This window comes from Vulpes lagopus, chromosome 6, assembly GCF_018345385.1.
Source record: "Vulpes lagopus strain Blue_001 chromosome 6, ASM1834538v1, whole genome shotgun sequence".
Lineage (NCBI taxonomy): Eukaryota > Metazoa > Chordata > Mammalia > Carnivora > Canidae > Vulpes > Vulpes lagopus.
In genome coordinates this window covers 101,516,865-101,661,043 of record NC_054829.1, presented here as the reverse complement: position 1 = coordinate 101,661,043, position 144,179 = coordinate 101,516,865, and positions in this window count along the sequence as shown.

The window sequence follows — 144,179 nt, the reverse complement described above, 5'->3', positions numbered from 1 at the left end:
TTTGTAAAATATCAAGGCAAGTCATTAAACATACAAGTTAGCACATAGCAAACTCTTAATAGATGCTAGCCTTTATGTTTATTCTTTTTTATTTAAATTTATTTTTCAGAAAGCTGTAAACATGAATGCATTAATTTCTAAAAGTTCTTACTAATCCTAGAAAATATAAAAAAATGAGATTTTGCTGTTTTTGTTCTTGTTAACGATGTATTTCTTTGGGTTCCTGGATTATATTCTATAATCTAGATTGTGACCATCAAAGAATTATTTGGCCCCAAAAAAGGACTGTTGTGGAGGCCTTGCTTGGGGCTTTTCAATATATTTTTACCTCCAACTCAACATTTTCAGCAGAAATTATTAGAAAGACAAGAGTTAAATATCAACTATTCTGATTTTATTTTTTCTTACTGAGAAAAGAACTGTATGCATAATGACCCCTTTCTTGAATGAGGAGGATAAATGGAATTATATATTTTTATTCACTGAATATGGCACATTTTCTCATAGGGATTAAATTATTTTTTTCTTCAAAATATCCCTCTCTACCATCTCATGGTCTTTTCTGAATTTCATATGCTTATTCACAGAATAGGGCAATATTCTGCATGGAGTAATAAAAACGAAATGTAACAAAGATGGAAAATCAGATCTGGCATTTAGGAGACAGTTTTAATATGCCACAAATTCTCACATCCTAGGACTGCTGCAGAGTTAATAGACTTATTGTATGTCCTGTGGAACCATGGTACAGAAATAACTGATAAGAAAACAAATTAGCTAAATCATGGTTAAGACACTGCTTTTGTAGTGATTGATTAAAATTTGGTTCACGGAATATTATTTGTGACTGATGCAAAACAAGGAGTTAAACCAATTAAGGTCATTAAAGAGCCCAGAGAACTTTACTCCAAAAATCATGTTTACTTTTGCTTTCAACTGAAAGTAATTGTTTTCTGTTCACCTGAATTTTCCACTTCACTCACCCTTTTCCTTGAACAGAAAACTTCAGAGTGCTTTCTCATTATTAATCTTGATTTACTTTCTCTCCCTCCTGTCCTGCTTCCCTATCTGTTCTCCTCACTGCATCCCCACAGCCAACACATCTTTTTAGAAGCAGCTTTATTTAATTATCAGTTTAGCACCTTCTCGTGAGATGGTCATCGGCCGAGAAAACCATCATCTGCCCAGCTCTGCTTCCCTTTACCTAAGGGAATCACTTTCACAGATATTCTGCAACAATAGGATGACAAGTGATAATCCTGGTTCTGACCCTTCATACTATATCCCCCACCTCTTCTCTTTGCTAAATATGTTATTCATGTGCATTAGCCTCTGTTAAAAGAAATGTAATACACCAGGAGCAAATAGCCCCCTTGCCATCCACAGGGTCAGAGAACAACAAAGTGTTTCAATCAGTGCTGGCACCACTTTTGAAAAGGGGCATTGCTAGGCAAGAAGGTAACCAGTAGAAGGTGTCCAGGATATTCAAGAGTGTTAAAAAGAGACCAGAATACAGTTGGAGGGAATATGGAAATGAGATTTCAGAGAGCTCATGTGAACTGTTTTTCAATGCCTGAACATATTAAACTTCTTATTTCCTCAGAGGTCCGGACCAAATCAGTAGGTAAAGATGATGTGGAGATTACTGTAACCCAATGTAAGGAAGCAAATCTTATTGACTCTACTTCTACAACTTATTCTGGTCTTTCCACTTCTCTTTCTGGGTCCAAGATACCATCATCACTCATGCCACCTGCTTCAATAACCCTCTATCTGATCTCTCTGTATATATATATATATATATATATATATATCCTCTCTAATGTATTTGCTAAAGAACAGCCAAGTATTTTTAAAACCTAAATCAGGTTGTGCAGTCTCTGCCACTCTCTTACTTAGTATAAAATCCAAACTCCTTTCCATTGCCTACAAGGCCCTAAGTGGTCCAACCCCTGCCTACCTTTTGCCCTCCTTTTTCCTGTTGCTCCATGTATTCTAGCCATGCCCACCATTTTTCTTCTCTAGGAACTTGCCAATGCTCCTTTCCAGTTTCAGACCTTTGCATTGGCTCTTGCCTCTGAAGGAACCACCCAGCCCCCTCAGATTCTCTACCTCTGACTACTTGTTATTCAAAATCAACCCAAATACCATCTCCAAAGGGAGACCTTACCTTGCTACTCACACTAAAGGAACTCTCCCTTGTCTTTGTAATATACCTTTATTTTCCCCTTTAACCCTTATCACTCCTTGAAATCATCCATCCTACTTATTTCTTTGTTTTTCAACTGCAATGTTAGATTCACGAAAGCAGAACTTTGTTTTAATCACTACTACAGCTGATGCTTGAACAACATCAGAGTTAGGGCAGGCTATCCCTATACAGTCGAAAATCCATGTATAACTTTTGACTCCCCCAAAACTTAACTACTAATAGCTTACTGTTGATCAGAAACCTTACCAGTAATAGTAATTTATTTTGTATGTCATATGCATTATGTACTGTATTCTTTTTTTTAAGATTTTATTTATTCATGAGAGACACAGACAGAGAGGGGCAGAGACAGGCAGGGGAGCAGCAGGCTCCCTGCAAGGAGCCCGATGTGGAACTCAATCCCGGACCCCAGGATCACACCCTGAGCCGAAGGCAGATGCTCAACCGCTGAGCCACCCAGGCATCCCTACATATTGTAATATTACAATAAAGTAAGCTAAAGGAAATAAAATGCTATTTTAAAAATCAAAAGGAAGAGAAAATACACTCACAGTATTTTGCTGTATTTATTGGAAAAAATCCACATGTAAGTGGACCCATGCAGTTCAACCTTGTGTTGTTCATCACAATTGTGTATCCACCATGCCTGAGACAATGTCTGTCTCATGACAGAACCACTAAAACTTTGTTAGACTTGGATACCTCTCCAGCCCTTCATACTCTGAAGATTCTATAATTCTAGCTCTTATTATTCTTAATTTCATACGTCCAGAAACAAGTTCAGTGTGGCTTATTTCTTAGGTAAATGCATATATTAAATATTGTATCTGCAGCATATTTTACCTATTATATGATGACACAGTAGTTTAGTGTGATCCTGGAGTCCCTCAGACTGTGAATTTCTGACTAAATTCTGTCAAGCAGCATTGTGCTAGTTATTTAGACTTTTTATTTTATATATTTTTATGTACAAATTGGAGATAATAACAGTGCCCCCTTATAGTGTGTTTAGTCAAGTAAGTGAGGAGATATATGTGTAGTATTTAACACAGTCCTGACAAATGCTAGGCTCTCAATTAGCCACGAGTAATAGTAGCAGTTTTAATGTTTTTACACAATTGTGCAACTGTCAAGCAGATCCTTTTGTATGAGAATAAGTCAATACCAAGGTGAATTGAATAATGGCCAAGAATTTAAGGATGCCTTTAAAGTTGTTCAGTCCAGAAAAATAAATGTATACCATTTTTCAGTGTTGCCCTTTCTAACCTTACATGTTTATTTTGACAAGTGATAAGCTTTTTGATTACTTCAGAGAGAGAGGTGAAAAAGAAAGATTTGATAAAATAGTATTTCCGTCTTTTAACCCTTATATCAGTCAGGAATTTTCTCATTCTAAGAGGCCTTAGTGTAAATTTAGAATTTATAATGATGCTAAACAACTGTACTCATATGGTATAGAGATTGTTCTTTCACTTTTATGTGTTGTTTTGTGATAGAAAAAGTAAAAAAAAAATTACATTGATGTTCAATATGAAAGTGAAATAATGTTAAAATACCAACAAGTATGTAATCAACATTATTTAGCAAAAGAAACACTCTACGTGTTCTTGATCTGCATCCGTAAGAGCATATAGAAGTCAATATGATAGACACATAATTATGCATATCTACTATTACAATTCACCTTAAGTATTAATTCTTCTCCATTCATATGAATAATTCATATGAATAATTATAATTCATTTTTTTAGAATTAGCTTTAAGTTTTTTTAAAGTATTTTTGAGAACTAGCACATTTCTAAGGACTAAATACCCTTGATCTGTGCTTTTTGATCATGATTCAATGAGATTGTTTTTCTTTCAATTTTTCTTTTTATAGCATATAAAATAGCCAACCCACAGTTTGTATTTCATTACTGCCTCCAACTCTTGTCAAGAAATGACAAAATTACAGTCCTGTCAAAATATATTAGCAACTGTTTGGGTTGCAAACAAAGATTAACTAACAATCTTTGCATACTCATAGTTTTAATGCATGTTCATATTACAATATTACACATATATTGCTTGGTTGAAAGGTATATTGATCTGAACCTATTTAGAAAAGCTTTCTTCTTTCAGGAATAAGTGATTATTCAGCTATTCTGTACATTTTATTTCTTTATCATGGTAGGTATGATTTCCTTAATAATTTTTTCTGACTTGCAAGAAAAGTAAATTGGAAAACAAACCAAATTATTTTCAATAGAAACTCAAGGAAACATGCTTGCAAGAATTCCAAGTGCCCTGTTTGTTAAAAGAAAATGATGTTTGGATTGATTGTCTAACTAAGCTCCTAATTTTTCCACACATATTTGTCATTAATCTATAAACCTAGCTACTCATTTTCACATCTGGGTATACATAGTGGCTATTGTTACAGATTCAGGTATTTCACTAAACATACTCATTTAGCACAAAGCAAATATAGTGTGTCTCCCTCTTTCATTCAGTTCTAAGCAACTAAAGCTTAAGTCAAGTATGCATTTTCCAAAATTTAATGAAACCACCGTCAAAATAGAATGTCAAGGTGCCAACTCTCTCTTGTTCAGCTTTCTAGGGCTTTATTGATTGATTGAGTGACTTGCATCTCTACAAGGCCACAATTCACTTTTCTAAAACCTTGACCACAGACCATTCAGTTGCTTGGCTGTTAAATTTTCAGCAGGCAGTGGCTTTTTAAATATAATCTACCCAAAGTCCAATTTTCTGACACAAGCCACAGTATATCAGTAAATAGATACCCCTCCCAGAACTTGCCCTAGGAGAAGCGATTCTTCTTATACTTGAGGAGTCCTAACAACACCTGAAAGATGTGACAGGGAGAGCAGTATATGCCTACGTATTGGTTATTTAAGCCTTGACTAAGTAGGATTTTTATATTGAAGATACTCATGAACCATGCTTTACATACAAGAGAATACTAGTAACCCACCCTAAAAATACACTGCTGGGGAATGATTTTCCAAGAAGATATTGCATATCTGATGATACACTCATATCTGGAAGTTTTCTGTGTATGTGAGGGAATTTGATAGTGACACCTACCACTCTTTTTCTTTTTTTTTAAAAGATTGTATTTATTTATTTATGAGAGATACACACAGAGAGAGGCAGAATCATAGGCAGAATCATAGGCAGAGGAAGAAGCAGGCTCCATGCAGGGAGCCCGCTGCAGGACTCGATCCCAGAACTCCAGGATCATGCCCTGGGCCAAAGGCAGACACTCAACCACTGAGCCACCCAGGTGTCCCAACACCTACCACTCCTAATAGGTTAGAAGCTCTTGATGGTATGACTGGGAGATCAGTGTTCCTCTCTTCTTTGCTCCATAGGCATTATTCCTTTGTCTAAATACTCCCTTTGGAACATCTTTATTTTGAACACTGGTGAGCATTTAAGATATAGTTAACTGGGGTTAGGAGTAGGGAATGAAGTATTCTGAGTTTGTGAGATAGGCCCATAGAGGCATATATAGCCTGGTCCCTCGTATTAAGGAAGAAGTATGGAAGGGGCACTGGCATTTCTTCTAGCCATAGGATCTCAGTGATGTCACCTCAATTCTCAAGTCAGGTAATAAAAGATGTGTGACTGGAAGGAATAGAGGGAGCCCAGAGAGAGAAACAAAAACACTACAGGGTATGAAAAGCCCTGAGAAGAAACTTTTAGACATTTATCATGATTTTAAAATAATAACATTTACTATTTGCCAAAAAGGCAACTTAACCATACCTAAAATATTGTAAGAAAGAAAGAAATTTGTATGCTGATCAATGCAAAGGTATACAAGAGACAGCATGAACAGTCGAATTCATGGGGGACAGGTAGATAAAATGGAAAATAGACAGAGATGGCCTGATGACAATGTCATCCATGATGAATAATATTAAAATGTCTTTTTTTCCTCTTCAATAAAACAATTGTCATTTTCTACTGAATTTCAATTAAGAAGTGCAGCCTAGAATGATGAAGCAAGGTAAGGCATAGTTACATGCTCCAAATTGGGTGAATAGACACAGATGGCATCAGACACCACTGGCATGTTGAATAATATTTGGGACATCTGTGTGATTAATCATGACTCTTTTTTCCACTAATGTATTATGTAGAAATAAGAACTATTTTATTTCTAAAAGAAGGCTATCCAAATGGAAATTATAATTATCTATAGACAGTTACATAGAATGATGCACAACAGAAGAAAAGTAATGGTACATTCAACTACTGTAAATCTGTAAGTAGATGCATAAGCATAAAGTTTGACACGTTGCAAACACAATTACAGATCATGTAGAAGTAGCATAGTCAAATGTAGAGGTGGGGTAATTGGAATGACGTATCACATCCACGTTACTAAAAAGCTGGGTAGCAAGCCATAGTAACCACTGTAGGCAGCAGCTAATTTACAAAGGGCACACATATAATGGTAAATGAAACACAGGTACCCACATAGCTACTAGGTTGAAGGATAATGTCCAGGACTCAAATCTGAGCTCCATGATGCTAATTAATTCTTTTCCAGGTTTCTGGTACCTGGTTCATCACAATATCCTTCTGTGATGGAAGTTTCTGCAATATTTTTTATCTGTCGTCTTGAGTATATTGATACATATACCATGAAAAGGGCCCTTTTAGTGATTATCATCTGCAATTAGAATCACCAAATATTCATAGAGTGAAATTCTGAGCATTCTGTTAAATTGTTTGAATAGATCTGGCACTGCCAAATCTGGTACAGGACTGGCTATTTTGGTTTTTTGTTGTTTGTTTGTTTTTTTCAGGACTGGCTATTTTGGAAGTAAAAGGGTGGGAGGCATGGAGAGGGAGTCAATGTGAGAGTTCTGGATTAGACTGAAACTAGATGATGGGGGAATAAATACAAATAAGGAAAGAGAATTGATATATATTGGATGTACGTTATGTACTAGATACTTGTTCATGTGCTTTATATATTATATATCATTAAATGATAATGTCATCTTTTTTCTCTTATTTGTATAATTTTTTATTGGAGTTCGATTTGCCAACATATAGCATAACACCAAGTGCTCATCCTGTCAAGTGCCCCCCTCAGTGCCCATTACCCAGTCACCCCATCCCCCTGCCCACCTCTCCTTCCACTATCCCTCGTTCATTTCCCAGAATTAGGAGTCTCTCATGTTTGTCACCCTCTCTGATTTTCCCACTCATTTTCTCTCCTTTCCCCTATAATCTGCTTCACTATTTTTTATATTCCTCATATGAGTAAAACCATATAATTATTTTCCTTCTCTAATTGACGTACTTCACTCAGCATAATACCCTCCAGTTTCATCCATGTCGAAGCAAATGGTGGGTATTTGTCCTTTCTAATGGCTGAGTAATATTCCACTGTATACATAGACCACATCTTCTTTATCCATTCATCTTTCGATGGACACCAAGGCTTATTCCACAGTTTGGCTATTGTGGACATTGCTGCAATGAACATTGGGGTTCAGGCATCTTGGTCTTTCACTGCATCTGTATCTTGGGTGTAAATCCCCAGCAGTGCAATTCTGGATCATAGGATAGTTCTATTTTTAACTCTTTGGGGAGCCTCCACACAGTTATCCAGAGTGGCTGTACCTGTTTGCATTCCCACCAACAGTGCAAGAGGGTTTCCATTTCTCCACATCCTCTCCAACATTTGTTATTTTCTGTCTTGTTAATTTTCACCATTCTCACTGGTTTGAGGTGGTATCTCATTGCGGTTTTGATTTGTATCTCCCTGATGGCAAGTGATGCAGAGCATTTCCTCATGTGCTTGTTGGCCATGTCTATGTCTTCCTTGGTGACATTTCTGTTCGTGTCTTCTGCCCATTTCATGATTGAATTTTTTGTCTCTTGGGTGTTGAGTTTAATAAGTTCTTTATAGATATTGGATACCTGGTTCCAAGATAAAGTTCCAAGCCCTTTATCTAATATGTCATTTGCAGATATCTTCTCCCATTCTGTAGGGTTGTCTCTTAGTTTTGTTGACTGTTTCTTTGGCTGTGCAGAAGCTTTTTATCTTGATTAAGTTCCAATAGTTCCTTTTTGGTTTTGTTTCCCTTGCCTTCATAGATGTATCTTGCAAGAAGTTGCTGTGGCCAAGGTCTAAAAGGGTGTTGCTGTGTTTTCTTCTAAGATTTTGAAGGATTCTTGTCCCATATTTAGATCTTTCAACGATTTTGAGATTATCTTTGTGTCTGGTGTAATAGAATGGTCTAGTTTCATTCTTCTGCACATGGCTGTCCAATTTTCCCAGAACCATTTATTGAAAAGACTGTCCTTTTTCCAGTGGATAGTCTTTCCTGCTTTGTCAAATATTAGTTGACCATAGAGTTGGGGGCCCATTTCTCGGTTTTCTATTCTGTTCCATTGATCTATGTGTCTGTTTTTGTGCTGGTACCACACTGTCTTGATGATTGCAGCTTTGTAGTACAACTTGAAATCTGGCATTGTGATGTCTCTGACTCTGGTTTTCTTTTTCAATATTCCCCTGGCTATTCAGGTCTTTTCTGATTCCACACAAATAATAAGATTATTTATTCCAACTCTCTGAAGAAAGCCCATGGTATTTTGATAGGGATTGCATTGAACGTGTAAATTGCCCTGGGTAGCATAGACATTTTCACAATATTAATTCTTCCAATCCATGAGCATGGGATATTTTTCCATCTCTTTGTGTCTTCCTCAATTTTTTTCAGAAGTGTTCTGTAGTTTTTAGGGTATAGATCCTTTACCTCTTTGGTTAGGTTTATTCCTAGGTATCTTAGGCTTGGGTGCAATTGTAAATGGGATTGACTCCTTAATTTCTCTTTCTTTAGTTTCATTGTTAGTGTATAGAAATGCCATTGATTTCAGGGCATTGATTTTGTATCCTGACACACTGCCTAATTGTTGTATGAATTCTAGCAATCGGGGGTGGAGTCTTTTGGGTTTTCTAGGTACAGTATCATGTCAGCTGCGAAGAGGGAGAGTTTGACTTCTTCTTTGCCAATTTGAATGCCTTTTATTTATTTATTTGTTTTTGTTGTTGTTGTCTGATTGCTGAGGCTAGGACTTCTAGTACTATGTTGAATAGCAGTGGTGAGAGTGGACATTCCTGTTGTGTTCCTGATCTTAGGGGAAAGGCTCCCAGAGTTTCCCCATTGAGAATGATATTTGCTGTGGGCTTTTTGTAGATGGATTTTAGATGCTGAGGAATGTTCCCTGTATCCCTACACTGTGAAGAGTCTTGATCAGGAATGGATGCTGTATTTTGTCAAATGCTTTCTCTGAATTTATTGAGAGGATCATATGGTTCTTGTTTTTTCTCTTGTTGATGTGATCTATCACAGGGATTGTTTTACGAATGTTGAATCAATCTTGCATCCCAGGGATAAATCCTATTTGGTCTTGGCAAATAATCTTAATGTAATGTTGGATCCTATTGGCTAGTATCTTGTTGAGAGTTTTTGCATCTGTGTTCATCAGGGAAACTGACCTATAATTCTCCTTTTTGGTCGGGTCTTTGGTTTGGGAATTGAGGTGATGCTGGCCTCATAAAACGAGTTTGGAAGTATTCCATCCCTTTCTATCTTTCGGAACAGCTTTAGTAGAATAGGTATTGTTTCTTCTTTAAATGTTTGATAGAATTCCACTGGGAAGCCATCTGGTCCTGGACTTTTGTGTCTTGGGAGGTTTTTGATGACTGTTTTAATTTCCTCCCTGGTATTGGCCTGTTCAGGTGTTCTATTTCTTCCTGTTCCAGCTTTGGTAATTTGTGGTTTCCCAGAAATGCATCCATTTCTTCTAGAATGCCTAATTTATTGGCTTATAGCTGCTCATAATATGTTTTTGAACTTTGTATTTCCTTGGTATTGGTTGTGATCTCTCCTTTTTCATTTGTGATTTTATTAATTTGAGTCTTTTCTCTTTTGTTTTTAATATGGCTGGCTAATGGTTTATCTATCTTATTAATCTTTCAAAGAACCAGCTCTTGGTTTTGTTGATCTGTTCTAAAGTTCTTCTGGTCTCTATTTCATTGAGTTATGCTCAGATCTTTATTAACTCTCTTCCTCTGCTTGGTATAGTTTTATTTTCTGTTCTTTCTCAAGTGCCTTTAGGTGTGAGGTTAGTTTGGGTATTTGAGCTTTTGGCAAATTTTTCAGGGATGCATTTATTGTTATGTATTTCCCTCTTATGACTGCTTTAACTATATTCTAAAGATTTTTAATGGTTGTATTTTCATTTTCATTAGTTTCCATGAATCTTTTTAATTCTTCTCTAATTTCCCGGTTGACCCATTCATCTTTTAGCAGGATGCTCTTTAACCTACACGTGTTTGAGTTTCTTCCAAATTTCTTCTTGTGATGAGTTCGAGTTTCAAAGCATTATGGTCTGAAAATATTCAGGGGAGAATCCCAATCTTTTGGTATCAGTTCAGACCTGATTTGTGACCCAGTATGTGGTCTAATCTGGAGAAAGTTTCATGTACACTTGAGAAGAATGTGTATTCAGTTGCATTTGGAGGAAATTCCTGTATATATCTGTGAAATCCATCTGGTCCAGTGTATCATTTAAAGTCCTCGTTTCTTTGGTGATGTTGTGCTTAGAAAATCTGTCATTTGCTGAAAGTGCTATATTGATGTCTCCCAGTATTAGTGTATTATTATATAAGTATGTCTTTACTTTGGCTATTAATTGATTTACTTGGCAGCTCCCACATTAGGGGCATAAATAGGGGGATCCCTGGGTGGCTAGTGGTTTGGCACCTGTCTTTGGTCCAGGGTGCGATCCTGGAGTCCCGGGATCGGGTCTCACGTTGGGCTCCCGGCATGGAGCCTGCTTCTCCCTCCTCATGTGTCTCTGCCTCTCTCTCTCTCTCCTTCTCTCTGTGTCTATCATAAATAAATAAATAAATCTTAATATTAGGGGCATAAATATTCATGATTGTTAGGTCATCTTGTTGGATAGATCCTTTAAGCATGATATAGTGTCCCTCTTCATCTCTTACTACAGTCTTTGGGATAAATTTTAATTTAGCTGATATGAGGATTGCTACCCTGCTTTCTCTTGAGGACCATTTGAATGCTCCTTTCATTTTCAGGCTGTAAGTGTCCTTAGGTCTAAAATGAGTCTCTTGTAGACAGCAAATAGATGGGTCTTGCTTTTTTATCCAGTCTGAAACCCTGTGTCCTTTGATGGGATCATTGAGCCCATTCACATTCAGAGTTACTATTGAAAGATATGAATTTAGTGTCACCAAAATACCTAGTCAGTCCCTGTTTTTGTGGATTATTTCTTTGGGCTTCCTCTTTCTTTTACAGGGTCCCCCTTAATATTTCTTGCAGAGCTGGTTTGGTGGTCACATATTCTTTCAGTTTCTGCCTATCTTGGAAGCTCTTTATCTCTCTATTCTGAATGAGAGCCTTGCTGGATAAAGTAGTCTTGGCTGCATCTTCTTCTCATTTAGGACCCTGAATATATCCTGCCAGCCCTTTCTGGCCTGCCAGGTCTCTGTGGAGAGGTCTGCTGTTAATCTAATATTTCTCCCCATATATGTTAAGAATCTCTTATGTCTTGCTGCTTTAAGGACTTTCTCTTTATCTTTGGTATTTCTAAGTTTCAGTATTAAATGTCGAGGTGTTGGATGGTTTTTATTGATTTTAGAGGGGGATCTCTCTATCTCCTGGATATGAATGCCTGTTTTCCTCCCTAAATTAGGGAAGTTCTCAGCTATGATTTGTTCAAATATGCTTTCTGCCCTTCTGTCCATCTCAGCACCCTCTAGAACCCCAATTATATGTAGATTTTTTCCTTCTGAGGCTGTCATTTATTTCCCTTAACCTTTCCTCATGGTCTTTTAATTGTTTTTCTCTTTTTTCCAGGGCTTCCTTCCTTGCCATCAACTTGTCTTCTATTTCACTCACCCTTTCTTCTACCTCATTAACCCTCGTTGTTAGGACCTCCAGATTGGATTGCATCTCATTTAATTGATTTTTAATTTTGGCCTGATTAGATCTAATTCTGCAGTCATGAAGTCTCTTGATTCCTTTATGCTTTTTTCAAGAGCCACCAGGAGCTTTATAATTGTGCTTCTGAATTGACTTTCTAACATCGAACTGTAATCCAAATTCTGTAACTCTGTGGCTGATTCTTTCTTTTGTGGGGAGTTCTTCTTTCTAGTCATTTTGCTTAGTGCAAAAACAAGTTGTACTGGAAAAAGGAAGAAAAAAAAGAGAAAAAAACAGGGAAAAAACATACAACCCCCCCCCCCAAAGAACAAAAAACAAAAACAAAAGAAAACAAAACAAAACAAGGAGGGGTATTATCTGGTACTGTATACCGTAAATCCCTCGACTTCCCCTGGAGCTTTCCAACACTGCTGGGTCAAGAACTTGATTTTCCCCTGTCCTTCCAGTTGGTCTTCTGGGGGACTGGCCTGCTGTGCTGATTTTCAGGTGTGTGCACCTGGAGAGCTGCCCCACCCCCTGCCAGATGCATGGCTGGGGGGGAGCTGTTGACCCCGTGAGGCCCCTATACCCTGTCAGCCCCCATCCGTCCCAGGCACAGGGTGACACCAGGAGGAACAACCCCACTGGCAGTGGCCAGCTCTCCAGCCCTAGAGTCACCTCCTGCAGAAACTACCATAGCCTCCCAGTCCGCTCAGGCCTGGATGCTCCGCAGGTGGGGGGGCGCTGATCTGCACAGCTCGGGGTGCCCGGCGGCAGGAGTGTCCTGGCTGTCCTGTGTCCTCCCGGCCTCTGCCTGTCCTGGGGGGAGCAACGGATCCTGAGCTGTGTCCCCAGGTGCCCTGGAATCCGGGGCCTGCACTGCTGGAATCGCACTGGGGGGCCACACAGCCCCATCCGCGCAGAGCCCCTGCCTAAGCTTCTCTCCGAGGCCCCAACCGGCACGCTCCTGCCCTTTAGGGAGCTCTCCCCGGGGCACCTCCTCTGTTAGTGATGCCGGGAACCTGGAGGCCCCATTGCCCCTCCTGCAGTTCTGCCCAAGTTCCCCGCTGAGCGCCTTTCCAACCGGGAAGAATCTGCTGCAGATTTTTAAAGTTCCGCTTCTCTGGGCCTGGGCTTTCATGTCTGGAGGCTCCCGCCCCCTGCCCTTAGCCCAGCTCCTCGCCTCTCCCCCATTGGATTCTTTTTTTTAATTTTTTCCTCCTTCCTACCTTGTTAGAAGCGCAAACTCTTCTCCCTGTAGCGTTCCAGCTGTTCTCTCTTTAAATCTCAGGTCAGATTTGTAGGTGTTCAGGATGATATGAAAGTTATCTAGGTATGTTGGGGGGGGGCAGGTGACTTGGGGACCCTACTCCTCCACCGTCTTGCCCCACCCCTCCTAAAGTAAAATTTTCATAGATTCTTCACAACTGAATTTTACATCTCTGGCAAATTGATGAAATTTGACTGCTGACAGGTTTGGCATGATCTAGGAGTAAGGATGTTTTAACATAAATAGAGATACATAATATAACAAAGGGCTCAGTAGGAAAGTCAGATTTTTACATGGCATTATTTTGTATGTAGACATAAGTAGCCTTTTTTTTTTTTTAAGATTTTATTTATTTATTCATGAGAGACACACAGAGAGAGGCAGAGACATAGGGAGAGGGAGAAGGAGGCTCCCTGAAGGGAGCTTGATGCAGGACTCCATCCAGGACCCAGTGGCAGCAGTGATGGTCTCATCCCTCTGTTAGTAGCCTTTTTATAGATTTGTTAATTTTACACAAGAAAACTAACAATAAACAGGGGCACCTGGTGGCTCAGTCGGTTAAGTTTCTGCCTTCAGCTCAGGTCATGATCCCAGCGTCCTGGGATGGAACCTTGCTTTGGGCTCCCTGCTCAGTGGGGTGTCTGCTTCTCCCTCTTCCTCTGCCCCTCCCCTGCTCTCTTACAGTCTCTCTCTGTCAAATAAATAAATAAAATCTTTTTAAAAAAAGAAAAAAAAGAAAACGAACAACAATATTTCTTTTATCTCCTGGCTTCACTGATTTTAATGTCATGACTTATTCCTCAAAGTAGATTTTTCCTTCGTTCTCCTTTCTACCCATCTTTCATTCATACTCCTAGAGAGAGTAGTTTTTTCTTGTTTCTACTTTCTACTCTGCCTTTATGAATTTTTTTCTTAAGGTTTTTAATAGATTCCTTAGTAACTTTTACTTAAACTGTATATCTGCTCTGGTATTGTTGTGACTTGACTATTAGTTATGCTTACTCAATAATTCAGAATATATTAAAAAAATAGAACTTTAATGTTAACTAGATAACCTACACATACTCTCTCAAGCAGAGAAAAGTAATATTCCTGCTTTGAATACAGGGGTAATTTTGACCATATTCAATTGTGTCTTGCTATGCCATGTTAACCAACAAAGTAAGCAAACTAAAATTTTGCTAATTTGAAATGATTTTAATTTTTTATAATGTCTTGTTTTCTTGCTAATTGACCAATATATGTATTCAAATTTCTTGAGTTTCCTAGATTCAATTGATTGAGGTCCAAAGGTAACCTTTTTTTACCTCATATACTTGACATAATCCTTTTCTTCAAATGGATAGCATAGAAACAGTATCTTGCATCTTTTTTCTTTCAGATACAATCATCCCCTTATCATAAAAGCAGAATATAAAGTTGATTCTGCATCATGTTGGTTAGAAACCCATTTATCAATAAATAGCATTCCTTAAGTTGTCTTCATTTTGTCATAATAAACCACCAACAATTCCAAAGAATATTGCAATTAAAATATCTTTAAAGTCGTCATGGTTGTTATGGATACTGCTGCATATTCTACATTGTAAGATGGTGCATTATTGGAAAATCTAAAATTTATCAACCTTTAACCCTATTAAGACCCTATGAAGGAAAAATATTATGAAATTTGCATTTCAATCTGAGTTCCACAATTCTGAATAATACCATCAGATAAAGTTCTAATGGAGTCATTTTGAACTGAATTTTTAGTGAAAGAACTTATCAGTATACAATTTACAAAGTTTGTGATAAGAATAAATAAGTTTACTGGCTTATCCACTCTTATGTTGAAAATAATTAATGTAACCATTTTTACAATTCATCTTCACTAACTGAATACCTACCACAGATAAGGCATTGTTTATTTTGCCTGTAAGAAGATAATAGGCAATAACACACACATGCCTGCTATATTTATTTATACAATTTCTATAAAGGATAGCCATTTGATGGGATGCTAATAAATGATGAAATGATTTTAGAGATTGATATTTGTTAATGTGATAAATATATACACTATATGTTTTTAAGTAAAAAACAAGCTGAAACTAATATGCAGAACATAATTTTTTAAAAATATTTAAAGATATACTGGGAGTATATATATCAAATGTTTATAATTCTCTCTGGGTGATGGTTTTATAGGTAATTATTTCTTTGTGGTCTTCTGTCTTTTCATAATTTCTGTTTTAAGCATGTCACATGTCTGTAACAAGAGGAAATGATAAATATAATTAGAAAACAGAATCTAGTCTCAGAAATGGCATGAATATAAATAAAATACTTTAAGAGCAGTGGTTCCATTCATTTATTTACTCAGCAATTTTATTTAATATTTACTCTGTTAGAGTTGTGGCTAAGTACAGAGAATGCTTCTTTACCTCAAGATGCTTGTTGTAGCAAAGCAGTAGGGCAGTCCAGAGAAAGCACAGATTGTTTGGGTGATATCCCAGGTACCAGGTTCTTATAATACCAGAAAACCTTGAGGGTCATTATTCTCTTTAAAACACCTCATCTTCTTGTAAATGACATCAAAGAAGCACCTAAAAAGCATCAGGGCTACAGAAAAAGACCCAAATTGGGAATTTATTTATTTTTGAGTATAGTTGACACACAATAGTACATTATTTTCAGGTGTACAACAGTGATTCAGCTTCTCTATATGTTATTGTATAATCACTCCAAGTGTAGCGACCATTCATCACCATATATTGCTCTTACAATGTCATTGACCATATTTCCTATGCTGTGCCTTTTATTCCTGTGAATTATTCATTTCATCATTGGAACCCTGTATCCCACTCTCCTTCCTCTATTTTGCTGATCTACCCACCTCCCTCCTCTCTGGCAACTACCAGTTAATTCTCTATTTATAGGTCTGATTCTGCTTTCTGTTTGTTTATTCATTTCTTAATTAGATTCCACATATGAGTGCAATCACATGGATTTGTCTTTTTCAGTGTGACTTATTTCAGTTAGCATAATATGCTCTAGGTCCGCCCAAGTTGTAGCAAATTGCAAAAATCTCATTCTTGCTTACAGTTGTGTAATATTCCATTGCATATATATGTGTGTGCACGTGTGTTTGTGTATACACTCACCAGTACTTTGTCCATTTGTCTGTTGATGGACATTTGAGTTGCTTCCAAAACTTGGCTATAATAAATAATGTTGAACAAAACATGAAGTGCATATATCTTTCCGAATTCATTTTTTTTGTTTTCTTTGAGCAAATACCCAGTGGTGGAATTATTTGATCATATGGTATTTCTATTTTTAATTTTTCAAGTAACCTCCACATTGTTCATCACAGTGGTTGTACCAGTTTACATTCTCACTGATAGAGCATGAGGGGTCCTTTTCCCCCACATCCTTGCCAACATTTGTCATTTTCTTGTCTTTTTGATTTTCAGTATTCTGATAGGTATAAGGTGGTTTTAATTTGCATTTCCCTGATGATTAGTGGTGAACATCTTTTCATGTGATTTGAATGTCATTTGAATGTATTCTTTGGGAAAATGTCTATTCAGATCCTCTGCTCATTTTTTAATTGCTTTATGTGTGTGTGTGTGTGTATGTGTTGAGTTCTGTAAGCTCTTTATGTACTTTAGATATTAACCCCTTATCAGATTATCATTTGCAAATACCTTCTCCCATTCAGTACGTTGCCTTTTAGTTTTGTTGATAGTTTCCTTTGCTATGCAAATGCTTTTTATTTTGATGTAGTCTCCATAGTTATCTCTACTTCTGTTTCCTCTGCCTTAGGAAACATATCTAGAAAAATGTTGCTGAGGCCGATGTCAGAGACATTTCTGTCTGCTCTTTTCTAGGATTTTCATGCTTTCAAATTTTGCATTTAGGTCTTTAATCTGCTGTGAGTTCATTTTTGTATATGGTACAAGAAAGTGATCCAATCTCATTCTTTGCATGTAGTTGCTCAGTTTTCCTAGCACCATTTATTGAAGAAACTCTCTTTTCCCCATTGTATATTCTTGCCTCCTTTGTCATAGATTGACCATCTAAGCATCTGTTTATTTCTGGGCTCTCTATTCTGTTCTATTGATCTACATGTCTATTTTTGTGCAATACAATATTGTTTGGATTACCACAGTTTTGTAGTATATCTTGCAATCTGGAATTGCATTATCTCCAACTTCATACTTCTTTGGTTATTCGAGATCTTTTATAGTTCCATACAAATTTCAGGTTATGTATACTTGAAAAATATTGTTGGTATTTTGATAGAGATTGCATTGAATCTGTAGTTTGCTGTGGGTAGTGTGGACATTTTAATAATATTGATTATTCCAACCCATGAACATGGAATATCTATTTATTTGTGTCATCTTCAGTTTCTTTTATCAATATTTATAGTTTTTGGAGTACAAGTCTTTAACCTCCTTGGTTACATTTATTCCTAAGTATCTCATTCTTTTTGGTGCAGTTATAAATGGAATTAGTTTCTTAATCTCTTTCTACTACTTTATTATTACTGTATGGAAACACTACTAATTTCTGATTATTAATTTTTTATCCTGCAACTTTACTGAATTTATTTATTACTTCTAATAGATTTGGTGGCATCTGTAGGGTTTTCTATATTTAGTATCATGTCATCCATGAATAGTGACAGTTTAACTTGTTTCTTACCAATATGTCTCTTGTTTCTTTTTCTTGTCTAATTGTTGTGCCTATGACTTCCAGTACTAGGTTGAATAAAAGTAGTAAGAGTGGATATCTTTGTCTTATTCCTAATCTTAAAGGAAAAGTTCTGTTTTTCACCATTCAGTGTGATGTTAGGTATGGGTTTGTCATATATGGTCTCTGTTATGCTGAGGTATGTTCTCTCTGTACCCACTTCATTGAGAGTTTTTATCATGAATGGATGCTGAATTTTGCCAAATGCTTTTTTTTTGTATCTATTGAGATGATCATATGAATTTTATATTTAATTTTGTTGTGGTGTATTACATTGATTGATTTGCAAATATTGAGCCATCCTTTCATCCCCAGAATAAGTCTCACTTAATCATGGTGAATGATCCTTTTAATGTATTGTTGGATTTGGTTTGCTAATATTTTGTTGAGGATTTTTGCCTCTTCGTTCATCAAGAATATTAACCTGTAGTTTTCTTGTGGTATTTCTGGTTTTGGTATCAGGCTACTGCTTGCCTTGTAGAATGTATTTAGAAACTTTTCTTCCTCTTTTATTTTTTGGAATAGTTTGAAGAGATTATATATTAACTCTTCCTTAAATATTTCATAGAACTTACCTGTGAGTCCATCTGGTCCTGCACTTTTATCTGTTTGGTACTTTTTTGATTTACAATTCAGTTTCATTAGTACTTTGGTCTATTCAGATTTTATATTTCTTCCTTATTCAGTTTTGGAAAATTGCATATTTCTAGGAATTTTCCATTTCTTCTAGGTTGTCCAATTTGTTGGCATATAATTTTTAATAGTATTCTCTTATAATCCTTTATATTTCTATGGTATCAGTGCAATTGATACTCCTCTTTCATTTCTAATTTTACTTACTTGAGTCCTTTCTCTTTTTTCTTGATAAATCTGGCTAAGGTTTAATCAATTTTGTTTACCTTTTCAACAAACCAGCTCTATGTCATTGATTTTTTTCTATTATTATTATCTTTTGGTCTCTATATCATTTATTTCTGCTCTGATTTTTATTATTTCCTTCCTTTTACTCACCTTGGACTTTATTTATTCTTCTTTTTCCTAGTTCCTTTGGCTGTAAGGTTAAATTGTTTATTTGAGCTTTTTCTTATTTCTTGAGGTATGCCTGCTTCTCTGTATATTTCCTCTCTCACAACTGCTTTCACTGCATCCCAAAGATTTAGAACAGTTGTATTTTCATTTGTCTCCATGTATTTTTTAAAATTTCTTCTTTGATTGTTTTTATTGATCCATTGGTTATTTAATATCATGTTGTTTAGCCTCCACTTGTTTTTGTTTTTCTGTTTTTCCCTTGTGATTGATTTTTACTTTTATACCATCATAGTTAGAAAAGATGAATGCAATGATTTTGATCTTTTTAAATTTGTTGAAATTAATTTTGTAGCCTAATATGTGATCTATCTTGGAGAATGTCCCATATGCACTTGGGGAAAATTGTGTATTCTGTTGTTTGGGGATGTAATATTCCATATATATCTGTTATGTTTATTTGGTCTAATGTATAATTCAAAGATATGATTTCTTTAGTGATTTTCTGCCTGGTTGATGTATTGATATACATGGGGTATTAAAGTCTTCCACTATTATTGTATTATTATCAATTATTCTCTTTATATTTGTTAATATTGGCTTTATGTATTTAGGTGCTCCAATGTTGGATATATAGATATTTACAATTGGTATATCCTCTTATTGGATTGATACTTTTATCATAACGTAATGCCTTTTCTTTGTGTCTTGCTATAGTCTATTTTAAAGTCTATTTTGTCTGATGTAAGTATTGCTACCCTGACTTTCCTCCTCACATTTGCATGGTAAATCTTTTTCCATCCCTTTACTTTCAGCCCGTATGTGTCTCTGGGTCTGAGGTGAGTTTCTTGAAGGAAGTATATAGATGGGTTTTGTCTTTTTATCCATTCCACCACTCTACATCTTTTGATCAAAGCATTTAGGTCACTTACATTTAAAGTGATTATTAATAGGTATGTACTTATTGTCATTTTGTTAATTGTTGACTGATTGCTTTTTCAGTTCTTCTCTGTGCCTTTCTTCTTCTCTTTCTCTCTTTGTGATTGATGAGTTTCTTTAGTATTATATTTGATTGTCTTTCCCTTTATTTTTTGTTTGTCTAATATAGGTGTTGGGTTTGTGGTTACTGTGAGATTAATATATAACATCTTGAGTATCTAGCAGTCCATATTAAGTTGGTGGTCATTTAAGTTCAAACACATTCTAAGAAAATCTATTTTTACTCCCTCCTCCACATTTCATATTATATGCTGTCATATTTTACAGATTTTTATTCATTATTTTCTTAAATCTAATTATGACTCCTTTTGCCCACTTAAAGTAGTCCCCTTTAACATTTCTTAAAAGGCCAGTTTAAATATTTTTTATAGATTTTATTTACTTATTTGAGAGAGAGAGCATGGGGGGGGGCGGTAGAAAGAGGGAGATGCAGATTCCTTGCTAAGCAAGGAGCCCAATGTGGGGCTTTATCCCAGGACCCCAGGATCACAACCTGAGTTGAAGGCAGACTGAGCCATCCAGGAATCCCAAAAAAGCTGGTTTAATAGGGTAAGCTCTTTCATTTTTTGTTTGTTCAGGAAACTTCATGTCTTCTTCAATTCTCGATGATAACCTTATCAGGTAAAGTCTTTATCCCTCCCTTTTGAAATTATTATTTTTTAAATTTTTTTATTTAAATTCCAGTAGTTAACATATAGTGTAATATTAGTTTCAGGTATACAATGTAATGATTCAACACTTCCATACAATATCTAGTGCTCATCACAACTGCACTCCTTAATCTGCATCACCTATTTAATATTTCCCTCCACCCTCCTTCCTTCTGGAAACTATCAGTTTGTTCTCTATAGGTAAGAGTCTGTTTCTTGGTTTGCTTCCCTTTTTTCCCTTTACTTCTCTGTTTTGTTTCTTAAATTTCACATATGAGTGAAATTATACGGTGTTTGTCTCTCTCTGATTTATTCTGCTTAGCATTATACTCTCTAGCTCCATTCATGTCGTTGCAAATAGCTAGCTTTCATTCTTTTTATGGCTGAGTAATATTCCATTGTATTTATGAGTCTACCTGGTTGAAGGTGTTTTTCTTTCAGCATGTTGAATATATCATGCCACTCTCTTTTGGGCTGTGAAGTTTCTGCTGAAAAATTAGCTGATAGCTTTATATAATTTCTCTTGTATGTAACTTTTTGATTCTCTCTTGTTGCTTTGAAAATTCCCTTTATTGGGGCATCTGGATGACTCAGTCTGCTAAGCATCTGATTCTTGATTTCAGCTCAGGTCATAATCTCATGGGTCTGGAAATGGAGCCCCACCTTGGACTCTGTGATGAGTAGGGACCCTGCTTGAAGCTTCCCTCTATCCCTCCCTCTACTAGTGCTTTTTCTCTATCTCTCAAACAAATAAATACATATTTTAAAAATAAATAAAATAAAATTCTCTATCTCTAACCTTTGATATTTTAATTATTATGTTTTGTGGTGTGGGCTTTCTTTGGTTCATATTGTTTGGAACTCCCTGTGCTTTATGGACCTAGATGTCTATTTCTTTCCCTAAGTTAAGGATGTTTTCAGCTGTTATTTCTTCAAATAAGTTTTCTGCCCTTTTCAACCTTTCTTCTTTAGGGCCTATAACATAAACATTTGTTTGCCTGATTTTGTCCAACAGATCCCTTAACCGTCCTCATTTTTTAGTCCTTTTCTCTTTTTGATATTCAACTTGGATGCCTTTCATTACTCTTCCAGATCACCATACATTCTTCTGCATCTGCTAATCTATTTTTGAATCCCTCTACTGTATTTTTAAATTTCAGTTATTGTATTCTTCAACTCTGATTGTTTCTTCTTTATATTTAATCTCTTTATTGAAGGTCTCATTGAGTTCTTCTACTCTTATTTCTAGCTTGATAAGCATCTTTTTTTTAAAGATTTATTTGTTTTAGAGAGAGAGAGAGAGAGATGAGGGTGGATGAGGGAGAGAGAGAATCTCAAGCTGACTCACCACTGAGTGCAGACCCTGATGTGAGGCTCAAACTTACCATCCTGGCATCATGACCTGGATGAGCCAAAATCAAGAGATGCTTAACCAACTGAGCCACTCAGCCATCACCCCAGCCTGATAAGCAGCTTTATAACCATTACTTTAAAATATTTTTCAGGCATATTGCTTATATCTGTTTCATTTCTTTGTTTTTATGAAGGTGTTGTCTTTTTCTTTGGAGGCATATTTCTGTCTCCTCATTTTACTTGATTTTCTGTGTTTGTTTCTATGGATTAGGCAAAACAGTTGCTTTTCATATACTTGAAGGATAAATCTTGTGTATGGTCATCTCTTATGTAGCCTGTGTGTGCTTGGTGATTTTTGCTGCCTGGCTGGACCTACAGCTGGTGTGGGCCAGCGTGTCCTGGGGCTTTTTCTGTGCAGCAGCTGCCCTGGCAAGAGAGCTGAAACTGAAATGAATGCAAGCTGGGGTGTCCCAAGACTCTATATGCAGAAGGCACCTTGGCAGGATAGCTGAAGTGAAGTGGGTACAAGCTGGGGGATGCTTGGGCATTCTCTGTAGGGGGCATCCTGGAGGGACAGCTGGAGCTGAAGTGGAGTAGAAGCTGGGGAGTCCTGGGGTGTTTGCACAAGGGGATACCTTGGCAGGATGGCCAAATCTAAAGTGACCATGAGCTGCTGTGGCACCTGGGCTCTCTATACAAAATGTGGCCTGGCAGGACAGCTATAGCCTAAGTGGTTGCAAGCCTGGGTGTCCTGGGGCTCTTCACATGGAGGGTGACTTGGCAAGATATCTGAAGCTGAAATGGGTGCTGCCAGGGTATTCTGGGGTACTCAGTATGGTGGTGTCCTGGCTGGGTGGCTAAAGCTGAGGCAGACATCATCAGCTGGGAGGTTCCAAAAATGCTCTTTGCTGGGGGTGCCCTAGTAAGCCATCTGAAGCCAAGTTGTATGGGCCTAGAGCATCTGGGGTGCTCTGTGTCTATCGCTTTGGTGTAAAGGCTAGAACTATAGTGAGCACAAACTGGGGATGTCCCAGAATGTACCACCTGTAGCCACTTAGGGGGTATGGCTGAGGCTGGTGTGGGCTAGGGGCTGGGGCTCCATGAGGCAGCAGGCCAGTTAAGGCACCTGGATTTTGCACCGGCTTGTGTTTTCAAGGTGGAAGGGGAGCAGAGACAATGTCCATCTGTTCCTTCCAACCAGAGAGAATTCTAGCAGCTATTGTGCCCTTTGGCAGAGTTCTAGGGCGGGCTCTTGTTAGCTGCTTTTTAAAGCCCAGGGTTTTCTTTCTGTGCCCAAGGCCAGACAAATCTGCTCCTGGTCCTTCCATACTGTCCCTCTCCATGGCAGTTTGCAGCATCAGGGGTGTAGGTTCCCTTCGTCACTGCATCTCTGTCTCTCTTGCTCTCTTCTTTTGCATCCTCTGTATCTTTTTTGGGGCAGAAGCTGTTTAGTTAGCCCTCAGTTCTTCTTCAGGAGGAATTACCCTATACATATACTTTGATATGTTCCATGGAGGAGGTGAGTTCAGAGTCTTTCTATTTTGCTATCTTGGATCCTCCTCGTTTCAATTTAGGAATCTTTAACATGATTATTATTACTGAATTTCTCCTATACTTTAATATGCTAGAGCCCCTTAGATATAGACTGTGATAGGGCATGCCCCATGTTTCCAATCTCACTAGATGCTAAGAGGACTTCCTGTGATCCACTCACTGTTCCAGGTCAAGAAGACAATGGAGGCTGTATCAGTATGGTTCGCCATCATTGCCCCCTCTTTGAGGTGGTGTAGATCATGAGACTATTTCCTCTTCAGTGGCCACTGGTAGGCTGGGAATGTAAATGAAGGACTGTCCACTGTATCCCCTTGGTGCAATGTTAGAATACTAATTTGTAATTTCTAAGCCTTAAAAACAAAGTTGATGTTCACAGAAGAAAAAGATGTAATATTTTGTATATCAATTCATCTTCTATTATCCAAATCTAGCTCAGTATCCAATGGGTGGAAGTTCATTTGTTTCAAATTAATCCATAATTTTAAATGTTTCTTGCAGACCTAAAAACTTCTTTGTGTACTACCTCAACATAGATTTCTATATGTCTGCAATGATGAAGGCTTTTTAAACAATGCAATTAAGATATCAAATAAAGTGTTTCAAAATTATGGGGCACCTGCGTGACTCAGTTGTTTGGGCATCAGCCTTTGGTTCAGGTCATGATCCCAGCATCCTTGGATCAAGCCCCAAACTGGGTTCCCTGCTCAGCAGGGAGTCTGCTACTCTCTCATCCTCTACTCCTCTGCCTACTTGTGCTCTCTCACTTTCTCAAATAAATAAAGTCTAAAAAATAAAGTGATTCAAAATTGTAAAATGACCTAACTTGAAAAGATTATTAGTTCATCTACCTAGGATTCTAGTTTACCCAAAGTTAGGGTCATGGCTTAGATGATTTTGTAATTAAGTAACTTACCAAAATAAATTTCATATATTTGGAGATTTTTAAAATTGTTTCAAATTGATCTGGGTAGGCTTCCTCATATCTTGTTGTCTTGCACAGTGAGTGATATATTCAGAATTTACTCTTTTGATTTAGATGTATAATCAATTTAGTTTCCAGGTGCAGACCATTGTCTTTTGGCCCATCTGCATAATATACAAGTCAACAAATTTTCTATCAGGTAGCTCAATACAAACTGCTAAATGTTGCAGTGTGGAAAAGGGAGATTTAATTAATTTTATACTAAACATTCTGCAACTGGACTATTTCTCTATATTTTTTAAAGTCTACAATGAACTAACCAATATGGGTGCATTAACAAGAACTTCATAAAGGATACAATCTCCAAAGGAGATGGGAAAATATGGCCATAGATAGAAAATCTAGGTGTCTCCAACATCAAAACATATAGAATTATAACAAAGAATAAACTGGCACATCTGGCATTGGTTGACAAAAATCTGAAAAGTAGCACTGGCCTGGTTTGAGGAAATGTTTATGGATAACTAGATGTGAGGGGGCATGGTTACACCATAGAGCCACAAAGCAGAAGAGCCACAACCCTGATTCTTAGCATCTTTGGGATTTACTTACAGTGTTCAGTCACGTCTGTTATTTTCAGGCTGTTCAAAACATTTCTGCTTTAACTCCTTTTGGCCTTTATCTAACTCTGGCCAAGAATCAAAGTAGAAAAACGATCTGATTCGACATTTTGCTATTAGCATGATGGCAAGCAAATATTTTGACCAAATATTCTTTTCAGCCTGAAAGAATGATCTATTTTATAGTACTGAGGTCCATTTTAAGTGATGGTAACTATGCATGTGTGAATATGTGTGTAAGAATGAGTGAATGAGCGTGTGTGTGTGTGTGTGTGTGTGTGAATATGCTGTGAAACAAACAGAAAAATAGATCAAGAAGGAAGGAGGGAAGAAAGGAAGAAATCAAACTGGAAAGCTTGATATGGACTACGGCTAATAAATATTTAAGAGTAAGTAGAATGTCATTTGTCTGGATTTCTAGGAAGGTTTCTCTGCAAAGTCAAATAATTCCTAGTTTCTCAAGTTCTGAAAATTCACATTTTAGGGATTTATTACCGAGATCTAAAATTTTATCTTTTATCCTAGCAATTTCACCTCAATGTGAAAAAAATCTGCTGCACTTTTTCTGCTTTTGCACATGGTTAGTTCTTATGGAACACTTACCTCTAATCTCATCCCTCACACCTAATGGTTTAAGACTTGATTCAAGTGTCTTCTAATTCAAAACCATCCCTGAACTTTCTAAGTGAAGTTGATAACTTTCTTCTGTAAGTCTAATTTATACATAGTATCTAATTCTAATTATTGTATTCATCACATTGGATTGCATTTATTTTGCATCCTACTCCCCATTAAACTGTGAGTTATTAAGTGTATACTTTTTGCCTTGTTTGTCTTAATAATTCTAGCATCTGGCACTTGAGTCTTATGAATTGTTCATTGAATGAATACATGATTAAATGAATTTGAGTTTTCAGCAGGAAAGCTTCAAGCCTGCAGAGCATTCAGAGGAAGAGGTGAAAGAGAAAGATACTATGCATGCACTGAGATGGATTTTACTTATTTTGCAATTTCACTTAGGGTGGACCTTTGTGCCTGTTACCACCTGGACTGAGCTTTGTGTACCTACAGTCTGGCCCTTAATTTGCAACCAGTACTGTTATATTTCAAAACCTGTGGGAGATTCTAACTCTCAGAGTCTTCTGAAAGCCTTTTCTTAAGAGCTTTTCTGCTTGTTGCAACTACCTATTATGGTTTGTCCTTTGTGGCAATTTCCCAGAAGTATTCACCAAATTGTTTATTCAATTAATCCTTGAAGACTTTCTTCTTCAGTGTCCAAATAGATGGCTTCAAAGTATTGAAGAGATAAAAATAAAATACTAATAATGCATATAAGAGGGTAAAAAGATCTGATTTTAGACATGTATACTTCTGAATGGGAGAGGTAATTTACAACATTTGAAGTTAATGACAGTCAATGTCAGCAGATAACTCTACCATGACATTGGAACTATTAAGGTAATAGTTTCAGAGATTGATTTTAAAATGAGTATTTGTAAATATATGAAAAAAAATCTGGTTTAAGAGTTTTCTTTATATAGGAATACTTTATCTGTAATTAAAAATCTGCCAGAGAGAAGCATTATGATACATTTTGTATACATTATTTTATAATACACTCTGGAGAGCTAGAAAAACAGTTCAAGGTCAGTGTTAGGTTTGTCCTCCACTCTCAAAGAAAATACTACCAAACTATGGACTGTTCATGATGCTCTTTCTTACTTATATGCTCCTATTTATTCACAGGATGCATTGATTGAGCCCTTATTACTTGTGTACTTAGTGCCCCAAATGTGTAATATTGACAGGTTTTATCATATTAAATTCAGGAATTTTCAATTTACCAGTTTGACAACTTTGTTACTCCTCAGAGATTTATGTAAGGAAATTGATTTCCCCAGCAAAGTAGGAAGTTCTCTTACAAGTTTCAGATCATGGCTTACACTTTTAACCTAATACATTGTGCAAGGCACATAGAATCATGTAGAACTGAATTAATTTGTAATGGATAGACAAAAACGTAGTGTTGAAGAGGGAGGTGCAGCAGTAAAGTTGGTCTTTCTTATAGGGTGAAAGAAAATGATTGGACCCCCGCCCAGCTTTTGACAAATTAAAGGCATTGCTGGCTTCTTCCTCTGGATGTAATTCCGTGGATATGACAGAGGTGATGGTATGGTTGATTCTGAGAAACTAAAATGAAAAGACAGAATTCTTAGGAAGACAAAAGCTGATTGGACTTCATGCGTGGAGAGAAAGAACAGCTTAAGTATGAAAAGAGGACAACAGAAGTTAGCAGAGGAACTTTTCAGATATAATTCCTGCTTTTCCTTGCATTGCCTTGCATGGATTATTGCCTCTAGGAAGAAGAAAAAAAAAAAACCTAGTAGCAGCAGCCCAGCACTAGCTACAGAAGGTGGGAAAATAGCAGAATGGCACTCCTGCTAAGCTGGGTTGGAGAGTGGCTAACAGGTTCTGACATTGTAGCTGGCTCCTGAGAATTCACGCCTGCCCACCATGCCTGCCAGGGTGGGAGAGGAGGGAAGGAATGTCCTCAAAGGGTTGAGTTGCTTCCTGTGAGGAGAGTAGTTCAGCCCAGAGTTTAAAGTTAAAATTCTCAAACTTGAGTTGAATCTCTCTAACCTATGCCAGATAAAAGAAAACTAGTGGACAGACACTTAAAATAAATAGAAGCAAGTATGTCTTTCTGGCTCAGTTGGTAGAGAATGCAATTCTTGATGTTGGGGTCATGAGTTTGAGCCCCATGATGGTGGATAGATTGTATTTAAAATAGATAAATATAAAGACTTGAAATAAATACAGGCAAGCATAATCAATATTCTCAAAGAGATAAAGAGAAATATTAGAGAAGATGAGCATAATAATGTTTTAAAGAAATGAACTAAAGAACTCATGTATTAAAATATGAGAATGAATACAACTGGGTAAAAAAGTAGTGACTAAAGACTAAGTTGAGGAATTCAGAAAGGTTTTCAGGAAAATAAAGAGATAAAGAAAAGTAATAGTAAAAGTAATAGAAGACAAAATTTTAGACATATGGAGGGTGGATGTGCAAGTGTTAACCTCCCCATTAAAGGTTTTCCAGAAAACTGAAGGGAAAAAATGGAAGGGGGGAAACATTTGAAGAAATAATAACCTAGAATTTCTAAAAATTAAAGATAAACACCAAACGTTTTCATACTCCCAAGCCATACAATTAAAAAAACATAAACGTACTAGAGTTAAAAGATCAAAGAACTTTCTTAAAGCTCCCTAATAGAAAGCAGATTATTTTACTTTATTTTAAAGAATTTATTTATTTATTCACGAGAGACAGGGAGAGAGAAAGAGAGAGAGAGAGAGAGAGAGAGGGAGAGACAGAGGAAGAAGTAGGCTCCCCACAGGGAGCCCAATGCAGGACTTGATCCCAGAACCCCAGGACCACGCCCCCAGCCAAGGCCAATGCCCAACCCCTGAGCCACCCAGGTGCCCCAGAAGCAGGTTATTTTAAAAAGAAACAAGAAATGGATCTGTAGCATCTTCCAAATGTTAATCTTATATGCAAAACTCATATAACATTGTATTTTGCACTTAAGAGGAATAACACTGTTAAAGTGTCAGAATAAAAGAACTTTAAATCTGGAATCCTGTATTGAACTATAACTAATTTAAATGCAAGGAAAATAGACTTACATGTTCTTAGGCAAACAAGAACTCAGAAGTTTCACCAAGCAAATGGGCTCTTTTGAAAACACTTCTCTCAGAAGTACTCTAGTAAAGTTGTCAGATTAACCTAGGAAAATCTAAGAAATATATGGAATGTAGAGATGAGGAAATAACTTTCCTTTTGTGCTAAGGTAAACCCAAAGTCTATTAAAAAATCCATAAGTCTCAGTGTTAAAAATGTAGAAAATGCAAATATGGTGGTGGTAGGAGTGAGGGAGTGAGAGACTGGAGAGTTTAGATGCTATGGATATTGATACACATAAGAAAGAGGTAGAAAGGAAGAAATGAATGCAGATATATATCATCTTACTGGTGACCAACAAAAGAAATAAAATACAAAGTTAACTTTCATATAAGAAGAAACTTGGGGTGCATATGGGTGGCTCAGTTGGTTAAGTGACTGACTCATCATTTTAGCTCAGGTCATGATCTCGAGGGTCATGAGATCAAGTCCCTTGTTGGGCTCCTGCATTCAGTGGGGAGTGTACTTGAGATTCTGTCCCTCTGTCACTCCCCCCGACTTATCCCCAACTCAAGTGTGTGCATGCACTCTTTCTCTCTCTCAAATAAATAAATAATTTTTTTTTAAAAAAGAAACTTGGTATGTTTAATGCAAGGTATGAAAGGAGAATTAATGTATAGAACATATTTAATAGAAAAAATCAAATATGAAGACAACAATTGAAATAAATATAAATGTGTTAAACTCACTACAATAAGAGACCTTTAGAATAGATTAGAAAATTATCATCCAACAATATATAAAATACAAAGACGACACTTCAAATAATGAAAGTTGAGAATAAAGATGAGGCTTAAAATTACAAATAATTTGGAATTAGGTTTTTAGAACAAAGCTTCTAACTGTAAACAATTATAATACAGACAAAATATTGAAAACATGCTTATATTCATGGAAGAATTGATAAGACCAAGCCAAAATCGAAGAGAAAATGAGAACCAAAAGAACTTAACAAGTACAAAATCTATTTTGACTAAAACTGGCAAATTTGAACTCCACCTATACTTTGGGAACTGTACTTTATCTATTGAGGTCCTTTTCCACATATGCAGGATTCTAGAAGTCCCTGGGAATTTAGTCTCTCTTTGTACAGCTTTTGACTAAGGGCTGACAGATGACCAAGTATGACAGCTTAGCTTTCTTGCCTTGGACAACAGTGAAGTAGAACTTACTCCAGAGTTCCCTTGCAGGATTTAGGCTGAATCTATTATGTTCTGCAGGTCTTTGTCTGAGATTACACTTTTACTTGGCTTTCTTATCTTTCCTCTCCTGCTACCTCCATTCTTTTGTGGGTCTCTCCAGAGAATAATATTGCCTTATTAAGTAAGATGTTTGTTCATAAATCCTTACTTCAGGGGCTGCTTCTGGGAAAACTGACCTAAGATACCATCTCATTAATAGTGTCCCTTCCTAATTCTTTCTAATTAAAAAAAAAAAGTGATGGCACTTTAGTTAAAGGTTTCTCTTAACTAAAAACCAATGTTCTCTATGTCTTTCACATTTTTCAACTCTGTTTCCATGTTGTGTTACAGATAATTTCTTCAGCTCTGTTTTTCAATTATTAAATTTCCAATTAAATTTCCATGAGATTTACTATTTACTAAATTTACTATTTAACCTATCCATTGAATTTTTTAAATTTGTTTCACATTTCTTATTTCCAGAAGTTCTATTTGGCTCTTTTGCAAACTACTTACCATTTTTGTAGTTTTACTATTTTATTTATTCAAACATGTTAAACATATGATTTTATATTCTGATACAAAGTCTTCCCATCATCTGTTGTTTTTATTAAACTCTAGTGATTATTTGTGGGTATTGTTTCATATTTTTTTTTTACTGTGAATCCAAATTCATGTTGGAACTTAATCTGTAGGAATCCTTTGAAGTCTGGATGGAAGGTGTATTCACTTAAACAGAACTTTGCCAGGCTCATCTCAAGTGCCTGGAGGCACTACTAATGTGGAAGAATTAATTTTTTTCAATTCAAGTCAATTAACCAATACATATATAGCTAATATAGCATTAGTTTCAGATGTAGAGTTCAGTAATTTATCAGTTGCATATAACACCCAGTGCTCATCACATCAAATGTTCTCCTTAATGCCCATTACCCAGTTACCGCATCCTCCCATCTTCCTCTCCTCCAGCAACCCTCAGTTTGATTCCTATAGTTAGGAGTCTCTCATGGTTTGTCTCCCTCTCTGATAACTTCCCACCCACTCAGTTTTCCCTCCCTTCTCCTATGAGCCTCTGTAGTGTTTCTTGTATTCCACATATGAGTGAAACCATATGATAATTATCTTTCTCTGATTGACTTATTTGGCTCAGCATAAAGACTTTAAATAGATTATTAGATATAAGTTTGTTGGTGTTCAACAAAAAATTTGTTGGTGTCCAACAAACATATCTAATCAGGGTGGAATCAGCTACAAGTCAGCATGAGGAGTGTTGTTTAGCTATCAATACTCAAGAGAGATTTTTTTTCTAAACCTAGCAGCAAAACTATGGCAAAGCTACAGCAGAGAATTTTCTGTTGTCTCATTCTATGAGGTGAGATTTTTTTCCTGGTACACTCCACACTTAAGGTATGGTAGAGGTGTCCTATTAGATTTCTCACCTTTGGTAGGCCCTTGGCTTTATTTTATGTGCCTTATGTCCTGTAAAGCAGGAAAATATATGGAAACTAATATTCAACAGGAGTAAATATCTACCCCTAAAGTAAAAATAGTTTCAGTGCTTTTTAAAAACTATCTAGATAACAATTTTAGGTGAGTTTTTGATTTTGAAAAGTTTTTTTCTGTCTTGAAAGGACAAGGAATGGGTGACAGGCACTGAGGGGGGCACTTGACGGGATGAGCACTGGGTGTTATTCTGTATGTTGGTAAATTGAACACCAATAAAAAATAAATTTATTTAAAAAAAAAGAAAGAACAAGGATATAGTTATAATTTTTAAATATATATTTTAACATTTTGTTTTTATTTCCAGGGCATCTGAGCTACTACTTTTCTCAGAAACATGTCAGTTTCCCCATTCTTTTCTGTCACAATGCCTACCACCTATGTGTTTCTCCAAATTTCATATTGACATGCCTACTTACTTACTTTCTTATTGGCAAGTTTAGGAGGTAGTCCCATGTAATTCAAACATGCTGCTGACTAATACTACTCCTATTAGTATTCAGTATTAGTATTCACTGACAATTCAGTAAGTCCATTTACATTTGATAAAATTTATATTAATTAAAGAATGCATTGATTGTCAACAATGTAGCAGTGTCCATGTCAATCTTCTAAAGATGCTCTGATGAATGAGATTTAGTGGTCACCTTCATTTTTTTAAAAAGATGTATTTATTTATTTATGATAGAGAGAGAGAGAGAGAGAGAGAGACAGAGACAGAGACACAGGAGGAGGGAGAAGCAGGTTCCATGCCGGGAGCCTGATGTGGGACTCTGGGATCGCGCCCTGGGCCAAAGGCAGGCGCTAAACCGCTGAGCCACCCAGGGATCGCCTAGTGGTCACCTTCAAACAGTGAAAACTCTAGCAAGGAAAACAATAAATTAAATAATATATGGTGACAAATGTTGTAGTGTTAAATCTGCTTTGAGAAGAGCAAACTTGGGCAGCTGGGGTGGCTTAGTGGTTTAGTGCCACCTTCAGCCCAGGGCCTGATCCTGGAGACCCGGGATCAAGTCCCACATCAGGCTCCCTGCATGGAGTCTGCTTCTCCCTCTGCTTGTGTCTCTGCCTCTCTCTCTCTCTCATGAATAAATAAAGTCTTAAAAAAAAAAAAAAAAGAGAAGAGCTAACTTGATTAAAGAGACTTACATTAAGGATATTACATTTGGCCTGACCTGAGAGGATAAGTAGGTTCTCTAAGTTTGCGAGAGTGAGTTGTGGGGAGATAAGACAATGGAAGTTTTTCCTAAAAATACATATGCATGAGCAATGTGAGGTTTACAGTGAATAAATCCTTTATAGCTAAATCAATAAGGTATATATTTGGCAGTATATCTGGGAAGCAAGGCAACAGAGAGATTATAGAGATTGTTGAAGGAGAAATTGTATCATCGGACTTAATATTGAAAAAATAAGCTGGGACTGATTTTCACAGCACCATTAATACCAAATAAAATAGTCTTAACTACTCTACAGGTAATGGGAAGTCACTGAAAGATTTTTAAGGATAGGAATGGTATAATAAATTCTACATCTTACTGAAATGTTTGGAATTATGAAAGATACAGTGGAAGTTATTACTGGAATCCAAAGAAAAAATAATGAGGAAATGAATTCAGTTAGAAAATGAGAAGAGGATTAATGAGAGATACGTTTTAGAGATAAAATGGACAGTTCACTATTCACATGTGAGAAAAGAGAAAGAGAAAATTTAAAAATGACTTCAAAATCTTTTGCTTTTTTATTTTTTTAATTTAAGAAAAAATTTATTTATTTATTTGAGAGAAAAAGCATGAGCAGGAGGAGAGGCAGCAGGAGAGAATCCTCAGGCAGACTCTGCACTAAGCACAGAGCCCAGTGTGAGGCCTATCTCACAACCTATTAGATCATGACCTGAGCTGAAACCAAGAGTCAGATGTTCAACTGACTGAGCCACCCAGGTACCCTAAAATCTTTTGCTTTTTAAAATTAGATAGCTCCTTTATTGATATATGGAAGGAAGAATGAGAAAAAAATTTTGAGAATGATATGGAATTCCACTGTATATTTTTGAGGTATATATTGAATGTTCATGTGTAAGTAAATAAAACGTACAAGAGGAAGGCTGTCATTAGAGTTTAGGTTTAGAGGTTGGTGAAAGTTTGTAAAATGAGAAAGGTAGAAAGCTGAGACAAGAAACCTGGGTAAAGCCAACATGTAAGGAGTAGAAACAAGAGATGCATGCACAAGAGAGGAGACTATGGCCACATTGTGAAACAAATGAGGGAGGGGAGAAAAATGTAAGTAAGGGTAGTTGTTGGTGTGAAATATCTCAGTAAAGACTATGCTGCTCTCTTTGGCAATTAGAATGTCATTGGTAACTTGTTTCCTGCATAGATTTAAGAGAGAGATAAAAGTAAAAATAGACACTATTTTCTCATGAACTGGGCCTGTGAAGAATGAGACAATGTCAAGAAATTTTTTTTTTAAGAATGGAGATATCCGAGCATAATTAAATACGTAAGGAAAGTAAGAGGCCAATGGAAAAGTGGAGGTTGAAATAAATGAAGCATTTGATTAGAAAATATTTTGAAAAAAAAGCATGACATTGAAATTGAATTTATCTGAACTAACATATATATGCTTCTCTGAAAGGAGACACCAACTGATTCTAAAATACCTGTGTAAATGTAAGAGACCAAGAATAGCCAAAACAATCTCAAAACAGAAGAAAATGTTGTAGGACTCAAATTTTTGAAATCCAAAAGTTACTACAAAGCTACAGCAATTATGAAATGTGATACTGATATAAAATAGACATATGAATTAATGAAATAGAATTATGAGTCTAGAAATTAACCCTTATATTTGTGATTAATTCTGACAAAGATGCCAAAACAATTCAATGGGGAAAATAATGGCCTTTTAAACAGTGGTGGGATAGCTGGATGCTAACATGTACAAAAATGTGTCTGTTCCCTTACCTAACAAGATACACAAAGATTAACTCAAAATGGGTCCAAAATCTAAATGTAAATATTAAAACTATAAAATTCTTAGGAAAAAACATATGAGCAAATCTCTGTGACTTTGAATTATAAAATGATTTATTAGCCATGATATCAAAAAGACAAGAAAAAAAGAGAAAAATAATAAAATGGACTGCATCAATCAAAATTTCAAAATTTTGTTTCAGTAACATTTTAAAAATTAAAGAGAAAATATTTTCAAATCCTGTTTCTGATAAGAGACCTATATTCATAATATATGAATAAACCTTAAAACTCAATAATAAAAAATCAAATAGCTTAATTAAAAATGGGTTAGTTATTTGGAGATAGAAGATAAAAGAACATCCAATAAGGAAATTAAAGATGCTTAACATTATTAATCATCACAGAAATGCAAATCAAAACCACAATGAGATATCATCTCACAACAGTCAGAATGGCTAATATCAAAAAGACAAGTGTAATAACAAGTGTTGGCGAGGATGTGGGGAAAAAGTACCCTTTATGTACTGTTGGTGAGAATATATATCAGTGCAACTACTGTGGAAAAAAGTATGGAGTTTCTCAAAAAATTAAAAATTGAACCCTATGATCCAATAAGTCCATTACTGGGTATTTACCTAAAGAAAAACACTAATTCAAAAAATATAATGTGCCCTATGTTTTTTGCAGCATTATTTGTGATAGCCAAAATATGGAAGCAACCTAAGTGTCTATCAATAAGTGAATGGATATCCATGGATAAACACACACACACACACACAAATAGCCATAAAGAACAAAGAGATCTTGCCATTGGCAACAACATGGATGGACCTAGAGGGTATTATGCTGAGTGAAATAAGTCAGATAGAGAAAGACAAATACCATATAATTTCACTTATATGTGGCATCTAAAAAACCAACCAAAAAAAAGCTCAGAAATAGACTGATAAATACAGAAAATCAACTGATGTTTGCCAGAGGGAAGGTGGGTGAAGGATGGGTGAAATAGATAAAGGGGATTAAGGAGTACAAACTTGCATTTACAAAATAAATAAATCAGGGATATGAAAAGTACCGCATAGGGGATAGTGTCAGTGATACTGCAATAACATTGTATGGTGAAAAATGGTGAGTACACTTATTGTGGCCAGCATTGAGTAATATATAGAATTGTTGAATCAACATTTTGTACAGAAACTAATATAACATTGTATGGCAATTATACTTCAAATAAAAAAAAAAAAAAGACTGATAAAAAGTTGGTGAGGATCCAAAGAAATTAAAACCCTCATACCTTGCTGGTGGGAATATTCATTGTCACAGCTACTTTGGAAAACAGTTTGGCAGTTCCTGAAAATGTTAAATATAAAGTTACCAAATGACCTACAAATTCCATTCTTAAGTATTTACTGAAAAGAAAAAAATGTCAATATCAAAACATGTATACAGATATTTATAGCAGCATTATTTATAATAGCCAAAAAGTTAAAACAATCCAAGTTTCCCACAGCTGAATGGATAAACAAAATGTGGTGTATGTATACAATGGAATAGGACTGTGCAATAGGAAGGAATGAAGTCCTGACATATGCTACAATATTTATGGATCTCAAAAACAGTATGCTAAGTAAAGGAAGCCAGTCATAAAAGACCCACAGTGTATGATCCCATTTATATGAAATGTCTAGACTAGGCAATTTTATGAAGACAGAAAATAGGTTAATGATTGCCTAGGGCTAGGGGTGGGGAGGTTGGATGCGGGCAAATTTGAAGTGAATGCTAATGGGTATAGATTTCTTTTTGAGGTAATGAAAATATCGTAAAATTAGATTATAGTAATTATAGTGTACAACTTAATAAATATACGAAAAATCATTGAAGTTTAAATGAGTGAATATTATAGCATGTAAATTATATCTCTTAAGCTGTTTAAAATAAGTATACCCTCTTACTGTTTATAATAGAAAATGTGCTTTAAAAAAAGTGCTGCTTAGGTATAATTAGAAAGGCTTTTATTATTCTAAAATTTTTTTTCCAAAGGCTGCTCTTGAGTTGAGTTATATAGTGAAGTACTTTAATACTATTGTTCAGGAAAATTGACTAAACTTGGATCTAGGTTGTTGCTGAACTGTCCTATAATTCTACATCCATTCTCAGAAGAGTGAAACAAAGGCAATGGGACCAAGCAGGTTTTTAGGATGAAAGTTCCTCTATTATCTATTACTGTATGCAGCCCAAAAGAGGGTTCTCACCAGAACCTCACCAAAATACTGACAAGTCTGATCTCAGACCTCTAATCTCCAGAACTGTGAGAAATAAATTTCAATTATTTTTAAGCTACTCAGTCTATAGTACATAGAAGGCTGGTTATTGCAGCCTGAACTAACCAGGATTCTAGTCAATTCTTTGTAAAAAAAATCAGTTGTAGTTTGTGTGTTTTCACACCAAAAGGCATCAACTAAAGGTCAGTAACATACAGAAGTCTTTATTTCTAAATAAGAATTCTACTATATATATATATAACAGAAGATTGTTAACAGAAACTTATTTTGCCCCAATTTCATTTTATTATCCCAGAAATCAAATCTTTTGTTATAAGATGTTCAGGAAATAAAGCATTCAGAAGCAAAGCTTAGAGCTCTTCTAAGATTCAAGAGTCAAACAGGAGACTTTCTCCACAATGAGCTGAAATTTCAAAGTGTCATGCCTTAGAATGAGATTCACTGAAATAACACAGCCCATATCATGAGTTGTTTATGTAATCTCTGGTCTTGAATTGGCGGTGCCCCCAAGCAAACATAAGTATAACACTTGGAGGAAGGTGCTATTATTGTAGTCCCCAAAATATTCGCCAAATAACTTTTCAAAACAATGTCTAGCATGTAGTAAAAAATATCCGGACACACAAGGAAATTTTCTCTATGAAAAAAAGCAAAAAACCCAGAAACAAATCAGTGAAGGCATTATAACAGAGAATGCCAGTGAATTATAACAACATTAGAGCCTGTTGCCTCTTCAGCTATAATGAAAATAAAGAATGAGCTAAGTTATTATGAATTTAGGAACATATTCAGGGCAAGTCAAAAGAAATAGATCTAATTTTCCATACAAAACTTAAAAAAAAGTACGAAAAAACCTTTTCCTAAAGAAAAGTACTAATAATTTGACCTAAGTAAGAGGGTTACAAGAAACTTACTATCTTTCCCCATTTGATCAGGTCCTCTTTTCCTGGAGAGAAGAAGTATGCTTAACCCTTGGATTCTATCATTTTGAATGAATGAATTGTTGAGGGAAATATTACTTCCAATGAAGTCAAATTGAGGTCATATGGAATATTAGTTGTAACCAGTATATAAATAAGAACATTTTTATTGATTTACTTTAAGGGTTAGTTGAGATTTAAGCTGAAAATCACAGGATCAAAGCCCAAAGGTGATTAAAGTAACAGACAATGATCCCTGTGGACAAGTTCAAGAACTCCTCATTAATGTAACAGAGAAAATGAAAAGGATTAATAATTTTTTTCAGAATTTCCTCTCTTTCAGTAGTTTCTAATATTATTTCTACCAATAATCATTTTTATTATTAATTTCCATGACTTTGAATATTAAAAACATTTAGTAACTTGATTCATTTTTCCATACTCAATGGCATATATGATAGGAGTTCAGAGCAGTAAAAAAATAATTGCTAGACTACAGGGTTTTTGTACGTTTAGAGAGAAGCTAATATTTTTATTTTTTATTAATTTACTCTTTTCATTCATTTTCCTATTCATTTTCTAATTCGTTAATTATTGAGTGGTTTTCATGTATCAGAAACTGCAGCGAGCTTGTGAATCTTTATTGTGATTTAGTACAAAGAGGTTTCTTACATATTAAAAATAATTTCAAAACTCCCTACTATATATTCCATAGACTGCAACTTTCGGAGAGCCTAATTTTTTTTATATGGAAAATTGAGATCTAGAGAGGTTAAGTGATTTACTCCAGATAGTACAGTAAATCATGGCTATATTAGCACCAGGTATAAAATGAATTCTAAATATATTAACAATACTGTAAAAAATTAAGAATGACTTATTTTTAAGTCTTCTCTCTTAGGATTTATCATTACACTTAGCTGAAGAATTGCTGCAGAATAATTTGTACCATAACTTTCTATTGTGCCAATCAGTAATAATTTTTCTCTCTGAATCCTAATCAGAGAAACATACTTTTGGGTCTCAATCAATTGTGGTTGCTTATAAATGGCCTTTGACTGATTAGTACAATTGAACAGTATGGTCAGGTAAGTTAGTCATCAAGCATATAGGCAGAGCCCAAGAAAGTTGAAAAAATGCTGGAGCAGCTACTCCATGGCAGTAGATCAAGACAATTGCTACATAGCTGTTGCTGAACAGAAAACAAAAACAAAAACAAAACAAAGTGACAAAACATGGTATTTTGTCACCTGTTCAAGAAACAACCTCTATTACATCTACTTAAATTATAAAATCAGGTAAAATCAGAATGATTCCACCTCCTTATAGGTAGGTAACTTCTTAAACACTCAACTCTATACTTTTAATAGAATCTGACTGTATCTGCATTATTTATTCATTCTAGGAGGCACTTACAAACATAAAATATTATTTGAGTTCATTATACCATTAGCTTTACAATTTTATAAACTACTGGACACATGACAAATTGGATAAATTAAAGAGGTTCATAGTAAGAAAAGCCTATCAAGTAGGAAATACCCTTGGTAAAACAGAAAATCTAAAGACTAAAATTCATTAAGTACATTTGATAAAAAAATTATTTTCCAAGCTTTCAAAATATTTAAGTATCTTAGTGATTGAAATGTGTTTTAAAATATCTTAAACCAGGAAATTTATTTACCTGAGTTTACCTTTGCAAAAGTGATCACCTCACTTTGATTTTCACATGTTCCTATTTGTAGGAATGTGCTCCATAGGACTCAAAAAGGAATTATAATGAGCCTTGGTTTTCTGATTGAGTATGCCGGGATATGAGATTTTTTTTCCTTTCTTAAGAAACACTTTAAGTTCACTAAACTTTTTATTGGGAAAAGATTGGAAAAAAATTGTTGCTTTCTATTTGGTTTTCACCACCAAGGAAACTTGTTCAGTGATACGACAGTAAAAGAAATCTTAGGAAAAAAAATATAAGAATTGGAGAAATGCTGGGGCACCTGGGTGGCTCAGTGGTTGAGCATCTGCCCTTGGCTCAGGTCGTGATCCTGGGGTCATGGGATCGAGTCCCTCATCAAGCTCCCTGTGCAGAGCCTGCGTTTCCCTTTGCCTGTGTCTCTACCTCTGTGTGTGTATCTCTCAAGAATAAATAAAATCTTAAAAAAAATAGAATTGGAGATTGGAGTAGGCAAGATGGTGGAGGAGTAGGGTCCTTACCTCACCTGGTCCCACCAACTTACCTTTCAAACCATCCTGAACACCTACAAATCCGACCTGAGAATTAAAGAGACAACAGCCAGAACGCTACAGAGAGAAGGGTTTTTGCTTCTAACAAGGTAGGAAGGTGGAAAAAAATAAAATAAAAAAGAATCCAGTGGGGGAGGGGACCTGCAAGGAGCCGGGCTAAGGCCGGTGGTGAAAGCCTCCGGGGCAGGAAAGCCCAGCCGTGGAGAGGCAGGAACTTTAAAAATGTGCGCCAGAGTTTTCCCGGATGGAAAAGCGCTCAGCAGGGAACTCGGGCAGGATCGCAGGAAGGGCAGTGAAGCCTCAAGATTCCTAGGGTCACTATAAGAGGAAGTGGCCCCGGGGAGAATGCGCCACACACCGCAGCCTAGCGGGGTAAAGGGCGGGAGCGCAGCAGGTGGGGCCTCGGGAGCAGCTCAGGCAGCGGCTCCGTGCGGAGGGGGTGCGTGGCCCCGGGAGCGCGATTCCAGTGGCGCAGGCCCGGGAGCCCAGGGCGCTAGGGGACACAGCCCAGGATCCTGTGCTCCCCCCGGACAGGCGGAGGCTGGGAGGGCACAGGACAGTGAGGACGCTCCTACTGCTGGGTGCCCCGAGCTGTGCAGATCAGCGCCCCCTGCCCCTGGGGAACACCCAGGCCAGTGGGACTGGGAGACTGTGGTAGTTACTGCAGGAGCTGGCCGCAGCCAGTGTTGTTGTTCCTTCGGGTGTCACCCCTGTGCCTGGGAGGGGCGGGGCCACCAGGGAGCAGGGGCCTCACAGCATAAACAGCTCCCACTGAGCCCTGCACCTGGCAGGGGGGGCGGGCAGCTCCCCCAGGTGCACACACCTGAGAATCAGCACAGCAAACCCTTCCCCCAGAAGACCAGCTGGAAGGACAAGGGAAGGGCAAGTTCTTGACCTAGCAGCGCTAGAAAGCTCCAGGTGAAGTCGAGGGATTTACATTATATAGAACTAAAGGGTACCCCTCCTTTTTTCCCAGTACAACTCGTTTTTATATCAGACTAAAAATTTCCAATTTTTTTTTCTCTTTTCCCACCTTAACTACAATATTTTACCAGCTCTTCATTTTTAAGTTTCTTCTTTTTTTATTTCTACAATTACATGTCTTAGATATATTTTTCACTTCTAGATTCCCTTCAACATACTCAATTTAATTTTGAGAGATATACGAGGGTTTTTTTTCGTTTTGTTTTGTGTTTTTTGTTTTCTCTGCCTCATTTTGTTCTACAATGGCGCAAGTTAATACATTCTAAAATGTGACCAGCATGCACCCAGAACCAAGTGGAATACCATACTGGTTCATTTGTGAGATTATATTCTCTCTTCATTCCCATTCTGCCCCCCTCTTTTATCTCGTTTATGTTCTGGTGGTAGTGTTGGGGCCTTCTACAAGAATTGCTGGTTTATATAAATTTGGGACTGAGAATCTTCTAACATACAGCACTTAATATACTCAGAACCAAAAGGATAACCCTCTAGGACATCTCAGATAGACTACATTCTCCCTCCACTACAACCTCGTCACCCACCACCATCTCCCAGTCTCCCCCCCTTTTTTTCTCCTTTTTTCTTTTTTCTTTATTTCCTTTTCCTTTTTCTTTTTTTTCTCTTCCTTTTTTCTTCTTCTTTGGGATTCTTGGCCTTTTATCCTTTACTAGTTTGTTTTAAAATTTGTTTTCACTTTAGTGGTCCTTTTGTTTTATTTTGTTCTGATCTTTGTTTTCATTTTCTGGTCTCTGAACTCATCAGAATCATCTAGGGTGAAATTGAAATAGGTGGTGGTTAATATTCTTGACTCAGCCTGCTCATACAGCCACTCTACACTGAGCAAAATGACTAGAAGGAAAACTCAACACAAAAGAAAGAATCAGAAACAGCACTCTCTGCCACAGTTACAGAATATGGATTACAGTTTGATGTCAGAAAGCCAATTCAAAAGCACAATTGTAAAGCTACTGCTGGCTCTGCAAAAAAGCATAAAAGATTCACGAGACTTCATGACCTCAGAATTTAGATCTAATCAGAACCAAAATTAAAAATCAATTAAATGAGATGCAATTCAAACTGGAGGTCCTAACCACTCTAACTGGGTTAATGAGGTGGAAGAAAGAGTGAGCGACATAGAAGACAAGTTGATGGCAAGGAAGGAAGCTGAGGAAAAAAGAGAAAAACAATTAAGGAAACTTAATTTGGAGGAAATTAAGTAAATGAGGAAAACTTAAGTAAAATAAATGATAGCCTCAGAAGGAAGAATCTACCTATAATTGGGGTTCCAGAGGGCACCAAGAGGGCCAGAGGGCCAGAAAGCATATTTGAACAAATCATAGCTGAGAAATTCCCTAATTTGGGGAGGGAAACAGGCATTCAGATCCAGGAGATAGAGAGGTACCCCACCAAAATCAATAAAAACCATCAATACCTCAACATTTAATAGTGAAACTTGCAAATTCCAAAGATAAAGAGAAAATCCTTAAAGCAGCAAGATACAAGAGATCCCTAACTTATATGGGGAGAAATATTAGATTAACAGCAGACCTCTCCACAGAGACCTGGCAGGCCAGAAAGGGCTGGTGAGAAGAACATGCAGCCAAAGATACTTTATCCAGCAAGTCTCTCATTCAGAATAAAATGAGAGATAAAGAGCTTTCAAGATAGGCAGAAACTGAAAGAATATGTGACCACCAAACCAGCTCTGCAAGAAACATGAAGTGAGACCCTGTAAAAGAGGAAGCACAAGAAAACAATCAACAAAAACAGGGACTGAATAGATATATTATGATGACACTAAATTCATATCTTTCAATAGTAACTCTGAATGTGAATGGGCTAAATGATCTCATTAAAAGACACAGGGTTTCAGACTGGATAAAAAAAAAAAAAAAGGCCCATCTATTTGCTGTCTACAAGAGACTCATTTGAGACATAAGGACACTTACAGCCTGAAAATGAAAGGTTGGAGAACTATTTACCATTCAAATGGTCCTCAAAAGAAAGCTGGAGTAGCAATCCTCATATCAGGTAAAATAAAATTTATCTCAAAGACAGTAGTAAGAGATGAAGAGGGACACTATATCATACTTAAAGGATCTATCCAACAAGAGGACCTAACAATCATGAATATTTATGCCCCGAATGTGGGAGCTGCCAAGTATATCAATCAATTAATAACCAAAGTAAACACGTACTTAGATAATAATACACTAATACTGGGAGACTTCAATATGGAACTTTCGGCAAATGACGGATTTTCTAAGCATACCCAAAGAAACAAGGGCTTTAAATGATACACTGGAGCAGATGGATTTCACAGATATATACAGAAATTTCCTCCAAATGCAACTGAATACACATTCTTCTTAAGTGCACATGGAACTTTCTCCAGAATAGACCACATACTGGGTCACAAATCAGGTCTTAACCAATACCTAAAGATTGGGATTGTCCCCTGTATATTTTCAGACCATAATGCTTTGAAACTCAAACTCATCACAAGAAATTTGGAAGAAACTCAAACACGTGTAGGTTAAAGAGCATCCTGCTAAAAGATGAATGGGTCAACCATGTAAATAGAGAAGAATTGAAAAGATTCATGGAAAATAATGAAAATGAAGATACAACCATTCAAAAATCCTTGGGATACAGAAAAATAAGTCCTAGGAGGGAAATACAATGCAATACAAGCATACCTCAAAAAAATAGAAAAAACTCAAATACACAAACTAACCTTGCACCTAAAAGCACTTGAGAAAGAACAGCAAATAAAACCTACACCAAGCAGAAGAAGAGAGTTAATAAAGATTCAAGCAGAACTCAATGAAACAGAGACCAGAAGAACTGTAGAACAGATCAACAAAACGAGGAGTTGGTTCTTTGGAAGATTAATAAGATAGATAAACCATTAGCCAGCCTTATTAAAAACAAAAGAGAAAAGACTCAAATTCATAAAATCACAAATGAAAAAGGAGAAATTACAACCAATACCAAGGATATACAAAATTTTAAAAACCATTATGAGCAGCTATACACCAAAAAATTAGGCATTCTAGAAGAAATCATGCATTTCTGAAAACCAGAAACTACCAAAACTGGAACAGGTAGAAATAGAACACCTGAACAGGCCAATAGCAGGGAGGAAATTAAAGCAGTCATCAACAACCTCCCAAGACACAAAAGTCCAGGGCCAGATGGCTTCCCAGTGGAATTCTATCGAACACTTAAGAAATAATATCTATTCTACTAAAGCTGTGCCAAAGTATAGAGAGGGATGGAATACTTCCAAACTCGTTTTATGAGGCCAGCATCACCTTAATTCCAAAACCAGACAAAGACCCCATCAAAAAGGAGAATTATAGACCAATATCCCTGTTGAACACAGATGCAAACATTCTCAACAAGATACTAGCCAATAGGATTCAACAGTACATTAGGAAGATTATGCACCAAGACCAAGTGGGATTTATCCCCAGAATGCAAGATTGGTTCAACATTCGTAAAACAATCCCTGTGATAGATCACATCAACAAGAGAAAAAACAAGAACCATATGATCCTCTCAATAGATGCAGAGAAAGCATTTGACAAAATACAGCATCCATTCCTGATCAAGACTCTTCAGAGTGTAGGGATACAGGGAACATTCCTCAGTATCTTAAAAGCCATCTACAAAAAGCCCACAGCAAATATCATTCTCAATGGGGAAAACTGGGAGCCTTTCCCCTAAGATCATGAACATGACAGGGATGTCCACTGTCACCACTACTATTCAACATAGTACTAGAAGTCCTAGCCTCAGCAATTAGGCAACAAAAAGACATTAAAGGCACTCAAATTGGCAAAGAAGTCAAACTCTCCCTCTTTGCAGATGATATGATACTGTACATGGAAAACCCAAAAGACTCCACCCCAAGATTGCTAAAACTCATACAGCAATTTGACAATGTGGCAGGATACAAAATCTATGCCCAGAAATCAGTGGCATTTCTATACACTAACAATGAAACTGAAGAAAGAAAAATTAAGGAGTCAATCTGATTCACAATTGCACCCAAAAACGTAATATATCTAGGAATAAACCTAACCAAAGAGGTAAAGGATCTCTACCCTAAAAACTACAGAATACTTCTGAAAGAAATTGAGGAAGACACAAAGAGATGGACTATTCCATGTTCATGGATTGGAAAAATTAATATTGTGAAAAATATCTACTCTACCAGGGCAATTTACACATTAAATGCAATCCCTATCAAAATACCATGGACTTTCTTCAGAGAGTTGAAACAAATAATCTTAAGATTTGTGTGGAATCAGAAAAGACCCCGAATAGCCAGGGGAATATTGAAAAAGAAAACCAGAGCCAGAGACATCACAATGCCAGATTTCAAGTTGTACTACAAAGCTGTAATCATCAAGACAGTGTGGTACTGGCATAAAAACAGATACATAGATCAATGGAACAGAACAGAGAACCCAGAAATGGGCCCTCAACTCTAAGGTCAACTAATATTTGACAAAGCAGGAAAGACTATCCACTGGAAAAAGGACAGTCTTTTCAATAAATGGTTCTGGGAAAATTGGACAGCCACGTGCAGAAGAATGAAACTAGACCATTCTCTTATACCATACACAAAGATAAACTCAAAATCATTGAAAGATCTAAATGTGGGACAAGAATCCATCAAAATCCTAGAAGAGAACACAGGCAAGACCCTTTTTGAACTTGGCCACAGCAACTTCTTGCAAGATACATCTATGAAGGCAAGGGAACCAAAAGCAAAAAAGAACTATTGGGACTTAATCAAGATAAAAAGCTTCCCGCACAGCAAAAAAAACAGTCAACAAAACTAAGAGACAACCCTACAGAATGGAAGATAATTGCAAATGACCTATCAGATAAAGGGCTAGTATCCGAGATCTATAAAGAACTTATTAAACTCAACACCCAAGAGACAAAAAATCCAATCATGAAATGGGCAGAAGACATGAACAGAAATGTCATCAAGGAAGACATAGACATGACCAACAAGCACGTGAGAAAATGCTCTGTATCACTTGCCATCAGGGAAATACAAATCAAAACCACAATGAGATACCACCTCACACCAGTGAGAATGGTGAAAATTAACAAGACAGGAAACAACACATGTTGGAGAAGATGTGGAGAAAGGAGAACCCTCTTGCACTGTTGGTGGGAATGTGAACTGGTGCAGCCACTCTGGAAAACTGTGTGGAGGTTCCTCAAAGAGTTAAAAATAGAGCTACCCTCCAACCCAGCAATTGCACTACTGGGGATTTACCCCCAAGATACAGATGCAGTGAAAGACCAAGATGCCTGCACCCCAATGTTCATAGCAGCAATGCCCACAATAGCCAAACTGTGGAAGGAACCTCAGTGTCCATCAAAAGATGAATGGATAAAGAAGATGTGGTCTATATATACAATGAAATATTTCTCAGCCATTAGAATTGGCGAATACCCACCATTTGCTTCGACATGGATGGAACTGGAGGGTATTATGCTGAGTGAAGTAAGTCAATTAGAGAAGGACAATCATTATATGGTTTTACTCATATGAGGGATATAAAAAATAGCAAAAGGTGTTATAGGGGAAAGGAAAGAAAATGAGTGGGAGAATCAGAGAGGGTGACAAACATTAGAGACTCCTGTCTGGGAAATGAACAAGGGGTAGTGGAAGAGGAGGTAGGCGGGGTGATGGGGTGACTGGGTGATGGGCACTGAGGGGGACACTTGATGGGATGAGCACTGGGTGTTATGCCATATGTTGGCAAATCAAACTCCAATAAAAAAATATACAAAAAAAGAATTGGAAAAATGCTAAAATTAACAAAAAGCACCATTTAATTCATTTAATGATTAATCATATTGATTAATCACCCTTTCAGTGCCAAACAGTATGAAAACCTTTGCAAAAAATAAAAAATAAAATAAAGCCCTTGCCTTCTAGCTTATAGTTAAATGGGGAATTAAGACATGGTAACAGACAAGTACAATATAGTGTACTACATTCCATGATAGGCTGTCATGAGGTGGGGTAGGACATAAAAAAAGGTACGTAGTTTATGTGTGGTGGATCAGTGAAGTCTTCTCAGAGAGATTACCTCTAAGACCTATGAAGGAATAAAAGTTAAAGAAAGAGGTTGAGAACAAGAGGAGTTTTCCCAATGGAGAAGACTTACATAAAAACTAGGAATCATAATTATGAATGTATAATAGATCTTCCTACTGCTTAAAAAAGATGGTGAGATGCTAGCAAATACAAGAGACAGTCATTTCACTCCTATTTTATCTGTCCTTGCCACTATGCAAAAGTTATCATCAAAATAGAACGGACAGAAAAACACAGTTGAGAGTGAATTGAAGTCCCAGAAAAAATAAAATGAAGAGATTATAAAAAGCCACCCAGACATTTAAATGAATTCTAGTTTGCTGCCATAGACAAATTACATTCCAAGGTGTGGAAAGCACTTAAAGATGTAACCACAGAATGATTGGCAGTAATTTACAGAAATCATAGGGAAAGGGAGTGGTGCCAAGAGATGTGATCTGAGTGTACATCACCCCAATTCTCTCAAAGGATGAAAAGGTAGATTCTAACAACTATTAGATCAGCAACGTCGATCATTAATAGCATTCTAGAGTGGATTACTCTACAAGGACTTGAAAAATAATGAAACTACTTGTAGCGTTCAGTCTGAAAACAATAAAAAAATATTCCTGCTAAATTAGCCTAATTTTGTTTTCTACAGGTTGAATAGCCTGGGAGATTTCAGGAGGTTGGGAGTGGCAGTATTCGTATCCAGGTGAGGATTTGATGAAGTCATTCAGGATGTCTTTTTGGAGTACTGTAGAAATATGCCTAGATGGTAGTGGGGGTAGATAGATGTATAGTTGGTTGAACAACTGCATGTAATTAGTAATCTGGTGTTAGCTTGTAGGAGGGTTTCTCATGGTGTGTGCTTCATACCTTTGTCCTTTGCCTTATCTTGGTTACATTTAAATATCTAATCTGAGTGAAGAGATATCAGTCTTGGAGAAATAAGCTAATATACTGACAGAAACAAAATTAAAAATGTTTTAGAAAAAAGAACAAGGCATAAATATCAGAACTTTGAGATTTAGCAACAGAAATGCATGTAAAGTTTCGGCTTTTTAAAATCAGTTATATTAGAGTTTTTAAAAGTTCATCTCAAAACAACAGAAAGCAAAATTAAAAAAAAAAACAAAAAACTAGGGCACTTGGGTGGCTCAGTCAGATAAGCCTCTGCCTTTGGCTCAGGTCATGCATCTCAGGGTCCTGGGATCAAGTCCCACATTGAGCCTATGTTAGGGCTTCCTACTCAGCAGACAGTCTGCTTCTTTATCTCCCTCCCCTGCTTGTGCACATACACACACACTCTCTCTCTTCTCAAATAAATAAATAAAATCTTTTGTAAAAATTTAAAAAATTTTAAAGATAAAAAAAAAAAACTGTTTAGGTCCTTTTGTTAACCGCAAACTCCAAAAGTTGCACCTGCTTTAAAAAAAAAAAAAAAAAAGTGAATTCAAGCCAAGATTGTATTAATAGAGGAACACTTTCCAAAATGAGAGAAGTGGCAGTAAGGCTGATTTCTAATATTTCCCTGAATTTGGAGCGTAGTCAGACCCATCCTGAGTATCACATACAGTTATAGGCATGGTTGACAGAGATACGGTTATTTCCTCAGTGTCTATTCCACCTCCTGCCCTGTTCATAACAGCGATAAGGTTTGACTGGACTGGACTTTACCTCAGCTTCAAGGGTAGGCTATGCCTAGCTAAGGCTGCTCAGGAAGATTCCATCTTCCTTTTCACTATAATTGGTTTAATTAATCCAGGCCTAAGCTTATCAGTGTGTGGCATTTAGGGATTGATTCAGGGGTGGCCAATTGATGTAAATCTCAGTGTTTTCTCCCCACCCCCCCATAGTTAATGGGAAGCAACTTGCCTCTCCTGCTGAATGAGGCATCGTGCAGCACTAATTGAGCCTGGCAGGCATCCAACAACTATGAGGGAGGTCAGTCTGGGGAGAGAGTTAACACAGAGATGAAGGCAGAGAACAGCAAACCAAAGGAAAATGGACTCAGAGCTCTGACCAAACTCTACCTAAATTTGCCCTGAGGCTGGAGGCTTTAGTTATTCTTTAAGCCAAATTGAAGTGTATTGTTTTTTTTTTTTTTTTTTAAATCACCTTTAACTGAAAGCATTCTAACCGATCTAAGGCACAATTCTAAGATTATTGTCAAAACAGAGGGAAGCGATACCATAGGAAGGAAATTTGGAAAAACTCAGGAAGAGGGAAACCTTTGAGTCATGTGACTTGTTTGGAAATATCTGCCCTGTAGAAGAGAAAATGGATGGCTGTTATTCTTTGAGATTCCAAAGCTAGGCTAGAATCCAGAGTTGTGAGAATGCTGATTTTAATTCTCAATAAAAGACTGAGAATTACTCTTTCAAAGAACATTTTTAATTTTTAGCGGACTTCCATTGTAGAAAGAGCTGTTTGCCAATTACTGGAAGTGTTAAAGCAAAGAATAATGAACCATCTGTAAGTTCTATTCAGCCTCAGAATTTGATGGTATTTTGCTATTCTTTATTATTTAAGTGGAGATAAGGTAGTTACTGGATTAAGAGAGCTTGACTCCTGACTTGACTTCTATGACCTGATCTATGTTTACTCTGGGTCTATATCCTCATCTGAAGAGTGAATGAATTAGGAAAAATGGCTTCTAAAACTGTTTCTAGCTCTAGAAATTTTTGTCTGCTAACACAGTTACTAGAAGTACAGAGGCAAGGGCCTTGGCCTGCTATGTCTTGAGATAATAGTAGAATCTAAAATGGACAATTAGAATATAAGCTTCCCCTTAATTATATCACTTCTCAAAGTTAGAATGTGGGATTGCCTTGGGAAATACCACTTAGATCTAAATCCTGAAGCATATCTCGGAAACAGAATCTTCCCTTCAGTTAATAATAAAAAGTTCAATCAATTAATAAGAACTTATTGATCACATCTATCCTCAGGCTTGTGCTAGGCACTATGATAGAGAAAACCTTACCTGTCTGTTTGTCTAAGATGCCAAGTCATATGTTTTCAGGACAATACATTCTCTGTTATCCAGAGGCCACAGAAAACCTTCCTTAGGTTTTACTCTTGATGATAATAAACCCAGGATATTGCTCAGATTCACAATATGGAAAGAAAAGGAGAAGTATCATTTGAAGTGCTTGTTAGATTCTTTTGAAAGTTCCAGAAATATCCTTTAAATAAAAGCTATAAATCTATACTACATAACCACACATATACACTTTTTTACTAACTTGTTTGGGTATCTATTTCTTTTTAGAAAATACGACCCAGCAAAGAGAGAGGTTATAAACATGCTAGATATCAATTTAATAAATCCCTACTATGTATTCATGACTCTGCAGGTGCTGTAGAATCTACAAAATGCTATTCTTGACTCCTAAGAATTAATAATTAGAAAAATAAGCTTTTGCATAAATTCAGTGGGCAGGTGCTATTCTACATGGTATATGCCACGGATGTCACAGAAGGAGAGAGGACAAAGAGATACAGTGTGAGAAGGTAACATGGAGATAATAGGCCTTTGATGGCTCTTGAAGGATAGGCTAAAATTTCAGAGGCAAAAGCGGTGAGGAAAGCTGCCTAGGTGCGGAAAAAGTTATGAGGCCTCTGAAACAATGAGTTTCCATAGTTGAATTGTGAGGATACTGAGGAGTGGAGGCCTCCCAGGAAATAAGGATGGGACCAGATTCTGACATATCTTAAAAGTCAAGCAAAAAAAGTCAGGTGATACTTCTAGTTAAGACTATGTAAGTTTTGAGGTACGGGGAGCTTGAATGGTTTTGAGCAGGGAGTAAAAAAAAGCAATGCTTAGGGAGGTATATATTGGCAGTTAACTATAGCATGAATTGGAGGATAAAGAGGCTTGCTAGGAAGCTGTTGTAATCCCTATAAGTGATGATATCAAGACATAGGTAGCTAAACAATTAAAAACAAGATTAAGACTTGTGTAGATTTTTTTGAACAATGAAGGAAAAGAAGTTTGATAACTGATTGCACACAGGCAATTCATGACAGATATCTCAGTTTGGTACACACTCATTTCCCACTTAGTATAAGTATTTACTAAATTATATCCTCAGGCCATCATCTAAGCTTTTATATATGTGCCCTTTCTCCCCAAGTGGACTATAAGCTTCTTGTAAGCTTATTTTATTTTATTTTTATTTCATTTATTCATGAGAGACAGAGATAGAGGCAGAAATATAGGCAAAGGGAGAGGTAGGCTTCCTGCAGGAGCCCAATGTAGGACATGATCCTGGGACTCCAGGACCTAAGGCAGATACTCAGCCACTAAGCCACCCAGGTACCCCTTATAAGCTTCTTAAGGACAGTATGTCCTGCATCACCAGGGCTCCAGTCTACTGGGGGGATGAGAGAAAATAATAAACATTAATACCAAGTTTTACAACCTAAGTAACCAAGGGGTCTGACTTACCTCTCTCATACTGTCACAAGGATGGAATGATTGAATTTTTGAAGCAAGTATTATATTTGAATACTAAATTGTAAAGCTGATGTTAATATTAACTTAAACAGCTATGGACTATCCTTCTAGAACAACTAAGCTGATACCTCCTTTTTGTAAGAATGGGATGGAGAATTAAGAAAATATATTTATTATTGATCATGCCAAACTGTGCCGAAGGTATATGCAAAAAAGTTTGCTTAAGGTCCCTTCACTTTTTTTTATGTTTTCATCTTGGGTGACATGTACAAATGGCTCCAGCTTTCCTCTTCTAGTTTATATTGTCACCAGAAACATTGGACACCAGGGTATACTTTGCTCTATCTATATTATATGTTGTATGTTATGGATGTGATTTTGGGCTATGTACATGATTAATAATTTAAAAGCTCAATATGCTGAGAAATGCAGAATTCATTATGGGAATCCAATAAGAAAGTGAAGATACTACATCTATTTCTTATTTCTGCAATCAATCGTGTTGATAGGTACACAATTACTTTGGGGAGAACAAAACTACTGGGATAGTTCCCAAGAGGAAAATAGTAGCTAGGCTGAAAATTAAAAAACAACAACAACAACAACAATACTGGATACAGGTTCACTTGGTTTTATTTTGTTTAAATTTTCTCTCTATATAGTTGGTTTTTAAATGGTACTAAGACTTAATTATATTGTAAAATAGAAGAAAAATGTGGTAGAAAGTGGCCTTAGATGGTCATCCCTCTTGAAAGGATGAGAGACAGATTATGTGAGCATGGGCACAGGTAGTTGGAAGTTTACAGGTGGGAGGAAAAGGATGATCTCTTCTTATGGATTCTTACTGTCCAGAAAGCAAAAGGCAAGATTATCACCTATGCAAGGTTAAACAGGTGATACTTCTAGTTTGTGGAGGGAGGAGAGTGGATAAAATAGTTACCTTGAGCTAGGAAAGAAAACTGATTAGTAAAATATAACATTACTAGGAGGTGCTGAGGCTTGCCTTTATAAATTTAAAGTAAATCTGCATTTTTCTTCACGTTCAACTGCACAGGCTGGTGAGTGTTGGTGAAGAACTGGATTCAGTGTGGATTAGAGCTGTATCAGGCAAGAAAAGCTGGCACATAAAGGGGAGAGGAAATAATAGGTGCATGCAAGGGACTGATTCAGAGAATAACTCATGGGATCCAAGTGAGCAAGGAGAAAGTAAGGACATGGCATGGGAGAAAACTTGTAGGAGTAGAGGTCCTGGAGGTTTGAAGTGGAAAGCTGAGAGGTGGTGACAACACCTGGAGGGATTTGGAAGAGGGAGCCATTATTGGTGATGGTGATGACCTGATCTAGTGGACACTCAAAAGGGTAGATGGTGGAGGGGATAGCATCAAGAAACTGTGAGTCCTTGGTGTTGAAGGGATCTTCCCTAGGTCTATTGGAATCACTAATATTGATGAGAGGACTAATAATGAAGGGAAAAATCAGTGATTTTTAGGGCTAAAATCTTCCTTGAAGAGGAGGGAGTGGCTGGGAAAACTGAAGACAATGGCACCAAATGGTGGGAGGCAATATGACATAAAGAAGAGAATGAACTCTAAGAACTGGACTGCCAGGGTTTGAATCCTGGCTCTAATTTTCTCTAGCTGACTGTGGACAGCTAAATATCCTTGTGTCTCCAAATGCTCTTTAAAATAAAATTAGGAATATACGTAACTGATAGTGTTATTGTGAAGATTATGTCACATTCATGCTTGGCATTAACTATATAAATATTGTTAGCTTGTAGTAGAAACTGATAGGAATCGTTTTCAGTGTGTATGTAAGCATTCCTTTATTTGGGGGCATACATGAATCAGCAATGAAGAGCTCAGCAAGACATAAGGTGTTGGAGAGAAAAGAGCAAAAGAAAGCTGTTACTTTGGGGAGGGTCAAGCTTCAATGAGAGGACAAAGGTATTAAGGATACTGAGCAGAGGCTGAAGATATAGGGATTAGATGATAATAGACGATGAGTTCCAGAAAGTACAAAGCAAGGATTTAGAGTGATGAGGAGGACAGTAGGGCATGTACAGGGCCATAGAGACAAGTGTCTTCATTGTGATGGCTAACTTGGGAGGTGTGGCTGGTTCTGCTGAGCCAGGTTAACTAATAACATGGGGTATGGGACTGTGGTCCTGATTACATTCCCTCCAGTGATGGGACTCACAAAGTTTTCCAGAAGATAGAGTGTGAATGTCCTACAGGAAACTAGCATAACTTTTCTGTGGCCAATGATGAAGCTATAGGAGCCATTGCCTGATAAGAAGTCCAGAACACTTCCAAGTAAGTGATGAGAAGTTAATGGATTAGGGCTGAAATAGAATCCTGACAGCTAATTCATGTCCCCTAGACTAGACCAAGACATTGTTATACATTTTCAAAGCACTTATATTTTTCTTCAAGCATCATAATAGTCATTATAATAATTGTGTGTTTATTTAATGACCATTTCCCCTTACAGAATGGACAGGAAATATACCTCTTCTATATTCACTGATGGAGGATCAGAGCTCTGCATGTGGTAGGCACTGTTTCCATATCTATAGATACCTCTGTTTACTTCTGTATCATTTCTCTTTGTGAAGGAATCCTATTAGAACTTCATTTGCCAAAATAGATTTATTGGCAATGATCATATCTAATTTCAAAGTTTTACTACTGAAGCCAGCTGCCTGTGTCCTCTTATCCATGGTAAATCAGGGTTATTTTTGGAAGAACAGCATCGTGAGTAATGGAGTTTCTGTCTACAGCTGTCCTGAGGGCCTTACTAGAAGCATCTTTCTAGACTTTCCTCAAGAGAAAAACATGGAGACTTGACCTAAAGGATTAAAATGGTTTTTGAAATGTTTAAGCTTCACTAGCAGCATATGATGAGGCTAGCAAGAATAAGAGTTCACTTGAGACATTCTTTTCATAGCCTCAATCAATGGACAAAGAGATCTTACTTTTATGTTGCCTGGAATTATTCAGTGATTATTTCATGTAAGCACATTTTTGTTTTCCAACTAGATCGTAACTCCCTGGTGACAAGAAGGAGTGTCACTTAGGCTGGTGGCAGCTGAGTCTCTTTTGGCCAAAGCCAGTTGTTTCTTATTATACCATGTGAGCTATGTTTAGGAGAGTCAGAGTGGTGTCATGTAATCCTACATGAAAAAGGCCATCTTGTGGTCAGGGTGCTGTGGTTAATAGGTGAGAAAACAAGGTTGCAGAGCACTGCCACCTTTTTAATGGGGCCTTCTGGAATTAATGAGGCCATGTTCTCAGGGCATATGGGATAAGAGCAGAAACCAGATCATTTATTGTTGCATCTCCCATACTACATAATACTGTCTACAGTGGCTATGGTGTTCACTTTAATAATTATTTTTTGCAGTGACTGAAAATAGTATATATTTCACTGTCACACTTACAAATAGCAGCCGTAGCATTACTTTTTGTATGTGTAGTAGCATACTCAGTTGAAGCTGACAACTTTCTAGAGCCAAGAAAGCTATCAGGAGACTTTGCTGAAATGAGGCCTCTTGTGATTTGTTACCCATGCTTCATTCACAAACTCTGGTTGAATTAACACCCAACTTAACAGAAATATCTGAGTTCAAATCAAAGAAAAGGTAAGAGACAATGCCCAGGGAGGGAATTCATGGAAGAACAATAGTGCTTTGGAATACTTGGAGTCCAGTGAAGTTGAAGCAGTGAGTCAGACTAGACCAGGCTGAGCCAGGCAGCAGGATAGATTCAGAGCCAATGGCAGGAAGTTGGGCAAAAAGATAGGGTGGGATGAGGAAGGCATGGACAGTAAAAAAGTAAGGGTCATCAGGATCAGCCACACCTGAAATAACTTGCACATTTGATTTAGTGTCCTGTTCTTCTTTTCATCCTAGCCTTATCTGATTATTTGGCCAGAATCTGTATCCCAAAATAGCATTTTAGGCAGAATGAAAAGTGCAATCAGAATTCTTTACACGGAAGCTTGATATAAATCCAGGAAACTACTCACTCATTCCTACAGCTGACAAGCCAAACTGCCAAGGTTTAAAAAGAAGGCTGACTTGTTCTCGGACCCTCCTTCCACATCTATCTTTTACCTGCACAAACAGTGCATAAACATAATTCCATATGTTCTTAGGGATTTCTTGATTTGGAATTCAAGTGGTAATATATAAAAACATGCTATTTTGAATCTATTGGTACACTCTAGTTTTGTAACTCTTATTTCTCATGGATTCTATTATAGCCTCTAGTCTCCCTGCTGCCACCCATGCCTCTCTCCACATAACAGCCAAAGTTGTCTTTCAAAAATGTAAATCACATCTTGAAAATTTTCTACCAAAAAGGCTTTAATGAATTCTTATTTCTCCTGGAATAAAATCCAAATTCTTACCATGGCCTACAAAGTATTAAATACTTTGTCTCCAACCTAATTTCTTACTGTTGTTAACATGAGAACTGGTTTCCCACAAAAGAATCTTTGCACCTACTTGTCCCTGCCTGGAATACCTATCTTCTACTGATTATTCTGTTTATGAAACTTACTAATATTTCTAATTACTTTGATTATACATATGATTATTTTTAAATACTTTTTAAATGTCCCTCTTTCCCACTAGACCATAAACTGAATGAGGTCAGAAACTTTGTTCTATCCATTCCTTGATATATTCCTAGCACCCTGTACAGTACTTGGTACATAATAGATTCTGTAAAAATATTCATAGAAAGAGTGAATACTAGCTTAGAATTCTCAAAGCATTTTAATTTATGTGAAAGAACTACTTTGTCTCCCTTATTAAATTTTTTCTTTAGCTTTTAGTTGCTTATGAAACACATATTTGCTTTCCAACTCAACATTTATTATAAAATAAGGGCCCAATATTGCCCTCTTCATAGCTGGGAACAATTCTATTTATGATATCAGTTATTCTCTCACATGTATCCAGTGTATATATTCTCCATAATAATACCTTTTGACCTGGAAAACTGGGGCCCATCTCTGAGCCCTGCTCTCAGAGGCTGTCACCCTAGCTGTTGTGGAGTTTGAAGTCCATAAGGCCAATGGGATGTGCTCACCCAGAGCCAGAGCACTGCTTTCTTGAAAACATTTTATTACACAGACCCTTAGAATTTCATGCTTGAACTGCTCAGGCCAACTTCCAGTTCCCATAGGACCTCCCTCTTCAAACCTGATCCAGCATGCACCATACCCCTTGGCCTGAGGAGTGGCTGTTAGCATAAGTGTGGACAAAGCTTGAACAAAGCAGGCTGGGCTGTCCATGTGCCTGTGTGCAGGCTAGAAAGACCAAATGCTGGGATTGGGAAAAAGAGCAGATCCGGCCGTCAATAATTCCAGAATTGGTGAGACAGACTTGGTCCCTAGAGTAAAGAGATCCTTGCTTCAAACATTTGCTCTAAGGCTTCTGCTATTTGTTCTATAAACTTGTTAGAGCTGGAATAAGAAAGAAGACTAGTCATAGAAGATTATGATAAAAGAAAAATGAATAAAGTATGCTGTTAAGAAGCTCTCAAGAGTTTAAGAATCCCTAAAATGAAAATTACATTATCAGGAAGGTGATTTATTGATTGTTTTTTGGCCAGAGTATCCTCATTTTCAGATGACTTTTTAGAATTAGTTTTTAGAATACTCCACATCCTGTATTTTACCTTTCCTCATGAGCCAGTTCTTAAGAAGGAAAAGTTACTTCTTGTTTATTCATAAATATTCTCATAGAATTTAATATAGACTAGAGAGTGATTTTTTAAATGCTTTAGGCCATCCTTCCCAAAGTTCTGTTCAGTTGTACTGATGACCATTGTAGCTATAAAATGGCAAAGTTTATGGATTGAAAACATAATATAGACTTGTTCTGATTATTCAGAACACACCCTAGTATTTCATGTTCAGGGTAGGAGGGTGACTATGGATGAATTTTCATGGAGTAGCTCTTTCCCTCTGCCTGAAGAGACATGAAAGTAGCCTTTCACTCTGGACTAAAAGAGTAGCTATCTAGATTTATATCTACTTCCTCATTTTATTCTGGTTTATGTCCAAGTGTATGATATTTAAGCAGTATGAAATATGTCTCCCCCACAAAACAAAATTATAGAAAAATAGAAGACACAGAGGCAAATTAATAACATATTTGCATTTTTCAGAGGGCCTTCAAATGATGAATCCCATGATTTGTGTAGATAAGAGCTATCATTGTACATAGCTTTAAATTGTTTGAATAGAGACAGAAATATTCATTGTGTTTCCTAGGAAAAATTGAACTTGACACTATATAGTTGTCAGTTAGATGTCCTTAGAAGTCTTTTAACCAAAGAGAAGTAAGGTAATTTTTAAAAGCCTGAATGAAATAAGTAAAGACTGAATCAAGTAAGTGAAAGTGAATAAGAAAAATAAAGGACTAAACAGAAATACAATTGGATCTATTGATGAGGGCAATGAAAATAAATAATGTAAATTATTTTTCTAGGTTGGAGGGACTTGTGTTAAAAGTCCCTTTACATATTAAAACAAAATAAAGCAAGAATCTTCCTCTCTTTGTCTATAAGTTCACAAAAATGCCATTGTTTCTATATGACTTCAGTAGATTGTGTGATCAGGTAGGAAAGATATTTTGATAGTTCAAAAGCAGATTGGGGCAAGAATAGTATGGGTCATAAATTTTGCTAATGAAATTTTAAAAAGTCAAAATCCTTAAAACACATTTCAAGCACATTCATCTCAAAGTTGATGAAATAAACTACACAAAATGGCATATTGGATTTATGACTTACCTATATTATTCTGAGCAACTTCATAAATTACAAATTATCGACATGTATCTTTTTTATGAGATATGGTATTTAACTGCTGTGTCTTCAATTAGTAAATACAGAGTTCATATGGGTGTAGTGAATTCTGCTTATAGTGGGTGCAAAAGTTTAAATATTAAAACATTGAGCTAGTACAATGGTAGGGTTTGGAATGAGAAGAGATGGTAGTGAAAGGCTATCTTTGATAGAATCCAAAAATTTCACAGCAAGAATCTATTTTCAGATGCTATATTGCCAATCTGAAACCAGCTGTCTGCCTAAAACTCAGGTGCTTATATGAACACATCCACAACACCACAACACAGATTAGAAAATGTACAGGGGATGTCATCTTCAGGAAATAAGCAGCTATAGTTGGTACTTTTTCAGAGCATATTGAAATAAGATACACCTTAAATTTCAGCATTATGTGGATCAGGCAAGAACTATAGAACTATAGAAATACTGTTGATGAAATCTAGAGTTTGACCATTTTCTGTCAGAAACTGAAATTAGGTGCCATTCAAATATGGCATGGCACACACACAATATTGGCATGGCACACACATATATAGATTCCAAATGTGGTTAGACAAGACTAGTTTTGAAATAGCAGTTCCCTAATGTGAGTGGCATGGAGGTTAACACCAGAGTTACTTTGCATAGTATTTGTAGTTTTTGAAAATCTAGCCAAATACTTTTTGAAAATATACTACTCTTAATAAATTGTACATAGTTCTTATAATTTTTTATTTTACATGAAATTATTCATTCTCATGTAATTTTGAGGATTTTTTTAATCCTAAAAAATGGGTCAGAAAAGTAGGTATTTATAAAGAATTATTTATGTCACGTGGACTCAGGTTAAAAAATTATAGTTAAGATTAAATGCTCAGAAATGAAAAACAGGTAAATATTGCTCCAGCTGAATGGAATTTAAATAGAATAAGATTTATGATTTTCAGGGTGGGCTTCACATAATCCTTGATTATAAAGGATAAAATAGATCGTAGCCCATAGTTTTTGTACCTAACATCATTCAAGGTTTCCCAGAGTTAAATTGCTTTTACATTCTTAATGAAAATGCATCAAATACAGAGTCACAGAACAAGGTAATTACAGAAATAATTTGTCCCTATATTTGCTCCTTGACCCTCTCTTCCAACCTTATCATTTTTCTGAAAGACAGAGTTAAAAGTTTTATATGATCCCACTCTGGCAGACTGGTGCAATATAAATATCCCTTTGCCTAGCCTCCTAGGATATCTCAGTTGATTAGGATCATGGTTACCAGGCAAAATGCAAAAGTAAGGCTTGAAAACATTCCACTTCCTGTTCACAAAGGAATTTAGTAGATCTTAGAAATCATGCATGTGCTATCAATTCTCTTTTTTATTGATAATGGGTCAATAAAACATATGCAGTTTTAACTCTACAAATGGATACATGAAAATTTGTATGTAAAATATTAAATTTTAAAAATCTAAGCATCAGTCATTTAGAATGCAAGTAGGTGGCCTTGTAGAAATACATTCATTTCCCTAAATGCACCATGTTCTCTCCTACCACTTTGCGCCCACACAAGTTCCTCAAAATGACCTTACCTCTTCTAACTTGTGTAACTCCTGCTCATCTGTTAAAACGTGGCCTGGCCATCACATTCTCCAGGCATCTTTCCTTGCCATGTTTCTGCCCACGTCAGTTTAGTCTGGTTTGGATATCCTTCCTGTATGCTTCCCCAATTTCCTAGGATTTTCTTTCATTCAATATTTCATTCATTTCTTACCAGAGAACACCAGACAATATCTTATGTCTCTATTAATTTATGTCTTATCAGAGAACACCAGATTTATCTTTTAGCTCTGGATTATTAGAGCTTAATATACTACCTGGTATATAATAGATGCTCCATAAAATTTACAGTTGCCAAAAAAATTTAAGTTGATAGAAGAAATACTATGACATATGCAATGGTATCAGAATGCTGGGGATCAGGCTTTTTATAGAGCCTCTGATGTGTTAGCGATGAAATGTTAAATGGCATTAGTGAAAATGTCTCATTATTGGTTATCTGGAACAGATCATATTTTATGAACCTAATGAATATATAAGCTATGGGACCTCTGTTAGGTGTTCTAACACCTAACACTGTTAGGTTAATAATTTCTAACACTGAAATTGAGTGTTCTCTTGAACCAGCAATATATTATTGGCCTTCATATTAAGTTAACTTAAATGGGTCTTTATTTTGGCTCTCATTTAAATTGCCATTAGTTAACATACAGTTTAATATTAGTTTTAGGTCACTATATTGTAGTGATTCAGCACATCCATACAGTACCCAGTGCTCATCACAATAAGTGCGCTCCTTATAGTCACATTTTCTGTACCTATTCATCAGTCAATGGACATTTGGGCTCTTTCCATAATTTGGCTATTGTTGACAATGCTGCTATAAACAGGTCGTTTTTGTTTTAAAGATTTTATTTATGTATGTATGTTTGAGAGAGCATGAGTGGGGGGAGAGGCAGAGAGAGAATCTGAAGCTGACTCCATACTGAACACAGAGCCCGACAAGGGTCTTGATTTCACAACTTCAAGATCATGACCTGAGCCAAAACCAAGAGTCTGGTACAACTGCTTGAGCCACCCAGGTGCCCCAATAGGTCTTAAAATGAAAGACTTGGGACCCCTGGATTGCTCAGTGGTTGAGCATCTGCCTTTCGCTCGGGTTGTGATCCTGGAGTCCTAGGATCGAGTCTTGGATCAGGCTTCCCACAGGGAGCCTGCTTCTCCATCTATGTCTCTGCCTTTCCCTCTGTGACTCTCATGAATAAATAAATAAAATATTTTTTAAAAAATGTAAGATTTGATGAAGGTTTCTGAAACACTCCAATACTACCATCATCATACCAGCTAACATAAACTGCATATCTATTCTACAACAGACACCATTAAGCATTTTACATGAATAATGCTTATTTAATCATCACAATAATCTTATGAAATATGTATAGATATTTTATACATACTAAAGATGAGAAACTGAGGCTTAGGGAAGAATAAATAACTTGCCCAAAGTCACGTGGTAAATGGGTGAGATTAAATTCAAACAGTAGTCTGTCTCCAAAGCTGGTGATCTCCATGTTGGGCTATCCTGCTTCCATAATTTACAGCACAGATATGTTCATAGGTATTTCATTTTTTCACTTGTTGCCTCTGCCAGCTATTTTCTATTACCCTGCACAACAGCAGATGCTATAACTGACTGTGCTTTCCCAAACCAAAACCCTACTTCTTACCCTTTCCAGTGTTCATCAAGCTGCAAGAATAATTGGTGAAGATTGGGTAGAATCAAAGGAAAATCTCATCTTCCCATTTTAAGTTCCTATTTGCAATGCTCCAGCTCCTTCTGCTCTAGTATTTTGCAGAAGGGAACATAAAATTAAAGTGAGAGGCAATGGATTTAAATGGGAAGGAAGCTCCATTCTGCTGCTTTTGTTCCCAATCCTACCTGATCCTCATGCCATTGCTGACAATTCTACTGAAATATTTGCAGTATAAATTGTGTGTTAAAGGGAAAAGAGAGAAAAAAGAATGAGAAAAGCAAGTAATGTGGAAAATATCAGGTTAAGTACTAATCAGATTTTTCTTCCACTTCTACCAGCCAAATTCTCCTAATTACCACACTTATTTATCTTTTATATAAATAGACATTTCTATTGAAATAGATACTTACAAAAGTTCACAAATCACAAATGCGCACTTTGATGGATTTTTACAAAAATGAACACACATTTGTAATAACTACCCACAACCACAAATAGAACATCATCAACACTTGTGGTTTTAAATTGCATTTTTCTGGTGACTAATGGTGACTAATACCTTCCCATGTGTTCAGTACTCATTTCAATAACTTATTTAATGAGATGACCATTTAAGACTTGTTTTTTTTATTGTGTTTTTTTCTTATTGTTAATAAGAAATAGTAACCCTTATTGGGTTGCCTTTGAATAAATGCTTTGATGAACTGGATTTTTTTTATTTTACTATTTTATTTTTATGTGATTAAAAAATAATTTCATGTAATCCATAAAGTTTTAATGTAATATAATTTGTCAGTGATTTTCCTAATGGTTAATATACTTTGTGTTCTGCTGAAGGAATCTTTGGCTGCTGGTAAGTTACGTTGGTATTCTCTTAAGCTATATTCCAGAAGCTATATTTTTCTCTCATATAAATTTATATCTACAATCCACCAGGAAGTGATTTTTGTGTGTTGGTGTGAATTATGTGTTAAGAATCATTCTTTTTTCCAAATATACAGTTAACCCAGAATTACTTATCGAAAAGCTCATCCTTTCTTTACAGCACTGGATCATATCTGTCCTAAGTTAAATGTTAGTGTAAGTGAGAATCTATTTCTGGACTTTATATTTTGCTTCCTTGGTTTGTCTCTCCAAGTGTCAATACCATGCACCTTTTATTAATCTAGTAATGTGAGTCTTCAAACTTTATTCTTCTTTACAATTGTTTTGACTATTCGTGGCTCTTTACATTCACATTAGTGTTTTTATTTTTAAAAAAGATTTATTTATTTATTCATGAGAGAGAGAGAGAGAGAGAGAGAGAGAGAGAGGCAGAGACATAGGCAGAGGGAGAAGCAGGCTCCTTGCCGGGAGCCGATGTGGGACTTGACCCTGCACACGGAGATCAGGATCTGAGCAGAAGGCAGCCACTCAACCGCTGAGCCACTCAGGCATCCCCATTCCCATTAATGTTAAATCCTCATTGTCCACTTTACAAAAACAAAGTACCTGCTGGAATTTGTACAGGAGTTTGGTAAACAGATAAATCAATTTGCAGAAAATTGAAATCTATGAACACTGAGTCTTGCTATCCAAAAATTTGGCATAACCTCTCAGTTTTTTGTTTTAATGTTTCTCATAATATTTTATTGGGTTATGTGTTGATAACTTCACGTATTTTTCTATATTTTCTAGATATTTGATTTTTTAATGCTACATTAAATGTTTTTAATCTTATTATCTAACTGGTGGTTAGATAATAAATACCTTTAATTTTTTTACATTGTCCTTCTGTGCAAAGACATTGCTAAAGTCTCAGTCTCATTGATTTGAATAATTAAGCTGCATAGACTTGGATTTTTACATATTATATAAACTGAGTTAGTTCATTTTCTACTCTTAAATATTTTGTTTCTTTCCATTCTCCCTTCTTCCCTTCCTTTTATCTTTTGTTTTTGCCTTCATTATACTATTAGGGACATTTAATTTGATAATGAATATACAATGTTACAGAATACACCTTATTTCCAGTGTTGGGGGAAAGATTTAAACACAACAGCATTAGTATGAGGCTTGCTATAAATATTATTTTATAAATACTCTATCATATAAATAAATTCTCTTCCAATTATAGTTTTCTCTATATTTTAATCATGGTGAGTAATTATTTCAAATGTTTGTGTTTTGTTTTGCATCTATTGAGTTCATCATGATATTCTCTTTTCTATTGGCATGGTGAATTTTAGTTTTATAATATTAAAGCAACCTTGCTTTTTGGAATACGTGCAATTTTGTTATAATGTAATATTATAAATAATATTATGTTCTTATTCTTATATCCTATATATTCTTTATAATCAGATTTTTTCAGGTTGTACATTATGTTTATGAAAGATAGTAGCTTGTAAATTTACATCTTATAGTGAACTAACCATTTTGTATCAAGACTTAATTGGCCTTAAAAAGTGATTTGAGGGGCACCTGGGTGGCTCAGTGTTGAGTGTCTGCCTTTGGCTCAGGTGGTGATCCTGAGATTGAGTCCCACATCAAGCTCTGTGCAGGGTACCTGCTTCTCCCTCTGCCTATGTCTCTGCCTCTCTCTGTGTGTCTCTCATTAATAAATAAATAAAATCTTTTTTAAAAAAGTGATTTGAGAACAGTTACTTTTTGTTTTTATTTCTTTGGATAAGTTTGCATAGATAGTTGCTATTTTTCTTAAAATGTTTGGAAGAAATCATTATGAAGTTGTCTAGTTCTTACATTTCTTTGATATTTTTGAAGACTTTAGTTCCCATTTCATTTTGTTGAATTGATTTTCTAATTTCTTTTTTGTCTGTTTTGAAAAATAGCTAATTTTCTTGATTTTTTTCTGAATTAGGAAAACTTATTTACACAAAGTTGTTTTTATTATCCTCTTATCTTTTATGCTAAAATTTGTAAAAGAAACCCATCTTTCTGTTTCTGAAAATAGTTAGTGCCTTCTGTCTATATAATATATATATACTTTTTATATGCTTTATGCTATATGTACAATATCAAATGTTCATTGTTTTATATGAAAAGCAACTTTGAATATTGACTTTGTTTCCTGTGACCTTTTTATATTCTTTATTTCTAATAATTTTTTTGTCAATTCTTTGACAATTTTTATATAGACAATCATGCCATCTATGAACAAAGACAATTTTATTTCTTCCTTTTCAATCTATATATCTTTATTTCATTTTCTTATCCTATTACAATAATGAGGATTTCCACTATGGTGTTGAATAGGAGTGGTAAGAAAGGGCCTTTTTGTTTTATTCCTGATTCCAGGGGGAAGGCATCTAGATCTCAGCCATAAGTATGATGCTAGCTTTTTTGTAAATATTCTTTACCAAATTGAGGAAGTTCCCTTCTACATCCAGTTTGGTGAGGGCGTTTTTCATGAATCATGTCAAATGCTTTTATTGCAACAATTAACATAATCATAAAATATTTCTTCTTAAGCTCGCTGGGGTAGTGGATTGTACTGATTGATTTTTTAATGTTTAACCATTCTTGCATACCTAAAATAAACCCCATTGGTCATGACATATAGTTTTTTTATACATTGTTGGATTTAATTTTCTAATATTATGCTGAGGATTTTGGCATCTGTGTTCATGAGAGTTATTGATCTGTAGTTTTCCTTTCTTTCTTGTGATTTTTTTAAAAAGATTTTAATTATTTATTCGTGAGAGACATGGAGAAAGAAACAGCGACAGGCAGATGGGGAAGCAGGCTCCTCATGGGGAGCCTGATGTTGGACTTGATCTCAGGATCCCGGGATCACAACCTGAGCCAAAGGCAGATGCTCAACCACTGAACTACTCAGGCACCTGTCTTGTGAAGTCTTTATCCAGTTTTAGCATTGGGCAAATATTGGCCTCATAGAGTGACTTAAGAAATGTTCACTCTTTTGAAAAGATTATGGAGAATTTGTATCATTTTTTCCTTAAATGTTTATTAGAATTCACCAGTGAAATCATCTAGGAGAGGTGTTATCTTTTTTGAAAGATAATTATTCAATGTATTAATAGACATAGAAATACTCATTTGTTTCTCCTTATATGGGTTTTGGTAGTGTGTGTCTTGCAAGGAATTTGTTCACTTTATTGTTATTAAATTTGTATGCATAGAATTGTTCATAGTATTCCTTTGTTATGCTTTTATTGTCCATGAGACCAATAGTGATGGCTTCTGTTTAATTTTTAATATTGATACTGTGCATCTTCTTTTTTTTCCTCCCTTCTTGGTTAGCTTAGCTAGAATTTCATCAGTTTTATTAATCCTTTCAAAGAATCAGATTTTGGGTTCATTGTTTTTATCTAATGTTTCCTGTTTTATATCTAATGTTTTATATTCAATAGTTTCTGTTTTTATTTCTATAATATCTTTTCTTCTGCTTACCGTAGGCTAAATTTCTCTCTTTCTCTGGTTTCCTGAGGTAGAACCTTGTATTATTGACTTTAGACCATTCTGATTTTCTGATACATGCATTTCATGCTATAAATTTCCCTGTAAACATGCTTTTACTGCATCTCACAGATTTTAATGAGTTGTATTTTCATTTAGTTCAAAATATTTTTAAGGTCTCTAGATACTTCTTCTCTGACCCATTTGTTATTTAAAAGTATGTTTATCTAAAATATTTGATGTTTTTCTTATTATTGATTTATAATATAATTTTCCTGTCATCTGAGAACATATTTTGTATGATTTTTCTTCTTTTAAATTTATTAAGATGTATTTCATGGCCTAGAATGTGGTCCCTCTTAATGATGTTTCATGTGTGCTTGATAAAGTTTGTATTCTGTTCTTGTTGAATGGGGTATTCTATAGTGTCAGTTAGATCAAGCTGACTGATAGTGCTGTTTAGATCAACAGTTTCCTTTTTGATTTTCTTCCTGGGGATCTATCAATTACTAAAAGAGGGAGGTTGAAATATCCAACTATGACAGTGGATTTGTCTATTTCTACTTTCAGTTCCATTTGTTTTCCCTCATGTATTTTGATACTCTGTTGTTAGGTGCATTCACTATAAGGATCATGTCTTGTCAGAGATTAATCCTTTACCATTATGTAGGGCTCTTCTTTATCTCTGATAATTATCCTTGTCTTAAGATCTGCTTTGTCTGAAATTAAGAGAGATGCCAACGTTTTTTTGATTAGTGTTAACATGATATATTATTCTTTATCTTTTTGCTTTTAACTTACATGGGTTCTTATATTTAAAATGTTTCTAATAATAACATACCAATAGGTTTCCATGTTTTTTACATGTATTCTGACAATCTCTATCTTTTAATTGGTGTTCCTATATCATTCACATTTAAAGTAATATTGACATAACTGGATAAATATTTGTCATGATTGTAACTATTTTCTATTTATTGCATTCATTCTTTTTTTTCCTTTTCTCTCTTTTTTCTGCCTTTTTTTCTGAACTGATCATTTTATGTGATTCTATTTTCTCTCCTGTATTAACATATCTATTATACTTCTTTTAGATTTTGAGTGGTTGCCATAGAATTTGTAACCAATTGCAATTTGTTTTTAACCAACTTTATTCCACCTTCAAATAGCATTGTTTGCCTTCAAGTATAGTGCAATAACTTACAAAACCACCAAATATTCCCTCTCATTTTTTGTGACATTGCTGTCATTAATTTCATTTATTCACAGGCTATAAATTGCCTAATACATTGTTATATTATTAATTCTATTTTAACAAAGTTTTCTAAAGAATCAATTATGAATAAGAAAAATAAAACATAATTTTACCTTTAATTTATTCCCTCTCTGACACTCATCCTTTATGCAGAATTGAGATTTTTGTTTATATCATCTTCTCTTTCCTGATGAACATCTTTTGACGAATCTTCCAGTATATATCAATACCCTGTTTCCCATACGATATGAGGTAAACACTATTCTTTTTTGTTTTCTTAAAGATTTTATTTATTTATTCATGAGAGAGAGAGAGAGAGGCAGAGACACAAGCAGAGACACAAGCAGAGGGAGAAGCAAGCTCCATGCAGGGAACCCAATGCAGGACTTGATCCCGGGACTCCAGGATCACGCCCTGGGCCAAAGGCTGGCGCCAAACTGCTGAGCCACCCAGGTGTCCCTTAGTCTTTTATCAGAGATGAATTCCCTCAGATTTCAGTCTGAGAAAATTATTATTTCATCTTAACTTTTGAAGACAATTTTGCTGGATTTTAGATTGGTTATTTTTTCTTTCAACACTTAAATTTTTTAACTCCACTCTCTTTTTGCTGAAGAGGTTTGCTATATTTCTTAACTTTGTTCCTTATAGGAAATGTCCCCCATCCCCCAGGTTCTTTTAGAGTTTTTTCTTTTCTAATGATATTTTATGTAGAACCATTTATGTTTCTACCAATGCTGTTTTAAAATCCCAAATATTTTGGAAATTTTTATATTATATACAATATAAGGTAAGTGCTATTTTTATTGCCATCTTACATTCAAAGAGGCATTAAGAATTAGTGAGTGATTTGGTAGTCTTACTTCAGATCTAGTGTTCTTAATCATTATGACATACTGGCTCTCACCAATAGCATAATCTCTCTACTGTAATCATCTAATAACAGCAAATGCTGAATGACCAGTCTTATCCAGACAAGTTCTCTCACTGTATTGCCTTCTTATCTCCTGGGTTTCAGCTTGGAGCTCCTCATAGATTCTCCTCCTTGAAGCCAATAAGAAATCAATGCTGAGTAGTATGTAGTTACCATCAACACTGTCTTATTACATGGATTGCATGACTAAAAGCAAAAATAAATACATATTTTCTTATCTACTTGTAACAAAATTGTAATTATAATTACCACTCTGATAATGTTATAATGTCAAGTTCAACCAACGTAATGTTGCTTCCATATGCTAACAGAATATTTTCCATTTAAAGAATATTCAGGTCTAATTTACCAATGGAAGAATTCATACAATAGAAATACTATTTGTTATGTATGCCTATAATTAAGGATTCAATATCCTATTGTCTAATAAATGAAAAAATGGCATGAAACTTCAACAAGTTTTCCAAAGAGATCCATCAGTAATATATAATTTTAATTTGTTAAATTTTCCAACAATTAATATGAATTTGTAGTGGTAGCATTTGTTTTCACATATTACTTGACAGGAAGGCTTTATGAGGTCATTCTCCATGCTGGAATCTTTTGTTTTGATTTGGAATATTGCATTTTCTCCTTTCCCAGGAATTCTCAGTCTTGAGAAAGCTTCCTTAAAATTTTTCTCTATGGAAATAATGTCTTTCTTCCCATAAAATGCAAAATATTCATTTCTTTTTAAATAATTTTAAGCGATTATCATGGTAGAATTTTTAATGAATCTTATTTCCTGGTTTGCTCCAATGAAGTTCTTACTTGAGTTATCTTGACCCTTAATCAGTATTTTTTTGTGAACAAATAAAAGAGAAGGGACATCCAGTATTTATTCCTTCTTCCCAATCCCTGTGCATTAATATTACATATAATTGTTTTACTTAGCTAAATTCTTACCTAAATTTGGTAGTTTGGATATTTGTTCTTAAAGGCTATGAAAGAAATGTAATAAATAATTTTTAATTTATTTTTGAGAGTTCAAAATATATGAACTGAAAAAGAAAAATAATATTTGCAAGAAAATTTCACTACCCACTTCCTAACTGCCCCATTCCAGCCTTTGTATATCTCAGGTCTGAGAACTTCCCTTTAATTCCAAAGAAGAAGATAAAGAAGGAAATAAGAGATTAGAATTCTAAAATGTGAAATATTTACTTAGATGTCTAACAGACAACATTAGGTCTTTGTATCAAATGACACATTTGTATATGACACATTTGTATATGTGTCATATGATACATATCATGTATCACATATCATGTCTCATATGATACATTCATCAACATAAAAACCAAATACAGTCAATTTATGTGTTAGTACAGAGAAAGAGATCACTGCTTTTAAATTCTTATATATAGAAGGAAAATGTACCAAAGTAAAATGAAGAAGGGAATCATTTGTGAAGAAAACACTAGAAGTTAACTAGTATTTACATTTAGTAATCAATCTTAGAAGATGACTGCTAATTTATATTTATATTTAGTAGTAAATCTTAGAAGATGACTACTAATTTCTCCTATGAATCACATCTCATATCAATTTCATGTCAAAAGGAGCATCTGTTTATCCTCTCCTTGTATCAAGGCTGGCCTTTGATCAACAGAGTGCAACCAAGAAGAGGCACTAAGAGATCATAAGCTTCTGCTTCTTTATTCTTGAAATATTCACTTTCTGAGAGTGGTAGTCCCTCTCAGAAACTAGTGACATAGAGAGATTATATAGAGGAAAATTTAGGAGACCTGCTTGCCTGTCGTTCTCTTGGCCAACAGCTAGCAAGAGCTGTCAGCCATGTGAGGGAGCTACTTTGGATGTTGTAGCCCAGGCAAGCCCTCAGATGACTACAGACCTAGTCATGTGGAACAGATAAGCCATCCAGCTGAGTCCAATCAACTCACAGAATGGTGAGGCAATGTTAGTTTACTACATTTGGGGGTAGGTTGTTATCAAGCAGTATGTAATTAAACATATGTAATGGAAACAGTTAACCAGTTCTGAAACTGGTAAACAGAAGTCGGTATGGAAGTAAACATATTAGGTTGAGGAGGACAAATGAAATTTAAGATAAATACCTGGCCAACATATTTATGTTAGTTAAACAAAATAGCTTCTTAGAGGATACAGATGTTTTTCATTTTATGTATTTGACAGTAAAGGGAAAAACTTCTGGCAAGCAGCCTCTTCATAGAGCAGTTTTGTACTTAATGTGGAAAGAAAAATAGGAGTGTTTAGTGACTTCATAAAAGTCAAAGTTTCCTTGAAAATTTTATGTTGTTTAAAAGAGAAAGAGCAAAAAGAAGCACAAAAAATCTTAAATATAAGTTATTTTAAAAATAATTTTTAAGGCACACCTGGGTGGCTCGGCGGTTGGGTGTCTGCCTTTAGCTCAGGGCGTGATCCCAGAGTTACACGATCGAGTCCCACATCGGGCTCCCTGTGTGGAGCCTGCTTCTCCCTCTGCCTGTGTCTCTGCCTCTTTCTCTCTCTGTGTCTCTCATGAATAGATAAATAAAATTCAAAAATAGTAATTTTTTAAAAGTTTACTGAAGACTATTGTAGGAGGAGAAAGAAAATGGAATGTAATTGTGGCTAAAAAAAAGTATCTTTCAGTAACAGAAATGAAACAAAGTTTTATGATGTCATCGTGTCCTCTTTGCTCTCATAATCCTTTATCATATATGTTGTGGAAGTTTTCACATTCATTTTAATTTAATTTGTTTATATGTTTGTCTCATGTCCCTAAACTCTAAAAATATCCAGGTTAGATATTTGTCCTGTTTATATTTATATAACTGTGATAATATAGACAGTAATGGACATTTGTTTAGTGATTGAATGATTTAACATAAATTAATAAACATGTAAAATTTTTTGTGAAATAGGAATAACAACATGTACCTGATAGAGCTATTATAAGGAACACACAATGACATGCTTAAGTATGTAATATGATATCTGGTGTAAATACCCTTTTAGCAAATGGTGGGAATTAGTATAATGAAATCTTTTATTACAACTACTCTGTTTTGTGATTGACTGATCTGGTTCAGCATGTGTGGATCCTTCCTAGGCATCCAAGGTTTGGGTCAATGTCCTTAGATACTCTTGCTAAAGTAGGGGAATCATGGAATACCTTTTATGACCTGACCAGTAATTCCAACTCTTAGATTTTAGACCATATCTCCAAGGATGAGATATTAAATGTCCTTTAGAGACTCAATCTCATACTTTATGATGTGTTTGTTTTGTTTTGTTTTTGTTTTTGTTTTTTGACATTTGGAGAGAGAAAAAAATCACTTAGGAACAAAGGCTGTGCTTTTACTTCATGGAGGAATTTCCCCCCAGCCGTCTTAGGGATTTGCCTTTTGGCTGTGGCTTTAGTGAAGGAAGCAGCATTGGCTCAATTTGCAGATATGGAAACTCATCCCTAAACAAATATTCTCATAAAATTAAAAATCAGGGGACACCCGCATGGCTCAGCAGTTGAGTGTGTGCCTTTTGCTCAGGGCGTGATCTGGGAATGCCTGGATTGAGTCCCACATTGGGCTCCCTGTATGGAGCCTGCTTGTCTTTGCCTCTCTCTCTCTCATGAATAAATAAATAAAATCTTTAAAAAACATTTAAAAAATGATGATTTGATCAGGGATCTTGAGGGCACACCTACTGGTTCATACTTTTGTTATCCCTGAATCTCAACAGAAATAGTTAATTTTCAGAAAGCTGTAAAAGAAAAAAAAAAGAGGCAGTGCTTATTTCTATCCCAATCCTAGCCTCATCCCAGCCAAAGCTGGATTCTAGAATATTTGAAGTCTGAGTGTCTGCCTTCCATTCTCCTCAGGCAGCAGAACAAGGAGGGAGGTCAGAGCTCAGAATCCTGACTCCAGATAACACAGGAGGCATGGGAAAAATAAGAGAAAAGACATGAATTCATTAAAGAATAACAGCCCGAGCAGGCACTTACCAAGTGAATTGGGAAGGAAATTTCTTAGAAAGCCTTAAGAATGTGAAGGAAAAGGAGCAGTTAATCTGAAATACAAAATTGAAAGGCATGGCAGATGCATGATTCTAGTCTTCCAGATAAGATTCCTTGTGGAATTCAAAAGCATCTAAAGGAAGCAAGACAATTGGCTGCTGGGCTCAATATGTAAACACAGTGCTGGTTGACACAGTGAAGATGTTTATTAGAAAAGTTAATGCAATGTCAGGGCGGAAGATCAATGTTTAACCTGATTTTGTTGCAATCTATTGGCCTGCCTTGGAAGACAGAATGGAAAATTAGCAAACTAGAAAAAGGAAAAGGTAAGGGACCTTTTCATAAGCAAACTGTCAAATCATGGACACTGATATTTGTGATAATAAAAAGAAGTCAAGAATTATCTGCATTTTTAGTTAATGTGTGTCCCTTACATTATTTTTTTTTAATTTTTATTTATTTATGATAATCACAGAGAGAGAGAGAGAGAGAGAGGCAGAGACACAGGCAGAGGGAGAAGCAGGCTCCATGCACCGGGAGCCCGACGCGGGACTCGATCCCGGGTCTCCAGGATCGCGCCCTGGGCCAAAGGCAGGCGCTAAACCGCTGCACCACCCAGGGTTCCCATGTGTCCCTTACATTATATATTCACATGTCTTTTATTAATTGGAAGAATATATTAAAATTTTTACTTGCCTGAAATCTAGGTAAAGTCACAGGATTTTAGTGATTCATTGTGTTTAGTCCTCTGATTTTATAAATTAAACCCTAAGGAACAGAGCTGTCTCATGACTTTCCCAAGGTTACTCAATCAGGTAGAAGTATGATCAGTGAAATGCATTGACTCCCATTTTACAGGTGAAAAAAGGGGCATGAGACCAGTAGAAAGATTGTGGCCTATGCCGTGAAACCAGTTTTGTGCTACTACCTGGGAAAGCTGTGCTTGATATATGAGGCACTCTCACTGTAAAAATACCTTTAAAATTCTTCGATATAAAATATTTGGCAAGTATTATTTAACTAATCCTCATCCTATCATAAGCAAAATAAAGATAATTCTTCATGGTATAGAAATAAAAATAAATACTCGATTGCTGGACTCAGAGATGAGTTAGAACAGGTTATTGCGGCCCCCAAATGACCTCTAGTTTCCCTTTTAATTTGGCAATTTGGATAATATCTAATGGAGTTTTTGCAGTCTTTTTCTACAGTGATTATTAAAGGTGATATTTCAGTCTATATTAAGAAATTCTCACTGGAAAAGGAAACTGAGAAATGTTTTTTCTTTTTTTTCCATTGGATTATACTTCAGAAAGAGAAAAATTCAGAAAAAAAAAAATGTTGTGTGTTTCCTGGGCTTGAGGAAGCCAGTTAATGGCCCCAGGGAGAAAGAGTGAAGCATGTTTTCCTCACAGCAGCAAAGGGATGACCTCACAGAGGCTCTGCCGTAGGGCTGGTATGATTAGTACAACCCCCTAGCGCAGCTGTCCACAGAGGGTGACCGATTTAAAAACAAGGAGTCAGCCAATTAATTACATTGTCAGCAATAAATGTAACAATGGGCCATGGTGAGAATCCAATCCTGTGATGTGTTCAGGCAGCCATCTGTATGTTGGTCCTTCCCCATCCACTTGGCACTGATTGCTGTAGCATTGGTTCAGAAGAGTGGCCTAGCAGTCAGGTGGTGGCTAGGAACTGTCTCTCTTCCTCTGGGAGGCTGTCTTCATTAAGTTTCACTCCTTTTAGAAGAATCAACTTTGAGTGCACATTGGAGATTCAGCAACTGCCTTGGGTCCTAATGATAAATCAGCAAATCATTCATTCAATCTTGGTTTTTCCATTTGCTAACATTTATTGAAAGACTTCTGTTTTCGAGGCACATAACAGAATAGTAAGTATGTCAGGAAAGTTGAGTACACTTATATGGTAAAAATTAATGTACATTAACATAGCAACATTAATGATTTTCTGTGTACTTTGTGGCCAAAGCACTGAATAGTTCTCCCTCAGGCAAATATATTTTTATGATCTGTGTGGGCATTAAAGTTGTCGAGATCTTTTTTCCCAATTGTTTTGCTACTCCTTCTTTGAATTCTTTGAATCATATTTAAAGGAGGTTATTTTAAAAATATTAAAACAGAAAGGCAGCACAGAAAAGTCAGGTAACATTTGTCAACTTAAATTAAGAAAAATAAAATCTGTTACTTGATGTTATTAACATCTGATCTATTATTCCTTTAGCCAAAGATGATGAATTGCTGGTTTGATGACTATATGTTAATTTCAACTAGATTTCATTGAATTCCAGAAAAATATTACTCTAGTCTTTCTCTTCAGTGTCAGACAATACTTTAGAATCAGTTGGATTTTTTTCCTGTTCATGATCAGAGGGGAAAATTTAGACTCTTGGATGAAAACAGCTGAAGAGCTCTGAACAAACATTACTTTTTCTTCTATTTCTCTTCACTTTGTATTGTCTTTCTTTTTCTATTGCTCTGTTTTTATCTCCCCCCCCCCCATTGCTAACCAGATCTAGTCTCATCCCTAATTCTATCCATAAATATGAAGAACAGGTATTTTAAATGAATGATGCTTAAAGTTGCTTGCTCTTAATTCTCAAAAGTGGATGTGATAAATGTTCTATATTTGTCTCTTACTAGAGGTTTTTTGTTTAACAGATCAGAGCTTTTTCTTTAAAACAAAAAAAGGAAGCAGGAGGAAAACAATAGGAATTTCACCAAATCTACCTTAGTCTGTTTGTTCCATTTTGCCTCACATAGGTGTTATGATGAGTTGGCATTTTAAAATAAATATCCTATTACTCTGATGAGAGGAAGAGAATACACTGACATGTGATTTGAAGCAAAATGTAGATTTGGATAGAAAATGAGTTTCGATGATATTATAGTAACTATCTTATTCTTTGAACATTCTTTTCTGGGAAGAAAGAAAATAAAAATAACCTTTCCTTTCTTTCCTCCTTCTTCTCTTACTCTGTCTCTGTCTCTGCATTCTTTCTTCCCTTTCTTCTTGCTTTATTTCTTTTGCAACTTTAAGTTCTTGATATGTGTCGAGACCAAACTAGGTGCTAGTGAAGAGTAAGGAACATAGCCTATGCCCTCAGAGACCTTATGGTATAGATGGGTAGATTGACAAGTCAAAAAGCAATTTCAATTCCTTGTTTAAGTGCCCTCAACTAGGATTTCATGAAAGCTCTTTTATAAAGGAGGTGCCTAACCCAGGCTTGGCAGTGTCCTATAAGTAGAAATCTAAAGATTGATGAAACATTAGGTAGTTAAATAGAAATGTGGATTATTTTAGGGCATTGGAAATATCAGGAACAAGGGCACAGAGCAAAGAGAGAACACAGGTCCTTCAAGATGATTTTTTCCTGTCACCTCCCCTCAACCTAATTATGGAAAATCCTGTGAGTAAGAGTTGTGCATGTGCATGCATGCATGCATGCATCTGTGTGTTTGTTTAGAAGATCATAAAGAGAATTATACTTGTCTGAAGAATGTGGAATTCAGCTTAGAAATTTCTGGAGAGGAGAAAAGAACACTTAATATAAGGGTAATATAAGGGTGCCTGGGTGGTCTAGGCAGTCCGTTAAATATAAGGGTAATATAATAAAAGTCACTATTTATTGGATGCTTTAAGTTGTGACAATCACTGTGCTAAATGATTTATTTTAATGAAATTAAATTAATTTAGGAAGGTGATATTATTATTAGTGCCATTATTATTATTATTTGTTTATGAGGAAAGAACTCAAAGCCTTGAGGGTTTAAGCAACTTGCCCAAGGTGCCATAGATAATGAGAGTTTGAGGCAATTTTCAAATCCATCTGTTTGATTTCATAACCCACCCTTTTAGAAAACCTTATACTGCCTCATGAAAATATCATTAAAGATCAAAAGAACAAAAACAGAGACACTATGCTTAGGAGGAGGAGCATCACATTAGTAGTACAGTACTTCCCCAATACCTGCTGCATGTAAGGTGCCATGCAGTGTACTTCAGCAAATATGTGAAATAATTATACTTCTTATGTTATTCTTACATAGTTACTATCCTTTTTAAAAATATTTTATTTATTTATTCATGAGAGACACAGAGAGGCAGAGACATAGACAGAGGAAGAAGTAGGGTCCTCACAGGGAGACTGATATGGGACTGGACCTCCAAACCCAGGATCATGCCCTGAGCCAAAGGCAAACACTCAACCACTGAGCCATCCAGGTGTCCCCACATAGTTACTATTCTTATGTAATATTTTACATATTGTTTCTTATATGGTTAGTTATATAATTATTTTTATATAGTAATGATCTTATCTCTAATATTTTGTGATTTAGACACAGAGACTCAAATATATACATAAAATTAATTCATGATACCAGTAACAAGGCTATGTAACAACCCCTACAACCTAGTGGTTTACAGCTACAAACATTTTTCTATTGACCTTCGACCTGCAGGTGGGTTTTGGTTTCCTGATCTTGTTTGGGCTTGCCTGCCTTTGAGAAGGGTCAGACTTGACTCCAGGCTTCTAGTTAGGTTTAGTTCTACGTAAATATGTCACTCTGAGGCCCAGGATAAAGAAGTAGTAGTTTCCTAGGGCATGTTATCCTTAAAGTGGATCATAGGAACACAAAGAAAGGCAAATATAACCGTGAAAGTACATTTAAAGCATTTGCTCATGTCATCTTAACCTTCCATCCTCTAAATCAAGTCACATGGCCAAGGCCAACATCAATGGGAAAAGGGAGTGTTTTCCACCCCTAGTGGAAGGCACTACAAAGTTGTAAAGCAAAGGATATAGATGTATCATCCTACTACAGAGAAGAGAAGAAATGAGAACAATAATCCCATTTACAAATGAGGACAGAATCCTTAAGAATTTAAGTGAGCTGCTCATAATCACATAGTTCATAAGTAGAAGAGCTGGGATTCTGCTCTTTGTCTTAGAATTCTGACTTATGTTTGCTTTGCTACAACACAAAATTCCTCCAAAAAGAGAAAGTGATTACTTAAGGCCAAGGAGTCTGAAATTTTTTTTGAGAGATTAGACTTGATATAGAGCCCCAGTTTGGAAGATAAATTGTATGGTCACTTTAGGCTTTGACAAGTAGATAGGAATAGGAAGTGTGTTTCTTTGAAGCAGGACCTTGTGTATAATCCTTAAAAGGGGTGAAAATACACATGGTGTGTTCAAATGCCATGAAGAGACTAGTTTGTTTGATGTGAAGACTACAAGTTGGAGAATGTTTGGAGCAATTTGTTGAAGATAAAACTAAGACCAATTTTTTCGGTTGCCAGAAAAATAAGATGAGGCTTTTTTTCATAGTCGGTAAAGAGGAATTGAAAATATTGCAACAAGATGGTGACAATATTACAGGTGGCGATTTAGAAAGATGAATGTAGGACAAATCAAATTAAAAATATGGGGTAAGGGAGCCATTTATCTAACAAATTCAGTTGTCTGAATATAATGTCATGATAGTCTAGACCAAATTGAAGAGAAGGAACTATAGGGCACAGGTATTAGAGTTGTACCAAGAGAAAAGTATGAAGGACCTATGTGAAAATGTAGAGAAGCAACTGGATATAAGGGATTGGAATTCAGGGAGAGGTGTATGTTTGAAGTATATCTGAGAACATTGTTTTGCCATTTCCTATATGACTTTAAACAAGTTATGTGACCACTTTGAACTTTAGTTTTTTTTATTTTAAAAAAATGGAGAGCAAAGCCACACTCTTGTGCAACAGTGAGTACCCACTCTTCTAAAAAAAAAAAAAAAAGATAAATTAGCCATGATTATTCATTTGTACATTAAACAAACTCTTATTGAATTCCTGCTACATTATTGGTACCTCAGAGTTTTTTGTCTGAGAAATAGTGTTCATTAGAAACAGGTCTATTCTTAGGAGCTTATGGTCTAGTAGGAGAGACATTTAATAAGCCAAAATAAATGACACAGAGATATAGAAGAAACATTGTTGAATTTTGGGGTGGAAGTTATTTCCAGTTGTGGAAAGCATTTATCAAGCAAATGATCTGGGTCCTACAGAATTACTAGCATTTGGATATATAAAGATGATGTGAAGAACACATTTAGCAGAAGGACCAACGTAATAATAACAATCTAACTTCTAACTTTATATCCTAACAAATAACAGCCCAGCTTATCCTGTGGTTGTATAAAGAGAATAAGTGCAAAATAAGCTTGAGAGTGAGATCAGTGAGAGCCTTAATGCTTTAAATATTAGCCTGTGGAACATAAAGAAGCCACACTTGAGAGATCTGAGGGAAGAGGAAGAAATGACATTATCAGAGAAGTGCATTATTTAAAAATATTTTGGCCATATTCTAAATGAGTTAGTATAAAAAGGAGACTTCAATTAGGAAGCCCTTGTAATAAATCAAACAAGAAATTGTCAGGGACCTGTACTGGGATACAGGTAATGATAATAGAAAAGAGTGGGTGAGGGAAATATTAAAAATGTAGATTCAAAATTACTGAAAAGTGGTTTGGAGCAAGGGAAACAAAACAATCATCGAGAGTGCCAAGGCTTCAAGTCCAAGAAAAATGGTCACCGCCTTGACAGAAACAGTGATGATTAAATTTGTATAGAAAACAATGAATTCCATTTTGGCTTATTGGGTTTCAGGTGTAAGTAAAATAACGAAGTCCTGATATTTAGCAGACAATTGGAAATATGGGGTAAAGATTTAGAAGACAGGTCAAATCTGAGGATATTCACCTAACTATAAACTACATAGAATGGAAGGAATTAGGCTTTCAGAATGTCAAAGAAGAAAGTGTAAAGAGGAGAAAAATACATTTAAGGATAGAGACAAAAAATAATAATCTTGAGAGGATAAGAGGTCAGGGAGACTGAAATGCAGTAAGTAGCCAAATGGGAGAACCATGAAGAGATAGTGCTACATAAATGAAGGAAGGACATGGACACTTTCTAAGGAAATCATGCTGGGACCCACTATGAAGAGAATACACCATTTTGGTATTTGCACGATAAATTGAATTTGACTTGACAATAAAGTGGTCACAGAGTGATACCAAGCAGCATCAGAAGGAGGCCTTCATGTAGAAGCAGATGTCTGAGGCCTGTTTATAGAAGGATCAGAGAAAGCTGGGGAAACCGGGTGTTAAAGGGAGTTTAATTAGAGAAGAATACGGAGGCCAGAACTTAGAGACAGTAGGAAGATGTGAGTGAATTTTTCTATGGTTGTTTCAGGGATAAATAGGTTTAAAATATAGCAGCTTATCTATGGGGTTCACAAGTATAGTTGATATACAATGTTACATTTCAATTGAAGCCTGCACTTAATTAAAATTCCAGCTTTCATTTAGAGATAAGGGTCAGAACCTATAGCAGCTCCCTGGACAGGTATGGCAAAGGTAGAAAATCTACCTTATGATAATGCAAAATGAAACAGTCACAGCAACAGGAGAGCAATAACACATCTTCGGGGCACTTTCACCTGGTTAATACTAATTGGTTGCTTATTAAGTATACCTCACTATAACATGTACCACCGTCAATTTTATAATTTAGGAAAATCGGTTCTCTGCTCCAAAGGGCTGTTTTTTTGTTTTGTTTTGTTTTGTTTTGTTTTTGTTTTTGTTTTTGTTTTTGTTTTTTGGGTTGTTTGTTTCTTTAAATCCAGACCATCTCTAAGAACAGATAATATTCTATCCTGCTATGGAAGAGGGCTCTGGATTCTCTTCATATTTAGCTTTATAGAAAATACTAGATGTGCTCAAGAGGAAAAGAACAAAGACTAATGCCTTTGTAGCTTCTGGACTCTCCCAAAAGTTAATATTGCCAGGTTGCATCCTTTTATTTTGTCCAGTTTTCTTTTTCACTTGTATCTGTCTAGAAGGCATACTCTTCTGTTAGAACTTGCCCAAGATGTTAGCCCAGTTGTACCTTCTTTCTAGTTAGGTGTGTTCCTCAGGATCTGTACCTATCAATGTCTATTACATCTCTCTACCCCTAACATAAGCCTCTTTCCAAAGACCTTGGGCAGTGGCATTCTGAAGGTCTTCATCTAAAGCTGCATCTAAACATCCAACAGTCTTATAAAGGCTGCCATGATATTGTAGATATCTCTATGCATGGACTATTCTCTTAAGTCTCCCACTTCTTTCTTAAGTGATACATATTCTTAACTTCAATTATAATCCTTCCCACAGTGCAGAATTTCTCATTCCTGGCAGGCTATGGGAAATTTAAGGCAGGAAGTACAGTATGATGAAAGAGGTCGGAAGTGATAAATTAGATTGGGTTTCTGGCTTCAGAGTTTTTACTCTGGGTAAATTTCAATCTTCTGAGTCTTAGTTGTCCCATCTGTGAGATGAAAAGGTTGAGTTAGATAATCTCTAAGGACCAAGGCCAGACCAAGACTTTGCATCCCTCTTTGCCAAATGATTTGGCTGTCCTTCAAACTGATAATCTTCAAACAATTGTTCAACATGCATTCAGTACAGCCAAGGTCAATAAGGTCAATGTTGTAAGGATTTATTTCCCCCCCTAAGGTCCCTGTCTGCATTGGAAGCAATGAGATCAATTTCTATTTTGCCAGTTATACAAGGACTCTCTCCTTGATAATTGGCCCTCCATTTCTTATGACCACTTGCCCAATTTCAGCACCATTTATAGATCAATGCTTAAAAGTACCCCTAAGTAGAGCTCTGATAAGGTCCCTTTGGTCATCTATAGGAGCCTAATTTAACTAGTGGTGCCCTGTCTTACCCTCTCCCCTCTTTATGCAAATGTTCAATGTTTTTGCTTCTATGGACAGTTTTGCTTCAACCTGTCAAGACAGAATGGTCTTGACTCTGCTCCCATGTGCTTCTTCATATCTCTTTGTAAAATCTATGTTATTGCTGTAAGTTATTTGTTTATACATCTATCTCTGTTAATAAACTATGAACCTGAGGAGGCTAAAAATCCTTTATCTGATTTTGTGGCTCATGTCCCTAGCTTAGAGCCTATATTAATCAGTCAGCTACTGAGAAAATTATGTTGTCCTGCATAGTAAACCACCCCAAACCCCAGTGGTTATAATAATACATATTTATTTTTTATTCATGCATCAGGAATTAGCTGGGAGAATGCTGCTATAGTCTGCAGGTCTGTGAGTTGGCTGGAGCACCTTTGTACCATATACCATATTCTGAGGCCCACTGGAGGGAGAGACAGTGGTTATTCTTTTCACAACAATGGCAAAAGAACAGCACATCTCAAGGCCCTACTTGATTCGTGAACACTATATTCCACTGTCCAAAGCAAGACACATGGCTAAATCCAAAGTCAAGGGGCATAAAAGCATTCTTCTCCCACCATGAGGCCATGAAAACAATGGGGATGCATAATAAAGAAGAATTAAGACCACAAATTCAACCTATCATAGTACTTGACAATATGTTGTTGAAAGAATGCATATGCATGAATAAATTTCAAAATTAAGGATGATTCAACAAATATATAGTTTAGTAAGAGGGGAAAGATGAGGGCAGAGTGCTAATCTGAGCTGCAAGTTGTCCTACTGTCTTAGATTATTCACTGATTAATAAAATAGAAGCCAAATGACATGACCCAGTCATGCCCAGTGGCACCATGAGGCCCTAGAATACTGTCTGTGGTTATTCATTCCTTGATCTAGACCTAAGCTCAGGCATAAAAGAGTTTTTGTCATATCCTGGGAGCAAATGTCTACAGGGGAGAAAAAGAAAGACATAAATTTTGTATCCTACATAAATCCTTGACACTGAGTGTAGGAAGTGATTCTGCTCTACTCTGACTATGCTCCTTAGTTTCCTGAGAGCCTCCCCTGCCAAATACAAATTCTCACTTGGATTAGTTAGCAATAAATGATGCTTCTCTTTATCAAAGAAAACCTGATACTTATACCCATAATTCTTTTTACTCTAAAATGGGAGAGTAGACATCAAGTCAGTACAGAAATTCTAAGTTTGAACGGTGGAATAATGTCAGATAAAGGAGAGCCTGTTAATGAGGTAAAATGGCCAATTAGAGCTTTAGTATTTTACATGTCTGTAGAAAGACCATGAAAACTGCTCAAGCAAGGAGTTGTGTCATAGATGCATGAGGTTTTGGGGAAAGTCCTGCATAAACTTTTCAGAAATCAGTGTTCCAAGAGAGAACAGGAAGAGCAAAGGGACTGGAGAATCCAGGATGAGTTAATTAGTAAGGACCAGGCCAGGAAATCAGCTAAGGGGGAATCTGGATCAAAGGCAGAAGAGGAGTGCAGGGAAGCAATACAAAGCTCTCCAAAGTGCTCCTTGGCAATCTGCTAAGTTGCATGAAGGGCAGGTGACAGAGCAGCACCTGCTTCAATAGGAAGTGAAAGGAACATCACCCAGGAAAGACCACTATTCTTCCAAAGAATAATGGAGTTGAGAAGCCCTGATTTGAAGAGTATAGAGGTGGGATGTGAGACTTCATTTCCCAGAGTCCCGGCCTCTAAGCTCCATGGCTTAGAAGGCTACAATAAGGTATGCTGCCTTGAAACCCGTGCCATTCAGCAGTGGAAGGCATGCTGGTGATTTTTCCTTCCCTGCACATAGTTTTTACATCAACATGTACTGATATTCTAAAAAGTCATGAACCAAGGGAGGAAAGTAAAGCCAAAAAAAAAAAAAAAAAGAAAGAAAAACATGAGGGAAGGTTGAAGGCACCCTAAACTTGTTTCCTTCTCTTCCTACCCTCTTTTTTTCTTTTCTTGTTTGGCAATTAAAAAAAATAGCCATTTTACTTCTTCCCTTTCCCTCAGGATTTTGTAAAAAGTGATTTATAAATTATTGCAAAGCATTCAGAAAGGTAAAGCACTTAATAACATTGCAAACCAGGCCAGGCACAGCAAATTTGCTCAGTGTTGTGGGGGATTTCGTTAGGTTTTCAAGTCCCAAAGAGAATGTGAAAAGACTAGTACATTTTTTTTCTTTATGTAAGCTTTGGGTTAGTATGGGCATAAATAAGTAAGGCTGTTTGGCTGTTTTTGGACTGAGATATGGGAAGTCAGAATTTCACCTATATACATTTTTATAACTCTACCTGTATATCTCTCTCAGCTTGTATTTTTTAAGTGTATACTCTTGGGAGATGGAGTGGTATAGAGAAATAAGAAAAACAAAAACAATAATAAGTAAACAGTAAAACCTCCCTAACAAATCTGTATATTAAATTTACTTATCTCCGCTTATATTCATTTGTTAAACAAACAAACCAAAAAGGCAGGACAAATGGGTAAGGATCAAATAATCAGTCCGCAAAGACATTCTGAATGCCATAGTCTGTTCAGTACTGCTCCGGGCGCCTTGGAACCAACCCAACTATAAAGCCAGACCCTTGTCTTCATAGAGCTTACAACTCAGTAGTAAAGACCAAATGAATAGAAGTATGATGAAATGAAAAATACAAGAAAGTATGTTGTAGTACTGATACATGTGTATGTGTGTGTAACAAATTTCAGACACAAGATAGACACCTAACTATTGGTCTTTTCTAACAGTAATAGCATAAAATGAAAGGAAAGAAACTCTTAACACCAGCAAATTCTTTCCAAAGCCATTTTAGCCATGGTATTTGAAGTAAGGATGGCCTAGATTTTGGAGATGGGGATATGTGTAAGAGGTAACAATGGAAATCAAAACACTAAATCAAAACAAAAATTGGTTGGTTTTATAAATGAATCCTTTTCAATAGTGACCAGGCTTTGAGAGTATAATGCTTTCCCACATTAATACTAAAGAAGATCTAAGGAAAAATTTGTGTTTGTCTTGCCAGACTTCTTAAATTGCTAATTAAGGTAGGATGGGTTGGTTTAAATAATTTCAAACTAGCCATTCCTCTTTATCTGGACTGTGCCAATTGTTACAGTAAATGGAGACATTCTGTGGGAAATAAATGTTAGAAATGAAGCTTAAAGTAATTTTGGACTTGATATCCCATCTTTCCAACCTCATATTGCCTCATTCATCTGCCTTTCTGCCTGCTTTCTCTGTCTCACCAAATGTCCTGATTCATCAACATCCCCTGAATTATGGACATCTTTATGCCCATGTCTTTGCTTTGTTGTTAAGGCAAGTTCTTATGCCTGGAACGCTCTCCCCTCCCAACCACATTCTTCAAAGACCAGCCCAGACAACAACCTCTTTATGAATTCCTTTCTGATGCATCCTTGCCACTCATTCTTCTGGGCAGAAGTAAAAATGCTCTCTTCTGGGGTCCCCCAATTCTTTAAACGTATTTCTGTTATATCACTTACCAGACTGTGCCAACTCTATAAAATTAGTTGTTTACAAGTTTGTTTACTCCCTAGACTTCAGTTCTTTGACTGCCTGCCCTCAGAGAACACTGGTTTTCCCAGATTTGTATCCCCAGAGCATTTATAGGGATTAGCAGTTAGCCGGGATACAATAAACAATAAAGGGATGAAAAATAAAGAATACATTTTAAAATGAGGCATTATAGTTACAGAGGAAAAAAAGAAAGACAGGTCATCTCAGATTCGTATTCATACCAGTTTGGAAATTCACTTTCTATTTTAATATCTCTCTCTTTGAAACTTCAAGCTAAAAAATAGAATCTTTCTAGGTCATAGGACCGGCAGACTGGCTGTGACTGCCTTGATGTTTTCTGGAAGAGTTGATAGGCATGTACCTGTAAAAACATTGATGAAAAGGCACAGGAAGGTGATTTTTCCATTAAGTGGACAATAAGATATAAATCTGTATAATTTGTATCAATGCATATTTGCATATGGAAAAACTAAAAGCATAAAGCAAGTGCTACCCAGTAGTAGTAGCCTTTGGTTCAACATTTAATCTACCAATTAGTTTTTATTTATTCAGGGGCTGCTATCTAAATTGCTCATTCTCCGGGTCTTTGGCTTCTGTGTCTTCTCTCTATGGCTGCTCAGATTTTGATAATTTCAGTATTTCTTATGCATCGCAAAGTAAGTGATAATAGGGAAAAATAGGAAATTTAAAAGTTACTCAATAAGATTTTCCCCCCAAGGATTTGTTTTGGATAAATATTTGGAGTTTTAAATTGATTGATTAAATAGGATGCCTTTGGTTTCATCATCTCTTTGGTAATAGTTTTACTCTACACAATATTTAAGTGCCAATTGTACTTCTAAAATTGTTAAAGTTAAGTACTTTTGTATTTTACATTGAGTATAGACCCCAGTTTACTTGAAATACTGCATCTCTTGTTTGTTGGTTGACATTTAAAAAATATTTCAAACTCAATTTGTGCTGGTCTGGTATGATTTCCTTGGTCCCCAGTAGCAATAACTTTGGGATTTCCCAACATAGTAGAGGTTTATGGGGCAATCTTCTAATCTTGTACATGATTTTGCAGTTTATCACGCAGACATCTATTTTCCATGCCAACTTTTGCTGCTTCTCGGTTTGGGGAACAAGACTCTTGGTAAAGGCTAGAGACCCCTGATTACCCATGGATATTGCCCTCTGGGCCTTGCTGCCTGCCAGTGTACAGCCAGGAAACTCCACCAGGACCTGGCCAGTCCAAGACAGGCTTGTCCCCCACCTCCTCCCAACACAGAAAGTATCTTTTATGTTTGAAAGAGATTTTCCTCTTTTTAAGTCTCTTAAAGACACTTACCCCTTTTTCCTCCTAAGCTTTAGGTTTGGGAAACAAAAGTGAAGAATTATTTTTGCAGAAAACCACTCTTGCTGCTTTCCACTCTGCCACACACAGCCCTCACTGCAATAAGCAATGTCTCACCTGTTTCAATTAGGATAAAGAAAAGGTGAAATTAGAGGGGAAAAATGGTTTTATCTCAAAATAGTACTCAGCTACAATAAATATAAGAGTTGCTTAGTGGAAGAATGAATCTATCTTTTTTTTATAATCACTAATGACCAATTATTGACACTCTCCACCACAACCCCTATTTCCCTGAAAAGTGCAACAATTTGGCTCCTACGAAGAAATTAAGGAAACAAGGACCTGAAATTGTATCAATTTCATTACTTACATTTCTTTAAAACACAACCAACGATGTGTGAAATTATATAATTATTATATGAATATAATTTGTTAATTAATATTTCCACTGATAGTTAATTGGAAAGTTCTTGCTTGGCAAATTTTTATATTACTTTTCACTCCCTTAGGCGACATATATCTCTCACTATTGAGCATGTTTTTGGCCAAAATTATGATGCTTGTCTTGGCAAATAGAGTTATAAACCCAATGATCAATTTTTCATTTTGATTGCTTCTCTCTATCAGGAACATTGGGTTTGGAAGGAAGTTATTTTTTTTAAAAGACACAAAATACATCAGGATTTTGATACATAAAAGAAAGATTATAATTAAAGTATCTGTCTTTAGATGAACTCTGAGAAGTGGAAGTGATCTTATCATTTAAGACAAGGAAACTAAGTATAAAGAAGGACAAATAAATTTTTGAGTCATATAATGTTTGATGGGAAGAAAAGAAACAAAATCCTTCTTATTTACTAACATCATTAACATTTTAAGGCTTATAAAGTACTTTCCTATGCTGTGCATTTTCCATTCAGACTTCATAATACTCTAAATTATTCCTTATTTTGTCCTTATTCCATATATAAAGAACTCAAAGTCAGTGACTAAATAAGAAACTAAAATCCACATAGCTAGAAAGAGCAACATAGGTCTCTGATTTCAAATACTGTGCTATTTGCAGTAAACTATCAGGATTTTTCTAGATTATAGATTTTTACCAGACCATGTGATTGTCCATTTCAAATGGTACTATATAAAATAAGAATTACTGGTTTAGACAATATCTACTTTGATGACTTCATCTTCGGCCACAACTACCCACACACATCCTCCTTCAGCAGGACACGCAGGATGGATGGCATGCCCATGAATGACCCAGGGTTACATATAATTACCAGGTGACACACTTTGACTTTACTGTTCCAATCAGGAAAGTATCCAGTGTTAGCCAAACTGTGGCGTTAAAGGTACAGTCGTCTGGATTACAGGCCTGCCCAAGCCTTTTGATGCTGACTGCAAGGATTTAGGATCTAAGTACAAAGTCAGAGGGAAGATTCCACACAGGGCCACCCTCACTTCTGACATCAACTGCAAGTTCAGGGGCCTCCCAAAACTACCCTCAGGTTTGATTATTCACTTGAAATGCTTACAGAACTCACTGAAACCTTTTATATTCACACTCATGGCTTATTCTAGGGAAATTAGAACCAGTCAAAGAAAGAAACACATAGCAAGGATCCCAATTGCAAAGCTTCCATTATCTTCAGGATGCATATGATGCATTATCCTCCTGGCATCAATGTGTGATAATACACAAGAAGTACCTGGAAAACTCTCCCAAGCTTTGGTGCCCAGAGTTTTTCTTGAGACTTCATAATATAGACATGATTTTTTGACTGATTGCCCACATAATTGAACTCTGTCTTTAACCACCCCCATTTCCCCAGAGGGTAGCCTACTATCACATGACCTTACAGGTCTACCATGAGTCACCTCATTAGCATAATCTGTCAGGTGTGGTTGAGGGGTTAGCTGTTATTAGCTAACAATCATAGAAGCTATCAGGGTGTATCATGTCTGGGATGGGAGTGGTGGCTGGTAAAGAAGAGTGGGTCATCAACAGCATTTACTATAGTCTACCTATTGAAACACTCAAATTCACCTGGTTCTCCATTAAGTTTACTCAATCCAGGCACAGTTTTTTAATTTTCTGGTTAGTCACAATTTCTGGGAAAATGTATAAGAAGAGTTAGTGGAAAAAACTATGGTTCTCACTGCACCATTTGTCCAGAGTCTAGGACTGATACTCATCATCTTCCTCATCCTGCTGGTCTAAGTAGCTTGCCTGGTAGGTCACCATGGGGGTCTGAACCCTGGTTACTTTCACAGATTATTCCTGGGCCTGGGCATGTTAATGGATGCCCTCCAGTGGATGAATTGCATGTCAAATTTATTCCTTCCTATCCCTGTTATATAAGACCAGTCCTACTTCTTCATGATGCTCAGGATCAGTTATACCTGCCAGAGATTTTGTTTTCTTTTCTTATGGATTTACTGGCACAAGGAGCTCGAAGCATTAAGATGCTAGCTACAGCATAAAATTCAGGGGGACTCTTATGGAGTTTCTTGTGGAAGCTTCCCTCCTTTTGGAACCTGGAACTCTAGACCTACCAAGCCTAAAAGTGAAGAGACAAAAAGCACAAATATCCTAAGTAGGTAAGGAAAATCGTAAACAGGACCACTCCTATTTCTACTCCTTGTTTCCTAGACCCATATATTCTATATATTGGGTATGTGGCACCACATAATGATCATTGGTGTAAGGTAGGTGCCATATCTTGAAGAATATCATCTCATCCTGTCCCCTCCAAGCTGTACCTCAGATAAGACTTCTGGAGACCATCCCAACACTTTATCACAATGGGACCTTCTGAATTCTGTAGTATGTGATTATGGGCAGTGGATCTCATGGTTATATGCCCATTGCCACTCTTCCTTTGCCATAAACCGAATCCCTCAGTTTAAGACAATATTTTGAGAGATCCAATGTCAATTCCTCAGACACTCTGTGAGTCCTTGGAAGGTGTTGGCTGTATGGCACTCTAGGCAAGAAGAAAAAGTCATCCCTAGATACAAGTTAAAGTCATGATGAACTTTGCCCTTTTTAGGATATAAAGGGCCTAATTGTAATCAACATGCCACCAGATTTCTGTTTGGTATCATATGGGGAATGCAGCATTGAATTCTGTTACTGGCAGGTTGGATCCTTATGAGCATCAGTAACTAGATCAGCCTTTGTGAGAAGCAATCTGTGTTCTTGGGCCCATCCCTTCACATGCTTCCTCTATTCATAAGCCCATTCTATAAGCATTGAGATGGCCAAGGAGAGAGGCTGGCTGACATCTACTGGCCAAATCATCCTATGCCTTAGTCCTTTTGGGTCTCTTCTTCAGTGGATGTTTTTTTATGAACATTTAAAAATGTATAGCACAGAGCTTCTAATATGTTTTATTTTAACCATAGGTCCAGTCACTTGAACTTGCTTGTTTTCTTGCAGTGCCTTTTCCTAATTGTGGAATCTCCCCTTCCATGGTTCTGATCAGCAGACTAAGTCAGTCACCGCTGTCCATGAGACTGTAACCTCAGGCAAATTTTCTTTTCACTCAAAGTAGATGAGCAGACATAAAGCCCAGAGAGCTGTTCTTTGGGAGCTGTTCCTCATTACTGTCATTTGGGGTTATTCCTAAGTAGGGGCTATAGTGCAACAGCAATCCATGTTCTGCTTGTATCCACACAACATGCCATTCATGAGCCAAGTTCAGGTTCTTTTCTCTGTGTATGGTTATGTGAGTAAAGGACCATAGTTCCCTCTAAGAAGGAAAAGAATAAACACTTCTGAATACACGCTGTAGTTTCAGGACCCTTCTTCATGAAGATCTTATCTCTCTTTTGGTTCCAAGTTTTTGGTCTTAGAACTGGTATGAATCTGGAAACTGTAAGGGATGATGACTTTCAGTTATGACAGCTGATCTCAGGCTTCTGCTCATTCACTTTTGATCTCTTTTTAAGCAGCTCTCTTATTAGTGACTCATCTTCCTCTAAAAACATCTTCTTTGAGCTATGTCAGTAAATTCCTGAAAATCTGCATCTCCCCACCCCCATACCTCACATTCATTTCTGGTACTGCCTTTTTGATCTTGATGCCTTTGAAAGTAATTCTGTCCACTTTGCTTCTGAAGCTCAGTGCTGCCTTCTAATCTCTCATATTCTGTAAATGTGCTGCCAAAGCGAGCACAAATCTCTCATATTCTGGATCCTATCCCCTCTACTACTAGGGAGCCCAGTTGGTCACAGCATCTCCTACTATTAGTCCCAGTCTGGAAAAGACAGCCACTACTGGGTGTTCCATGTAGTGATGCCCCTGCTTACCAGCACATTCTTTATAACTCTGATAAAATTTTGTTTGACTTAAGGCTATGGATTTAGTGGCTGATAAAAACTGGTTATTTGAGATATTAGACTGAGTTTATTCAGCATTTCCTCAGAAAGGGTGAGAGAGAGGGAGAGAGACCTTGTATATCTCAGTTATTAGAAATGTTCTCTCTTTAGTTGGACAGGAATAATTTATAAAGCTTTGTTCATGACGTGAGGGGAAAATTTCATAATAATATGTAATTTTATTTCCTATTATTCTAAGTTTAGAAAGCGTCCTTCTGATTATTCATTTAGTTTCCAGATACCTTGCTAATGAAAGATAGTGCCCAGAATAGCAGTCATATGGTTCTATTTTCTGGATCTCCCTGGTGACCTGATAAATCCAGATTTCTAGACCTGAAAAACTTAATGCCAGCAGTAACAGGAAGCTCTTTATTCACAATAAGATAGAACAGAGTTCTCCATCCCTGAAAGTGCTTAGGCAGAAGTAAAGAATCATCTGTCATGGGTGTTATAGAGCAGATTTTTGCATTGGGTGGAAGGAGATGACATCTTCAATAGTGGTTGCCTTACTAGTGGGGCCTATGATGTTTGACAGGACTAATTTTAAAACTGCTGTGAGTGCAACTAGTTTTTGCAAAATTGTGTGCTTTTGTTAAGTGGTCTATCTTCTGTTGCTAAACACCAGATTCCTCTGAAACCTCCCCACTATGGATTTCTCAAGTTCAACTTTGACACCCCAGCAGTTTCCTGAGATGTCAAATGTGCATTTTCTGTGAGTTATACTGATCATTAGGGACATCCAATGATGTCCAGAGGATCTGGACCTCAATGATGTCCAGAGGATCTGGACCTCAGCTGCTCTCCCAGTGTTAAAGGGAGGCTTCTTACACTGTTTTCTATTGGGAGGGATCTGTGTAAAGAGATAAATGATAGCTGTAAAACTGAATACTTATGTGCTATGTGGATGAAAGCAGGTGGACAACATAAATGCCTTGGGCACATACTGAAGTTATACACCAAGAAATAGAGAAACATCACATGGTGGCTGAGAAACAATACTGGAAAGGCTAGGACATAGTGATCAGAAAAGATGCAAAAGTATCAGTAAACTGATGGGCATTGCTAAGGACCAGAACGCTAGAGTCAGAGACTCCACCAGACTCTATCTCCAGCTGGCTTTGCAAAGCTGGACAGCATAGGTAAGAACTTCAAGGCTATGTCTTCATCTGTTAATGAGGATAAAAAAATTATTGTGTTGCTGTGATGATTGCATCAGACGACACACTTAAGCACTTAACATAGTGCTGAAGCACTTAACAGTGCAACAACTATATTATTATAAGCAGTGTCATTATTATTAATAAACAAATTCAGAAGCATAAGTAATTATGAAGCCTTACAAGTACCAATCACATCTAAAAGTTAAGGGTCTGATTGCACTTTTTGTATAAATGTTGGTAGGTGATCTACTAGCTTTACTGTTATTATTCATAACCTATACTGTCTGCTTGCAGATTTATTCCACTAGCACCTTTACTTTTATGTAGGAAATATGACATATATATCACATATATCATACATATCATATGTTGCAGAGCATATATGTGTATATTTCATGTAGATAGAGATACATACCACAGAAATACATGTTGTTAAGTTTGTAAAAATGTATATTTTATCTCCTTGTAATTAGTGACCTTTATCTCCTTTATCTCCTTGGAATCAGTTTCTCGGTCATGTCCATGTTATAGCAGACATAAAAGACGCTGTTGTTCAGCTCCCTGAGATTGGCTGGGAGTTTACTAAATTGGCTGAGGATGCACAGGAAGGTGGGAGCTCTGGCTGTACCAGACCTCTGGAGATATTTGCAACCAGATCATAACCTAAAATATGGTAGAAATGGACAAGAAAGCATTAACCTGCAGCAGTATCCTAATCTCATCAGAAGGACAAAATCATAGGAATTTTGACTGCCACTGTGGAATTTTTTATAGCACTCTTTTCTGATAACCATGTAGCTCTGACTTAAACTCCTGTAGCATCAGGGAGTTCCCAACTTTCTAGAGTTATAATTTCATTCTTTAATAATTTTATTTTGCATTGTATTTTATCATGTTTAAATCTGAAAACCCCAACTCCTCCCTACCCCACCGCCGCCTGATACATTTAACTTCCTGGTCCTACCTTCTGTTGTAGAAACTCAGAAAAACTCTCCTCCCCATTCCACTTATGTAGTGGATTATTTTGTTTATTTCCTTGGCTGCCCAGCATTTGAACCCTTCTTGTGTTTAGACAACTCACTGATTTGTGAATCCTGGGTGGGATGAGGCAAGGGAGAGACAAAGACAGAAGTATTTATTCCCAGTCTCCCTTAGCTCAATTTTAAATCTGGTGCTAGAAAGAGTGGACCACGGACCATGCACTGGAGGAGTAAGCAGTGGCATGGTTGCAGTTGCAAGGTTGTATTTCTAAGGGTGGCAGCCTGGGAGAGCAGCCATGGTATTCAGTGTTCAGAGCTGGGGTGATAGCAGTACAAGCTGTGAAATCCCATCCCAGTGGGGTGGCAGTCGTGGGTACTCCTTGGACTGGTTTTGTGGGCTGATTTGGGATGAGATTCTGGTTGCTACTAAGCCTTGTTTATGTCCAGTTTCCGAAGCCTGGTTCTGTAGCCTTACCAGTGATTTTGTAAGCTGCCTAATAAAGTCTCCATAATTTGGTTTCTGCTTAAACCATTCCAAGTCCATTTCTGTTGCTGGTAACCAGGCTAATGCAATATGACAGCCATTGAAATAGCTGGGGATAGCTGCTGTGTCTTCCTTAGTTTGCTGTTCACACCTCTTCAGAGGAAAAAAAACAAAAAAAAAAAACAAAACTTAACACCTAAATCCTCAGCAACAGGTATTGTTTGCATTCATGGAAAGTCTGATGAGTAACAATAAATTTTCAGAAAACCTTATAAATTTGATATTTTTTTTGGAGTCATCCACAATCTGGCTCTCTCTGCACATGGAAGAAGATGATTGAATTTCTTAAATACAAAACATATAGTATATCCTTTCTGTAAGCTTCCTATTCTCCTTAGAGGAGAGCAGGTCTTCCCTGGAATCTATTCTTTCATGGTTGGCCAAGCTGTGGAATAAAATGAGACTGTAGCCTGTCCTCATAACAGTGAACAATCAGATGAGTATAAATGGAAGGAAATTATAGATTAATTGGACTTCAAAAAGAATATTGCTCACTCATTGTTTATATGAACTTTAAAAATAAGGTGCAATGAATATATTGAATGTTTTATGTGTGTCATTCAATAATCTAGGTGCTTTGCAAATGATTTCTTATCATTCAAAAACTACTTCTAGGTAGATCTAACTCCCACATCCAGATAAGAAAACAGGCTCAGAGCAGTTGGACAATTTACCTCGAGGTCTGAGTATGTATGGGTGTTTTTGAAATTCCATGTGTTTAAGACTCCAAAGCCCTTCCTTTATACCACATTGCTTCCCAAATGTGATCAATGTTTTAAATTTTCCTCAGATAGAACAGTTAAAATAGATTATTATACTCTATATCATTTATTATAAAATGAGCTCAATGCATGGTTGTAACTGGTTGGAGCTATATGTATATGTGTGTGTTTGTGTGTGTGACTGTGTGTGACACTAAGTTATTTTTGAATCATTCATATGTAAGACTGTCAGACACATGCATTTACACCACTTGACCTTTAAATTGAAATCTTTAAAACTGCTCTTGAAAATTCAACAAATCAGCAAAATGGAATCAGAACATAAGATCAAAACTTTTTTAAAGTTCTAGCTTTACATTTAACATATATTTTACAACCATGATTGTCTTCAATGTGGTTTCCTTTGAAGCACTTATTAAGATTAGAAGACATATTTTAAGAGGATAAACTAAATACTTTAAAATTAAATAAAGACAACTTCAGAATTTCAAATAGAGTAAAGCAAACGGTTTCAGAGGACAAAAGCAAATTCTTTCTGGCCCTTTGTATACACTATGACCTTAAAGGGACTCCACTGAGAAAACGTGGCTGCAGTGAGCTAACTAAGTGACCCTGGGTCATTTCTTAGTCTCTTTGAACCTCAGCATCCTTATCTGTAAAATTTACTGGCGAAGCTGAATGATCTCTTTTAGCCCTAAATAATTTTATGACTCTAAGAATCTCTGCATATAATCGGAGAAACAAACCAGTAACTATTATTTGTATGTGACTTTATTAGTTTAAAAAGTCAAAAGTATATGCCTATTGTTAGCATGTTATAAAATCAACCTAAGGGTCTCAGCAAAATTGGTGGCTATTAAATAGTTAGGTTAAAAGACCTGACTAATTTTATGTACATGTAAATTTGTCATTAGTTACAAGATATATTTATTTATGTAATCTATACATATAAATATGCATGAAACACAGAGGAAAATTTATGTCTAAATATCAGATCTGCATATTAAAGGAGTATCTCAGAGGAGAGAACAAAAATTTTATTTTTAAAGTTAAAAATACCATTTCTAACAGAATAATGTTTGTTGTTGAAAATACATATAAAGCAAAAAATCTTTAATAACTCCATCACTTAGAGATAATCTTAACTAATCCGTACTTATATGTACTTATATAGTTTTTATTCCTTGCTCACAAAAATGAATTGCCATTCACAATATTTTATAATTTGCCTCTTCCATTTTAACAATGCATTTATATGACTTCCTAGATTACTAAATATTTAATGGCATCCTCCACCTTGTTTTCAAGATCAGTTGCTAATTAGGCTGTGCTTCTTCCAGGGTCAGTCAATCTAAGAGAACTCTGATTCATCAGTCAGAGATCTAGATGAAGAACAAGGAAAGATACCATTGTTCCTACAACTTACCTCAGCCTCTTCCTTGAGCTTTCCTCACTTTAAGGTCTTTCTAAAAGTGGACATATGTGAGAACTTCCCACGTGGCAGTATATTTTTAAGAACTTTAGACATCATCTAATATGGTAAAGTTACATAGTTCAGAAAATTTGATGTAACTTTTTAAATTTGGCATTTACAAAGTCAGTACCAAGGGGACTTACAGAGTAATCATAGGTATTATATCTAAACACAGCTGATTGAACATATATTCTATACATTTTTAAGTATACTACATTAGCAACATAGAGTTGGTTAATTCCAAAGGTACTTTTATGAAAATACCACATGCAAATTAAAATGATCTTTAAAATAGTAGAGCATCTAACTCAGATGATCTTTGTGGGGAAGGGTGAGGGCTATTAAAAATCCATTTTTTGTTACCATAAATAGGCTTAATCTCAACTCTGACTTTTAAAAAAATATTTCTCAGACTGTTCCTAGCTATTTTTAGGAATGTGGTTATAAATTATTTCTCTAATATTTTTTTGAATTCAGAAATATCTGTAAATTGTATTGGAATGTTCGTAGACACAATTGACATTTGGAGCTGTAGGTGGGAAATGGACTATGTATATCCAGATGCTAAAAATTATGGAGAATTCATAAAATTATTTTGAAATACTTATAAAGCATCTTTTATTTAATTACTTTTTGTCTTTTAACAAACTATTTTTATATGTAGTTTATTTTTTTTTTACAATTTACACATAGCATTTGATATCTAGAAATAAATTATGGTTGCTTGAGAAAATTAGAGTAAAATATGGGAAGAAAGCACGCATTAAATTTGGAAGAGATTTTGGAGTGACCAAAGCATGTGTCACTTGATGGAAAACCATTATGTTGAAGAAACTAACATACACCTACTAAAGCTTCATTCTGGCTTTTGCCTTAGCATCAGCAGTGAGTGATGCATCCAGAGCTGCAAACAAGGGAGAAACATGAAGGAGATGTTGACAATAGGGAAATGTTTTCCCTCATAATGAAAACTTTTCTTTCAGAAACCATGCCTAGGAGTGTGTCAATATCTCAAACATTTTCACTCTAGTATTTTGGCTTTAGGCTTCCATTCCTTCCAGGAGAGACTCTCTCTTAGTTTATCTAAGTATTGTTTCTAGAAATGTTCCTTTTTTTCCCCAAATATTTATAGAGTTCTGCTATGTATCAGAGTCTTACTTTAAAGTAATGTTCATCATATGGTATTTATTGCAGTTATTTTTTAAGGTTCATCTCTTAAATTTCAGCAATTGTTTGGATGGACAGGGAGATTTAAAAATAACAGTCTTCGTTTTTAAAGATGTGGCATGTGAGTAAAGATAAATTTTAATCGATTTGCCAAAGGTCAGAAAGCAAGTCAAAGGTAGTCCTTGACCCGAGCTCCAATTTGCTGAAATCAGCTCCGTGTTCTTAATCATATATATATATATATATATATATATATATATATATATATATAAATCATATATATACATATGATTAATCATATATATATTGATCAATTGATATTTTTGTTCCTTGATTATTTGTCTGAGAATTAAAGTGACTCATAGCCCCTATTTTTATTTGCAAAATGGTCAATTAATTAATCATTTAGTACATATGATTTCTAAAAATTTAGAATTATTTGGTATAACCCACTTCTGGTCTGAAATCAAATAAGCAGAGAAATAACAGGTGGCATGCAAACATTATTTTTCTTTTCAGTAGGGACCCTACTTTCTGAATCAGGTAGATAAAATAAGTTGCTTTCATGTATTTTGATTTATAAACATGAATACTCTATGATCTAGCAACTAAAACATACACATTGGCCAATTTGTGCAGGACTCCAGCATTATAGCAGTGTGATGCTGGATGTTCAATATTTTTAATGTCATATTTACAGGGCCTCTGATAAGTCCCAAAGCAGCCCCTCCCCAGTCTCACCTCATTCTAGACAAATTTCTGTCATCTTGCTCAATTTGCTTTTAAATTCCTCTTATTTAGGGATAAAGATTTATTTTCTACAATTAGTGATGACTCACTTAATGGGAAATAAGCCAGGTAGAGTTGGCACATCATGTGCTATAGAGAAATGATTAGAGGTGTTTCTCCAAAATGCAGGGCTTGATACATTGTTTGAGGGAAACCAGAGAACTATTAAAGATATGGAACAGAAAGATGAAAGGAGACTTAGGACTACCAAAAATTTCCCATTTTCTGAGAATCCTCCTTGTTGATACTAACATTGAAGAATGTCACTAAGCACAGTGACTCCACCATACATTCAGATGAAGATGGTAAGAAAGTTAAAGCTGAGGTGTCTAGGTGGCTCAGTCACTTGAGCTCTGACTCTTCTTTTTTTAAGATTTTATTTATTTATTCATGAGAAACATACAGAGAGAGATAGAGACATAGGCAGAGGGAGAGGGAGAATCAGGCTCCCTGTGGGGAACCCACTGTGGGACTTGATCCCAAGACCCCAGGATCATGACCTGAGCCAAAAGGCAGATGCTCAACCACTACATCACCCAGGTATCCTGAGCTTCTGACTCCTCATTTCAGCTCAGGTTATGATCTCAGTATTGGGGGATAGAACCCCACATTGGGCTCCACACTCAGCGTGGAGTCTGCTTGAGATTCTCTCCCTCTTCCTTTGCCTCTTCCTCTGCGCATACTCTCTCTCAAAAGAAATAAATAAAATCTATAAAAAAAATAAAGAAAAAGTTAAAGCTGATCAGTGCTAAACCAACTTCCTGGCAGGGCTCTGGATGAGGAACAATGGGCATGTATTCAGGTCTCCAGTCTCACAGAGCTTTAGAACTAGAAGGGAATGATGTTCAGTACTTCTGCAAGAATGATTTCACTAGTTTCCAGTGGGATGGTTTGGCATATGATTTCGCTCATACGTGGAATAGAAAACAAAACAAAACAAAACAACAAATTATATAGGAGAGAGAAAAACAGACAAACCAAGAAACAGACTCTTAACTACAGAGAACAAACTGAATGTTGCTGGAGGGGAAGTGGGTGGGGATGGGTTAAATGGGTAGTGGGGATTAAGGAGAGCACTTGTGATGAGCATTGAGTGTTGTACATAAATGAAACTTTGAATTCTACTCTCGAGTCTGTTGGAATGGTTTGGTAAGAAAAAATAGGGAGCATTATTTTCATGTTGACCTTCCTACGATGGCCCCCATGGTGACTCTGGTCCATACTGCTTTTCTACTGTACACTCTTTTATTCAAAGTTATGATAGCTAGCCCCAGCATTGATTGTCCTCTTTCTTGCATGAACTATTCCTTCTTGCATGAACTATTCTTTCTCCTTTAGGTCCAGAGACCCTGATGCTTTCAGTCCTGTCAATGTTCCTACCTTCTCTCCTCTTCTCTTCTCTTCTCTTCTCTTGTCTTCTCTTCTCTCTCTCTCTCTCTCTCTCTCTCTCTCTCGGCCACAGAAATTTCACTTTAATATTATGCCCTTCTAGGTCAATAATTAAAAGTTTAAGTAAAAGTACATATATTTCTGAAATTTATGAGCACTTTTATTATATCTTTTTTCTAAATCACTCAGCTCTCACTTTGTTCTGCTTTCTGCTATTGTTCTTTTCTTTCTAAGAAGATATAAGAACTTAAATTCAGGGGAGCCTGGTGGCTTAGTCCATTGGTTAAGCATCTGCCTTTGGCGCAGGCCCTGATCCCAGGGTCCTGGGACTGAGACTCTCATTGGGCTCCTTGCTCAGCGGGGAGCCTGCTTCTCCCTCTCCCTCTGGTGTTCCCCCTGCTTGTGCTCTCTCTCTCTCTCTCTCAAATAAATAAACCTTTAAAAAAACCAAACAAATCTTAAATTCAATAATAAAGGTAGTTGATGGGGTAGAGTTTGGTAGAAAAGAAATATAAAAATACAGATGAAGGAATAATCAAGACAAGTTATTTTGTAGTTCATTGTGTTATTTCTCCTCCAAGCTTTTGTAAATAAACTCTTTTTACAATATCCTTTCTCACTTCTCCTCCACTTGGTTAACACCTATAGCTTCCTTCTCCACCCCACCCTCTCCTTGACTAGCCTGGGGCCGGTTTACGTACTTCCTTAAAAGGTTCTGGATACTCTGGGCTTTGTGTTATTTTAGCTGCCATCACACTGTTGATATTGCGACAACACTGGGAATTATTCGAGGGCAATAATACATGTTTGCATGTCTTAGTGTTAATCTTACAGTCTGGTCTATGAAATATAACAAATATTTGTAGGTAAGAAGGAACATAGGAAAGGAGGAAGAAAAGAAAGGAGGAAGGAAGGATGAAAGGAGAAGAAAACAGTTTTTAAGTGATTAATGAACTTTAAGTAATGCCATTTTTCCTTCAGATTTTAACTCCACAGGGCTGTGACTATTTTTATTGGTTATCAAAACACAGCCAGAGGCTGGTGGATGGAGTTGTCTACTCTAAGCAGCCTCAGAAGTGGAACATTTTTATTTTGGCCTTTAAAAGTAATATGGTGACATGATGGTAACATAATGACGGAAAAGGACGAGATGAATCAGTGTGAAGTCCAGACCCTGCAACAGGGAGAGAAAGACACTCCCACCAACCAGCCTGCTCCCTTGCTGAAGTGTCTATGCAAGTATGCGCTTAATAGTCACCTTGATGATGACAGTGATGAGGAAAGTAGTAATGATAGTAGTTCCCACAATCCTTCCTTTCCATATCATATACACACATTCCTCTTGGGTCTAAGGGTAGTTCTGATTTGTTCTCATTTACTCTTATACCACCTCACTTAATGCAGCTAGATTACAGATGAAGCTATCATAAGTAACCTCCGAAATTTAGAAGCAGTGCTTACATCCCTTTTTGCCTGTGTGGAATGGTGCACAAATGCCCTATTTCTGTGAAAAATGCCTTTATTTGTGATCAAGCTCATATTATCTCTTTACTAGATTATGTATCTCCCTAGTTTGCAAAACAGGGGTCAGCACCATCCACTCTGCAACCGTGACTCAGTTGTCGGTGGCTAGATTTCTAAAAATCCTGAAGATTTCTCTCGAACACCTAATTCTAGAAGAGTCCCCAGCTCGACTGATTGTTCCCTCTCCTTCTGAGCCCGCTCTCAAGAAATGAAGCTGAAGGCACTTCCTGTTTCCTTTGCACTTCTTTCAGATTTCTGTGACATACTTAATCTGGGTCTTGTGCCCTGTCAACTTTTAATAGTTATAATTGCCCAACTATCTGCTCTTGTGTGATCATAAAATCCTTTTAACATTTCACTTTTCCCCTCAAGAAAATGTATCCCGGTTTCCGGGACGTGACCTTCAGCTTCTTTCGTAAATACGCAGGCAGAGAATTCATTCAGGCTCTCAGCAACGGCGGCCTCATCTGTCACTGACTTCCCACTCATCCCCTTAATGGCCCAATGGATGCCTTGCTGAGTTGTGTGCTTTTAATGTCATAAAGGAGGTTTGTCCTCTGATTTGGTAATTTCTTTGCCTCTTTTTCTCCCCTGGGTCCTTTTAGAGTTCTCTTCCAAAGTATAGAGGATTTGATTTTCTATTCCTTTAACAATTTTGGGTCTTGAAAAAGGGAGGGGGAACCTTTTCTTTGCTGCATCATTCTAGAGACATTACTTTCTCACTTTGATCTTATAAAATGCTAAACAACTTTACCACTTATTAGTGGGACTGGCATTCTGGGTGATGCTGTGTTTTTAAAAACCACTTCCTTGCAATTTACCCTGACCTTAATTCAGTGGCTTGTCTCTTTTTGAATTAATGATTATATGCTGTATTTTATTTTCTGTCTTCCTAAATTTTCGTGTTGTCTCTAAACACCGCTAGCTCCTATTTGGGATTAAATCATACGCTTAATGAGATTTAATCACTGCTTTCCATATTCTCTCCTTTCTTTGAGTCCTAAATGTTATTTAATCCTAACCTGGCACTCCTTTCTCCCTTTTCAGGTGGACGCACACATTGAATTAGAAAGCAGCTTTGCACCAGATCCAGCCCTACTTCCTCCACTTGATGCAATCCTGTCCTATGTGTAGGTAATTAAAATCTCCCACTATTACTACCTTGCCCTTTTCTCGCTGTATGTGTGTGCGGTATTTCATAGTTCATTTCTGCAGAGACAGCCTATAATATTCCTGTTATCACATTTTAAACTGATTTCTAATACAGAACTCCTGTCCTTCCTCCCGGCTTGTTTCAGAAAACTCTCATTCAGGAATTATCGAATTTCCCAATAAACAAAGCCGCCTATCTTTTTCTTTCTGTTGATTCTTACAAATATGAGTGCCTAAATATAGAGAAGTCATTAAAAGGCTTACAAAAGCCCCGGGATTAATGGACTAACGTTAACAAGGTTTTGTTAAACAATAATTGAGCACTTTAGGTAAGCAATTACATATGGTGACTAGGAAATTATTAGGATATATGCGCACGTCGCATGTGTGCTGATGACCTTATAAAATGGCCGCATATTTTAAAAAGAAACAGAGCCCTGCGTATAAAGGAAATTTTGAAAACCTAGGAGCAGTCTTTGGATTGTTTGCTGCCACTGCTTCTAGGCAACAGGCAAGAGATGTTTACAATCTGGGCTCTCCCCTGCCCCCACCTCTAGAAGCTTTTCATCTGCTGCTGCTGCCGCTGTTGATAGAACTACAAGGCCCGAGCCTGATAATGCCCCTCCTCCACCTCGCTTCCATCTCCTGGAGCCCAGCTGTTAAGGCCTATCTAGCTAATCACCCCTTTACCACCAGGCTCGTTTGTGGAAGTTAATGTCATGTTCAGAGAGGACAGTGCTGCAGGGAGAGGAGAGGATTTGATTTCTCATTTTACCTGGGAGAAAAACAGCATCAGGAATAAGGTGCCTCTTTTGTCCTTGATGCTTGACTCCATTGTCACTCACCTGCCGCTGCTGCAGGGAAGCCGGGGAAGAGGGGTCCCAGGACCCCAGCTGAAAGTAGAACTTAGGATAGGGATCTTTGACCCGAGTGTCCCAAAACAGTTTTTCTCAAAGGGTATGCCCAACCTTTTCCAAAATGATAATCAAATAGAAGGGAATGGAATTTTCTTTTACTTTTTTTTAAAAATGAGCAACCTATATTTATTTAAGAAAGGGTGGGGAGAAATTCTAACAGACAATAGAATATCAAATTTTAAAGGTAACTTATCTCTGGCCTCGCAAAACAAGCTTCAGTGCTTTTTATCTATCTCGTGGAAGCCAAGAGGAAGATATCTGGCAAAAGGAAGAAAGACATGTCTGAGGGAATTGAGGAAAGAAAAATTGAGGACCCAGGCTGTTAGGCCAAGGTTGCTGCTCTAGTTGCCAGGAAACCTCCTTCACCTTGTTTTGATACCACTCAGAGCTGGCTCAGGCTGACCAGCTGAGTTTTGAACATGTCAGCTTGACAGAGGCGGGGTGACAATCTTTCAGTGGTGTTATAAGAGACAGCCTCCCTTTCTCCACTGGTGGGGAAGATAGAATAGTTTGTGTCTTAGCATCTTTTCCTCCCAACTTCCACTGATGAACGATTCGCTCAGTAGATAGTGCCCCATTAAATTAGGAAGTCATATAGTCTACTTGTTATGAATCCAGACTCCGGGCTGATGTCTGGGTTCCAACCCTGACACTGTTGCTTCTCCATCAGGTGAATACTTCCTTTTTTGTGCTTCAGTTTCCTCATCAGTAAAGTGGAAACAGTACCTCTTAGGGCTATTATAATGGCCTAATGAGATGATACACATAAGTTGCTTAGAACATTGCCTACAGGGGCACATGGGTGGCTCAGTGGTTGAGCGAGCATCTGCCTTTGGCTCAGGGCATGATTATTGGGTCCTGAGATTGAGTCCTACATTGGGCTCCCCTCAGGGAGCCTGCTTCTCCCTCTGCCTGTTTCTCTCATGAATGAATGAATGAATGAATGAATAAATAAATAAATAATAAATAAAATCCCAAAAAAAAAAAAAAGAACACTGCCTAGAATATAGTACACACCCAGGAAACATTGGCTGTTATAATTAATATTCTTTTTGATGAATTAAAGGAAAGAATTAGTAATTAAAATGTATCTTCATACTATTTGCTATCATAACATTACCAAATTTGGTTGGTATTAAATATCACTGGGTCTGACATTTTCCAAGTTCTGTCAAAATTAGAAGAGAATCCAATCTAAAATTTGTATTTTAAAAAATGAGCTTAAAAGTAGACATCTCTTCCTTAGTGATGCTAGGTTGGTACCTTTGCCATTCACATGCCTATAAATCCTTGTTTTCTTCAAACTCTGAAGAATATTAATAACACTTTTTAGTGTACGATGCTTTCATGAATATCATATTTGATCCTCAACCCTGATGTTAAGATGGTATGGTGATTATTCCCATTTTACAGAGTGGGAATTAGGCTCACAGAGGTTCAGTGATTCTTCTGATTTTCACAGTTGTCAAGTGATAACAGCTAAGGACTCATAAGTCTTCTGATTTTCAGGTAAATTGAAAAGATGGAAAGAATGAATGAGACGGCGAGAGAGAAAGAAGGAAATATATGTGTGTGCAGAATCATATATTATTTGTATTTGTACCCTGTATAGTCAGAAACATGTTGATGAAAGGAAACCACCACAGACCATAACATCTGAAATATTCAATATCAGGGCCTTAGTTCTATTTAAAGATATATCAGGGGGGGACCTGGGGGCTCAGTTTATTAAGCATCTGACTCCTGATTTCCACTCAGGTCATGATCTCAGGGTCTTGAGATCAAGCCCCATGTCAGGCTCCAGACTACGCTTGGAGCCTTCTTGGGATTATCTCTTTCTTATTCTTTCGTTCTCCCTCTCTCTCCCCCTCCCTCTTTCCTTCTTTCACTCATTCTCTCTCTCCCTCTCTAAAATAAAATAAAATAAAATAAAATAAAATAAAATAAAATAAATAAAATAAAATAAAATAAATAAAATAAAATAAAATAAAATAAAATAAAATAAAATAAAATATATAAAAGACACATCAGGGAAAGGCATGACCCCAACTCCTGGCCTTCCTCCACCAGCCCAAGTACAAACAGAAGTCTCTTTCTTAAAAACTCCTTGTCTTTTATGTCTCAAATTGTCTTGAATTTCAAACATTTACTCATATAATTCTAAGCAAAGATTTAGTAAGAGAACAAACTGAGAGTTTGGCTGGAAGTTTTGAACTACGATGCTCTAAATGCAACCTGTTTGGTTAAGGCTGTTGGTCACAGAGATTACAAGACACCTATACTTCAGAGCCAGTGCAGGATACCATTTTCACTTTAATGTAAAAGTGTTGACTTTAATCTATAGGCTTTATTTGACTTGGTCCCTTGTTACCTTAGAGATCAGCTATCTTTCTTTACACCCTCATAGCAACTGGGAGCTACTAAGAAGCATTTAGTCATGATTTTTAACTGCCAAAGGTAGAGGGTGTGTATGTGTGTGTGTGTGTGTGTGCGTGTGTGTGTGTGAGAGAGAGAGAGACAGAGAGACAGAGAGACAGAAAAAGAGACTTTATTTTCTTTCACAATCCATCCTCTTCAATACATTTATAAGTTCTTTTTATCTACACAGGATTTGAACTAAGGGTCTTTCTTAAGTGAGCACTTCAAATGGCCTCAATGAATACCAGAAGCCATGGTGTAGATTGGCAGTTACCTACCTTATATACTCTGGACCATTAATTGGATCATATACCCACTCTAGTGTAGAGATTTCAGGAGGAGAGATAAGTTAAAGTTTGGCCCTCCTCTCTGCTTGAAGATTTCCAAGGAAAGCGAATTTTAGATTATCATAAAGCATACATAACCTCACCAGAAAGGGAAGCTACAGTGAATCTAGGTTAAATATTATTCTGTCTTGAAATTGAAAGGGATTTCTGTCCTCTGTTTCTGGGCGTACTCTTAGATTTTTCTTTTTTAAGCATATTAATAAATATGATACTGACAGAGAATGAAGAAACATGTCCTCATTAAGATGGAAGTTATAAGAGAAAGGGAGATCTGGCATTGCCTGGGGATTAAGGAAAAGCAATATCTAGGAGGGACACCAAAGGACTTAGCAGGAAAGAATGAAATGTGGACCTCTAAAACCAGTGAGATTATAGGAAGTGAGTAGGATTGCAGGATGATGTAGGAACAGACAGATCATAAAATAGAATTGGGAGGCATTATGAGGGATTTAGGATAATTTGTAAAGAATTTTATATTTTTGTGACTTGATGTTCATTGAATTATATAACTCTAAAATTTACTGATATTATTTTATATTAATTTTGCAACTTTCTTGTATGTTGTTCTCTAAGAACTTGCAATTGCTGTGCTGAGCCATTCAAGGACATTACACCCCCAATTTGGAGATTGAGTCGATTGCAATTCTGCTTAAATATACCTTGTACTAATATAGATAGGCATGTTTCTGCTATAAGGGTTATAGTATACTTTACATTTCCATCCCTAGGACCCAGATCACGTAATATCTTCTAGAGTGGTTAAAACCAAAGGTTTAATCCCTGATGAGTCTGTACGAAAGAAGATGGAGAGTCTTGTGTTGAAAACAGTGAGATTAAGTGGAAAATTTACATTCTGAAAGAGACTCCTTCCCTCCTTGAATCTGAGAACAGTGGTAGCCAGACCATATCTCCCAGACAGGAAAGTAAAGCATTCCTTTTGGTAGAAGAAATTCTAGAGGTATTGAGCATAATGGTCTATGCTGATCACCTTACCTCGTAGAGAACCAGTAAATAAGCCTAGGCTGTAGAAGAAGAGCATTCAAGCAACTTCTTAATACCCCAACTGAAATATCAACAGAAAACCAAGGACCCCAGAAATATGAAGGCAAAAAAGAGTCTCATAAAGGTGGAAGAGAGAGCATAAAAAAACCGATGACAAAAAAAAAAAAAAAAAACAAGAAAAAAAAAACGATGACAAAAGAAGTTTGAAGAATCATGAAACAGTTCAGAGAGTAGAAATTTTTTATTAAATTTTGTAAGTAATGTGTTCAAATAAATATTGAAGATGCTGCGACCTTGAAATAAGAAGAAAAGGGAAAAGAACATAAGTACTCTTAGAAACAACTGCAGGGACAAAGCATCTAAGGAATTAAATTATGAAGTTTAGCAAATCTCTCCAAATGTAATAAAAGATATAAAATAAAGCTAGGAGTTCACTGTAGGTGATGAACATTAAAAAATAGAGGTTAAGGGCAGCCCAAGTGGCTCAGCGGTTTAGCGCCGCCTTCAGCCCAGGGCGTAACCCTGGAGACCTGGGATCGAATCCCGCATTGAGCTCCCCACAAGGAGCCTGCTTCTCCCTCTGCCTGTGTCTCTGACTCTCTTTCTCTCTATGTCTCTCATAAATAAATAAATTAAATAAATAAATAAATAAATAAATAAATAAATAAATAAATAACAGAAGTTAAAAAGGTGACGATAGGAAAAAAAAATTAAAGATAGAAAATTTTCAAATATATTATTTTAAAACATTTTCTAGGATTTAAGGATATAATTTTCAGATTGAAAGGGACTGTTGTTAAGAAGATCTTGGCATATAACTGGTCCCAAAAAGATGATTCTAAAACTTTATGACGGGTTCCTGGGTGATTCAGTCAGTGAAATTTCAAACTCTTAACTTCTCAAATCATCATCTCACAGTGATGAGATCTAGCCATGTGTCTGGCTCCATGCCAGGCATGGAGTCTGCCTAGGATTCTCTCTCTCTCTCTCCCTGCCTCCCCCTCTCTCCCTCCCTCCTTCTGCCTCTCCCACACTCATGTGCTTGCTCTCTCTTTAAAAAAATAAATAAATAAGTAGAACTTTGTGAGAAAAAACAAAAAACAGTTTTCATAAAAGTGTTGGGAATCATAATAACATCAGACTCCTCAAAACTAATTCTGGAAACTAGGGTGAAAAAGTAGAAATACCTTCAAAACTCTGAGGGAAATTATTTTATTTTATTTTACTTTATTTTATTTTGTTTTTAAAATTTTTATTTGCGCGGGGGGGGGGCATGAATGAGGGGAGGGGAAGAGGAAGAGAGAATCTCAAGCAGACTCCTTGCTGAATGTGGAAACTGATGCAGGGCTCCATCCCAGGACCCTGAGGTCATGACCTGAGCTGATGTCAGTTGCCTAGTCAACTGAGCCACCCAGGCACCCCAGGGAAATCATTTTAAAAGAGTATATATAGAATTCTCATATTCAGTTGAATTCTCAATAAAATGCAAGTATAATAATAAAGACAACATCAGATATGCACGATCTCAAGAAATTTCCCTTCCATTTGTTCTTAGGAAGTTACAAGAATCTGTGGTTACCAGCAGAATAGTGTCAATGAAGTAGGGAGCAGATCTGGGGTGTAAGAAACTGGAAACCTTCACAAGAGAGCAGTATGCAGAGAAAGAAAAGTAAGTAAGAAAGGAGACAAGGGGAAAAAGTAGATATAAAAGAATGTACATGGGATCATTATAATGTTATACAGCTGAACCATGATGCTGTCAATATTGCTTTAATATTAAAATTGAATATTACTGCCACCAAAACTTATTACATGGCTATTGGGAAGTTGATGTAAGGAGAGGTGTGTGTACATGGACAAGTGTATGCCTAAAGAAAAGTTGCAGGTGGTATAAAGGAGAGAGGTTTTCATTTTCCAAAGTAAGAAGTCAATAGATAATATCTAAAAGCACAAAAGTCAAGAAAATCTTCAATGTATATTTAGGCATATGGAAGAAAATACTACAAGAAATAGTTAAAATGATTAAAATCATTTTTTTTCAGACACCAGACAAAGGAGATATTTCTCTTTTATTAGATTAAAAAACACAAAACCAGTAGGAACTGGGGGGAAAGAAATAGAAAAGGGCTGGCAAAGCTCAGAGCTGACAAAGGGGAGAAGCAGGGAGAGAAGGGGAAACATGAAGAGCCCCAAGTCAGGGCAGGAAAGAGGTTTCTAAGGATTAAACATCTCCTTATTTGATGACAATTTTCTGGCGCAAGGCTCGGGGCCCAGAACCAGGGAGGGGCTCGGGAGGTGGTGGGCCAGGGCCCAGGGCCGAGGCAGTGGGCAGCAGTCCGTGGGCAGTGATGTACTTCTTGTAGGCCTCACGGATGATCTTGAAGGCTCGAGCAGTGGTGTAGGGGATGTCTGTGACAGTGTCCCGGTACAGGGCTGGGCGATGGGTCACGGGGCAGACCTCCCGAACAGGGACCTTTGGGGGCCGGCCTTGGGGAAACCATTCCTCAAATGTTGCATCATCACTAAAAGTGATGAAGTACGCGAGCAGCGAGGTGGAGTTGAGAGTTTGCTTTTCTTGTTCCTGATGTTGTTGTTAAAAACCATGTGTAACTATTTATAAATTTCACAGGCAAAAATTCAAAGCAGGAAATTTCCATACTACTAGAATGAGCAGTGAGAAAAGAAGTCATAGGAAAGGAAGGTACATACAAGTCTACTTAGACCTAGAAGAGTTCCCAGAAAGCTATTAAAGCAAGGAGGACAGTGTTAATCAGCATCTATAAAGTATGTGGAATATGGTAGGCACTTAGTTTAATATTTGCACATATCCTGGAAGGGGACAAAAGGACTAAAAGGGTGAAAAGTAATATAAAATGGTCATGCACATCTCTGCATCTGCACAAATTGTTCATAATTATTTCACAAAACATGACTGCTACATTTTGCTTGAACAGAAAATTTAAAAACTAATTCTAGCAGATTGTTAAAGTGAGATATTTATTGAGAAAAAGTATTCCTAAATGGTCCCCATAAGGTTGAAAATACTTTTTCTATGAATAATTTGCTTATAAACTTAATATGGAGGTAGCCAAGTCTTAGTCCACATGGAATCCACATTTGCAGGCAACAAAGAAATTACACACAAATTTATGAAAATTTCTTATAGAGAAAAATTATGTTACTTACAAAGGAAGCAGAAGTATCAAATTACAGATGTGTTCTGATGGAAAATATATCATGTGTAGAAGTCTGATAATTTTATTTGTTGTATACCTAGAGGGGTTTTTATATTCTCTTCCTGAAACCTAGTCAAGTCTTCTGTTTTTTGACATCCACACAGTACCTGATATACGGTGAGCATTCAATAAATTTCTTTTAAGTGAATGATTAAATAAGTGAATGAATAAAATTTTGGAAGGGATTTGGAGAAGTTAAAGCAAACTGAGAGAAAAGGGCCTTTTCTATTTAAAAAAGACTTATGTCATAGATTCTATAATCCTCATTCCTGTCTCTTAAAAGTCTCACTATCATAAAATGTCTTAATTAGACCTCTAGTTTCAGAGTTTAAGATCATTTCCTCTTTTCTACCCACTCACTTTTGGATATGGAAACTTCTAGGAGAATGGATCATGGGCAAGCCTAAAAACTGGGCAAACTAGGAATGTGCTATGCCTGGAAAAATTTAACTCAGACATGTGCAGAGGTTTTTACAAACTTCTTGAGGAGTCAAGCACAGAGTTTGAATAACAGCTATAATAGTCAGAGGTTACAAAACCTTTGAGAATGACAAATGAAGTCTGTTTGAAGGATGTGATGCTCAGATTAAGTAGTATCCAAGTAGAAAGGCTGTTTCATGAGGACTTGAGTCAGTGAGCTTGGCTTGTCTCTCAGACTGGGTGTGCCAGTGTTTTGCCTGGCTTGTATAGCTGCCTGCTTGTAGTAAATTACGTATCTTTTACTTGTGTTAAGATAACTTATATCCTTTGCATGTATGAGTCTGTATCTTCTGTTAATCACAGAGTCATCAGCTTTTTGACAACCATGCAATCAATCATACAAGTAAGGCTCTTTCATATATGTGAAGACCACCCTATCAACTTTCTCTTCTCTGGGTGGAATCCCTTTTCAACATGAGTTATTTTAAAGCTATCTAATTATCATTGCTTCTACATACCTGCCACTAGCTTGTTCAAGCTTGTAGAAAATTCTTGATATTTTTTCTTAACATTTTTAACTACAGTGTCTTCCTTCTCATTGTAATCCAGTAGAAAATGCATGATCTTGATATCAAAGACCCATGTTCAGATTTAAGTTTCAGCCTGTATTCTGGGTTCTTTGGAACTTATTTCACCTCTGAGCCTGGTTTTTAAGTGAAACACATAGTAAATTGAGAAAAATCTACAATGCAGTTGTGAGGGTTATGGTAATGTGAGATGTGTTGAGAAATAAATCTGATCCACAATAAAATGAAAGCTAATAAATCTCTTATATTTGTCAATATATGATAGTTCTTAATATCTCACACTCATGCAAAGCATTTATTCTTAAATCTTTGTCACAAGATTTAATATTCAATGATTAAAACAAGACAGGATAATTTACCACAGAGGTTGAAAAATGGTCTTACTGAAAAGAAGTCTATGGTTCTCTATCCACTTGTGATGGTTTTGTATGTGACAATTTAGCTAAGTTGAAATGTATTTCCCAGAATTCTCTTCCTTGTATGGTTGCAGGTTAAGATTGGCTACAAGAAAATTTATGCAAGATTTGAAAAATGGAAGAGAAGCATCAGCTACTTTGCTTGGAAGGTCGTCACAGGACCCCAAATGGGTACGATTTACATACATTGACTTTGATCTACAGATTTATTTTGTTTATTTCCAGCAGGAGCAGGGTCTGCAGCTCCTTTGGCTTTTTCTGGATGTTCTCCTTCAGCTTCTCTGAGACCCAGGTCAGGAACATATACAACTTTGAAGTCAAGTGTGCAAGCTTTATATGCAGGTTACCACATGGCAAAATTTTCAAGTTAGATAGCTCCTTTGCATCCTGTTATGGTAATATAGATATAATGACCAGAATATGCATAAGCATAGATCATTGTTTGCTTAGATGCAATGAGAGATAGCTGTGGGCAGTTTCCAGTTTGTCTTGTTGGTTCCTCTTTATTCTTTCAGATTCCAATTTGCCTTTCCTTTCAATCCACTTCATGCCCACCTTTTTAATCTTATATGTGTGCCCTGCTTACATCCCGTGCTCCAGCCAATCCTATAAGACACAGAGACAACACATTTCCATAGATGTTATTACCAGCACTCACAGTTCAGTAAGTTCTAAAATAGAGCCCTCATTTCTTATCAGTCATAGTGGTTCTTCTTGCTGGATTGAATCCTAACATTATGCTATAGGTAAGTGGCTTACTTTTCTCCAAATTAGTCTTTTTTTGTATTTGTTTAGATAAATTTTCTATATCTGACTCCCTGAAACTGATCTTGACTAATAATTTCATAGCGAATTTTACGTAAGGCACAAAAGTGTTGTTTGTGTCCATCTCCCATTTACATCTGTTGCCCTTTTCCCCCCTGATAGTACAGATTTATTGAATTCTCAGTATGTGCCATGAACTATCCTAAGTAGCTTGCATTATCTCATTTAACTTAATTCACAGAAATTCCATGAGGTAGGTTACTATTACTACCCTACAGGGATAGAAATGACAAAACAAACTCAGAGTTGGCTTAATTTGATATTATTTCTGTTTCTGGAACATATTGATGGCTCATTTGAAAAACTACCAACACATCAGTTTAGAGAAAATCAGAAATGTTATTTACAAAGTAAGAAGACATTCCAAATTGCAGAGAAAGCAAATATTATTAATCCATCTAGGGAGAAGTGATATCTTAAAAATACTGAGTCTTTTAGTCTATAAATCTTTTACATTTCTCCATTTGTTTCCATCTTCTTGACTTTCTCTTAGCAAATTTTTGTGCTCTTCAGTACAGTACAGAAGATTTACACATCTTTGGTTAAATTTATTCTAATTATTTTCCATTTTCATTTTAATTATCTTCTAAGCCCAAATAATTAGATAATTTGGATTAAGTAATAAAACCCAAGGTGACAGAGTTGGACTAGAAAAGACTTGCTCATTTATTGCAACATTTTCAAATTGAGTAGCCCCTTTGCAACCATCTTATGGTAATATAAATATATGAACCAAAATATGGATGTGTAGATCACCACACTCTAAATAAGCCCACAAAAATATATCATTAGATGATACCCCAAATTTAGAATGCCTTCAATTATTTCTTTGTGAGTTGGTACAGGATGATAGAATAACAACGATCAAATACTAATGGGGAGGATGAGAAAATTGGTTCCATAGGCCATTCAACAAAGACCATAAAGATTGCCCATCCAATGAATGGTGTAAATGGAGCTCTCAGATCAAGGGTGGTGGAAGTTTCAAGAGCAATAGGAATATAGAGTTCTTCATTGTTTCAAAATATGGGAGCACTTATGAAGGGTGGCCTAGGATTCATTAGAGCTTCTATCTGAGTGACTGTAAACAAGAGGAGCATTTTGAGAATCTAGTGTCAGTTCCAATATTGTGACAATGAGAAGATAGGAAGTGATCTTTCATCATGAGCCCTTAATCTCCTGTTCATCCAAATTAGAGTTTCTGCCATGAAAATGAGTAGCAAATGAAAGGTACCTTTCAGAGTGCATTGACAATAACATATACTTATTCATCAGTGTTAAGCTAGAAGCTATAGAATAATGGTGCATTTTCATTCTAGTATTAAAGATTTAGCAATAAAGAAGCAAATGCCCTTTTTGTTGGAACCACTCATAATTCTTGAAATTAAAAGTACAATTAAAAATTGTACTTCACTTGGGCGAGATAGTTTCTAAGCAAAATTGTAGTCTTGGGCAAGATAGTTTCTAAGCAAAATATAAAATATGTGAGCTGGTCTCTTTTAGCTGCATAAACAGTTGGCCCTCAAACAATGCAGGGGATAGGTGTGCTGACCCCTGCACAGTTGAAAATCCATGTATAACTTTTGACTCCCCCCAAATTTAACTACAAATAACCTGCTGTTGACCAGAAGCCTTACCAATATACTAAACATTCAATTGACACATATTTTGTATGTCTTATATAGACATATGTATATATATATATATATATATTATATGTTGTATTCTTACAATAAAGTAAACTAGAGAAAAGAAAATATTAAGATAATCATAAGGAAAGAAAATACATTAACAGTACTATACTGTATTGGTTTTTAAAAAAATCTACATTATGAGTGGACCCCGTTGAAAATGGGTTGAAATCTGTATTGTTTCATACAGTTGAAATCTGTGTTGTTCAAAAGTCAACTGTAATCTATTTCTACAAGAAAGAGATGAGATCAGAAAAGAATTTACCAGTTTGTAAGCAGAATGTTATAAATCCAGAGATTACTGGCTTTGAAAATTAAACTATTCCTCATCTTCAACTTCTCCAACCAGTCAAAGTTTCTCAGATTAAGATATAGGATGGGAGAGAAAATTAAATCAATATTAGTATACAGCCTTGAAGCATAGAGCAAATCAGAGTTTGGCTTTCACATCATTTATTTAAGATATCTGAGAGAATTAAGGAGGCGCCTAATAGAGCTCCTCCAGCTATAAAAAAAGAGCACCTAAAGAAAGGCTTTCCCGGTAAAAAAAAGCCTGATTTTTTCAACTGTTTACTTATGATACATAAAACACTAACATTAGTAACAATTTCCTATGAACCTGGTGAGCTTAATTTTTAACATACACATTTTGAATTATACAAAAGAATCAGGTCATGTATGTTAGAAGGTTAATATTTTACTTTGGATAAAATACTCTGGTTTTTTGATCCTTAGGAGCAAAAATTTTTAACCTAAATAAATAAATAAAGTATTTTGGGGAAAATAGTCACAATATGAAAGTTTACAGGCATAGTTCCAGAGAAGCCTAGTGATTCCAAGGTTAAGAAGAGAAAGAGAAGTGTGCATTAGGAAAAATTGTGATTGTTTTTTTGGGCCCATGAAATATACTGGAAAAAATACAGAATATTCACAATATTTTTGAGAAATTTGATTGGCAATAGTACTGAAATCCAGGATTGAAGAGGACTGGGCCTGCTGGAAATGTAAGAAGACCTCTGGATTCCCATGTGTCTATAAGCAAGAAAGAGTCTGAGAAAGCTGCTCAGCTTCCCTAAAGAGCATTTGAGACAAAATTATTTTTAGAAATGGCCAAGAAAGATAATTGGGGAAAGGATACTCAACTGGGTAGAGCAACAGACCAGGAGAGTATTAGACTGGGGAACCACTGCTTAGAAGGAGAATTGGGATTTTATCAAGGACTATACCTGTCTCTAGAAGAAGAGTTCCTGGAAACATTTTCCCAATGGTATTTCAAAATTATTATAGATCAATGTCTACATATCTCATTCTTCATTCTTCTCCTTTTCAAATGGGGAGGCTTATTACTCTTTCTCTGTTCCAGCAGTGTGTGTTGTGTTTTGGGGAAATAACTAACCATTTTAACTCAGTTTCCAGACCAAAAAGGACCTCATCTGGACTGATGTTGCTTACAAGATACTGGACTTTGAGACTAATATTATGTGGCATAAGATTTTTAAAGGTTCTGGGAAGAAGGTGTTTGGTTTTCACATGGGGGAGGGTTTGCAAGTGAGTAATTGAGGCCAGAATATATACTGTGGTAGATTAAAAATTTGTCTCCAGTTCTTCATCCTTTTTTACATCCATATTCTTCTATGACCTTATCTGGAACATGATGCTCTTTCCTTAGTTTTGATTTTGGCATTAGCTGTGTATCTTACAGTATCTAATTACATGTGGAGGATAGTGCTGAGCCTAGGCCAGAAGTGGCATTATTATTTCTGTACTTGCCATCTTTGATGTCTGCCATCTCCATAGAAGAGTGTCCCTGCTTCCCTGTTAGCCAGAATGAACTGAGTAAACCAAACCCAACCAGACCTTATGCCTTAAAGCGGAGCCACCTAGCTGGATTCAGTCTAGATTAGTAGATCACCGGCTGACCTGCATATGTATGAGAACAGATTATTGTTGTTTTAAGCCATTGAAATTTGGAGTGGTTTGTTGAACAGCATTAATGTGTCACTATGTAACTGATACATGAGGTATTAGTACTTACAAAGGAGAAAAAGGATAGCTTGGGGATGACAGAGTATATCTGTTAGTACAGCCATCTACATGCCAGTGAAACTACCCATTTTAGTTTCTGACTCCTGTTCTGTTCACCCTAACCCTGCTAAGCCCTTTTCCATATTCAGATGACCTTAGTTAACAGTGTCATGTGCTGAAGAAGTCAAGAATGAAGTAGACCAAAAAATCCTCTGGGAAAACAAACAAAACAAAACGAAACCCTACTATCTTCCAGAAAGCATCGTGAGTATGTGTTGAAGGCTGATGTTTTTTCCTATGGTATGGACTAAATGTGTGCCTGCAAAATTCATATGTTGAAGCCCTATTCTGCAAAGTGATGTAATTTGAAGCTGAGGCTTTGGGATGTAACTAGGTTTAGATAAGTTCATGAGGGTGGGACACCATGATGCAAGTAGTGCCATTATAAGAAGAGGAGACCGAGCTCTCTCTGTCTCCAACATGTGAGAAGGGAAGAAGACAGCCTACTGCAAATCAAGAAAATGTCTCTTATCTGTCACTGAATCCACCAGGACCCTGCTCTTGGGCCTCTGAACCTCCATAACTGGAGAAATAAAAGTCTGCTATTTAAGCTATATAGTCTATCATATTTTGTTATAGCATCCCAAGCAGACATAGATATCCTATTATTTGATAATTACTTTAAAGTAAGGCATTAAGGGAGTAATATTACCTACATGGATGAATAAGATATCCTTCATCATATCCTCTTCAACAACAATAGTTTGGCATCCATCCATGAACAGATATGTCTTTGTGATATCTATGGAATCCAGCATAATACAAGGCATCTAGTAGTCTCTCATACCCTTACACTGGGTAACAGGCAGATAGATATTGGTGTTGGCTGAGGACACCAAAGTGGTCAGTGAACTAGTTCTAACTCTTCTTGGCCATATCTGGAAGCCCTTGGAGAACACTATTTTAGACAGTCACTTATAGATTAGAGAGCTTTTCAGGTTCCATGAAAGAAGTTCCAGGACACTGATGGAGCAAAAAACTATAAATTTGGATGTATATAAGGAACTATTTGCCTTTACACATATGACCCCTCCCCCAAGGTGCTCAGGACCAAGAGAAATCTTCTCAGCCCATGATTTCTTCCATGAGGAGGAGTGTGTAAGTGAATGCTAGGCTTCTCCAGCTGTGTGGGATGCTGCCAAAGAGACTCTCTCTTATCCCATTCAGACTACTAAGATTTGGGTGGGAGATAGTACTTTTGAAGAGCATTAAAGGAACATAAATCCTACTAACTGCATCATAAACTCTCTCAAGAACATCACTCATGAGCTGATGGAATGCCTTGTCCTCAGATTCCCCCAACTGTACAATGGGCATCCACAGCATTCTGCATACCTCAACCCACAAGCACTCCCACCCTATGACTGGCTCTCTGTGCATACTCCTTGTGGCAACAAGAATGAGCCTAGACAGGTAACGAGTGAGCACACACAGAAAATCTGCATGCCAGGGAGAGACTACAAAATTGAGCTTTTCCTCTGCCATTGGGAAAGCAACAGGGAGGCTGTCAGCAAGTGGCCTGGGTACATTATGGGATCTAAAGAAGGCATACGTGCTTAAGAATTCTGTTCCAAGAAGGAGCAAGAAATATGGAACAGGCATATCCATAGAAAGTCTGAGAAAGCCTAAGAATCCCTAACAGGGCTGATAGAAGGTATTTTTCTCCCAAATTCAGTTAATAAAGACTGGAGGAGGTGACTGATACTTCAAAGATAGCAATACAAGACTTCAAGGAAAATGAAAAATCAAGGCAACATGTCACCGCCAAAGAATCACAACAGTCTTCTAGGAACCAATCCCAAAGATAAGGAGATCTGCAATTTACCTGATAAATAATTGACTATAGTTGTTTTATGTATGTTCAATGAGCTACAAGAAAACACAGAAAGATTATTCCACAATATCAGGAAAACAATACCCAAACAAATTAAGAAGCTCAACAAAGAGATAAAAATCATGAAAAAGAACCAAATAGAAATTCTAGAGCTAAAGAATACAATGAATGAAATGGAAAATGCAAGAGACAACATCAACAAAGAGAATGGATCAGATGGGCAGAATAAATGTGAATTAGAAAACAGAACATTTGACATTACCTAGCCAGAGGAGAACAAAAAGAAGGATGAAAAAGAGTAAAGAAATCTTACATGACCTATGGGATACGACCAAAAGAAACAATCTGTGAATTATTGGAGAAAAAGAAGAAAACTTACTTGAAGAAATAATGTCTGAGAACTACCCAAATCTGGGGAGAGATTTTGCATATTCAAGTTTATAAACCTCATAGGTCACCAAACAAAATCAACTTAAAGAGATCCTCACCAAGACATATTATAATAAAACTGCCAAAAAAAAAAAGAAAGAAAGAAAGAAAGAAAGAAAGAAAGAAAGAAAGAAAGAATCTTAAAAGTATCAAGATAAAAGAAGTTACACTTATAAGGGAAGTTACACTTATAAGGGAATCCCTATAAGGCTATACATGTTTTTTCAGCAGCAACTTTATGAGGCAGAAGAGAGTAGAACGATATATTCAGAGTGTTGAAAGAGAAAAAAAGAAACTGCCAACAAAGAACTCTCTATCTAGCAAAATTGTTCTTCAGAAGTGAAGAGGAGGGGCACCTGGCTGGCTCAGTCAGTAGAGCATGTGACTCGATCTCAGGGTTGTAAGTTTGAGCCCCACATTGGGTGTAGAGATAAAAAGAAAATCAGAAAAGAGAGAGAGAGAAAGAGAGAGAGAGAGGAAGGAAGGAAGGAAGGGAGGAAGGGAGGAAGGAAAAAAGGAAGGAAGAAAATAAAGGAGTTATACTTTCCCAAACAAATAGAAGCTAAAGGAGTTCATCAGCACTAGAAATGCCTTATGAGAAAATGCTGAAAAGATTCTTCAAGCTCAAATAAAAGGGTGCTAATTAGCAGCATAAAAACATATGAAAATATGCAACACATGGTAAAGATAAGTATACAGTCAAAATCAGAATACTATATTACTGTAATATGTAATAATATATAGCTATAATAATTTTTAAATGAATGTACAATATAAAGAAATTATGACATCAAAACTGTAAAAAGGATGGTAAAAGAGTAGCATTTTGGTATGTAAGAAAGTTATTATTAGCATAAAATAGAATTTATATCTATGAGATGTTTTATATAAGCCTAATAACTACAAAGCAGAAACTTAACAGCTGATGTAGACACACACACAAATGAGGAAAACAGAGTCAAAGCATGCCACTATGTAGTCACCAATTTATACAGGAAGGTAGCAAGAGAGGGAGAAATAAGGGAACTATGAAACACCTAGAAAACAACATGATGGCATTAGTAATAATATCAATTGATCATTATTAATATCAATAATTTCTCTAAATGTAAAGGAATTAAATTTTCCAATCAAAAGGCATAGAGTGGCTGGATGGATTTTTTAAAAAGATACAACTATATACTGTCTAAAAGAGATTCACTTTAACTTTAAGGATGCACAGATTCGAAGTGAAGGATATAAGTGAAAACAAAAAGAAAACGGGTAGTTAAACTGATTTTAGACAAAAATAGACTTAAAGCCAAAAACTGTAATGAGAAAGAGAAGGCCACTATATAATGCTAAAGGATCAGTTCATCAACAGGATATAAAGACCATAAATATACATACACCCAACATCTGAATACCTAAATATATTAAACAAATGCTAACAAATTTGTAAACAGAAATAACAATACAAATATAGTAGAGAACTCCAGTATCCCACTTTTGAGAATGCATTGATCATCTAGATAGAAAATCAATAAGGAAACATTGGACTTCAAACATACTTCAGAGCAAATGGACCCAATTAACATCTACAGAACATTATATCCAATATAACCAGAATAAATATTCTTCTCAAGTGCACCTGGAACATTATCCAGGAAAGATCGATGAGAAGTCCAAAAGCAAGCCTTATAAATTTTAAGAATATTAAAATCATACCAAGTATCTTCTGATTGAGTCAAAACTAAGAATCAGTAACAAGAAGAAAACTAGAAAATTCATGAATACATGGAAATTAAAAGAATATACTACTGAACAATCCATGAGTGAAGAAGATATCAAAAAGGAAATTTATAGGGGTGGTGGAAGGAGAGGAGGGTGGGGGGTGGGGGTGAATGGGTGACAGGCACTGAGGGGGGCACTTGAAAGGATGAGCACTGGGTGTTATTCTGTATGTTGGCAAATTGAACACCAATAAAAAATAAATTTATTATTAAAAAAAAAAGGAAATTTAAAAATATTTTGAAACAAACAAAAATTCAGACACAACATACCAAAATGTATGGGATGCAGTAAAAGCAGTTCTAAAAGGGAAGCTTATAGGGGTGCCTGGGTGGCTTGGTGAGTTAAACATCTGACTCTTGAATTTGGCTCAGGTCATGAATGCAGGGTTATGAGATGGAGCCCAGCATAGGGCTCTGTGTTCAACAGAAGCCTGCTTGAGATTTTCTCCCTCTCTCTCAGCTCCTCCCCAAGCTCACACCTCTTTCTCTCTAAAATAAATCTATAAATCTTTTTAAATAATCCAGCACATTTAATTTTGACACATTTTCAATTATATAGAATCAAAGAAATTATATTTTTAGAGAACTGACATTATTATTTATGATAGCATGCGTTAGCTTTTGACCTTTAGGGGCAATTTTTCCTTTTATCGCCCAACTAAAGTATTTCTTAGAGAAATACAAAATAAGATTTCAAAATAGAAAATTAGTCACATTACTTGAAAATGTGTATATGTTTAGAAAGCATCAAATACATGAAAACATTAACAGAATCCATCTGTTTGGGGGTTAGACATTTAAGTTGTTCATTACTAGTAACTCAAGTCAGGTTCTTTGGAGAGTCTCATTCTCAGCCAGTGCTGGAAAAATGTCAATGTATTATCACCAGAAACCTGTGCTTTAAATTGAAGCTATGGCAATCTGGCCGCATTAGAGCATGAAGCTGGACGTGCACATCTGAAATGGATCCATTTGACTTTTTAAAGGAAAAAGTTGAAATCCCCTGAGGTGTTCTTACAAAATGTAAATTCGCTGATGTAAAGACTTCAGCATAAAACCCCTTATTTCACTTGATGGCATTTTAACACCATCCTTTCCTAAAGAAAGGATTAAAGCAAAGTGAAAGTAAACTAATAACTTGAGAAAAGAGGCAATGTTTATAGAAAATATAGTGCCATTTTAAGATCAACTGATGGACTGCTACCCTTCAGAATTATAGAAACTCTTTTTGCTTCCAACTGAGCAAAAAAAAGCCCAAATATTTATGTTGAATATATTATGTGCTCTCTGGCTCTCTAGCTTGCCCTCTCTCACACACACACACCTGTGGTTATAAGACATAAATAATTCTGTTCTTCCCATTGTAATCTTTGATTAAGTTTATTTTGGGGGCCTGGACTACAGTTGCAGTTCTGTAGCTATCCATGATGTGTTGCATGGGGTCCAATTTCAACAGGCTAGAATGGAAGGGAATAGAAGTGAAAAACTGAAAAGCATAGGCTGGGAGCTTAGCTGAGCTAGTTTGATTCCTTTTCCCAGACTCTTCACAGGCAGTCTGACATAGAGGGGTCATGATTTCAACCGGACCTCAAGGACAATATAAGATCCCATATCTCAGAACTGAATCAGGATCTTATCATAGAAAAGTGATTTGAATTCTGGTTGTGGAAAACAAGGCCTGTGCTGTGATGAAAGTGCCCCAAGATCCAAAAGTATGCATAGAAAATGACAAAAGAATGTTGTTGTTGGATGTTGTTGATTTTAGAGAGGGATAAGGGCAGGGACTGGGGGGACAGAGGGAGAGGGAGAATCTTAAGCAGTCTCTATTCCCAGGACAGAGCCTGATGCAGGCTCAAACTCATCACCCTGAGATTATGACCTGAGCTGAAATCAAGAGTCTAGTACTTAACTGACAAGAGTCCAATACTTAACTGACCCAGGCACTCCAACAAAAGAGTGTTTTAAAGATCAGGTGGAAGGTTACCCATTCACAAAGCAAACCAACAGTGGCAGGAGAGTAAAACAAATTAATTCAGTTTTCCCACAGATGCAGATTCCAAACCACTTAGTCACCTCTGGATCCTTTTCTTTTTTGCCAATCAGTCATTAGCAACTAATGGCTTTAGTAGCCTAAATCCCTGATCAAACTATCCTTTCCTTTCCATTTCCATGACTACTACTCAGTGTTTAGGCCAAGAGGTACAGAGGTACCTGAGGTACAGAGGTACCTGTACCAGAGGTACAGGATAATAAGTACCTGAGTACAGGATAATAAGCTCCTAAATTAACCTTACAATCCTGGTATTGTCTCTCTCTGGTCCCTACATCATGATTAGATTATTTCTAAAACTCAGATTTTAACCTGTCATTACCTTGCTCTAAATGTTTAGGGTTTCTGGAAATAAAGGCAAAACTCTTACTAGCTATTCAAATCCAATACAACTTAAAAATTTAAAAACCTACTGGAGCCATGCCTAAAAACAATACTATGACCATTAAAATCTAGTCCTTAACAATCTACAAATTGTCTTTATGTGCATAATCTCATTATATCCTCAAAACAACTTTGTAGAAAGGTGATACTAGAAATATCATTCTTACTATGTTTAGTTATCTCAGCATACATGGTTTCTGGCTTTTTGTGCATTGTGCTGGAGTGAGGGGAATATGACAAAGAGTAGAGATAGATTTGCAAAGTTGCCTTGGATCTAGGGCAGGGCTGCTGTGTGCCATCAAAGGAGTCAATTTCTTGGCACCTCAGAAGAGCAATAGCAGCAAGTACTTGAATTTCTCAGGGCAAGTTAGTCTCTTCAGAGGAGGGAACACCTTTGCTATTATGCATAAGTAATTTGCTCAAAAGAAATTGGCAATATAAGATTTTAATTTTGGGGGTGCCTGAGTGTCACAGTCAGTTAAGCATCTAACTCTTGGTTTTGCCTCAGATCATGATCTCAGGGTCATGAGATTGAGCCTCCTGAGCCAGGCTCTGCGCTCAGCAGGAGTCTGCTGAAGTTTCTCCCTCACCCTCTGCTCTTCCCCCACCCCCATTCACATGCTCTCTCTCTCAAACAAATAAATCTTAAAAAAAAAAGATTTTAATGTTCATGGTTTAGGGCTATTGCTGCACAGTAGGAGATTAGAATTATAAGAACAGTGGAATTCAGGCAGAAAGTATAGAAGTGACCTAGCCTGGAACCTGTTTCTCAGTCTCCTGCAACTCTTTCTCACCAGCCCTGTCTCCTATTACTTCTTGACAGAATGACCCCTGACTTTTCAGATTGGGTCCCCTAGCTGTCCCCTCCAAATGTCTTGCTCCTTCAAATCTCCTTTCCTTTTTCTAATGTGACATAAAAGATTATGGTTAGCCTTAGATTATATTACTTGGTATATCTAGAAAGAAGTTTAAGAATACCCAGAAATAAAAACTGGCAAAAATGAAACAGTTGGATAAAAGATCTAGGGAAAAACTTGTCTTTCTGTTTTTCTTATATTATATCTGCCTTTCCTGATATGCCTGTTCCATTATCCTTCCCATCCACTGATGAGTTCCCCATTCATATTCCATAGTCCAAATCTAAATAATTGGCTTAGTTAATTACTATTAATCACTTGCAGAGCACTTCATGCAAGGCTTCTCTATGAATCACTGACAAGATTGCAGACAACCCACCTCTGTATCAAATGCCCACCTTTAGCCCAATATATGAGCTTAAACACAAGTTTTGGGTGAAACAAGTGTACCTAGAAGAAGGTGACCATGGCATCATGAGTGACATGTCCAGTAAGTGGCCCCTCCTGTATTACGTCTTCTGTCGCTTGTACTCACCCATGTATTACACAAAGCCTTCAGAGAACAGCTCTGTTCTTTCTTTCCTTCATGAGTCCTCTCACCTAGCCCAGGTCACAGCATGGTATAGTCGCAAGAATATGAGGTGCAACGTCACACCAATCTCACACCATCATATCTTAGCTAGGAGCTTCACAAACTTAAGTGGGCACAAGAAATCCTACACAAATTTCTGGGCCACAGTCCCAGAAATCTGATTCAATGGGTCCAGGTCAGGCCTGGAAATTTGCACTTCTGACAAACTCCCAGGTGATGTAGTTGCTGTTTGTCCATGGAACACACTCGGAGTACAACTGCCTTACTTCACTCATCTCCCAGCTACATGAGTTTGGACATACTACTTAGTCTCTAACTGTAAAATGAGGATGCTAATAGTATTTTACTGGACTCTTATGCAATTTACACAAATCAAAATATATTCTACTTTTGTATATACTGGCAATAAAAATTAATTGGTCCACTTTCCCTTTCCCTGATTTTTCTTACTTATTCAATCAACATAGTAATTCAGGGTCTGTTGTATGGTACTTCCTTAAAATGAATTTAACACTGATCGCAATTTAGATGTAAGCATGTTGTGGCTCTCCAATAGGGTTATAAGTCACTCAGGAGAGGTGGCATAGCCCCCACAAATACATTGTACACAATATGCATTTCTGGCACTCTGTGGAGAGGCAATGGGGTGACAGGGCTAAGAACAGAAAAGCATGGCACCCAAGTGCCTCCATGTGAACCACAGCTCTGCAGCCCAGACTCCGTGTGACCTCAGGCAAATTATGTAGCCTTTTCCTCAGTTTTGTTTTGTTTTTTTTTTTTTTTCTTCCTCAGTTTTGAATTCTGTAAATAGGGGATGACAATATTAGCTTCCTCAGACTTTTGCTATATTAAATGAGGCAATATATGCAAGCACTTGAAAAAGTGCTTTACATATAGTAAGAATATAGTCTATGGGTGTTCATTCTTATTATTAAACTAATTTTGCCATTTCTCCCAGTAGAAAGACCAAACATCATAAAAAGTGAATCAAAGTAGAAAGCAGAGGTAGTATAAGATGCACTATGAAAAAAAAATATTTTTCATTTTTAGGTCTTCTAAACTAAAGTTCAGTTTTCATATTGTTCTGGGGTTTGTGTTCACAGATATAAATTCACATACATAAATCCACATCTTATATGCTAACTATTGCCACATACTTAAATTCTAAACGTTTAAATCTCCTTCAAATTTGTATCAGCAGCAAGTATCAAAGATGATCTCATCATCTTCACTCTGGTACACAGCTACTTTGTTAAATACCTTTCCTGAGCATCCGCTACCTAGAAATTATAAAAATTGGCCTTGGGGTATGAGAGAAAGAAAACTCATGTGCAAAGCTGTAAACCATTGAATCAGCTATGTGTATAAACACAATGAGTGGAGCATTAAAGTTACCCATTTCCATAGTAGTTCCTTCACTGCTTTATAATTGTTTGCTTGCTCCCTACCCCCACCAAAATGTAACTTATTCAATTACATGCATTGTGCCTCTTCCAGGAGCCAGTAAGAGTGCGATATCACAGCAGAAAGAAAACAAATTTTAGAGTCAGGCTGCTGTGACTTTAAGTCAGCTCTTCTTGAAACTAGCTATGTAAAAGTGGGAAAGTACAAAAAGGAAATAAAACTTGTGGGTAGTATCACTTACCATCAAAGTATCATAGTAAAGATAACATTTGATAATGTAAGTACAAGCACTTGGCTCAGAGTAGGTATATCAATTAATAGTAGTTACTATTCTTTCTTGTATTCTTGGCATCTACCATGGTGAGTAATATAGCGTAGGCACTTGAAAATGTTTCTTGAAATAATCAATGTATAAATTCAGCAGCTTGGTAGTGCTTCATTTTCAATGTTGATTAATTCCAGATTACAAATCAGCATGTTCCATAGCACCAAGTCACTAAGTCACAGCTCTCCCCACATTTTCCCTAGAAAATTATGACAGTTGCAGTTCACTTCAGTTCATAAAGTAAATGACCTAATTATTTTATGGGTTAACTCAACCCAAGAACTCAATATATAAGATAAGAAACTCTGTACTCTTTTGCTTCTCCCCAAGATACTGTTCCTATTCTGTTTTGTCTCCAGGGGAGGCAATAAAAGTTACTTCATTGCAATAGGATAAACCCCACCTAAAAGCAACTTTATTTCAATAGAATAAACCCCATCTAAAAACAGCTTTGGAGGGAATATTGGTTGTGATTCTCTGGACACGTCATTTAAAGTATTTCCAGGCCTCAGATTTAACATTGGTCTAATAGTAACGGTAATATTCATTAAACTGTGCTATAATGAGACTTACATGTCTATTTAGCTCTTTTCTGACCCTTGCTATTTACTATAGCTAACTATTGAAGAAATCATGATTATCCTTTTTCCTTCTGTTTTGATAGTCAAAGTATTTATCAGCATGGGTTTCCTCTATGTGAAGCTCCCATTCACAGTTTTATACATTGCCTTAGAGATAGCAGAGTAGATGTGACATAGTCAGCTGGCTGTATGGTAAAAGTCACACATACTTCCTAGAGTTTAGTATTGATTGGGACTGGGAAACAGCTGCCCAGCCACAGCGACATTCATTTAGACGTGACCACATGACTGTTTCTCTCCAAAGGTGTGTATTCCAGAATGGTTAGACAGTGGGCATGGCTTCTTACTCTCTCTTCCCCATCTGCTAGCTGGATGCAGAGAACCTGAAGGCCCCAGGATATGACAGAGCTTGAATCCTGGACCGCCATGTAGGGAAAAGCCTCCGCCAAAAGCAAACAATTGCACCAAACCATTACACGAATGAGAAAGACATTTTTTATTGTGTTAAGCCTCTACAGTTTGGGGATTGGTTAGAGCATCTAGCATTACCTTATCACAGCTTTTCTCAGAATGGCTGTGGTATTTCTTAGGGTGTACATAAACCTGGAAAAAGACTTGGCACTGAGAAAGGAGTAATAGGCCTTTACATAAGTGGTAACAAGTGGAAGTTATACATTTTCAACCTTCAAGTTATATGGGGCCTGCAGAGGTGTTTAATTGGGACTGCAGTCTTTACAAATACTGAATTAGCTGCCAACGTACTCTAAATAGCATACTTTGCATAAAAATATGAATGTTCAGCCTCTTTTAAAAATTCATAGGATTTGACTACACTGTGCCCATGTTCCTGCAATGCACCAATCGGCCACAGGGGAAGAGGTGACCAGAAGGTTCAGACCATTTCCTGGAATCTCATCAGTTATTCTTGTATCTAAGCTTATGGATTCCATGAGATAGAGTCTAAACAGGAATACAGAAACCAGCACTATAACATAGGGAACTAATGATGCAGGCCATGGGGGAGAAGAGAGAATCACAAGGGACTATGAAATAAACAAGAGATTAACATAGCACTACCACGTGGCCAGTGTTGTAGGAGCCTAGGGGCCATGGCCCAGTGAAGGGCAGTGGAACCCACAGGAGATGAAGTGGCTGGAGAAGCTAATGGAGGCAGAGAAAGGAAGGCAGGAAAAACTTGACTTCTCTCTTTATCTTGCTCAGCAGTCTTCTACCATTGACTTCACCCTGCTGAACCCAGCTTACTCAGGAGCCTGGGGGATGCATCCTGCTGGGGTGAAACCTTCTATGATAGAGAACAGAGCAGGAAAAAGATCTAGGTATTGGAAGGCAAACCAGCCCAGAACCTGGATGATCATCTGCTTTCAGCATTTCTATTGTCTCCCCGGTTTCTGTCAAGATTTCAGCTTGTCATGTCTGTTCGAGAGTGAAGGTACCCCTTTTAATGTCGTTCAGAGGAGTAGAAACTTTCCCACTTCTTTCTTATTTCAATGCATTAGTATTGAGAAAGCACTTTATTTGGTTTCCTTTTTTTTTTTTTTTTAAGATTTTATTTATTTATTGGTGGGGAAGGAAGGGCAGAGTCACAGGCAGAGAGAGAAGGTGGCCTCATGCAGGGAGCTTGACGGGGACTCGATCCCGAGTCTCCAGGATCACGCCCTGGGCTGAAGGCGGCGCTAAACCGCTAAGCCACCAGGGCTGCCCAGGTTTCTTAATTTAAACTGCCTTTCATATGACACAAGGATACTTTATCTAACCTTAAGAGATATGTCAGAGTAAGATACAAAAATATGTACAATAGTAATAGTTACCATTTACTGAATGCCTACTATGTATCAGGCCCTGTGTGGCTAACTATAGCAACAATATTGCAAAGTTAGTATTATTCTTCTCAGTTTACTGAAGAGAAACCTGAATCCCTGGTGGGTTAAGGAAATTTCCAAGGTCATGTAACTGAGAAGTAGCAGAATAGAATTGCAACCCAGATCAGCTAGACTACTTTAGACACTACTTGATTATTTTCATTATTCATTCTACCTTTCAGGGCAATTTTCTTATTTTTCTTCCTGTGGGATTCTTGGTATATGGTTATCTTGCTTGCTATCTATGCCTGCTAACCACCTGCCTTATTGTTTAGATGCCAGAGTGATGCGATTTCATAATATAACTGGTTGTATGTATAATAGCAAATAAATGCTTTGACTAAGAAACTTTATTGATAAGGGCAAACACACTTATATGAAAGAAAAGTTTGGCTGGAACATTTTGTTAAGGAAAACTTGGATTCTAGTTGAGGATATACCAATGGATGCCTCCTAACATGTATATTGTTACTGTACTGACAAAGATGTAGATACTGAGAGATACAGAATGGTTCCAAGAGAACATATCATTTTTGGAGAATACATGAGAAGATTTAGAGATGAAAAAGATTCCACATTGGAGTTATGATGTAAGTAAAATAATAATAATAATAATTATTATTATTATGATACCAAACACAACCACCACAGTTTTAGTTACCTCAAAAATTAAATATGTGATATTTTGCTCTACTCCATTCTTTGTGAAATTCTTTCCTCTCTTTTTATTTTGTTCAGACACTGTATGCTTTTGGGTCTCCTCCATCTTAAGCACAGTTGTTAAAATTCCCTAAAATGTCTTCTTTCATTCTGGTGGGAGGCAGTGTGGTGGTTTTGAGCATGGGCTCTGGGGCCAGACCTCTTGGGTATGAATGCTAACTCTACTCACTAGCTATCTGATATTGGGCTAGTTACCAACCCCCCCTTTAATAGCTGCTTATGACATAGAATATGCATTAAGATTGAAAAGTGTAATTTTGATGTCCATGATAAACAAGGATCTACATATTTACCAAATCCATACACATTCTCACACATTGGCTCTGTGTAATAGAAATCCTCTTTGGATAAGACAAAAAGGGCATTTGTGTGTTTGTGAATGAGCAAGTCTAGACAGCTAGCTATGCTGTGGTTCCAGGAAGGTCCTGGGTTTTTCACTAGTTCAGTGAGGTCAAAAGGACCAGGTTCTTTCTGTCTACTTGGTTGCCTACACTCAGATTTCATTCTCAGGTGGTTTCTCTCTCTTGACAAGTTTGACCCCCCAGTGGTAATCTGGGCTTTCTGCCTATTCAAGTGGCTTAGGGCAGGGGGAGTGTCAGGGGGTGGTGAGGAGAGGTCAAAAATAAAGAGAGAAGATCCCAAATTCCTGATAGGGACTCCTTTCCTAAAACCTGCAGCAGTCTCTCCTGCTCTCTCACTAGTCCACATTGCCTTAGTCCTCCACATATCTACAAAGGGGAGGAATTAGCATGATTGGTTAGCGTAATCAGCCTGAGGAGGAAGAAAATGACTACAGTGCCAGACTTCTTCGTGTATCCTGGTAAAGCCTTCTGAGGAAGTGAGAGTATTTAGTTAAGTAAAATATATTTTGTTATTATTAGAATTACTTCATAATCATGTGACTCAATTTGTGTATTTGGAACTCCTTGGCAGCTATAGATGAGACATTTTAATTTAAATTATTATTTTCATGTGGCCTATGATTGGATGATTTTAATTTCTGGCCTACAGGGGAGATGGAAAGAAAAAGATCAATTGCCATTCTCTGTGCACCTAATAAAAATGGTGGCCAGCTGAAAAAAACAAAACAAAGGCTATACTAGAGATTACTATCTGAATATCAATTCTGTTATGGAAAAAAAATACTTGGAGTAACTAATACACATTTCCCTGTTTTCCTCTCCCTCAACTAGAAAAAAAAAATATTTCCCCTCAATCATTCAAATTAGAAGACATGTAAAATTAGAATGGAATGGAAAGCCAACTGGATTCAATTGAGGTATCTTCATATTCATATCACACACAGAAAAACCACAAGTACGACTTAGTTGCCTAGGAATTAATATTAGAAAATGAAATATAAATGGCACTTCTCAGAGTGACTTTTAGAAGTCCAGCAGTGTTATAAAGCTCTAGAAGGATTTCATAGGCCTTTAAATCCCTCCAAGATGATGGTTTCATGTTTCAAGCATAACTTGGATTTGTAAATTAATTTTACAGGCCAATGAGGGTGTCTATAGTTTTTACAGAATTATTAATGAATGTGAGGGATGTAGCAGGCAGACATATTTGATTTTAGTAATCTGAGGTAGAATCTTAAAATTAAATTGGGTTGAATATTCTGGTGCCACCAGAAAAGAAAATTGATAGAAGAACTATAAATGAGGGGTAATGATGAATAATGCCATTTTATTTTGAAGAAATATCCAACCAAGTCATGAAGGGATTGATGTCAGATATAGTCATGTTTAATATCTACATTAATCACCTGGAAATGGGAGTACACAATATGTTAATGAAATTTGCAGATGATACTTAAATTGAAGGGTGCCGTTAGCATGCATAACAACAACATCAATAAATGATTTTGAAAGAAAATATGTGGGCAAAATGATATTTTATTTAAAAAATCATATGAATTAAAGGCATATTTTTTTAAGAAAGTCATTCTATAAAAGGAAGTGTAAGGCATGGATTAACATATTAAAAGAATTTAACATCTATCTATAAAATATTTGACTTTGGTAATAATGTAATGGAAGTAAAAGCTAATTAATATGTGAGGACTAGCTATGTTAAATGTTTACAATGGGATAAAAACAGTTTCCCTCTATATTTCTGATGAGACCAATATTTAAATTTTGAAAACAATCTGGTGTTTATCATAACACCCAAATATAAGAAAACAGAATTAAATACATCTGAAATGAGATGGGCAATAAAAACAATTAAGGAGTTAGCCTGATGAACTTCTAAGAAAAGATTAAAATAATTAATTTATAGTCTGCAAACCTAAGAAAATTAAGTACAGGGGATAGTGTGTAATAACTTTTTTCACTAAGGAATAGGACAGTAAGACTCCACTCATTCAAAGTGCTAGGCATAAAACAAAACCCAAGCAAAACAGAAAACAAAAACAAAGTGCTAGGTATTTCTTTGACTACTCGAGAATATCTAGTATTTTATGAAAACAAGAACTATGATGATGTTTGTGACAGAATGGTAAACAAGCAGGTATCACGTTATACAGATATTTACTCTGTAATTATTTGATCTATCCCAGGGGCCATGTGACAAAAGGAAGATAATGAAATAAGAATCTGTTATAATACCCATAACTGCTGAAAAGTCAGATAAATAGTTGTCCAAAAGCAGTTTGGACAGTGTCACCTTGGCAATGAGAGCAGGTGATGTTTTTCTCTCCAGTTTTTAGGTGTGGCTACCAAACCAGTGTTGTTGAGTTATCCCTCTAACGAAAACTCAAAGAAAACAATAGCATTTTATTTTTCATATTTTTCACTCCTTCATTCTTTGCAAAACTTATATACTTACCTTACTCAACAGTTGGTTCAAAAAGGTAGTATCTCACTCATGTATTTATTTTTTGGTATGATTTTTATTTTGTTTTGTCTTAATCCTGGGAAATACAGACTTGAATGAGGTCAAGTGTGTGCAACAGTTACAGAAGCAAGAGTCTGGTCCTATACACACAGGCAGCTCACCCTTCTCAGGAAGAACTAATTTTAACAACAACCAAAAAAAAATGAGTTCTTACTCAATTTGGGGACAATGATGTCTTGACATTTTATGTCTGAGTCAAAAGGTGGATGATGCAGTTCCAACAAGTAATTAAAGGAAACATTCTTGCAATATTTGGTGTTTATCATCCACCTCTGCACCCTAGTTGATTTGTTCAATGAGCTGTAGTAGGTAGATAGAGGGGAGCACGTCATAACTCCAGGGTAAAATGGAAAAAGGTCTGCCTAATCATAGAACACCATATACCTGTGTTGTGGAGCAGTTTTAATGTGACAACATGCTAGCAAAAAATTACTTTAGGAGGATCTAGGTAACTGCTGAGTTAGTTATCATACGACCTTTAGTGTTTTGTGCCCTCAGGGTCCAATACGTGTCTTCAAAATCTGTAGTGTCATCTCCTCCCTGTCTCTCCCAATACATGCACACACATACACCTATACATGCACACAGACCACAAATTACCCCCACACAAAACACTTGATATTTCCCAAACATGTCATACACATGTTATTCCCTCTGATTAGAATGCTTTTCTTCCCTTTATATGCCTAGAACATTTCTGCTAATCCTTCAAGGTGCAGTTCAAATGCCACCCCCCCAAGGCAAGCCTCAGAGGACCTTCCATCAACGACCTTCCTTGCTCACTCAGACAGAATCGATCCTTATTTCTTTTGTGTCCCCACAGTATTTCATACGTCATCATACTGATAACAAAACAACAATTGCAAGCATCACTTATTAGGATCTCATTTGTGCCAGGCACTGTGGTAGGTATTTTCAATGTCTTCTTATCCTTATAATAACACCTCAAGTAGGTATTGTTCTTTCAACAAATAGCTTGAGACCTAGAAAAATTGAGGAATGTGTCCAATGTCATACAACAGCTAAGAGAGCTCCACTTCAGCCAGTCACTCCAAATCTGCACTTTTCCCATAATCAGCTTGCCTCTTCTGCATGTTTTACTTCTTGCCCTTATAATTGAATTTGGAAATTTTTTGTTTGTAAGAAGGCCCTAAGTCATTATCTTTTAAGACCAGGCTCTGGAGCCATATTGTTTGCTTTTAAATCCTGCTTCTGACTCTTATTAGTTGAATGACCTTGACTGATATATTTAGCTCCTCCATGCCTCAGTTTCTTTATCTGTAAAGCAAGGGTAGGACAGCTCCAGCCTTATAGGGTGGCTTTGAGGATTAAATGAGTTGGTGCTTACAATAAATATAACAGCACCTGTCCTGTTATAAGTACTCCATACCCCATTACAGTCCTCTATAACTGTTAGCTATGATTATTGGCTTATGTATCTCTCCTTCATAGAGTCTATGAACTCCTCAGAAGTAGAAATAATATCTCATTTATCTTTTCATATCCTCCACCTACCACGGTGTCTTGCAAATACCAGCAACTTGCAATGTAGAATGACAGAAGTAGATTTATGCCAACAGTGAGTAAGTGTGTGTGGGGAGGGGTCAGAGAAGCAGGGAGGAGAGAGTCATGTGTATGACACCAATATATGGTTGCTATGAGTCACTTTTTCCTGACAGGGGAAAGAAAGAAAGAGCCTGTCAGCTGTGGTAGACTCCAGCGCTCCATAATTGCACTCTTCCAGCTGGGAAGCTACGATATATGCTGCAGAACCAATTCCCCCTTGCGAAAGGTACTGAGTAGATAGGGAAAACTCTCAAGAGCTAAGAAGGCATTCTAAGGTGTCAGAAGCTGTTCACCAGCAGCTGCTACTGATCCCCTGCCCCCTTCACCCGGAGCTGCCAATTCTGCTTCTTCATGCTGTGCCTAGACCAGCAATCCAGAATTGGTGCCTGCTATATGCAATGGTAAAAAATCTCAGAGGAGGGATATGCTTCAGTGATTAAGGTCAACAGACTCTATATGATACTCTGCTCTCCTGCTTGCTGTTCTGACCCTTTCTACTTTGATATATGCCCTGATTTCTGCCCATTTGTCCAGGCTTTCAAACTGTCCTCCTCCTCAATCCCTCCAAAATGTCTTATATTCTTAGTTCCTTGTGCCCTCTTTCTGTCCTCTTGCCTTATGGCTGACTCCTGAACACACTGACACAAGATATTTATCCTTGCCATGTGTCATGTTTGATGGCACTTCCTAGTCCTAATCCTGTGCCCGGCACAGCGACACTGACAACCTCCCTAGCTGTGAGGAAGCAGATTTGCATCTCTTCCCAAGGAATGGACACTTCACACAAAAAACATTCTTATGAATGAAACTATATAGAATAATAAATAGACAACAGTTAAGGACATGAGAATCAGAGTCAAAAAGACATGATCCAGAGTCCCAGATTGGTTATGACCTCCTCTCTGACATCAGGCAAATTACTTCTGTGTTATCTCAGTTTCCTCATCTGGCACATAAAGGCACATAATGACCTTTATCATGTGGAATTGTTAAATTCAAATATCTAATTAATGTTTACAGGAAGTTAAAATTAATATTGTTATTAATTAAAAATAGATTCCCAAATTACTAGTTCAGAGATGAACTATGGCTGAATATAAAGCTCAAAAACTTAAAAATTGTCATTATGAAAGTATTTTAGACTTAAAAATGCTCTTAAATATCCAGTCACCTTTTTTAAGAGATGAGGATATTGTGAGCCAGAGAGCAAGTTCATAGCTCTGTCATCAACTAATTGAAGGAAGAGTCCCCATCCTATATCCCAAATGAATACTTTTAAAAAAAAAAAGCTTTTATCTATTTATTCACAAAAGACATAGAATAGAGGGGCAGAGACACAGATAGAGGGAGAAGAAGGCTCCTTGCAGGGAGTCTGATGTGGGACTCGATCCCAGACCTGAGATCATGCCCTGAGTCGAAGGCTGATGCTAAACCACTGATCCACCCAGTTATCCCCCAAATGAAGACTTTTGACCTGGATTTCATCATTGAGATTTTGAATGTCTTCATTCAGTGTACTCGCATCTTCATTCATCCACCCATCCAGCCATCAATCCAGTCTTTTAGGAAATATTTGCTATAGAGCAATTACTACAATGGCAATGACACCTATCAATCTCTATTCGGAATCCTGGGAATTTGCCATCTTCACCCCTACCTTCATGGTGCTCTTATCCTTCCTCCCTCTACTGCTTCTCATATCACTCTATGTATCTGTTTCTGGCATTAGAAAATGCATTAATGGCATTTCTGCATATCAGAAGTAAGCCTTTTAGAAAGACATAAACAGCAGCAAATATCAAAGAAAGTTCTCACTTATAGAATTGGACTTCATAGCTAAACCATTTTCATCAAAACATCACTTAAAGCTTGTAGGTAAACATTTCTTCATGCAAACATAGCAAGCTATCTTTTCCTCTATTTGTCCTATCTTGCCTTTGGTTTCCTTTCTCTCCCCTTAGTACAGTTAGGTACACAACAGAACCTTAAACAAATGTAGAACCCTGAAATTTGTGTGTTTTAATGGATTGTAATCCAAGCAACAGCAGTGGCTCAGTTTTATACCAGTTTTGGTCCCTCAGCATTTGGTAGGTGCTCAGTAAATGTATGGTAATGTCTATAAAGATTCCATGTATAGTTAGAAGATTGTCTGCAAAATGGTTAATTAATGACTATTGTTAGCAGCTGAAACTGACAGATTTTTGAGTTTAATTTTTGCCTTTGTCTAGGATAAGTGTGCTTTGGGATTAGTTAGCAGGTAGGGTAAGTAACTGTCTGACTGGCAACTGATAGTAATCAATGCAATTAAAAAGGAGTTGTCCCTTTCAGCATTTATACCTCAAAGTGTCCCATTTATGACAATGCTATGTTCACTGAGAAAGCTTTTTGACATCTTAAGAACCTTAGCTATTTGGAAGCTGAAAATATTCAAGGTAAAAAGGATGGGAATCTAGGTGGAAATTTTAGCTATGTGGAAGCCACTCACAAGGGGATTACTGAAGTGTTGGAATGACACAATCTGCCTCAATCACTCCTGAGCAGTCTTGTTTGATATAGCACTGGGTGACTAAAAGGTTTCCCCTTTTGTCATAGGGCAAAATTCATTTATGTATGTCTTTGTTTATTAAACAAACAACTCACAGGTGTTCTTGGTCTGGCAAAGAAGAATCAATTTGTGAATCAGATGCTCCTCTTAAACCCCAGCAGAATATTCAGGCACCTAGCTTTCTTCCTCTCATACTTTCCCAGCTTCCTCTCCCTAGTAAATCCACCCTGTTGTTCAAGCCAGAAGCTTTGGCATTATCCTCAATTTTTTTCTTATAGTCCCCTACCTAATTAGGTCCTGTTGCCCCTACCTTCAAACTCTATGCAGAATCAGACAACTCACCACCACCACTACTACCTTAACCTATTAATCTATGTTAATTCCACAGTTTCCTACCAATTTCCCTGTTCTGTTCTTGCCTCCTTTAATATAGTCTCAACAAAGAAGCCAGAGCAACTCTGTTAAAAGGGAGTTTGTTCATTTCATTCATAAGCTACAAATCCATTATTGTTTCTCATCTCCCTCAGCGTAAATGTCTAATTACTTACAATAGCCAATAGGTCCCCATATGGCCTGGCCCACGTTACTGCTGTGACCTCATTTTCTATCCCATGCTCACTCTACTGCCATTCCCTCAACACTTAGCTGGCACACTACTGCTTTAGAAACATTGCGCTTACTATACCTTCTACCTGGAGTCCTCTTTCCTCAATATCTTTATGGCTCATGGTCTGATCTCCTTTGAGTGTTTACCCAAAGATTATCTTCTCAGTGTGACCTTCCCTGGTAGGGAAGTATAAACTTGGTATAAACTTGTACTTCATGACATGTACTTTCTATCTCCCTTTCTGTGCTTTTGTTTTTCTTCTTTGCATGTACCACTATCTAATAATATACTATGTATTATGCTTGCTATTTGTCTGACCCCCAATGAAAATGTAAAGAGCTATGAGGGTATAATATCTGTTTTGTTCACTACTAATGCCCAGAAATGTACCCCAAACATAGAAGATACTATAAATATTTGTTCAAAAACTGGATGAATAACTTTATAGACAGAATCTGGTAAATGAATTACCTTGATAGCCTATTCAGTCAATGATCTCTTGGTATCCATTTTGTGGCAGGTTATGGTTTCCAAAGATGGTTGCAGCAATATCTCCTCTATCATATGTTCTTCTATAATGTAATCTTACTCGTTCATCAAAAGGTCGACTGGGCTCATAACTGTTTCAACTAGTAGGGTCAAGATAAAGCCACGGATTGATGATAAAACCCTTTATTAATACCTCAGGGGGCAGCCCGGGTGGCTCAGCGGGTTAGCACCACCTTCAGCCCAGGGCCTGATCCTGGAGACCCGGGATTGAGTCCCACATCAGGCTCCCTGTATGGAGCCTGCTCCTCCCTCTGCCTGTGTCTCTGCCTCTCTCTCTCTCTTTCTCTCTCTCTCTCTCTCTCTCTCTCTGTGTGTGTGTGTGTGTGTGTGTGTGTGTGTCTCGTGGATAAATATATAAAATCTTAAAAAAAAGACCTCAGAAAGACTAACAGACATACTACGTAGGCCCTTCAAAGAGAAATAACATCTTTCCAATGAATTAAGTGCATGCCTACCAGAAGGTTTCTATTAAAAATTAGGGTTCCTATGAAGGTTAAGAGCATTGTTCCACAGTAGTCTGACAGGGAGCCTCTTTAGTTGAAAGATCTTTAGAATTAGAGACAACTGGAGAAACTGTATTCTAACGGCTGGACTCAAGGGATTACGCTTAAGGAGCGTCATCCACAGCTGGACCTTATTTAGATAATGAGCCACTGGATTTCAAGCTAATACCATAATACAGGTTTTGAGGGAAGGGGTCAATGTATTTTGCTTGTAGGGGGAATGTGAATTGATGTAGCTAAAATGCAAAACATAGCCAAGTGCATTTTTCTAAGGTGACTGCAAGAGTATCTCTTGTCCTACCTAATCATCTACAATGTGATCTTGGTACACTCTTTATCAAGAGATGGAGGCTAATTCCTCTCCCCTTGATTACCCTGACTAATAAAGTATGGTGGGATATTTTCTGTATGACTTCCAGGACTGTGTCCCAAAAGGCAATGCAGCTTCTGCCTTGTAGCTCTTGGTCTGGAGTCCTGAATTACCATGTAGAGATGGACTACTGTTTGGCTGCCATACTATGAGGAAGCCAAACCACATGGAGAGGCCACACACAGCCTCCCCACCTAGCACTCTTAGTCTTCAAGTCACCTCAGCTCAGGTCTCAGACATGTGAGTGATGAACTTTCAGTTGACTCCAGCCCCCAGCTGCCAAGTCCCTTCTAGGTTTCAAGTCTTTCCAAACATAGTGGAGTAGAGATTAGCCACTATATTCCATCTAAATTCTTGACCCACAGAATCTGTGAGAAACATGAAATGGGTGTTTTAAGCAACTATGTTTTGGGGGATGTTGTTATACTATGATAATACCTGGAACAAATCTCTTGTAATGTCACTTTGCAACTTTTCTACCAATAAGTGGAGTCTATTTTGCATCCCTTGAATCTGGTCTATGAATGAGGCAGAACTGAAGGTGTATCAGTTCAAAGCCTAGACTTCAAGAAAACTTGTGCACACTTCTGCTCTTGGAACCCTGCCTGCACATTAAGCTGGGGCTAGCCTGATAGAAGATCAGTGACCTAGACTAGCTTACAGATAATGGATCATGGGAGAGAGCCCAGCCTTGACCCCCGGAACTATGTCCTTGACCTGCTGTTGACCACAGGGGCATAGGGGAGCCCAGTGAGGACCAGAAAAACCAGTCAGCAGACTTGTAGACTCATGAAAAATAATAAATGCTTATCATTTTAAGCCACTGAGTTCTTTCAGAGTGGAGAGGAGTAGCAGAGTAGGGAGGGTCACTACAGCAATAGCTAAATGATATGAGAGGAGAAAGACTTGGGTAACTGAGCTCATGCACATTTTTGAGTGGAAAAACTATGGCTAGAACACAAAAAATAAGGGTCAGTGTTTATTTGTGGCCAGCAAAGTATTCCCAGTCTTCTCATCCCTATGCTTCTGCAGTCATAGTACAGGCCAAGAGAACATGCAGGAGGAACTATTTCCTCTATGTCATCCATAAAGGGGGTAAAATAATTCTCCTTCTTGCTCTGCTACTCTACTCCTTGCATCAAATCCAATGAACCTTGGGGGACTTTATAATAACTCACTTCCTCTGTGGGATCACACCTAACACATACAATGACATAAAGTGCTATACAAACAGTGTTACCAAGCTCCTGAGCCCAGAACTAGAAAGAATGAATAACTTTTAAAGTGCAGCTGAAGAATTCAAATTTTTTTCAAAGCCAAATTGGAATATGGAAAAAGATTTTTAAAAATTCTAAATTTAGGTGCAATGGTTTTCATGTGTTTGGAATCTGGCAAACCAGCTTCTTCTCTGTCCTACTTTCAAAGGTTGCATACAAGAGGAAAAAGGAAGTTTTGTTTAGTTGTAGAGGAACACTTTATGGCTCTCCCCTGAAATAATAATATATGTATGTTTATATCATCCAAATGTCAGGAGGAAGAATCAAAAGTATCATTTTTAAGAGCATCTATTTTTAAATTGACATACATTGTTTTCCTTGAAAAACTAAACATGCAGTCTTTTTATATAGAAATAATTTGTAATTTACTAATACAGAAAGGTGTCTTTTACAAAACACAAACTTTCTATCCTTGGAGTAAGAATGATACAATAAGGAAAGTTAAGTCTATGTCATATTGAAAGTGAAAATAATGCAAATAATGCACTAAGAATTCGGAGATATTTTATGTTTCTTCAAAATGATGATATTTTAATGACTTTATAAGAATAAAAGTAATGTGCAAACAATAACTTGCCTTTTTTGTTACTACACACACTATAGCTGGTTAAGCCCACAGTCAACTAACTCCCAACTCATCACTGGATGTAGAACATGAAGTTAGTATATGGGTGACTGTGTGTTTTCTCATTCTTTTTTCCGAGTGAATGCCTTCTGGAGAAGAGGGTTAGGTTTCACATAGAAGGAAATTATATATATTATATATGTATACAATGGAATATTAGTCAAACATTAGAAATGACAAATACCCATCATTTGCTTCGACATGGATGGAACTGGAGGGTATTATGCTGAGTGAAATAAGTCAATCAGAGAAGGACAAACATTATATAGTCTCATTTATTTGGGGAATATAAAAAATAGTGAAAGGGAATAAAGGGGAAAGGAGATAAAATGAGTGGGAAATATCAGAAAGGAAGACAGAACATGAGAGACTCCTAACTCTGGGAAATGAACAAGGGGTGGTGGAAAGGGAGGTGGATGGGGGGTGGGGGTTACTGGGTGACGGGCACTGAGGGGGGCACTTGATGGGATGAGCACTGGGTATTATGCTATATGTTGGCAAATTCAACTCCAATAAAAAAATTTAAAAAACAATAAAATAAAAAAGGAGATTATTTGTTATATTAGTTTTATTGAACTCCAGTTTCCTCTAGGATGTTCAGAAGGAGGTATTTGGCCTGGAACTCAAAGTAGTTGATTCTACTGATATTTGTTTCAATCATGAAAGTAGATGACTTTGCCCTAAGAGTACAGAATGTGAGGAGACAAAGGAGACACCGTAAAGAACTGCAGTGTTGGAAGGTGATCAGAGAAGGACCCAAAGGAGTTGACTGGGAATATAACAAGGATCAATTTGTCCAAGGTGGTAAATACCAAGAAGGCTGATAGAAATGTGAGAGAAGTCCATGATATCTGATGACTAGGATATCACTATAAGGACAGTAGCAAGCATCATTCTGGTGGGATCATAGGGGTTGTAATCGGAGATCTGAGATGTGAATATTGTTGAGGAAACATTATCATGGGCCTAAAGAAATTGTTAGGAAGTTTGTATGGAAAGGAAAAAAAAAAGAAGAAATATAGGAAGACTGAGATCAATAGGGGAAAAAATGAGGGGCCAGTTGAAGAACTGAAAAGTTGATTAACCAGTTATTGGGGCCCTTGCCCACTTTGCTCTTACTCCAGATATATCCACTTGACATTTATGGCCTCTTCCAAATCACTGATTAAATGTCCATCAGAGCAGAGACAGCAAAAGGATTCCTGAAGCATGCTGCTGAAATCCTCCACCCAAAGTTTCTCCACCATTAGTTAAAACACATTTATGGTTTTGGTTCTGGTTTCAACATGTTTTGATTTTTTTTTTTCCCTTTCACTCCGTGACATTTTCTAGGTGCAACTGGGTGGCCTACAGTATACTTATATTCACGTCTCCTTATATTCATGTTCCTTTGTCTTTCATTTAAATTCCCCCACCGCATCCCATGGACTTCTCTGCAATTCTAGAGTCCCTTGGGATTTTATGCTACTTTGCTCTCCCAACCCCATCTTTATCTTTTAAGCCAAGAATCTTTCTACTTTCACTTTCCACATATGGCCTTGTCTCACAAAAGTTCAGTTCTGTTTTTTACTCCCTTAGTTTAAATCTCAAGTTAACTAAGTTTATACACCAGACATACATGAGGCTGCAAGTTTTGTTTCTCACACCATACCCAGTATATGTTCCAGTGAATTATAAATCACTTTCACCACTGATAACCCTTATTCTATGTTTTATCCAACAGAGGCTATAGTACACACAGATATTATATTTGGAAATGTTCCTCTCTTCCTCAGATCTTATATCGGAATTTCCCTCTTCTCTCTCCTTCAGTTTTTAAAACTATTACTGCAGTTCTCATAGCTGTATCACTAATAGATAAATTAATAAAAAAATTTTTTGCTTAATTATGAAAACTAGTTTATTTCTGGCAAGCAATGGGACATGGAACAGGAGGGACAGCAGGCAGGAACCCGAAGCAGGTGTACAGAGCAAGAGGGGGGAAAGAACCACAGTTTAACATTTCTCCACAGCCACCTGAGTCAGTCCTCACTTGACCCCTGTACATTGTGAAAAAAAATCTCTCTGAGATTGGTTTATCAAGAATAAGTCATAAAAAACTAAGCCTTGCCTAATTGGTTCTGAGCCCCTCTATAATAGGACCCTTATCCTCACGATTTCTATATAATTTAAAATTACTCTGCTTACCTCATTCCCAAAGCCAGCTTCTCCATAGTTTTCTATAGAAATATTCTAATTTGACTAAAGGATTACCCTAAGATTCTTGACTTGGCTTATTCACTTCTTTGGGTTTAAATCAGTAAAGTTCTGGGATTTTATTTTATTTTTTTAAAGATTTTATTTATTTATTCATGAGAGGCAGAGAGGCAGAGACACAGGCAGAGGGAGAAGCAGGCTCCCTGTGAGAAGCCCAGTGCAGGACTCAATTCCAGGACCCCGGGATCATAACCTGAGCCAAAGGCAGATCCTCAATCACTGAGCCACCCACATGCCCCTCCCTTCACATTTTTAAAAATGTTTTTACTTGTTACTCATTTGAAGAAGGCCATGAATGTTTACACACCTCGAGTCAGTCTTATACCAAATGAATCCCTGGACCCTGCTTGCTCTCAGTTGTTCAAGCGTCGAAATTTTAAATCACATTTGTTTTATTGAGCCCAGAAGTGAATGATATCATTTTAACAGAAGCCTCTGAGAAGTATAATTGTGTCTGAGTTAAACTGGGAAAGTTGTCTGTATTTGACTGAAAGAAGAAACTTGGAAAAGGCTAAAGTTTGGAAAGACTTCTGAATAATTAAGAAGAATGATTGCTAAGCCAAGTACCATATTCTTAGTTGTGGAGTCTATAGAAATTGAGAGTGGGAAACAGATGGAAGTTGAGGTGTAGACTCAATATCACTGGGAATGTCAGATCAGAAATTATTTTTGGAAGTGTAAAAGGAGCTTTGTGTGTGGGAGGAGCTCAAGAGGTGGGATATGAATCCCGGGAGGTACTAGACAAAGAATGCAAAATCAAGGCTTGGGTGGTAAGTTGGGTTTATCTGCTTCGTGGAGGAGCTGTTCGATATTTCTCTAAGTACTGATAACACATTTTGTCAAATCCCATAGCTTTTGAATTTTTAAATTTGAGTGCAAACCCAGATGATTTATAACTGTTTCATAGCAAGAGCAGGGAGTTTTTACGTGATTTCCTTCACTTATGTTTCTCCTTTCTACCTCTCTGGTGTTCTAGAGGTATCACATTTATCTAGATTTAATTCTCCTGTGGATTTTTGGCTCCTGAAGATCACAGAGTAGACGGAACAGCTATCCGGGAAAGGCAAAATAATAAAAGGATTTACGAGACTTAAGGACCAGAGGAAGAGACTGAATGCAAAGAAAGCTGCTGTGTGTGCGTGCTTGACAGGACTTGCAGTGCTCATTCAATCTTGGGGATGAACAAAGGGCTGGCAGGTGAAAGAGAGCAGCAAACACTGTCAGGCCAGGTGTTCGGCATTAAAACTCGGCTGTACCAGGGATTCCAGATGGCTTGAAAGAGAGGTGTGGATGAAATGACCCAGAGAAGTCAGGAGATGGGAGAGGAAGGCAATAAGCTACATTTAGGGTCCTTGCAATTAGAGGGATTTCAATTGCTTGGCAGGTATCTAAGCGATAATGAGTGTTTGAATCCTTCTTGAAGAGCAGATAGATCTATTTTTTGAGGAAGAATTGTCTAGCCTCTCGTCTGCAGCTTTGCCCAAGCCCCTCTCAAATGTTTTCATTTTAGCAGAGCATGAATGTATTTAAATGACTTTTAATAGCAGAATGAAAAGCAGGAGTTTTCAATTAAACATATGCTACATAATCATATATATTATCAAAATATGGGAATCTTAAATATTAAAAACACATTGTGCATGCTGAAATATTATAGAGAATCTATGTATTATATATACTATAGGTATAATATGCGATGTATTTTAGAGATTGATGGGCCACATTTGTTTCATTATGGTATGCTGGTGGGGTTTTTCTATTTTTCTTTCCTGGAAACATAAACATCCTAAATAATAATACATATTATGTGTGTATGTGTGTGCATATCAGTAGCAAACTGATTTATTTATTGCATATGGATTTTAATTTTGCTTAACAAACAATATTCTTCATGATTTTCAAAAGTAGCATAAAGTAATATCGTATACATTTTCATATGAGAATAAGTTAATTTCAAAAAAATTTAATATAAATTTCATGAATATAATTCTAATTCTTCCCACTGCTATTTTCTTATGTTGACTTTTTTTCTTTTTCTTTCTTTCTTTTTTTTTTTTTTTGCAGTTTGAGATAGATGCTTGACCTATTTATTTGGAGATTTATTTTTTAAAAATATTAAACTTTTTTTTACAAGACTCCATAGCAAGGACAAAACACAGGCACAAGTTGGCTCTAAAAATGCCAAAAACTGGCTTCATATACTTATATACTCTATGTAATTTGAAAGCTAAAGAACAGATTCAAAATCTTAAAACATAGGTATTGTCACTAGACATAAAATATTGAAGCTGTAAAAGAAAAGATCATATATCCCAATAAGGTTAGTGTGAATATGTAGTTTAGTATTTATTTTATATGCTCAGAAATTACCACAAAGTACTAAACATATTGCAAATGATTATTGGGTGTCTTGAGGGTCTTTTATTTCTGCACATCTTGGAAGGGAAGTACTAACTGCCCTTTGTGGAGGATCACCTTTTAAGGATTTTTTTGTATGGCAAACATCCTGGGGAATTAGTCATAATTCCTCCAGAGTAGAGGGCAGATATGATATCTTCCCATTATAAAGGGTTCAGGGGGCAGCCCGGGTGGTTCAGCGGTTTAGCGCCGCCTTGTGCCTGGGACGTGATCCTGGAGACCTGGAATCGAGTCCCACGTCAGGCTTTCTGCATGGAGCCTGCTTCTCCCTCTGCCTGTGTCTCTCATGAATAAA